Source organism: Sinohyriopsis cumingii, chromosome 2 (assembly GCF_028554795.1).
Source record: "Sinohyriopsis cumingii isolate HCF-2022 chromosome 2, ASM2855479v2, whole genome shotgun sequence".
NCBI lineage: Eukaryota > Metazoa > Mollusca > Bivalvia > Unionida > Unionidae > Sinohyriopsis > Sinohyriopsis cumingii.
The window spans coordinates 163,049,407-163,193,585 of NC_142962.1; the positions used below are offsets into that span (position 1 = coordinate 163,049,407).

Consider the following 144,179-nt stretch of genomic DNA (forward strand, 5'->3'; position numbering starts at 1 on the left):
TTTCATTAGATAGTCTCTATTAAATTAAGTTCATAAAGTATGAAAAATATAATTCCTGAATTTGTAAAAAATGTAAGATTTCAAGACTAAATTGCAATCATAAGGTGTTGTGACTATGAACTGACAGCACACTTGCAAACAAAAACCATCACGTGTTTATCTTTAGCTCATTTTAATCTTCTGTCGTTGGTATTCGGCTATGTTGCCCGACTGTCGTCTGAATCTGACTATAACTGGGCTGCACATTTTTGTAATGACGAGTTTATGTTGACCTTTCATAAATTAAACGTGTTTAACTGCAGACTTTTCTGGCAAGTTTGGCTAATGGATATTGACCATGATATATTACTTCACCGTCTCCAGCATGTATTTGGCATTCATAATACAGCCTTACTGTGGTTCAAGTCCTACTTGGTCAACAGGACACAAATTGTGTCTGCAAATTGAATACACTCCAACCCAGTTGATCTATGTTGTGGTGTTCCACAGGGGTCTGTTCTTGGACCTGTTCTCTTCATTCTATACACTCAGCCGCTCTCAAGTGTCATAGATCATCATCCAGTGTCTTAAAATTTGTAAGATGACGACACCCAAATATACAAATCTAGCCACTCAGCTGAAGTTGATGCTACCTTCCAAGGTGTAGAGTTGCATTTCTGATGTGAAATCATGGATGACGCGTAACAAGCTACAGATGAATGATGATAAAACTGAGGCCATTCTGATCACAACACAAATATTTTCTCATTCACATCCTTTACCTCAAACAATAAATATCAGTAACACCAACATTAAATTCACACAATCAGTACGAAACCTAGGTGTTACTCTGGACAGTACTCTCACATTGCACCAACATGTCATGAACATATGCAATGCTGCATATCTTGAGCTGAGACGCATCAGCTCCATTCGCAAATATCTTTCAGTTGATGCACTTAAAACACTTGTATGTTCATTAGTACTTTCGAGACTGGACTATTGTAACTCAATTATGTCTGGTTCATCTCAATATCTACTTCCGAAACTTCAAAAAGTTCAAAACACAGCTGCTCGGATCATATTTAGAGTACCACGAACAGAGCACACCTTCCCGCTGCTCTGTACTCTATACTGGCTATCTATTTGACCCAGAATCAAACAAAAAATTTGTTCTCTGTGCTACGTTTCACTGACGGACTCCAGTCCAACATACCTATCCGACCTCACCCATGTGTACACACCAGCAAGATACGCTCCTCTTCTGACAATCGTATACTCATTATTGTGGTCTAAGGTTGACATTGCCCGGGGTGGGAGTGGGAGACAAGCGCCCCAATCCTCCAAAATGCCCCATACGGCCTGCGTCTCTTACTGCCTCTGTTAACTAAAATCCAGCTCCTGGCCTTCGCGAGTGGCTTAGATTTGAAGCCCGGCAGACCATGTTTTCTACTAACAGGAGAAGGGGTGAAGGCGGCCCACTGGCGCCTTAAAACCAGTTGCTTCGGGTAGATGGGACTCGTAAACCTTGGAGGGTAGCTCATCTAGGAGAAGGAAAACTCCGATTCCAAACCGACTTCAACGTCATTCCGGCAACTCCTGCGACGCCGTTGGTGCCAAGCTGTATCGGCATTCGTCGTTCCCTTGGGCACACCAGCTGCGTGGAGAGGGGGGATCTGCTGCATGGGCAACAGCTGATTCTCCATACCACCCTGCCCAGGCTTCATAGCTCCACTCAAAGCTCGATTGGCGTAGAGCTTGGCGCCAGGGGTTACTTCTGACGGTGGGAGAGATCATCAAGTCTCACTGGACAGCTACCGCCCGCCTCAAGCTGGGCAGCCCCCAGTCAGTAAGGTGCTGCCCGCCATGGCCTGCCTGCTTCACTGGGTGCGTGGAGCTTAGAGAACCATCTCGACAAGTGGGCCACAAAACTCTGCACCAGGAAAGACTAAAAGAAGAAATAAAAAGACTCCAACTCTTCGTTTTGCAACCTGGAACATCAGGACCATGTGTCCTGGATTGACCACTGACCTACAGCAGATCGACGATGCACGGAAGACTGCCGTCATTGACAGAGAACTCTCCCGACTGAACATCGACATTGCCTGCCTCCAGGAGACCCGATTGGCTGACAGCGGAACCATCAGGGAAGTCAATTACACATTCTTTTGGCAGGGGAAGCCCTTGGATGAACCTAGGCAGCATGATGTAGGCTTTGCCGTCAAGAACACGCTAATCGCCTTCATTGAACCTCCATCATCAGGTACTGAGAGAATCCTTGCCCTCCGGCTGTCAACATCCTTAGGCCCAGTCAACAACTTCAGTGTGTACGCCCCAACCCTCTGCTCCACCTACGAGGAGAAAGACAAGTTTTATGAGGCTCTGGATCAGGCAATACACAGTATCCCCAACAATGAAAGCATTTACTTACTAGGAGACTTCAATGCTAGAGTGGGAGCTGACCATGAGGCCTGGTCCACCTGTCTCGGCTTTTACGGAAGGGGCAAGATCAACGAGAATGGTCAGCGACTGCTGGAGATGTGCTGCTCCCACAGCCTATGTGTGACCAACACTTTCTTCAAATGCAAGGAGATCCACCAGGTGTCGTGGAGACACCCACGTTCACGCCACTGGCACCAGCTAGACCTCGTCATCACCAGGCGTGCAGAACTGGCCAGTGTCCTCCTTACCCGCAGCTACCACAGTGCCGATTGTGACACAGACCATTCCCTCGTGGCCAGCAAGGTGCGAATATTACCCAAGAAACTGCACCACGCCAACAAGAAGGGTTACCCACGTATCAACACCTACTGTGCAAGCAACCCAGAGAAAACACAGCAGTTCATCAGCAAACTGAAGGAAGCCCTCACCAAAGTGACACCTGATGACACCATTGACTCCAAGTGGTCCCATATCCGTGACTCTGTGTACAATTCAGCCATCACAGCTTACGGGAAGAGGGAGCGAAAGAATGACGACTGGTATGAGGCAAACTGGGAGGAGATGGAGCCCGTGACTGAGGCAAAGAGGAAAGCCCTCCTGGCATACAAGGCTGCACCTAGCCCCAGAACACTACGAGCCCTCAGGATTGCAAGGAATAACGCCCAGAAGACCGCCCGCCGCTGTGCCAACACCTACTGGCTGAACCTTTGCAACAGTATACAGACAGCTGCTGACACCGGGGATACAAGAGGACTATATGAGGGTATCAAAAAGGCGACAGGCCCCCCCCCCAGCTACAAGACCGCCCCCTCAAGTCCAAGACGGGCGAAGTCATCACAGACCAGGGGAAACAACTGCAACGATGGATTGAGCACTATCACGAGCTATATGCAACCCAAAACAATGTCACTGGAACTGCCGTGGACGCCATTCCAGACCTGCCTGTCATGGAGGAGCTAGACACACAGCCCACCCTGGAAGAGCTCGGAAAAGCCATCTATTGCCTTGCTTGTGGGAAGGCTCCTGGAAGTGACGGCATTCCGCCTGAAGTCCTCAAGAGCGGAAAACCAGCACTGCTCCAGCCCCTACACACACTTCTCTGCCTTTGCTGGGAACAGGGATACATCCCACAGGACATGCGTGACGCTAACATCGCCACTTTGTACAAAAACAAAGGAGACCGTAGCGACTGCAACAACTATCGGGGCATCTCCCTCCTCAGCATCGTCGGAAAGGCTTTCGCCCGTGTTGCCTTGGCGCGCTTGCAGATCCTAGCCTCCGCGTCTACCCAGAGTCCCAGTGTGGATTTCGAGCCGGCAGGAAAACTGTAGACATGATTTTCTCACTACGTCAGCTGCAGGAGAAGTGTCGCGAGCAGCAGATGCCCCTCTACATTGCCTTCATAGACCTGACGAAGGCGTTTGACATGGTTAGTCGGAGTGGACTCTTCAGACTCCTGCAGAAGATCGGCTGCCCCCCACGTCTGCTTGCTGTCATTATGTCGTTCCACGAGAACATGCACAGCACAGTGTGCTTCAATGGCGCAACATCTGAAATATTCCCAGTCATTAGCGGAATCAAACAAGGCTGTGTCCTTGCACCGACGCTCTTTGCCATCTTCTTCTCCATGCTTCTCCAGTGCGCATTCAAGGGTTGCAGCGAGGGAGTGTACATCCATACCAGGGCTGACGGCAAGCTGTTCAACATCGCCCGTCTCCGTGCTAAGACTAAAGTCACAGAAGTACTCATCCGTGAATTGCTCTTTGCCGACGATGCAGCCTTGACATCACACACGGAAGATGGACTTCAGCAGCTGGTATGCTGCCTCTCCCATGCATGTAAGGAATTTGGACTGACCATCAGTTTGAAGAAAACGAATGTCATGGCACAGACTCCCCTCCCTCTGTCTCCATCGATGGGTACAATTTGGAAGTTGTCGAGAACTTCACATACCTCGGGTCTAACATCTCCAGCTCACTCTCCATTGATTCTGAGGTGGGCGGCAGGATTGCCAAGGCAGCAGCAGTGATGGCCAGACTTAACCAGAGGGTCTGGAACAACCCCAACCTCACAGAGAAGACCAAAGTGCGTGTCTACCAAGCCTGCGTGCTCAGCTCACTTCTCTACAGCAGTGAAACATGGACCACCTATGCAAGACACGAGAGGAAACTCAACAGTTTCCACCTGAGATGTCTGCGGCGCATTCTGCACATCCAGTGGCAGGACAAAGTACCCAACACAGAGGTTCTAGAACGCGCCAACATGAACAGCATGTTCTCCATACTCAGCGAGAGGCGCCTTCGCTGGCTCGGCCATGTCAAGAGAATGGACCCAGGTCGCATTCCCAAGGACCTGTTATATGGGGAGTTAGCAGACGGTGCACGACCAACTGGACGACCACATCTGTGCTACAAAGATGTTTGCAAGAAGGATATGAAGACAGCAAACATCAATGTCAACAACTGGGAGAGCTGTGCAAACAACCGTTCCAGCTGGCGTCTAGCTGTCAGGCAGGGAGTTCAAAATGCAGAGGAAAAGAGAAGAATAAAACAAGCTGAAAAGAGAGCTCAAAAGAAGGATAAGCAAAAGCGTACTTTGGAGCTACGCCATCGTCTCCCGTAGACGGACGGATGCCAAGGAATACTCATTATTCCTACTACGAAAACGAAGTCATATGGACAATGTTCTTTTGCATACCAGGGTCCAGCAACGTGGAATGAATTGCCCACTGAACTTAGACACAAAGACAAAGTGATCCCATTCAAGAGTGCTCTTAAAACTCACTTATTTCGACTGCACGAGCAAACTTAGAGACTTAATAATGTTCCCTACATTAAATATTTTAAGCATATTGTTTATGTTTTTTAATTTCATGGTGTTTGTTTTTTTTGTAATAATGTCATTATTTTTTTTTATGTTATTGGTGTTGTCTAATGTTGTAAAGCGCGTAGAGTTTCTAACGATTAGGCGCTATACAAAGTCTTCATTATTATTATTATTATTATTATTATTATTTCTTTGGAAACCTCCGCGATGCATAACCCATCTAAATTAAAGTGCAATATTGCTACAATTTTCATGAAACTGGTTTATTTCTTTCAAACATTTCCATTTTAAAGAAACCTTTTGCATTTTCATTCAAACAAGATTATATTCACTTCTACTTTGTAAAGTTGCTCTGATGACTTAAGACGAAATGAAGATTTTACTACAAGCTTTTATGATTAACTGATTTCCGCTTTCGGTAAAAAAATAATTTGCAGAGTTTCTTCAGTAACGACTTGCTTCAATAACATCAATTATTCTCTAATTATGTTACTTGTCATCAGGTAACATCTTTGTATGATTACAAAATAGTTTCTCCCGTACCACTAATGGACTAGGTGTCCATAATTCAATTATATTGAATCCGTGCAAATTCGAGATGAATCCAACCTGTTCCCGTCTGTAATCACAAAAGGCATCAGTTATTATGACAGAAATGACGTCAGAGATTTCTTTACTTGGATGCAGTGGTTTAAAGTGAAGTCTTATTTTACACGAACTGACCTGCCTGAATTAAAATGCCATATTTATTTGCTTCGATTGCATAATTGGTAATTGATAAAAGGAATGACACACAATACCATTAATATGCGCTTAGACTGAGACTTAATCGTTTATTGAGGCAAAACCTGTAGATATCTACAGTGATATCAGACTTACTGTCCATTTCCAGTTGGGTGTGGGTGTGACCAGGTGAGGTCGTAGGGAGGGGGAGTCACACATCTGACAAAAAGGAGGAGAAATCCTGCTTTAGCTCATGTATCGGGATAAGAATGTACAAACTCTTTATGATGCAAGAGAAATGCATTAGATCATTACGTTTCATCAGTAATGTGTCTGTCTTGGAAGACCTAACAATTTGTTATCATTCGACATTCACGACCACTATCGTCTGCTCTCCAGTCAATTATGTGTTTGGCTTTAGCAGACTATCATTATTGCCGGGATGATATAGGTTGACTGCATTGTGTCTAAAGTTATTTGATATAGTTTATCTTCAAGAGTTTAGCATTGGGTTTAGTGCTTAGTAGGTTGTACTCAATTCAGTATTGGATCTCCATTAGCAGAGTCGATAAATTCTTAAAATAAATATATGGCTGCAGTTTTGAGTGTAATATTCATAACTCTGAATTATCGACAAATTAAATGCATTACAATTCTTTCACACATTTGTTTTAACTAAAATAAGATCAGAATTGTTTCAAACACATTAATCGTCAGAAAGAAACGTATATGAAATTAAACTGAATTGTATATGGAACTGTAAATTTTGTTTTGCTTTTCATTCAAATTAATATATACAAATACATATTGCAATGGACAGTTTTGAATATCACCATTTAGAATTTCTTGAAGAGGCACGTTAAAAACTGACATTAAAGAACTGCAATGCAAAATTACTGATTTTACCTTTGGCAAAATGAACAAAAACGATTTTAGATCCTTTAACTGTACACAGATCGATAAACCTAGGCAGCCACGGAAGTGCCGAATAACAAAAACTAGATATGAGGTAACATCAGCATCCAAATCTCAGTTAGAGCTGATTTAATAAATTTCTAGGGAGCTTTCATTCAAACGACATTATTAGAGAAGCTCCTGATTTATTCCCGGTACTGGTGGAAATAGCGTTGATGTCGTGGCTTAGCAAAGATATGAGTTATTGGAAGTAAGATTCAACAATTGAACAGAATGTGCTGACTGCCACTGTAGTCTCTTCGACTGATATCACTTCGGACTCGGAAGTCACTAAGCAGACGACAGTGGCAGCGGCAGACGACATAGGGTGCAAGCGTCAATTAGGAGGTGCATTACTACAGTGATGTAGCTGATTAGACTAAAACTTACAAAATGGATGTAATGAGTAAATTTCTCATTCTGATGATGAACATTCTTTGCAGTTCAGCAACAAGTATGCCCTCTCTTTCCCTCTCTCTCTGTCTCTCTCTGTCTCCCTCTCTCTCATAGCTTTGAGAAGAAAGAAAAGCAAAATAATCAACTCATATGCAGACTGTGTCACGCTTTTTATTAGATGCATATTGTTTTAAATAATCTGAACCATAAACATAGTCTGAAAAGTCCTTTAGTATGAATAGATAAGTGTTTCCTACTTTTCAAATGAAAGAAGAAAGAAAACGCAGATACATGTCGTGTTCCTAATGATTTGATTTATTTTTCTTTATTCTCTATAATCTGTTGTGGATTTGTACCGAATTTCTCACTCTATAATCTGTTGTAGACTTGTTCCGAATTTTTCACTCTATAATCTTTTGTGGATTTGAATTTCTCACTCTATAATCTATTTTGGATTTGTACCGAATTTCTCACTCTATAATCTATTGTGGACTTGTACCGAATTTCTCACTCTTTAATCTGTTGTGAATTTGTACCGAGTTTCTCACTCTAAGCGTATTATCAGTGAACACAATTAATACGGCATTTTTTAAATGCTGTCGTATGTACCTTTCCTTTTAAATGAAATGCTTTACCACTGATGAAAATTAATGGGGCGTTCATTAAATTATATAGTCTTTCGTTTTCCTTATTCCTGAGATGCTTTATCACAGAATAACAACTAATGGAGTGTTCTTCAAATTCTGTCGTCTTCATAACTGTAATGTGTTGTCAATTAAGATAATTAATGAGGCATTATTTAAAATATGTCTTTACCTTTGTTAATAACTTAAATGCGTTATCTCTGAGTAAAATTAATGGGGCATTATTTAAAATATGTCGTCTTTACTTTTCCTTATAAATGAAAAAACGTTATCACTGAAGAAAATGAATGGGGCATTCATTAAATTGTGTCTTCTTTACATTTCCATAAATTTAACAGAGAAAATATTGAAAGACTGCACAAAGTATAGTTGCTAACAAGCTTTCCGGAATGATAGTATTTTTCGTGATAACGGAAGAAATACAGTTCACTATTGATATTTTAGGACAAGGAAAACAAAACATTGCATATATTTATCTTGCAGATCGTGTCTTCTTGTTCCCTGTTCTAAATTACACCCACGAGCATTAGCCTCTTGAAACAGGGAACCTGTCTTTCAATTCCTTAACACATTTATGCGATCTAGTCTCAATTAAGAATGATGGATGGGATCTGTATCTGCAAAAAAACACACACACACACACACACGCACACACACTTAATATATTTAAGTAAAGAAACTCCAATGAACAACTACCGAACCTCCACATTTAAAACGGAGTAAGCTGTGATAACGTTATGCAACTTTTATTGACGCAAGCTGAATATGAACCAAAAAGCATATTATTCTTATAGTGTCCTTCCTTTACATACGTAAAAATATAATTCCTAGTGTACATACAACTAGAATTCCTAGTGTCCCTAGTATACATACAACTATGCTTCCTAGTGTCCCTAGTTTACGTAAACTATAATTCCTAGTGTTCCTAGTGTACATACAATTATAATTCCTAGTGTCCCTAGTGTATGTACAAGTAGAATTCATAGTGTTCCTAGTATACGTAAAACTATAATTTCTAGTGTCCCTAGTGTACATACAACTAGAATTCCTAGTGTCCCTAGTATACATACAACTATACTTCCTAGTGTCCCTAGTGTACGTAAAACTATAATTCCTAGTGTTCCTAGTGTACGTACAACTATCATTCCTAGTGTCCATAATGTACGTATAACTATAATTCCTAGTGTTCCTAGTATACATACAATTATAATTCCTAGTGTCCCTAGTGTACGTATAACTATAATTCATTGCGTCCCTAGTGTACATACAACTACAATTCCTAGTGTCCCTAGTGTACATAAAACTATAATTCCTAGTGTCCATACTGTACGTACAAATATCATTCCTTGTGTCCATAATGTACGTATAACTATAATTCCTAGTGTCCCTAGTATACATGCAACTAGAATTCCTAGTGTTCCTAGTGTACATAAAACTATAATTCCTAGTGTCCATAATGTACCTACAAGTAGAATTCCTAGTGTTCCTAGTATACGTATAACTATAATTCCTGGTGTCCCTAGTGTACCTACAACTAGACTTCCCAGTGTCACTGTGTACATAAAACTATAATTCCTAGTGTCCATAATGTACGTACAAGTAGAGTTTCTAGTGTCCCTAGTGTACGTACAACTATAATTCCTAGTGTCTATAGTGTACATAAAACTGTAATACATACAGTGTCTGTAGTGTACGTACAACTATAATTCCTATAGTGTCCATAATGTATGTATAATTACAATTCCTGTAGTGTCCTTGACTGTACAGACAACTATAATTCCTACAGTGTCCTTGAGGGTACAGACAACTAATATTCCTATATTGTCTATACTGTAGATACAACTATAATTTCTATAGTGTCACTGAGTTTACATACAGCTATAATTCCAATAGTGTCCATAATGTACATACAACTATAATTCATATAGTGTCATTGACTGTACAGACAACTATAATTCCTATAGTGTCCTTGACTGTACAGACAACTATAATTCCAATAGTGTCCATAATGTACATACAACAATAATTCCTACGGTGTCCATAATGTCCATATAACTATATTTTTTATCTTGTCCTTCGCGTATATATAACTGTAATTCCTACAGTGTCCTTCGCTTGCTATAATTCATATAGTGTCCTTCGTGTCCATATAACTGTAATTTCTACAGTGTCCTTCGTGGACATAAAAGTGTAATTCCGAGTGTCCGCCGTGTACATACAAGTGTAATTCCTACAGTGTCCGCCGTCTACAAGCAAGTGTAATTCATACAGTGTCCGCCTTGCATATACAAGTGTAATTCCTAGTGTCCGCCGTGTACATACAAGTGTATTCCTACAGTGTCCTTCAAGCACATGTAAGTGTATTCCTACAGTGTCCTTCAAGCACATATAAGTGTAATTCCTACAGTGTCCTTCAAGTACATACAAGTGTAATTCCTACAGCGTCCTTCAAGTACATACAAGCATGATTCCTACAGTGTTCTTCAAGTTCATACAAGTATGATCCCTACAGAGTCCTTCAAATACATACAAGTGTAATTCCTACAGTGTCATTTAAGTACATACAAGTGTAATTGCTAGTGTCCTTCAAGTACACACAAGTGTAATTCCTACAGTGTCCTTCAAGTACATACAAGTGTAATTACTACAGTGTGCTTCAAGTACATGCAAATGTAATTCATATAGTGTCCTTCATGTACATACAAGTGTAACTCATACAGAGTCATTCAAGTACATACAAGTGTAATTCCTACAGTGGTAATTCCTACAGTGTCCTTCAAGTGCATACAACTATAATTAACAGTGTCTTTCATGTACATACAACTAGAATTTATACAGTGAACTTCATGTACATACACTTGAAATATCTGATACGTTGCACTGAAAAAGGAATTGACCTGATTAGTTTTAAAACTAAATGTTATTTGTTCCAAGTGATTTAAAACTGGTAATGATGTTTTCTTACCAAGGCTTCAAAATAATACTTCATTGTTATGACATCTAACCTATATATTTCAACTAATTCTTGCTAAAGCAATCACCTCTTTGGTGAAATCCTCCATATCAGTATCTATAAGTACACACACACACACACACACACACACACACACACATTTTGGATGATACCCAATACATGGAAATAGGATTCTATAATGTGGTTATTCATAAATATTTACAAAACCGATAAATTTGGAAACCAATGCTTTCATATTCGATCTCAAACCATATTGGGTCCCTAACAACAGCTTGCTACAGCAATCATAAGGAAGCATAAAAACTTTGTTCTATGTATATTTAGAATATATTTTTTTAATTTCATTACATACTATTGTAACGCAACATTGAATGTTGGACTTTACCTTGTCCAAAACTGAGTTCATTTCTGCTTGACCTGAACTGATCTTTTCTGCAAGCAACTAATCAATAGCTAAAATATTCTTTATGTATATGGGTTTAAAATCAGAATTATTTTTAATAGAAGTAATATATTTATTTGAATCTAGGTCTAGGGTTAGGAATTTCCTAAGTGTACTTTACACAGTCCAGGTTCTCATTTCATAACACTAACTAATAGCTTTATTTTGCAAACATCAGGCTCATTCCAGGTAATAGTGTTTTTAAAAAATGCTAATTGTGACCTGAGGTCAAGTAGAGAACTATATAATCTTGTAACTGAGATGATTTTTCATTCGTGCTTTAAGTTCTAGTACATCAAATTGTATTATATGTGGTGCCCAGTATTATTTCGGAGTGGAATCTATTTTCTTTAAATCATTGAATTTAAGTGATTATTTTCTCTGGAAATACAAAACTGCTATGATAAAATTCTAGGATAGAGACATTACCTGACATTACATTATAGTGAATTTGAACCTGGAATTATTGTACTGTGATCCAACAAAAGACGGTTGGCACATCAACACTATACAAGCTACAACAGACAAATCAACGCCTTCAGCTTTGGAGTTAATTTGGACTTCTACTAAATTTTATTCAGGACTTTGCATTATCAGGACTTGCATTCTGTAATTGTAGGATTATCTGAGATTTTATTCGTAATACCGTAAGTTCCTTTTTATTACAATTTTACTTTGTATTAAAGGGAATTAAATTATTTGGTGAATTTTACAAAGCTTGTTGCTTTTCACTCTTTGCTTTTTTTTTTTTTTTTGTTTTTTTTTATTTTAAGATCACAGACTCGTAACATTTGGAGAATTTAAATAAATTTAGTTTACATAAATTGTCTTCCATTAATTTTCTCATATATTACTATCACGTTCGGTCTTGTGTTACGTCTAGGGTTTAACTTCATGTACCAAGACAATGTAGACCAAATAAGCTTCAAGTTTCCAAAATACAAATTTATTCAAATAAACTATAAAATTAAACAAAATGAAAGAATTAGAAAGACAAAGAGTGTATAAATTCCTAGAATGTAATTTTACTGATTTTAATGTAAATTATTATTTTATGCATGACTTATTTTAATAACATTTTTCTAATGACACTTATATAGCTCATTGCTGATTTTAATGACGCTTACTATTTTATTCCTTCATTGGCACTATTATATTATTTTTAACTGACTTTAATGACATTATATTAATAATTACTGATGTTAATAACGCTTATTATATTATTCTTAACTGACTTTAATGACATTATATTAATAATTACTGTTTTTAATGACGCCTAAATTTGGTATTCGTAACTGACTTTAATGACATTATAATATTCATTACTGATTTTAATGACGCTTATTATATTATTCTTACATTGACACTTATTATATTATTCGTTACTGGCTTTAATGACATTATATTAATAATTACTGATTTTAATGACGCTTATTATATTATTCTTAACTGACTTTAATGACATTATATTAATAAATACTGTTTTTAATGACGCCTAAATTTGGTATTCGTAACTGACTTTAATGGCATTATAGTATTCATTACAGATTTCATTAACACTTATTATTTTATTATTTACTGACTTTACTGACACTCAGATTATTCATTACTGAATTAACGCTGTTGTAAAGTTTCACACAAAATATAGCGTGAGAAGAAAAATCTGCGTGTTTTTAAGTAAAATCTGTACTATCGCCAAGTGTTGAAGAATTTTCTTTCCATTGTTATAGATAATACTGGTATCGCAATATCAAGCTTCCTGCACTCGTTGTAATTAGTACTTTAACCGAAGAAGGTCGGTATTGCCTAGGATATTAACCCAATGATACGTAATGATACCGGGCATAGAGACTTGTAAATGTCCACCATTTTCCACTATTGTCAAAATCACAATGCTAAAATAATTACGTATTTTATCAAATAATACAAGTGCATGGTAAATACTTGTATTGGAATAGTTACACCGCCACACACGTCTGATTCTATCTAAATGCAATATCGCTGATAATCAGTTGTATCATTCAGCATTATTAAAAATAATGGTCTGGAAAGTAATCGGTTTTAATACTGGTTGAATTATTTGCTCGAGAATTATCAATAATACTGATGTATCATTACTGGGGTCACCAACCTCTACTTAATCATAATTGTCAGTTTAAGTCACAAAGTACCTTTTAAAAGCGGCTTTTAAATAATATTCAGGTACCTTGTACCCTCCGGATGCTGAATACAAGATCGGTGGTCTGTCGGGTGTCCGGGGAGGGGAATCACCTCTGGTTGAGGGAAGCATTCGTACTCCTTCGAGGTCGGTCGCCCACCTTTGGTCCCCACTGTGCACTCAGCGTTCACCTGTAGCCTCAAGATGCGCAGCGGCCACATCCCGGAAGACAGCCTCGGTGAGTTAGGCTTTGTCTACCTAGCGTGTCAAGACTGAACGCGGCAGTCTTAGCGGAGGAAGAACCATACGGTCAACGGGCAGAAAGAAAAGTGATGTGGAGAGCAAAGAGCTGGACGAGACACGTAAGACTTTCTGGTCATCCACTGCAATTAACACCGTCTCCGGCCGACTCGACTTTGTCAAGCTGCTGAACATATGCTTTTAGGCGAGAGAGTGAGGTCGACGAACTACCCAAATCTCCACTCAAAGACTTTTGTCATCCACCCGATCATTTCATCACCCATTAAAGTCCTTAGGCGACAGGCTATCGACAAAGAGGCAGCTGTGGGTACACTGGCAGCCGTAACCGCAAATCTGCATGCAGGCGACTCAGACCATTAGGGTCGTTCACCACTGACGCGGAGCTGCAGTGGAGTTCCACAACCCCCTGAGAGACTGATTAGCCGTCTTCAGGAATCCACCGCTCATCTCCTTGGCATGAGGAAGGAGCTAGAAAAGATGCCCTAAAGATTGCCTGCTCTACACCTCCCTAGCCAGATCACCGCTGCTGGCGGGGACCCTACTTCAGCAGTCTAAATACAAAAGAAGAAAATGAGGATAGTTGCTCTCACACCTGGCGCATGGAATGTATGCTCCTTATTGGACAGAGACGATGCTGAAATAACCCAGAGGAGAACCGCCCTAATAGGAAAGGAACTCTCCTGATACAACCTGGACATTGCTGACTTCAGCGAGACCCGGCTTGCAGGAGAAGGCGAACTTTGAGAAAGGGGCTCCGGATACACTTTCTTTATGGAGCGGCCAAGGAAGTGAATAGCCACTCGAGGCTGGTGTCGGCTTTGCAGTGAAGACGGCACTGATTGGCAAATAGGCTGGACCTCCCAAGTGAGTAAACGGCAGACTCACGACCATAAAACTTCCCATCCTGTCTGGAAGAAAGCACCTTATCATCATCATGCTACGCTTCAACCTTGACCAACCCGGATGAAGTGAAGGTCAAGTTCTATGAGGATCTCCACTTCGTCAATGCTGACGTTCCAATGGCTGATAAGCTCGTCATTCGTGGCGACTTCAGTGCAAGAGTAGGCTGTGATAACGTTGACGGGAATGGGGTGCAAGGAAAGTGAACGAGCTTCGCAGCATTAAGCGTAGCCTCATCCAAATTTACAACCCTCAAGACCAGATGTGCTTAGCCAAGGCTATCGTGGTGGGACGAACCTATGCCAACAAAAACGATACGGTAGAATGGAAAAGAGCCTGGGAGAATATTCGAAAATCGGACCGAGCCAAACAACGAAGTGAAGCAGAACTCCTGTTGCAACAAGACGGACTGTCCAAAGACACACCCGTGGCATTCCTGAGATGCAAAAATTGCAAGATGTCCTAGCTCCACGATACACCTTGAAAGTGTACCCTCAAGAAGTGCGCGGGCGTCTGTTGTTTGGAAGGAAAGACTTTAAGGATGGAAAATACATTCATGTCTATTATCACGATGACTATTTCGATACCATTACCAGTATCACCGGATTCCTGGGATATGTTTATTATTGTGAGAAATCTGACCATGGTTATAATAATCGAGAGCAACACAAGCATTGCGGATTGAAATGCTCAGGATGTTTGGCCTCTCCACCCTGTCTGAGCGAAAGACCAGTGCATTCTTCAACTTGTCTGTGCACGCTTGTCAGCCCTACCTGTTACCAACAACATTTGAAGACGCAAGGTTCACAGCAGAAATGTGCTTGTCAACTGCTGAGATTGTGCCCTACGTGTGGACAAGGCCTACGTACCAACAATGCCAAGGCACCCGTATGTTCAGGAAAGAAAAAATGTCACATTTGTCACCACATCGTGGACTTGGAACACCAATGCTACGTGCAAAAATACCAACCCCCACCAGAGAAAGAGGACGGTCACAAGAAGAAAGGCAATTTCATCTTTTTTGATTTCGAATGCATGCAAGAGACCGGTATTCACATTCCTAATTTCTGCGTGGCTCATCGAGCGTGCGAGAAGTGCATTCAGGAACCTATCTTCAGTCATTGCCCTCACTGCAGTAAGATTCCCGGAGGACGTGAAAAAATCTTTCGAGGACCGAACACGTTAGCCGATTTTGCCCAATGGTTCTTAGACCCCGTCGACAAGACGTGGAGCCAAGAGGACATCGAACGTTACGGAGATTGTCATCGTCATGCCACAGTGATGGCTCACAATTTTTCCGGATACGATGGACAGTTTCTTTTGAGATACTATACGGAACAAGGAACCGAACGTCCTAAAGTCACTTTGAACGAAGCCAAACTCATTTTCATGCAAGTGGGACAAGTGCAGTTTAAAGATTCGATGAGTTACTTGGCCATGCCTTTGAGTTGAATGCCTAAAACGTTTGGAATGACAGAAATGGCTAAAGGGTACTTTCCACACTTTTTCAATACGAAAGACAATCAACACGACGTTCTACCCCATTTACCTGAAGCTCACTATTACGACCCCGACAACATGGGTAACGAACAACGAGAAGCTTTCTACGCTTGGTACCAGGCTCATGCCTCCGACCCCTTCGACTTTCAGGAAGAAATGTTAAAGTATTGTCGTTCCGACGTGGACATTTTACGGCGTTGCTGTGGAAAATTTCGAGAACTGTTCATGGAACACGGAGGGGTCGATCCTTTGAAAGAAGCTTGCACCATTGCCAAAGCGTGTTCCTTAGTGTATCGACAAGGATTCATGCCTGAAAACACCGTGGCTGTCATCAGTCCTCAAACGACCCACTATGTCAAACGTCAATACTCGGTCAAAGCCCTACGCTGATTACATTACTTGTGCGACAAGGAAGACAAATGGATTCAGCATGCCCGCAACGGAGGAGGCGAAAAGACCATCGGAACGTATTCGGTCGATGGCTGGGACTTAGAAAACCCAAAGATCGTGTACGAGCTTAACGGTTGCTTATTTCACGGATGTCCCGTCTGTTACCCTGACCGTAGCACTAAAAATCAGTTTTTACAACGAACCATGGAAGACTTGTACCAGGGCACTTGTCAGCGACGCCTAAAGTTAGAACAGCAAGGATACCAAGTGGTGGAAATGTGGGAACACGAGTACGATCACCGTTTGAAAACCGATCCCGAGCTTAAATTACCAGTTCATGGACCCCCTGAACCCGAGGGATAGTTTGTACGGAGGAAGGACCAATGCCACCTGTTTGCTGTACCAAGCCGACGAAGAGAAAGGAGAAGAAATCAAATACTTGGACGTGTGTTCGCTGTATCCCTACGTGTGCAAATATTGTCGCTTTCCTGTAGGGCACCCACAATTGTTGACGGAACACATTGACGTGAAAAACATTCGACAATACGAAGGTCTGATCAAGTGCAAAGTTTTGCTCGATGGTCACCGAATTGTCATTACTTACCCTTAGTGGGACCGAGACATTGAAGTAACTTACCATAATCTGTTCATGGATACTTTACACGAGAACATTCGTGCTTTGCCTGTGGAGTTGAGAGAACGCATTTACCGAGAGCTGGTCAAAATACAAGTCAAACGTAAAGAACAATTGCATCCGTTACGTCACCAAATCTTTAATCACTGGTACCTGAATGCTATAAAAGGACTGATTCAGTTGAAAGTGTTCCATTGGACAGACATTGATCAACAACCCCCTGGTTTTAAAAAGGATTGATTTGTTATTGACGATTCTATCTACTACAATGTAAACGTACTGCATCGAATTCCAGAGGAAGAGTTAACGAATTACCGACATCTTTTACACAATGTCAACTTAGTGAAAGAGGAAACTTCTGAACGAATTGTAATGTGTAAATTAGTGACTAAACGATTTAAATTTGGCACTGAAGTAAAACCATGTCTGTGCAGACGGTACATTTCTTCTGTCAGACAAAAGAGGATTTAGTATGACCTGTTTATGGATACTTTACAAGAGAACATTCGTGCTTTGCCTGTGGAGTTGAGAGAATGCATTTACCGAGAGCTGGGAAAAAAAGATTCGTCAACTTTTAGCTACCCAAGACGTGTATGACGATGTGTGTGTAGCTTGTGACTTACACCCCCATTGGACAGATGTCCGTGCCTGGAAAGAATGGGATTTTGAGGCTTGGACCCAAGAAGTGGCCCAGTATGCACGAGAGTTGTTCAAGGAAAAAAGTTACTTTTCAACCTGTGTTAGTGACGGGGCCAAGAGAACCCGTCACCCAGGACAGGACTGTCGTGGACAGACCTGAAAGACCCTTTCGGGAGGACACTTGTGTGACCTTACCCCCTATAGAACTGGTCAGAACTTTACCCAAAACATGTTGTACAGACACTTGTTTTTATTCCACGTTAATGGTTATCATGTGCCTTTTATCCTTGTACTTAAGTCTTTGGCTTTTATGTATTTTTGTCTTTCGTATTCATGTCTAAAACATTCAATACACGTGTTCTGAAAAAATTATATAAACTCTTGTCTTGTTTGTTTTCGTGTCACAAGTGACATTCCTAACACTATGGCTACCTCTGCTGTCTCTGCTCCCTCTTCCTCTACTGTCAAAGTCATCGACGAACACTTAGATCGTGCCAGTTGGGAGGCTTTGTATCTTCGCCATCCCTTTAACATGCTCATTCCTGGACCTAGCGGTTCAGGCAAAACTGAATTCGTCAAACGTTTGATCGAACATAAACATCATTTGATCGATCGACCACCTCAACGGATCGTGCGGTGTTACAAAGAGTGGCAATCGGCGTACAGCCTCTTGCGAGAAAGTCAAGGCGATTCCATTGTGTTTGTGGAAAGCATTCCTAAAGAAGACGACGGCATCGTCTCTGACTCCCGTCAAACCCATTTGGTCATTTTTGACGACATGTTAGGAGAAGACGAAGAAGAAATTAAACTGTGGTTCACGCGCAAAGGGCATCACCGTAATGCCAGTGTCGTTTACATCACCCAAAATTTGTTTCAACAAAGTAAAGCCCATCGCACCATCAGTCTCAATGCGCATTACGTGGTCTTGTTTAAAAGCCCTCGAGATAAATCGCAAGTGCAAGTCTTAGCCAAACAGTTAGGAACGCCTTGGCTGACTCAGGCGTACGACGATGCCACTCAAACTCCACACGCCTATTTACTCGTCGATTTGAAACCTACGACCCCGATGATTTGCGATTTCGTACCCACTTGTTTCACCACTGGTGCCAAGACGGAGGGCCTGTCCTGTACATGTCTCCGTCCTCGACTTAATTTCACTCCACAAAAAAATCTATAAAAACCTCAGACCCTTTTCGTCTGTCTCACACAACGTCAACATGACGTCCCTTCAGTCGCATCTTCCCGTCAAATTGATTCGTGCCTTGTATGGCATCAGTCGAGAAAAAAATCCACAAATACGAGCTCGTGTCTTAGAAGTTAGTCTCAAAGACGTCTTACGATGGTTCACGGTGACGGCACGTCAATTACTCCAAGGAATCATTCAGATTCCTCATCAAACCAAACGCTTTCTTGATCGAAACAAAGTCGCTTTGACCCAACTGATCGATCAGCGCATCGACACTCAAACCAAAAAACAAATCATTTTGAAACCTGGAGGGAGCGGTACTCTAGGAGGGGTCATCATTCGTTCTCTCTTAAGATGGGATCCTAATGCCCCCAAACTTCTCCCCAAGAAAAAAGTCAAACGAAGCTCCAAGAAGATGAAAAAGACCAGGTCCCCAAGGAGAACTTCTCCAGAGGCGGGACCCTCCTCTTACCAGTCACCACCCCGGAAAAAGAAAAGAAGACTCCAGAAAAAGAAACAGAGAAAAAGTGCCCAGAAAAAGAAAAGTCCACAAAAAACTAGTCGCAAGAGAGGCACTTCGGCCAGGACGCAACCTTACACTCGCAAACCACGACCTGTCACGGCGGTGACTGCGTCTCCGGCAGCCTCACGTTCATCCACTTCTCCGTTGATGACACCAAGAACTGAAGAGTACTTGGAGACGTTGAACACACCAAGAACTTCTCCGTTGATGACCCCAAGAACTTCCCCAGTGGCAGGACCCTCCAATTTAGTGGCAGTGGCTGCTGCTCACAAAGTACCTTCTCCCAAAATCAAAGTCCATGAAAGATCGGGCATGTTACAAAGTTTACTGGATTTGTCCAAGCAAGAACTGGCTCGATTTAGTCCGTTGCGTACCCCTGCACGACGTGTCATGCCTGTCCTGAAGTTGATACGACGTAAAGACATTCAGTGGCGACGCGGTCCAGTATAAAAAAGGCCTGTGACCAAGTCGGGGTATCAATGTTTTTGGTGCTGAAGACTCAAAGATGTCACCCTCCAGAAAACATCCCTCTTCTAAACAGCCCCAAGGAAAGAAAAGAAAAGGACTGCCTCCTCGTTTAGTCAAACATGGGGACATGTTATCTGTCCTGTCCAAAGCTTCTCCACCTCTACTAAAAAAACTCATTCAATCAGCCTCCAAAGAGGTCATCGATACCGTGTGCGAATGCTGTTTGAACGTCTTGAAAGGCACGATCCCTTTGTCCAAACACCAGAAACAATGTTAGGCAAACATCGTCACGTTCTTCGCCAAATGGTTCAAAAGAAAATTCCCATTCGTCAAAAGAAGAAGATGTTGGTACAACGTGGAGGCATTTTACCCCTCTTGTTAGGCCCCTTACTGAAAGGAGTCTTGGGAACCATGTTGGAAGGACTGGTGGGAGCAAGATAAAAGGGCCCTCTGAAGTCCTAACATCTCAGAATCGACCCCTGACAACCCCATGGAAGGACGAAAACTAGCTTTAGTGCCTTACAAACGATGGATGGAATATCATCGTTGGCAAGAACAACGCTCCCCGCACATACCTCCCAATCCCAATTTGAGCGAGATGTCCCAGTTACAACACGAATTGCAGTCCTTGATGGATCGCCAAGATTTGTCCGAAACAGAAAAATCGCAAAAGTACGGTCAACTCTTGCAACGACTGCAACTCTTTCACCAGAAAGCTTTAGACGAAACAGCTCTACCCACTCTGAAAGATTTTAAGACCTTGATGAAAAGTCCGGCACCATCATCACTACTACCACCACCACTACTACCATCCCCAGGGGTCACCAGAGATGCTACCCCACGAAGACCTGAGGAAGAAGAGATGCGAGAAGTGTTTCAAACACCGTCAGCAGCTCCCATTTCAAGTAAGATTGCAGCATCCTTGTTGACCCCGTCCCCCACAACCCAACGAGAAGAAATGAAAGCTTGGGTTAAAAAGATGATGTCCACTCCTCCTTCGACAGAAGTGAAAAAGAAAGAAGGGAAACCAGAAGTGAAAAAAGAAAAGAAGACCAAAGCCATTCCATTGCCACCTCCACCACCACTACCTTCGACTTCTACTCCCGTAGCCCATCGGACACGTACATCCGTTTCTAAACCACCCTTTCGACTCACCCAAAGTAACATCACCGAAGAGTGGGTGACTTATTAACACAAAAACAAACACAAAAAATGGAAAAAGTCTTAGCCAGCATTTACTACGATCCCTCCCATCCTGCAGGTTACGCAGGAGTTCAAAAATTGTATCGTGCTGCCAAAACGCGACTGAAAAGTCTCCGTTTACCTCAAGTGCAACGATGGTTACAAGAACAAGCTACCTACACTTTACACAAACCCATTCGACGCAAGTTTTCCAGAAGTCGCACCCGAGTGGAAGGCATCGATCATCAATGGCAAGCCGATTTAGCCGATGTCTCTCATTTGGCCAGCTACAATCGTGGCTACAAATATTTGTTTTGTGTCATCGACGTCTTTTCCAAATTTGCCTGGGTCGTGCCCTTGACTTCCAAATCCAGCAACGAGTTAGTGCGAGCCCTGCAACGAGTGTTGAAACAAAGCGGTCGTCACCCTCTTCGATGGCAAACGGACAAAGGCACCGAATTTCTGAACCAAGCTTTCCAAAAAGGATTAAAGAAACGTGACATTCATTTTTTTACCACCGAGAATCCCGAAACCAAAGCCAGCATCGTGGAACGTTTTCAACGCACTTTGAAAGAACGCATGTGGAAATATTTTACGCATCACCACACTCTGAAGTACATCGACATCTTACCGCACCTGGTGCAAGCGTACAACCAATCTTACCATCGAAGCATTGGACGTGCCCCGCAAGACGTGACTCCCGACAACGACGTGCTGATGTTTGAGCGCCTGTTTGGTACGTCCCCGACGAGGCCTGTCCCCAAGAAAAGTGGAGAGTTGACCGTAGGAGATTGGGTGCGCATTGGCAAAACCAAACGCACTTTCGACAAAGGTTACTTACCTAACTGGACGACCGAATTGTTTCGTGTCACTGGACGAGTGCATGGCCGTCATCCTGCCGTCTATAAATTGGAAGACATGAACGGAGAAGTGCTCAAAGGAACGTTTTACTTGCCCGAGTTACAACGTGTCACCAAAAAAGAAGACGACGTGTACGACATCGAAAGCATTCTCGAACACAGAACCCGTAAACTGGGCAAACAACGTGTTAAAGAAGTCAAAGTACGTTGGAAAGGATATCCACCCAGTTTTGATTCTTGGATCGACGCTTCGCAAGTCATCGACTATAAAAAGAAATGACTATCATGCCCTTTCACACAGACGCAGCTACGTCGACCACTCCTTCACCCAGTTCTTCTCTGCAAGATTTACAAAAACAACCTTTGTGGGTGTGGTGCGGACAACGTGTGCCTAAAACGCAAATCGTCTTTTTCTGTCAAATCTTTGTGGTGTATTGTGTCATCGGGGCAGCCATCGCCAATTTGAGTTTGCAACAAGGAGACAAACAATTGTGGACCATTTTATTGAGCAGTTGCATCGGTTACCTGCTTCCCAATTCCTCCCTGAATTCTCCTCGAACGGGAACCACGGGAACCTTGTGTCCAACGCCAGTGTCAGTCACCACTCCAACCACAACAACAACCCCATTTTGGGCGGAGACACTCCTCTGACGTCCAGTAACTCCTCGGACAGCCACAGAACTCTGGAATTATGAGTCACCAAAACCAATTTTACTTAACCTTACCTAGTGACAGTTCCATGGAGGTGTTTGCCCACAACACGTTGCGCTGTTACACGGCCAAATTACCTCAGGCCATCCCATTAGATCACGAAGCACATTGGGAAGTGGCTTTGGTGGAAATGATTCACTCTACACAAATCCAAAACATCACTAAAACTCAAAACACTTTTGAGGTCGAAATCCTGAACCAACAATTGCAAGACACCATAAATGAAATGGGGTTTTCAGGCGACATAAAACCAGCCAACAATCCAGCCTTCAGTATCTACACCTTGAAAATTCCGACAGGGTTTTATTTTAGTGGCCAAAATTTGGTGGATACCATTGCTTCGAGGTTCGAGTTCGCCTTTGGCAAAGCCCTGAACAGAATAAAAAAAGTGTCACCCTGGAGTACCATAAAGTGGCTCGTCGCTTACGGATGAAATTTCAGGATACCCAAACGTTGTCCATCAGTTTTAATCGTGACTTGTTTGATATTTTAGGTGGAGACACAAAAATGGCTCCAAATTTTAAACCGAAGATCAACAGCATATGGAATTTTACAAGTTGTTTCGATTCCCGGTAGAACTGATCCAAGGACTGAATTTGATGTTTGTGTATTCCGATGTGGTGGAGTATAACGTTGTGGGACACACCTCAGTGCCGTTACTGCGTGTCATTCCTTTCAAAGTGGATAGTGCCACGACCAGTGACCAGGAAGGTGGGAACACTTATCACGTCCACCGCGAATTTGTACATCCTCACTATTTGCCCGTCAGTAAGTCGTATTTGGACACGGTCAACATTGCTATAAAAGGAGATCTGGGACAAAATGTTCCATTCACCAAAGGAAAAGTCACGGTGAAACTCCATTTTCGAAAACGGTTCTCTCACGATTCGTAAGTCATGTATCCAGTGTACCGAGGGGTTGCTCGACAGCGAGGACACGGTTTAGGAGATATGCTAAAATCGGCCTTTCGTTCGGTGGCCCCAGTCTTAAAACCGATGGTGACACGAGGATTGCACGCCTTGAAAGATGCCGCAGTGACGCAAGTCAAAGAATTTCTCCAAAATGTCATCATCGACAAACAAAACCCTAAAGAAGCCTTCATGAGGGCAGGCAAAAATGTCTTGCTGCAAACGGGCAAAGACCTTTTGGGCCGACGAGAAACACCTATAAATGCCCTGCACACTACCGAGTCAGGCATTCAGCAAGGACAAGGCAGAAAGAGACGACGAAGAAAACACCCTTTCACCAGACTTCACACGTCTAAAGCTAGAAAGACAAAGAAAAGAAGAACCGTTCGAGACTTAGACGTTTTCGATTATTGAGAAAGAAAAAAAATGATGCACCGAGAGTCTTGCGTCTGTTCCAAGTCGGAACTGGATCTGTTTGCCATGCCACCTACCATGATGACGATGCAAGAATCCCAATGGGTGGAATTTCACCCCGTCTCCTCATTGACAGATTCCGCTCCCATCAAGTTTGAAATCAAAGGACAGCCCGAAAATTACATCGATCTGAATAGCAGTTACTTGTACCTGAAAGTCAAAGTACTAGATAAGACTGGAGGTCCTATAGACGATGAAGCAGTAGCTCCCGTCAACAATTTCATGCATTCCTTGTTCAGTGGAGTGGACTTGTACTTGAATAACAAACTAGTCAGTAGCAGCATGGATACTTACCCTTATCGCGCCTACCTGGAAAATCTGTTGACGTACGGAATAGACGCCAAGAACACTCATCTCAATGCCTGTGTGGTATGGGAACCTGACGATGCAGACCAGTTTGAAATATTGGAAACTGATACAAAGAAAGACTACAATGAGGGATTTGTAGAACGAAGAAAAAGAATCATGGGAGTCGACACAAGTTTAGAACTGATGGATCGTTTGCATTTGGACATGTGGTTGCAAGAGAAATATTTGCTGAATGGAGTGGATGTCCGCCTGAGACTGAATCGTAGCAGTAGCGCTTTCCATTTAATGGCTGGTGCTGACGATTACAAAACCAAATCCAAGAAGCCAGACTCTACGTACGCCGTGTGAAAGTGTTACCTAAAGTGGGAAACGACATCAGTCAGACGTTGAGCAGAACGACCGCCAAGTATCCCATACGACGCGTGGAAGTGAAAACCTTTACCATTCCCAAGGGACAGCGATCCATGATCGAAGATCATCTGTTCCAAGGACAACTACCCAAACGTTTAATCGTTGGTATCGTTAGTAATGAAGCCTTCAACGGAGCACCCAATAAAAATCCTTTCTTCTTTCAACCCTTTGGCGTGTCCAAGATCGAAGTCAGTCGCGATGGCAAAACCTTGTGTACCCGACCTTTCGAACCTGACTTTACCAAGAAGAATTACTTGAGATCGTACTTGTCCTTGTACGAAGCCACCGGTCAGTTAGGAACCAACACCAGTCACGGTATTACGTACAACGATTATGCAGGAGGCTACGCTTTGTGGGCTTATGATTTCACTCCAGACCAAGGCAGCGACGAGGGACATTTCCACCGTATAAAATCCGGCCAGATTCGAGTAGAAATTCAGTTTGCAAACCGAATCCCTGATGAAACGGTGAACGTCATTCTGTATGCAGAATTTGATAATACCATAGAAATCAACATTTTGAGAGAAGTCATTCTAGATTATTAGAAGCTATGGAAGACTGTTATCCCTCTTTACCTAGTGGAGAAACTTTGGACATGGAATGTGAGGAGACTGTGGAAGAAGAAGTTATCATGATGAAGTCAAGATGGCCAGAACAAGAAGCGCATTTAGTCTCCTGTTTTGCCAAACACTTGGTCAAAAAAATGACGGAATTGATCAAGAAAGATTGCTATGGATGTCAAAACGATCATCCCAGTCAAATTCAACACGATAAATGCCTGATGTTGAGTCAAGAAGAAAAATTGGATGAGTATCTGGACGAAGCTTGGAGTCTCATCTCGGACGAAGTCGTGTTGCATCAGTGGTATAAAGACTTGCGTGAACATTCTTGTCCACCATTAACCACTCAAGAGATCCATCGTATCGAAGCTCTCCTGAATCAGAGTGAGGAGACGAAGCGAAGAAACGGTTATTTGTCAGACATTTTCAAGCAAAAAGTCAGGATCGAATTGATGACTTATTATTACCTGTGAAGAAGAAAACACACAAATCAATGGATACCTGGGAACTTTATTACCTTTTGAACCACAATTCTTACACGGCTTCTTGGAATCCTGTCGTCTGTGCTAAAGATGAACTCCCTCATCGCAAACCTCAAGACCATCAAGCTTATGTGATCAACACGGACGACAGTCATCTCCCGTGAACCCACTGGGTAGCCGTCTACTTTCCTCAAGAAGGATGTGTGGAATATTTTGATTCGTACGGATTGCCCCTTTGGAAGACGATATCATTGACTTTATGAGAAGAAATGCTCAGACTACCCGATTCAATAATGTGAAATTACAAGGCACAGATTCCTTGGTGTGTGGACAGTACTGTGTGTATTTTCTGCATCATCGCAGCCTGGGCTATTCCTTAGAACATTTAGTGACTCATTTTGATCCTCGTTCTTCTTCAAGAAACTATGTGAAAGTAGATCGATAGTTTTGTGACCATTATTTTTATCTTTTGTCTCTAGCTAGGAAACGTAGTGTCCATCAATGGCCTAATGACTTCCAACAATGGAAATCACAATTTCATTCACAACGTTGCCAACCCTGTCCAAATAATGCGTAAATTGAAAAAATGTTTGATGTTATATTGTTGGATTATTGTTAAAAATGTTAGAGTTGTTTGTTAGTGTTAAGTGATTTTGAATAAAAAATGTCGTGTTTTGAAAAAAAATGCCTTTGTCTTTTGTTTGGCTATAATAATGTTGATTCATGCTCTTTGACTTCTTACTATCCCTCTCACGACACTCATTGAACGATGCGGCTCGAAAACCGTAGAGGGATGTTTTCCTTCACGTCCGCGCTTTGACTTTAAGAACCGGGGTAGTTTCCAGTCTAACCATCCATTGTCGACTCATCCTCCTACGAAGATGTGCTCCAAACTAGCTAAGCTAAACGAAGCCTACGTGAATTTGCATAGGGTCAGACACAGTCTGATACCGAAGCCAGAAGAGATAGAGAATGTGAGAATGTTAAAAGTCACTGAAGACCTGATAGAAGAGCTCTTCAAAGAAGAAGTGAACAGGGAGAAAGAAGAATGGACAGAGAAGTACAGACTTCAGAGACAGCAGCAACAGCAACAACAACAACAACAGCAGCAGCAGCAGCAGCAACCTGAACCTGACAGAGGCTTTGTCGATTGTCGTATCGACACCAAAGAGTTCTTCTTCTCTTTCCGAAGAAGCAGACCTATCGTCAGAAAGTCTATCCTCAGAGGACGTCGCATTCTTAGAAACTAAAAGATTGCCATAGCAAACAAAAAACAGCCCTTTTCAGGGCTACCCAATACTCTAGAAAAGAAATAACAATCGATTTGCCAATGTGTGTAGGTAGAGTAGTGTGAATATAAACACTAACTCTTTTTTATAGTGTGAGTGTATGTGTTTGTGTATATGATTGTGTGTTTGTAAGTGCTCAAGTACGTTTGTGTGCATAGTAGATTAAGATCATGTTTTTTTGCTGTTTGACGTGTGGGGAGAGTAGATTTGGGGTTTGATTGCTTTGCGTATGTGGATAGTATATTGAAGTGATTAATGAAAATTTTTAAATTAGTAATGGGCAGTGTAAAAAAGTGAGTGAGTGTTTCTTTTAGGTCCGCGCGTTGTTTGGTCATGATCTAGGTAAGATCAATTTTGTTTTAGGGGGATGTTTTCCATCACGTCCGCGCTTTCACTATAAATTGAAACTCGCTGGGCAGTCTAGCTATCCTGTTCATTCGTTAACAAGACAATGAATACCAGAATAAGCAAACTTCTTGAACTCCAGATACATCTGGACTATGTCAGGCGCCTGTTAAATGAACTGGCCGCGGAGGCCATAGTAGAAGAGGAAAGAATAAAGAAGGAAGAGGAGGAGAGAAGACAGAGGGAAGAGGGGGAAAAGAAAATAGGAGAGAGGATGGCTTACAAGATACCAGAGACAGAGGATTGGGGTGCTGAAGCCAATCATCCTCCCTCTGCGCTTTCAAGAAAAAAAGTAAAAGGAGACTGGGGAATAAGATGTGTGTGTGGTGCCAGGCCTGGAAGGTGCTATCATTAACCAGGTGTCACTGGAGTTCAAAAACAAACAGCCCTTTTCAGGGCTACCCAATACTCTAGAAAAGAATTAACAATCGATTTGCCAATGTGTGTATGTAGAGTAGTGTGAATATAAACACTGACTCTTTTCATAGTGTGAGTGTATAAGTTAATGTATATGATTGTGTGTTAATAAGGGCTAGCATAGGTTAGTGTGAATAATAGATTAGGGTTTCATTTTAATGCTTTGCGTGTGTGGATAGTAGATTCGGGGTTTGAATAGGATTTGATTTTGATGCTTGGTTTGTGTGAATGGTAGATTTTGGTTAGTTTATTGCTGCTTCACGTATGTGGATAGTAGATCATATGAAATGAGAAAAGTAGGGGATGTTTTCTTTCACGTTCGCGCGTTGTTTGGTCATGATCTAGGTAATATCAATTTTATGTCTTGGGGATGTTTTCCATCACGTCCGCGCTTTCACTATAAAAGCCCACAGTATTCGTCGTTCAAACCATTCTACAAAGAATTAAAAAAGAAGATGGCTTCGAACCAGCTTGATAAAATGAAAACATTGCAAGACGTCCTGGACAATTTGGGTATGATGGAGCAATTGTTAGTGAGGTTAAACGAGGATCACTATTCTTATAGCCCACATCGAGTGAAGATGGAGATTAACAACTTAAGAAAAGTAAAGGAAATGATAAGTGCTGTGATGAAAGAAATAAAGGAGGAGAAGGAGGATGAAGAGGAAAGGATAAGGATAAGAGAATGGAATGAAAAAATTGAAAAAGAAGAAGAAAATGAGAAGAGGAAGAAAGAAGAGGAGGAGAAGAAGAAAGAAGAGAAAAAAAGGAAGAAAAGAAAGAAAAGAAGAGAAAGATTGTAGGACAGACAATAAGAAGTTGGTGGAGAAATATAAGAAATTAGAAGAAGAAGAAACCCAAAGGTCCTTTTCAGGGCCACTCATAGGTCTCGAAAAGAGATTGACTTTCCATTGTCTACCCCTTTTTTTAAAATTTTTTTTAAAAAAAATCCCATGTTAAATTCCCCTTGTCCCTAAACAAACCCAAACTCTATTCCCCATGTTAAATTCCCCTTGTCCCTAAACAAACCCAAACTCTATTCCCCATGTTAAATTCCCTTGTCCCTATAGTGACCCTGCAATTTTCTCCATGTTAAATTTACATAGTCCCTATAGTGACCGGGGGGGGGGGGGGTCTGTAATGCTAATTCCCATTGTCCCTATAATGCCACCTTTCACTACTGACCAATCAGTCGCTGGAGAGAAACACCGCCTCCACAAAACCTAACTCAACAACCCCAAGTCCACCTCCAGGAAAGATGTGTACAGAAATAAGCGCGGAACTGTACAGCAGAAACTGCGTCAGATGTGAGACACATGGCCAAGGAACAAAGGGATGATACGCAGACAGCCATGACATGAAGAACTTCTACAACGCCCTAAAAGAAGTGTATGGACCTAGATCGTCTAAATCTCCCACCCCCACCCACCCCCCACCCCTTCTCAGCGCAGACAGGAACACACTAATTACTGACAAAGAGAAGTTTCTTCAACGTTTGGCTGAACACTTTGAAGCGTCCTGAATCGTCCTTCATCCATCCACGTTGAAGCCATCAGTCGCCTCCCCCAATTACCCATCAACGAAGCACTGGACGACCACCCAACCTTACTCGAGACACATAAAGCGATACGTCTGTTTTCCAGTGGCAAAGCCCCTGGTTCAGACTCCATCCATCTGAAGTTACAAGGAAGGGGAACAGCCCTGATAGAAAGGCTCCATCAACTGTTGTTACTGATGTGGCAGCAAGAGACGATCTCCAGGAATTCAAAGAAGCTTCCATAATCCACCTGTATAGGCGCAATAAGAACCGCCAGGATTGCGACAAACACCAAGGTATATTCTTGCTGTTAATCGCAGGAAAGATACTCGCCAGAATCCTGCTTAACTGCCTCACTACGCACATTGACCAGGAACTCCTGCCAGAAAGCCAGAGTGGATTCTGAAAGAATGTGGGACCATCGACATGGTGTTTGCTGAAATATCAAGACCTCTTCTCCATCTACGTCGACCTGACAAATGCCTTTGATACCGTCCGCAGAGGTTTGTGGAAGGTAATGGCCAAATACGGATGCCCGAGAAAATTTATTTCCATGATGGCATGCAGGCACAAGTCCAGGACAATGGAGATACATCTGAACCAATCCCAGTAACCAATGGCGTCAAGGTGTTCTGGCACCGACATTGTTCAGTCTATTGTTCTCCGCCATGTTGACTAATGCTTTCAGAGATGGAGACGTTGGAGTCGGCATCAGGTACTGTTCAACCCCAGTAGGCTTTAGGCGAAAACCAAGTTTATAACAGACACCATCATGGAATTCTTATTTGCTGATGACTGCGCACTCAGCGCTTGCTCAGAAACCGACCTGAAATGCAGCTTTGACAAGCTCTCCACCTCCTGCACAAGCTTTCGTCTCACCATCAGTACCAAGATGACGGAAGTCCTGCATCAGCCGACCCCTGGAAAGCTCTATGCTGAGCCCAACATCACCGTCAAAGGCCAAAAATTCAACGTAGTAAACAGCTTCACCTACGTTGGCAGCACACTGTCACAGAGCGTCACTATTGACTAGTGAAACTGATCATTGCCAGAGCCAGCTCAACTTCTGGGATAGAAGAAGCATCAGCAGAATGTATGTCAACTTCTGGGATAGAATAAGCATCAGTATCCAGACCAAACTAAAGGTCTACAGGGCAGTTGTGCTCCCCACACACCTTTTCGCATACAGTGTATCAACGACACGCCAAGAAGCTGAACCACCTGAACACCACAAGTCTCAGGAAAATCCACAACATCAAGTGGCAGGACATGGTTCCAGACACTGAGGTACTCTCGCAAGCAGGTCTACCCAGCATCCACACCGTTCTGATGCAGTCTCATCTACGCTGGGCGGAACATGTTGTATGCATGCCAGAGCACAGGCTGCCTAAGAGATTCTTCTATGGAGAGCTACAAAAATGACAGCGATCCTGCGGAGGTCAGAAGAAACGCTTCAAAGACAATCTGAAAGCTGCATTGAAAGCGTTCCACATAAACCCTGATTCCTGGGAGCAAATAGCAAGCGATCGAGTCACTTGGCGTTCCTCCATGAACAAAGATTCCAAGTTGTGTGAATCTAGCAGGACAGCAGCTGCAGAGCTCAAGAGGCAAGCCAGGAAAGCGCGTGCCATCAACCCTCCTGGAGATGTCGCACTCATCCCTTGTCCCTTATGCAAACGGTCATTCCATGCAAGGATTGGTCTCATCAGATATCTGAGCACGCACAGAACAGAACCTGCACCTCTAACCCTCGGATGACTAGAGTAAATGTTACCCCAAACTTGAACATCTTACAGAAATTCAGCATTTTGATTGGTCAGAATATTTTCGCGTAGGATTCGGTAAGGTTAGGTAAGGCGTTATGACGTAGTAGTGAATCTGACTGCGGTGACGAGTTTGTTTAACACAGTTGTTTGGGGGATGAAGGCTTATAATGAAAGCTCAAAAATTGTGGAAGAAATCAACGTAGTTCTAAATACTGACCTTGTGCACAGGGAATAGTGGAATGTAAAATATATCTTGCTGTCTTTTATTTTTTGTTATAAAACTGTTTGTTTGAGATCATTTACTATGGTAACTTATAATTGCTTGCGTTCCTGGGGACATTGGAGGAAATTTTGTATTATTTTTTAAATTCACCTGTGCATTATATATCAGATACTCTTACATATCCTTCTGGAATTGAGTCATAGTCAGAGAGGCACCTCACGTGAAAAAAATATCTTCAGTTCTTGTTGGCCTCCAGATTTCGCCTAACTACAAACAGTTCCCTCTTAATTTGTTTAAATATTGACCAAAAAACCCACATAGAATATATTAAATAGATGGTTACATTTGTTACTAATATTGTTACGAATCTATGGTCTTAAATTAGATAACAGACAAGAGCGAAAACCAAAACATTTTGTAGAATTCAATAAATAATGTTTTCCCCAAAAAATACAAAGTGAAAATATAAAATTGAACTTACAGCATTGTGAACGAAATCCAGAATAGTCATAAAAGCTCTATCACAGGTCCAAATGCATGAATTTACAACTTAATTCTAGTGGTATTCCAAAATAAATTCCGATATTAAATATGTTGATGTACCTGTGGTATCAAATGTGCTAATGTGCTAATGGCCTAGAATGTGGTGATGTGTTAGCAATCTTCTAATGCATCAAAATAATATAGTCCAAAATGTTTTTATCTGAAGCCGCTATACTTCCAAAGTAATGTTTATGTCCAAGAGTAGGATTGAGTATTTGTAATTCCAATGAATAACAATCTGAATAAATAAGTCCACCCAAATTAAAAACTACACATAACAAGACTGATTCTGCTTTGAACGTTAGGGTAAGAATAAATAATTCTTAATTAAGCAAGATTATATACCACTCTGCATGACCTTTGGTGGCAATTACCATTTTCTTAATACTGATTATTCTTATACACATTTGTAATTTAGTTTCCTAGCAACTGTTCTTACGAAATTCCAATAAGAGTAAAAATGACACACTCAACTCGCTCGTTGTTCGTAACGAAACACTCGACTAGCTCATTTTCATCACGAAACACTCGACTAGCCAACTGTTCATAGTGAAACACTCTTCTGGCTGATTGTTCATAGTATTCTGTTATGAATGAGCATCTTGTATATTTTATTTTAAAATAACTTCTCATAGTTCAAACATACATGCATATTGGCATACCGCAACATCTCCATACAGTCTCATTTGATCTCATGTTCTCATAAAGAGCATTGCTTGTTTATATCTGAGATTCCTATTATATGCCAACATCCTCCAGAAAAATCAGATCATGACAAATTAAATATTCATTTTTTCTTCATTGCATACAATTGCTTATCATATAAATGTATATTAATCACTGCTTTTTCATCAATGCAATCGTTTCGGGTTGAAACAATTTGTACTCAGATAGTGAAGAATGTCTGTGATATTATGAGTTTTCAAATTGGTTTTTATTACCATGTTTATAAAAGCTACGTAGAAGCAGGCTGTTAAAAGCTGAAACGGGGAGCGGCAGATCAACGGAGCAGCAAATTCTGAAAGTGGAATAACAGTTAAGTGCTCAGTTGGTAGACCAGAAATCAAAACATTACAATTTAACTTCAACTAATTTTATAAATTATATAAAACGTAGCAACAAATTTGATTCTTTTTCTCTGATAATTGCAAGAAAGGGATTGCTTTCTTTTATGAAAAGATCACACCTTTTTATATGACTAAAATTTTGATCAAATAACCCGAAAAACTACATTGACAATTACAATTGTAGTGGTGTTTAATGTAATTTGTATTGTGGCAAGATTGTGGATCAGTCTCCGTCCAAGGAAATCATACTAATGGCATAAACACGGCTCCTTTTCCAAACTACAGCAAATACATATCTAAGTATTAAAACTTTAGACCCTATGTAGTAATTATTTCTCAAGATACATATTTATTAGTATAAATACGTTGAAACATTTGTTATGAAATCTGCAGACATGATATATATATATATATATATATATATATATATATATATATATATATATATATATATATATGAGAGTGGCTTTTACTTTGCGTATCTCTCACATTTCTTTACATACTGAATGCTACAACTGGCTTGTGTTTAGAAATTAAATTTAGCAGTGCACGTGATTCAATGCTTGACCAGTATTTTTGAATGATGCAACTTATTTGTGAACTCATATGGTGGAATGTGAGCATATATATATATGCTCACATTCCACCATATGAGTTCACAAATAAGTTGCATCATTCAAAAATACTGGTCAAGCATTGAATCACGTGCACTGCTAAATTTAATTTCTAAACACAAGCCAGTTCCACGTTACACGTTTTCTTCTCCTAATTAATTCAGGAGATATCGGTTTGTTTGCATGGATATTTGTATTTAACGACTCCATTATCTTAAACTAAGTACTAGAAAACAGAAAAACAACACAAATTTTATATAATTCAACAAATAAGTTTTTCCTTAGAATACGAAGTGAAAATGTAAAAACAACATATGGTACTGAGAATTAAATCTCAATTGATAATAGAATTTATAACAAAGTCCTAATGAATAAAGATCTGCATAAACTTTAGAGGTATTTCAAATAATTTCCAATGCTGAATGCTTTGATATGCCTGTAATGGGAATAATAATTTGGAATAAATAATTATATCCGGAATCAAATAATGAACACAACAAAAGATTTATTCTGTTTCAAAATCTTCCAGCACGAATTATTAATTTTCCAGTATACAACGATAATTACGAAAACTAAAACACACTTGAATAACCAGAATGAGGGCCAAACGTTCAATCATACAAAGAACATGAATTTTTACAAAAATATATTTGGGTCTCTGTAATAGAAGTAAGTTTGATAATAAATAAAATAAAACAAAAATTACAATTATATGCATCAATCATATACAGGAGGTAAAGATTACCTGAAGAGTTATTCTACATGCAGCTTGAATTCTTAATTGATATCGCAAATAAAACTAGCATATGATGGCACGCACTTTTTGTGCCACAGATTAAGAATGCATCAATTATTCAATCAATGATATTTACACCTTCTCTGATCTTGCAATGCTGTCTCCTATCTTCCTACATCAACGGCAGCAAGAAATCTATTGCCCGAATTCCAATTAAAGATGCGGTATGCTTGTCTTACAAGAAAGCCTCTCAGACATGAGTAAGTGCCATATTATACCTTAGATCCGTTTTGAACTCCCACCGGAATATAGCTTTAGGTTGTTCATGGTTTCAAGTTTCAAAGGTTACCCTACAGCAGAAACGCATTACAGCTTTCACTAGAATTATTTCTCTTCCAATTATCAAACTTGGCTTTCAATGACAGTAGTGAAGGGGGGCACTTTACGTACAATGGGAATTAGCATTAAAAACACCCTTGGGGCACTTTACGTACAATGGAAATTTAACATGGAGAAAAATCGTGGGGCACTTTACGTACAATGGGAATTTAACATGGCGATAAATCGTGGGGCACTTTACGTACAAGGGGAATTTAACAGGGGAATAGAGTTTGGGCTTGTTTAGGGACAAGGGGAATTTAACATGGGATTTTTTTTTTAAAAATTTTTAAAAAAGGGGTAGGCAATTCAAAAGATTATCTCTTTTCGAGAAATATGGCTGGCCCTGAAAAGGGCCTTTGGTTTATGTTAATATACCCTTAACATAGAGGGCATTTGCGACATCTTCTTTTCCTCAAACTTCGTCTTACAGCAGGGCCATACATCAGAGTCCTCTTGAGGCAACCTTGTCTCTCTATATAGACTCTTCTTATCCACAGGCTGCTGTTGGTCCTGTGGACAACGGTCCACTTGGCTCGGACATACATGAGCATGTCCGTCCTGAACATCATTGTTGACACAAGGGTTGAAGATTCAACGTCTGTCCACATGTTGAGGCTCCGAGAATAGGTGAATCAATGCAGTGAACGGCGCTTATTTATAGGGACAGGAAGGATTGAAACGGATTGAGTTCATTCACCAATCCAAACACGCGTTACAGAATTCAGTCAGCCCGCATCCAATCGTAAGAGTGCAGTATGTGACGTCACGTAGTCTATATAGATTCGCTAGCGCTTGTGTGCAGTCAATCTATGCGACAGTGATTCAACATGACGGAAACTCAGAAAACGATCCATTGGGGTGCACCAGCAGGAGAGACTGCCCAAGGGAACTCGGACTTACTTTCAGAAGAAGTGAATTGGGATTTTGTGGATTTTCTCTCCTCGCAAGAATTTGTTCCGGAACCTGCGTTACCTTCTTCATTACCGCAAGTGGAAAATTTTAGACAGAGACAAAAAGAAGAATTGGAGAAATTTATACAACGACAAAAGGAAGCGGAACAGGCTTTTCTCCTACAGCAACAGCAACAAGAAGAAGAGGTAAGAAAAAAACAACAGCAGCAACAGCAAGAAGAAGTAGTAGCAGCAAAGAAACAAGAGGGTGAAAATCAAACGGTCACGGTACTGTTGGACATTTTAGCGGAGTTAAGAAGTCTGAAACAAATGTATCAGACTTCATTATCACGACCGAAGAGAATACGACCTTCCCGAGCTAAACACGTCAACCCTGTGACTAAGCCTACCGTACCACCCTTAGTGATTTCAACCCAATCATCATCAGCATTACGCAGTTCAGAAGTAGGCCTTGGCCGTGGCAAAGGCATAAGGCAGTTAAAGTTGATTGGTTAAACTCACCCTTTCACCATGAAGAAAAAAGGCCCTTTTCAGGGCCACCCACATTTCTCGAAAAGAAATACAATTTCAATTTGCCAATAACTCAAAAAAAACCCCACCCATTTTGCCCTTATAGTACGTGTCTGTGTATGAGTGCGTGAGTGTACGTTCTTATTTTAAAATCACAACTCAAAGACACTTACCTTATATCATTCATTTATTCTTTTCTCCATTTTTTACAATCCAATTCACAATTCACAACACAACACTTTAATGAAAAGTTCATTGACTTCTTCTTTCTCCTTGTTTAGTCTCTCTGTTTCTTGAATTTCTTCACTGTCTTTTCCTCATTTTCTTCCCTTCTTCTTTTCTTCTTCTCCTCTTTCTTTGCCTCTTGTAAATAGAATTGTCTTTTTTCTTCCTCTAAAGAATCCCTCTCTTCTTTCGAAGAATCCCTCTCTTCTTCTGAAGAATTCCTCTTTTCTTCTGACTCCTCTTGTTTCTTTTTTGGGCAATCTGGAGACCAATGTCCTTTTTCTTTACAATAATAACAGGTATCTTGACTTTTGTCTTTTTTAGTCCCTGTTTTTGTTCTTGTTTGACGGTCTGGACACTCTGAAGACCAATGCCCTTTCTTCTGACAGATATAGCAAGTATCTTGACTTTTATCTCGAAAGGAAGGAGAGTAGTCTGTCGGCTGGTCTGAAGAGAATTTTCTAATGACCCCTCGCAAAGCTCTAACGAAACGTTCCATCTGGTCAGTCTCTTCCATCGTTGTGCTCGGCTTGAGAGTGAAATGAATAGTGAAAGGACAAGACACACACCCTTTTATATACGCTGGTCTGCTATGACTATAAAGTAGTTTATGGTGTTTGAACTTGAGTCATTTGACTTTTTGCTTTCAAGATGAAACGATCCCATTCATTCGAGAAGAAAGAAGAAGAAGAAAGTAAGAGGCAGAAACGTGATCTATCGCCTCGAACCAGGGCTGAAATCTTGGCACAAATTCATGCCAGTGATTTTGAAGAGGACATGAGTGAACCAGAATTTGAAACCTCTAAACCAAGTTTACCACCCTTAGTCAACCCTGAAAAGTACTATTCCATTCGAGAGACGGAAAAGCGCTCCTCTAGAAAATTTAGAACCACGGCTTACAAATACACGGTGAAGTTTAAAGATTTCAAGGCTGAAGTACCGTTAGAGAAAGCAGAAGTGTTCATCACTGAGGTGTGGGATTCTTTGCTTACTGCACTCAAGCAACAATGTCAACCCAAAGAAGACGATCGTTTGAGACTTTCCATACAACACGACGGTTTGAAATCCCCTGTTTGGATCGAGTTTAGCACCCCTGCAGAATTGACCGCTTCCAAAATCATGGACAAGATTCAACACGTACAACAATCTAATGACCAGTTTGACATCACCGATGGAAAAGCCACATTGGACATGACCCACGTCTCTCCTCCTCAAGGGACCGGACGCAAAAAGATGTTATTGGTGGACGACCTTCGCAACACCAAAAAGAGTCTCGTCCTAATTAACAACCCTCATGACCAGATGTGTTTAGCCCGTGCCATCGTGGTGGGACGAACCTATGCCAACAAGAACGACACGGTAGAATGGAAAAGAACCTGGAACACTATTCAACGATCCGATCGAGCCAAACAACGAAGCGAAGCAGAACTCCTGTTACAACAAGCCGGACTGTCCAAAGACACACCCTGTGGCATTCCTGAGATGCAAAAATTGCAAGATGCCCTAGCTCCACGCTACACCTTGAAAGTGCACCCTCAAGAAGTGCGCGGACCTCTGTTGTTTCGAGGCCAAGACTTTAAGGACGGAAAATACATTCACCTTTATCATCACGATGAACATTTCGATACCATTACCAGTATCACCGGATTCCTGAAATACAGTTATTACTGTGAGAAATGTGACCATGGTTATAACAATCGAGAGCAACACAAGCATTGTGGATCGAAATGCACAGGATGTTTGGCCTCTTCACCCTGTCTGAGCGAAGAACCAGTGCCTTGTTCAACCTGTCTGCGCACGTTTGTCAGCCCTACCTGTTACCAACAACATTTGAAGACGCAAGGTTCACAGAAGAAATGCGCTTGTCAACTGCTGAGATTGTGCTCTACGTGTGAACAAGTCATACGTACCAATAATACCAAGGCACACGTATGTTCAGGAAAGAAAAAATGTCACATTTGTCACCACATCGTGGACTTGGAACACCAATGTTACGTGCAAAAATACCAACCCCCACCAGAGAAAGAGGACGGTCACAAGAAGAAAGGCAATTTCATCTTTTTCGATTTCGAATGCATGCAAGAGACCGGCATTCACATTCCTAATTTCTGCGTGGCTCATCGAGCGTGCGAGAAGTGCATTCAAGAACCTATCTTCAGTCATTGCCCTCACTGCAGCAAGATACCCGGAGGGCGTGAAAAAATCTTTCGGGGACCAAACACGTTAGCCGATTTTGCCCAATGGGTCTTAGACCCCGTCGACAAGACGTGGAGCCAAGAGGACATCGAACGTTACGGAGATTGTCATCGTCATGCCACGGTGATGGCTCACAATTTCTCCGGATACGATGGACAGTTTCTTTTGAGGTACTATACGGAACAAGGCACCGAACGTCCTAAAGTGACTTTGAACGGAGCCAAAATCATTTTCATGCAAGTGGGACAAGTGCAGTTTAAAGATTCGATGAGCTACTTGGCCATGCCTTTGAGTCGAATGCCTAAAACGGTTGGAATGACAGAAATGGCTAAAGGGTACTTTCCACACTTTTTCAATACGGAAGCCAATCAACACGCCGTTCTACCCCATTTACCTGAGGCTCACTATTACGACCCCGACAACATGCGTACCGAACAACGAAAAGCTTTCTACGCTTGGTACCAGGCTCACGCCTCGGACCCTTTTGACTTTCAGGAAGAAATGCTAAAGTATTGTCGTTCCGACGTGGACATTTTACGGCGTTGCTGTGGAAAATTTCGAGAACTGTTCATGGAACACGGAGGGGTCGATCCTTTGAAAGAAGCTTGCACCATTGCCAAAGCGTGTTCCTTAGTGTATCGACAACGATTAATGCCTGAAAAGACCGTGGCTGTCATCAGTCCTCAAACGACCCACTTTGTCAAACGTCAATACTCGGTCAAAGCCCTACGTTGGTTACATTACTTGTGCGACAAGGAAGACAAGTGGATTCAGCATGCCCGCAACGGAGGGGGCGAAAAGACCATCGGAACGTATTCGGTCGATGGCTGGGACTTAGAAAACCCCAAGATCGTGTACGAGTTTAACGGTTGCTTATTTCACGGATGTCCCGTCTGTTACCCTGATCGTAGCACTAAAAATCAGTTTTTGCAACGAACCATGGAAGACTTGTACCAGGACACTTGTCAGCGGCGCCTAAAGTTGGAACAGCAAGGATACCAAGTGGTGGAAATGTGGGAACACGAGTACGATCACCGTATGAAAACCGATCCCGAGTTTAAACGCCTCGTGGAAAGTTACCAGTTCGTGGACCCGCTGAACCCGAGGGATAGTTTGTACGGAGGAAGGACCAATGCCACCTGTTTGCTGTACCAAGCCGACGAAGAGAAAGGAGAAGAAATCAAATACTTGGACGTGTGTTCGCTGTATCCCTACGTGTGCAAATATTGTCGCTTTCCTGTAGGGCACCCGCAATTGTTAACGGAACACATCGACCTGAAAAACATTCGACAATACGAAGGCTTGATCAAGTGTAAAGTTTTGCCTCCCACGAACCTCTACCATCCCGTCTTACCTCACCATTGTCAAGGCAAATTGATGTTTCCCTTGTGCCGTACTTGTGCCGAAACGTGCAACCAAGATCAGCCTTGTCAGCACAGCCAGGAAGAACGGGCCTTGACGGGAACCTGGGTCAGCGTAGAATTGTTCAAAGCTCTGGACATGGGATACCAACTGTTAGAAGTGTACGAAATTTGCCACTTTCCCAAGACACAACAATACCACAAGGGTGATCCCAGTCAGAAAGGCATTTTCGCTGACTACGTGGATGCCTTTTTGAAACTGAAACAAGAAGCCAGCGGCTATCCTTCCTGGTGTCACACTCCCGAAGACCAAATACAATTCAAAGAGAAATACTACGAACAAGAAGGCATCACTTTAGACCACATCGAGAAAAACGAAGGCAGGCGATCGTTTGCCAAAGTGATGTTAAATTGCTTGTGGGGTAAAATGGCACAACGACCGTGTTTACCCAAGACGGAATATTTGACAGAACCTTCCCGCTACTTCCAGATGATTCACGACAAAACCAAATACATGAAACACGTGGACGTCGTTCGAGAGAATTTAATCTTGGTCAATTACGAAGAAGATCTGGACTTTGTGCAAGACGACCCTTTTGGAAATGTCATCATTGCGGCTTACGTGACAGCCCATGCTCGCTTAAAATTGTACGAAGCTTTAGAACTGTTAGGGGAACGCGTCCTGTACTTTGACACGGACAGCTGCATTTACATCCATCACCCGATTCAACATCACCCTAACATCGAAGGAGACCGTTTAGGAGCCTGGACAGACGAGCATCCCAACGACAAGATTCTAAGTTTCGTCAGTGGCGGTCCCAAAAATTACGGCTACGAATACCGGGACAAACAAGGAGAAGTGCACACGACGTGCAAAGTGAAAGGACTGACTCTGAATTATCGTACCAGTCGAGTGGTCAACTTTGGGGTATTGAAAGAAGCCTTGCAATCGGGAGAGGATGGAAACTTTAAAGTGGCCACCTATCAACCGAACAAGATTGTACGTTTACCCACTCACCACATCGTCAGTCGACCCCTGGAAAAAATCTATCAAATCGTGTACCAGAAGCGAGTGAGACTTCCCAACCACTTTACTTTGCCGTACGGTCACGTCGGTATTGGTCTGTATATAAAAAAGAACCCTAGGCAAGATCGATAGTTCATTGGGACTACCAAGACCGAGCGAACAAGATGAATACTTTGAAAGAGGCATCGTTCCAGTTTGGGGATTGTAAAAAAGTTGTATCTTCCTCTAGTGTGACTAATACTGGATGGATAAGACCCATGCATTGCGACGGAAAATGTCCGGAAGGAAACTGCAATTGTCCATGTGGTTACCATTGTAATTGCGTAACGGAGTTTGCAGACGAGTGCGATTGTGAGCCTTGCGATGGGACCGATGCTGTACCTTGTGACCTGAGCGATGCCGTAAAGCATCATGGGAACTTTAGTACCCCTATCATGGAAAGTGATGCTGTGCGTGTCAAACCTGTGGGATGCGAAAGTGATGCTGCTCGTCCTCTTGGACATTTTACTGGGTTTCGTTTTAAAGGGGAATGTCCACCTTCACGTCTACCCCCTTACGGATGTCATCCAGCCCTGAGCAAACTCCTACCTATGTCACTTAACCATCATCGAAACGAACCTGTGAAAAACGAATATTCGTTTCCTGTGCGTTCGTCGGAATACTGTGACTTTGAAAATCGTCTTCAATCGTTCAAAGGAAAATGGCCAAAGTATCTGGGAGGACCGACCCCTGAAGAATTAGCCAGAGCCGGATTTTTCTACTTGGGCGAAGGAGATAAAGTCAAGTGCTTCAGTTGCGGTGTGTCACTTCACCACTGGGAACCGCAAGATTCGGCCTACGTTGAACATGCTCGATGGTCACCGAATTGTCATTGCTTACCTTTAGTGGGACCGAGACATTGAAGTAACTTTTTACCATAATCATCTGTTCATGGATACTTTACAAGAGAACATTCGTGCTTTGCCTTTGGAGTTGAGAGAACGCATTTATCGAGAACTGGTCAAAATACAAGTGAAACGTAAAGAACAATTGCATCCGTTACGTCACCGGTGTTTGAACCACTGGTACCTGAAGGCTATACAAGGACTGATTCAATTGAAAGTGTTCCATTGGACAGACATTGATCAACGACCTCCTGGTTATAAAAAGGAATGGTTTGGTATTGACGATTTTATCTACTACATTGTAAACGTACTGCATCGAATTCCAGAGGAAGAGTTAACGAATTACCAACATCTTGAACACAATGTCAACTTGGTGAAAGAGGAAACTTCTGAACGAATTGTAATGTGTAGATTAGTGACTCAACGATTTAAATTCGACACTGAAGTGAAACCATGTTTGTGCAAAGAGTACATTTCTTGTGTCAGACCAAAGAGGATTTAGTATGACCTATTCATGGATACTTTACAAGAGAACATTCGTGCTTTGCCTGTGGAGCTGAGAGAACGCATTTACCGAGAGCTGGTCAAAATACAAGTCAAACGTAAAGAACAATTGCATCCGATACGTCACCAGATCTTTAACCACTGGTACCTGAAGGGTATAAGAGAACTGATTCGTCAGAAATTCTTTCAATGGTCAGACATTGTTCAAAACTTTGAGGTCGCTAATGATCGACATGTTCATGATTATGGTTACTTCGAGATTCACCTAGTGCAACGCATTGAGGAAGACAAGTTAAAGGATTACAAACATATTTTACGTGGAATCTGCTTAGCGGAAGAGGAAACACCTAAACGAACTATGACGTTTCGGTTACAGTATGCAAGATTTAGATTCCCTACTGGAGAACGAAGATCTCTGGCTAGAAAGTACGTGTATTGCATCCAAAAAAAAGAGAATATAAAAACAGGCTGCCATGCCACGGTTTATGTCACATGTCATCCAACAGATTCCGTGGAAGGAACTCAATGACCATATTCAAACCGTGGATCATTACCATCGATTATTACAAGAACTTTATCCATTCAATTTGGGACGACAAGTGGTGTGTGTCTTAGTGACTTGTTTTTTGGGATTTCGTTTACCAGCCGATTCTTTGTGGACTCTTTACGATCAGTACTTACCACCTCCATGGCCTTAAATGGTCACGAAAAACTCCTTTTGCTCAAAGCCTTGCGGTTTCATCTGGATACTTCTCGACCTCAACAGGAAAAAAAGATTCGTCAACTTTTAGCTACCCAAGACGTGTATGACGATGTGTGTGTAGCTTGTGACTTACACCCTCATTGGACAGATGTTCGTGACTGGAAAAAGGGGGGTTTTGAGGCTTGGACCCAAGAAGTGGCCCAGTATGCACAAGAGTTGTTCAAGGAAAAAAGTTACTTCTCAACCTGTGTTAGTGACGGTGCCAGAAGAACCCGTCACCGAGAACAACCACTCGCTTCAGGACAGGACTGTCATGGACATTCCTGAAAGGTCATTCCGGGAGGACACTTGTGTGACAATACCTCATGTAGAGACTGTAAGAACATTACACACTGTCCCTAGGACATCTTGGTTACCCAAAACATGTTGTACAGACACTTGTTTATATTCCACTTTGATCGCTTTGCTGTGTTTTATATTCCTGTACATCACTATTTGGGTTGTATGTATTTTTGTCTTTCGTGTTCATATTTGAAACATTCAATAAACGTGTTCTGAAAAAAGTATATAAACTCTTGTCTTGTTTGTTTTTCGTGTCACAAGTGACATTTCTCACACCATGGCTACCTCTGCTGTCTCTGCTCCCTCTTCCTCTACTGTCAAAGTCATCGACGAACACTTAGATCGTGCCAGTTGGGAGGCTTTGTATCTTCGCCATCCCTTTAACATGCTCATTGCTGGACCTAGCGGTTCAGGCAAAACCGAATTCGTCAAACGTTTGATCGAACATAAACATCATTTGATCGATCGGCCCCCTCAACGGATCGTGTGGTGTTACAAAGAGTGGCAATCGGCGTACAACCTCTTGCGTGAAAGTCAAGGCGATTCCATCGTGTTTGTGGAAGGCATTCCTAAAGAAGACGATGGCATCGTCTCTGACTCCCGTCTAACCCATTTGGTCATTTTCGACGACATGTTAGGAGAAGACGAAGAAGAAATTAAACTGTGGTTCACGCGCAAAGGGCATCACCGTAATGCCAGTGTCATTTACATCACCCAAAATTTGTTTCAACAAAGTAAAGCCCATCGCACCATCAGTCTCAATGCGCATTACGTGGTCTTGTTTAAAAGCCCTCGAGATAAATCGCAAGTGCAAGTCTTAGCCAAACAGTTAGGAACGCCTTGGCTGACTCAGGCGTACGACGATGCCACTCAAACTCCACACGCCTATTTACTCGTCGATTTGAAACCTACGACCCCCGAGGATTTGCGATTTCGTACCCACTTGTTTCACCACTGGTGCCAAGACGGAGGGCCTGTCCTGTACACGTCTCCGTCCTCGACTTCATTTCACTCCCCATGAAAAAAATCTATAAAAACCTCAGACCCTTTTTCGTCTGTCTCACACAGTGTGAACATGACGTCCCTTCAGTCGCATCTTCCCGTCAAATTGATTCGTGCCTTGTATGGCATCAGTCGAGAGAAAGATCCACAAACACGAGCTCGTGTCTTAGAAGCTAGTCTCAAAGAAGTCTTACGATGGTTCACGGTGACGGCACGTCAATTACTCCAAGGAATCATTCAGATTCCTCATCAAACCCAACGCTTTTTCGATCGAAACAAAGTCGCTTTGGTCCAACTGGCCGATCCCCGCATCGACACTCAAACCAAAAAACAAATCATTTTGAAACCTGGAGGGAGCGGTACTCTAGGAGGGGTCATCATTCGCTCACTCTTAAGATGGGATCCTAATGCCCCCAAAGTTATCCCCAAGACAAAAGTCCAACGAAGCCCCAAGAAGAAAAAGAAAAAGACCAGGTCCCCAAGAAGAATAACTTCTCCAGTGGCAGGACCCTCCTCTGACCAGACACCACCACCATCACCCCGGAAAAAGAAAAGAAGCCCCCAGAAAAAGAAACAGAGAAAAAGTCCCCAGAAAAAGAAAAGTCCACAGAAGAAAACTAGTCGCAAGAGAGGCACTTCGGCCAGGACGCAACCTTACACTCGCAAACCACGACCTGCCACGGCAGTGACTGCGTCTCCGGCATCCTCACGTTCGTCCACTTCTCCGTTGATGACACCCAGAACTGAAGAGTACTTGGAGACGTTGATCACACCAAGAACATCTCCGTTGATGACCCCCAAAAGAACTTCCCCAGTGGCAGGACCTTCCCATTTAGCGGCAGTGGCTGCTGCTCACAAAGTACCTTCTCCCAAAATCAAAGTCCATGAAAGATCGGGCATGTTACAAAGTTTACTGGATTTGTCCAAGCAAGAACTGGCTCGATTTAGTCCGTTGCGTACCCCTGCACGACGTGTCATGCCTGTCCTCAAACTGATACGCCGTAAAGACAATCAGTGGCGACGCGTTCCAGTATAAAAAAGGCCTGTGACCGAGTCGGGTATCAGTGTTTTAAGGTGCTCCTAAAGACTCAAAGATGTCACCCTCCAGAAAACCCCAAGGAAAAAAAAGGAAAGGACTGCCACCACGTTTAGCCAAACATGGGGACATGTTATCTGTCCTGTCGAAAGCTTCTCCACCCCTACGAAAAAAACTCATTCAAACGGCCTCCAAAGAGGTCATCGATACCGTGTGCGAATGTTGTTTGAACGTTTTGAAAGGCACGATCCCTTTGTCCAAACACCAGAAACAATGCTTAGGCAAACATCGTCACGTTCTTCGGAAAATGGTTCAAAAGAAAATTCCCATTCGTCAAAAAAGAAGATGTTGGTCCAACGTGGAGGCATTTTACCTCTCTTGTTAGGCCCCATACTAAAAGGAGTCTTGGGAACCATGTTGGGAGGACTGATGGGAGCAAGATAAAAAGGCCTTCGGAAGTCCCAAGATCTCAGAATTCACCCCTGACAACCCCATGGAAGGACGAAAACTAGCTTTAGTGCCTTACAAACGATGGATGGAATACCATCGGTGGCAAGAACAACGCACCCCGCATTTACCTCCCAATCCCAATTTGAGCGAGATGTCCCAGTTACAACACGAATTGCAATCCTTGATGGATCGCCAAGATTTGTCCGAAACAGAAAAATCGCAAAAGTACGGTCAACTCTTGCAAAGACTGCAACTCTTTCACCAGAAAGCTTTAGACGAAACAGCTTTACCCACTCTAAAAGATTTTAAGACCTTGATGAAAAGTCCAGCACCATCATTACCACCACCACCACCACCACTACCATCCCCAAGGGTTACCAGAGATGCTACCCCACAAAGACCTGAGGAAGAAGAGATGCGCGAAGTGTTTCAAACACCGTCAGCAGCTCCCATTTCGAGTAAGATTGCAGGATCCTTGTTGACCCCGTCCCCCACACCCCAACGAGAAGAAATGAAAGCTTGGGTTAAAAAGATGATGTCCACGCCTTCTTCGACAGAAGTGAAAAAGAAAGAAGGGAAACCAGAAGTGAAAAAAGAAAAGAAAACCAAAGTCATTCCATTGTCACCTCCACCTCCACCACCACTACCTTCGACTTCTACTCCCGTAGCCCATCGGACACGTAAATCCGTTTCCAAACCACCCTTTCGTCCCACCCAAAGTAGCATCACCGAAGAGTGGGTGACTTATTAACACACCAACACAAAAAATGGAAAAAGTCTTAGCCAGCATTTACTACGATCCCTCGCATCCTGCAGGTTACGCAGGAGTTCAAAAATTGTATCGTGCTGCCAAAACGCGGCTGAAAAGTCTCCGTTTACCTCAAGTGCAACGATGGTTACAAGAACAAGCTACCTACACTTTACACAAACCCATTCGACGCAAGTTTGCCAGAAGTCGCACCCGAGTGGAAGGCATCGATCATCAATGGCAAGCCGATTTAGCCGATGTCTCTCATTTGGCCAGCTACAATCGTGGTTACAAATATTTGTTTTGTGTCATCGACGTCTTTTCCAAATTTGCCTGGGTCGTGCCCTTGACTTCCAAATCGAGCAGCGAGTTAGTGCGAGCCCTGCAACGGGTGTTGAAACAAAGCGGTCGTCACCCTCTTCGATGGCAAACGGACAAAGGCACCGAATTTCTGAACCAAGCTTTCCAAAAAGAATTAAAGAAACGTGACATTCATTTTTTTACCACCGAGAATCCCGAAACCAAAGCCAGCATCGTGGAACGTTTTCAACGCACTTTGAAAGAACGCATGTGGAAATATTTTACGCATCACCACACTCTGAAGTACATCGACATCTTACCGCACCTGGTGCAAGCGTACAACCAATCTTACCATCGAAGCATCGGACGTGCCCCGCAAGACGTGACTCCCGACAACGAAGTGCTGGTGTTCGAGCGTCTGTTCGGTACGTCCCCGACGAGGGCTGTCCCCAAGAAAAGTGGAGAGTTGGCCGTAGGAGATTGGGTGCGCATTGGCAAAACCAAACGCACTTTCGACAAAGGTTACTTACCTAACTGGACGACCGAATTGTTTCGCGTCACTGGACGAGTGCATGGCCGTCATCCTGCCGTCTATAAATTGGAAGACATGAACGGAGAAGTACTCAAAGGAACGTTTTATTTGCCCGAGTTACAACGTGTCACCAAAAAAGAAGACGACGTGTACGACATCGAAAGCATTCTCGAACGCAGAACCCGTAAAGTGGGCAAACGACGTGTCAAAGAAGTCAAAGTACGTTGGAAAGGATATCCACCCAGTTTCGATTCTTGGATCGACGCTTCGCAAGTCATCGACTATAAAAAGAAGAAGTGACCATCATGCCCTTTCACACAGCAGACGCAGCTACGTCGACCAGTCCTTCTTCCCCTAGTTCTTCTGTGCAAGATTTACAAAAACAACCCTTGTGGGTGTGGTGTGGAGAACGTGTGCCTAAAACGCAAATCGTCTTTTTCTGCCAAATTTTCGTGGTGTATTGTGTCATCGGGGCAGCCATTGCCAATTTGAGTTTGCAACAAGGAGACAAACAATTGTGGACCATTTTATTGAGCAGTTGCATCGGTTACCTGCTTCCCAATCCGTCCCTGAAATTCTCCTCGAACGGGAACGTTGTGTCCAGTGCCAGTGTCAGTGCCAGTCACCACTCAAACAACAATCACAACCAGAACCCCATTTTGGGCGGAGACACGCCTCTGACGTCCATTAATAACCCCTCGGACAGCCACAGAACTCTGGAATTATGAGTCACCAAAACCAATTTTACTTAACCTTACCCAGTGACAGTTCCATGGAGGTGTTTCCCAACAACACGTTGTGCTGTTACACGGCCAAATTACCTCAAGCCATCCCCTTAGATCACGAAGCCCATTGGGAAGTGGCTTTAGTAGAAATGATTCACCCGACCCAAGTCCTCAATGTCGTTGCCAATCAAAATAAATTTGATGTGGAAGTTTATGACGAACAACTGCAACAGTGGATGGATATCCATAGCAAATATAAGCATAAAACCCCTGGCACAAAAAATCGACATTACACCACCTATCACTTGTTCATTCCCCCAGGTTATTATTTTAGTGGTCAACATTTGGTCAACACCATAGCCACCAGGTTTAATGGCGTGTTCGGGGAAGCTTTTAAGAATGTCAAGAACAAAACTGTCACCCTGGAATACCACAAAACAGCTCGTCGCTTCCTGATAAAATTTCCTGAGGATAAAATCATGGGTTTCTATTTTTGTGATGAATTGTTTGACATGTTGGGCGGTAACATGGAGATGAGGAAGAGAGTAGAACAACTAAAAAAAAACCCCGAATTATCAATCATTTACGACAACGAGTCTTTTGGCCAGTATTTTAATACCCCGGTAGAACTGAACCAAGGACTGAATTTGATGTTTGTGTATTCCGATGTGGTGGAATACAACGTGGTGGGACACACCTCCGTACCGTTACTGCGTGTCATTCCTTTCAAAGTGGATTCTGCCGCAAACGCTGACGAGGAAGGTGGAAACACTTACCACGTCCACCGCGAATTTGTCCATCCTCACTATTTGCCGGTCAGCAAGTCGTATTTGGACACGGTCAACATTACTATAAAAGGAGATCTGGGACAAAATATTCCATTCACCAAAGGAAAAGTCACGGTGAAACTCCATTTTCGAAAACGGTTCTCTCACGACTCGTAAGTAAGTCATGTATCCAGTGTACCGAGGGGTTGCACGACAGCGAGGACACGGTTTAGGAGACATGTTAAAATCGGCCTTTCGTTCAGTGGCTCCGGTGTTGAAACCGATGGTGACACGCGGATTGCACGCCTTGAAAGATGCGGCACTGACGCAAGGCAAAGAATTTCTCCAAAATGTCATCATCGACAAACAAAACCCTAAAGAAGCCTTCATGAGGGCTGGCAAAAATGTCTTGCTGCAAACGGGAAAAGACATTTTAGGCCGACGAGACACACCTATAAATGCCCTGCACGCTACCGAGTCAGGCATTCAGCAAGGACAAGGCAGAAAGAGACGACGAAGAAAACACCCTTTCACCAGACTTCAAGCTAGAAAGGCCAAGAAAAGAAGAACCGTTCGAGACTTAGACGTTTTCGATTATTGAGAAAGAGAAAAAATGATGCACCGAGAGTCTTGTGCTTGTTCCAAGACGGAACTGGATCTGTTTGCCATGCCCCCCACGATGATGACCATGCAAGAATCCCAGTGGGTGGAATTTAATCCCATCTCCACATTGACCGATTCTGCTCCCATCGAATTTGAAATCAAAGGACAGCCCGAAGATTACATCGATCTGAATAGCAGTTACCTGTACTTGAAAGTCAAAGTAACCGAAGCGAACAACGGTGCCATAGACAATGATGATGTAGTAGCTCCCGTCAACAATTTCATGCATTCCTTGTTTAGCGAAGTGGACTTGTACTTGAATAACAAACTGGTCAGCAGCAGCATGGATACTTACCCTTATCGAGCGTACCTGGAAAATCTCTTGACGTACGGAAAAGAAGCCAAGAACACTCATCTGGATGCTTGCGTGGTATGGAAACCTGACCAAGCGGATAGGTTCAACAAAACTACAATTGTTGCTGGGGAGGAACCAAATACAACGGGATTTGTAGAACGAAGAAAGAAAATTCATCTAAGTCGTAGTTTAGAACTGATGGATCGCTTGCATTTGGACATGTGGTTACAAGAGAAGTATTTGCTGAACGGGGTGGATGTCCGCCTGAGACTGAATCGCAGTAGTGCTGCTTTCCATTTGATGACTGGTGCTGCTGATGCCACTTACAAAACCACCATCGAAGAAGCCAAACTTTATGTGCGTCGTGTGGAAGTGTTACCTAAAGTAGGTAACGACATCAGTCAGACATTGAGCAGAACAACCGCCAAGTATCCCATACGACGCGTAGAAGTGAAAACGTTCACCATTGCCTCTGGACTCCGATCCAAGATCGAAGATCATCTGTTCCAAGGACAGTTACCCAAACGTTTGATTGTTGGCATCGTCAAGAATTCAGCTTTCAATGGTGTCTATAACGAAAATCCTTTTCAGTTTCAACATTACAGAGTGTCCAAGATCGAAGTCAGCCGCGATGGCAAGACCTTGTGTACCCGACCTTTCGAACCTGTCTTTCATGCCGCCGATAAGACTAAGTCGAATTACTTGAGATCGTACTTGTCCCTGTACGAAGCCACCGGACAGTTAGGAACCAACACCAGTCACGGCATTACGTACGACGAATATGCAGAAGGCTATGCTTTGTGGGCTTTCGATTTCACTCCTGACCAGGGCAGCGACGAGGGACATTTCCACCCTATAAAATCTGGCCAGATTCGTGTGGAACTTCAGTTTGCGGTTGGTCTACCAGAGACGGTGAACGTCATCCTGTATGCAGAATTCGATAATACCATAGAAATCAACAGTTTGAGAGAAGTCATTCTAGATTATTAGAAAGCCATGGAAGACTGTTATCCCTCTTTGCAAAGTGAAGAAACTTTGGACATGGAATGTGAGGAGACCGTGGAAGGAGAATCCCAAGACGAAGAAATTGTCATGATGAAGTCGAGATGGCCAGAACAAGAAGCCCATTTAGTCTCCTGTTTTGCCAAACACTTGGTCGACAAAATGACGGAATTGATCAAGAAAAATTGTTATGGATGTCAAAACGATCATCCCAGTCAAATTCAACACGATAAATGCCTGATGTTAAGTCAAGAAGAAAAATTGGACGAGTATCTGGACGAAGCTTGGAGTCTCATCTCGAACAAAGACGTGTTGCACCAGTGGTATAAAGACTTGCGTGAACATTCTTGTCCACCATTAACCACTCAAGAGATCCATCGTATCGAAGCTCTCCTGAATCAGAGTGAGGAAACAGAACGAATAACCGTTTATTCGTCAGACATTTTCAAGCAAAAAGTCAGGATCGAATTGACCACTTATTATTACCTGTGAAGAAGAAAAAAGCACAAATCAATGGATACCTGGGAACTTTATTACCTTTTGAACCACAGTTCGTATACGGCTTCTTGGAATCCTGTCGTCTGTGCTAAAGATGAACTCCCTCATCGCAAACCTAAAGACCATCAAGCTTACGTGATCAACACGGACGACAGTCATCTCCCAGGAACCCACTGGGTAGCCGTCTACTTTCCTCAAGAAGGATGTGTGGAATATTTCGATTCGTATGGATTGCCCCCTTTGGAAGACGATATCATCGACTTTATGAGAAGAAATGCTCAAACCACCCGATTCAATAATGTGAAATTACAAGGCACAGATTCCTTGGTGTGTGGACAATATTGCGTGTATTTTCTGCATCATCGCAGCCTGGGCTATTCCTTAGAACATTTAGTGACTCATTTCGATCCTCGTTCTTCTGCTAGAAACGATGTGAAAGTAGACCGATGGTTTTGTGACCATTATGCTTATCTTTTGTCTCAAGCTAGGAAACGTAGTGTCCATCAATGGCCTAATGATTTCCAACAGTGGAAATCACAATTTCATTCACAACGTTGTCAGCCTTGTTCAAAGTAGTTAGTATTTGAAGAAAAAATGTTTGTGATTTGAAGAAAATTGTTTGATGTTATAGTGTTGGATTATTGTTAAAAATGTTGTTGTTTAGTGTTAAGTGATTTTTAAATAAAAAATGTTGTATTTTGAAAAAAAATGCCTTTGTCTTTTGTTTAGCTATAAGAATGTTGGATTGATGCTCTTTTATTTCTTACTATCCCTCTCATGAACGTTGCGGCTCGAAAACCGTGTGGGGGATGTTTTCCTTCACGTCCGCGCTTTAACTTTAAGAACCGGTTTGTTCCCAGTCTAACCATCCATTGTCGACTCATCCTCCTAAGAAGATGTGCTCCAAACTAGCTAAGCTCAACGAAGCCTACGTGAATTTGCATAGGGTCAGACACAGTCTGATACCGAAGCCAGAAGAAATAGAGAATGTGAGAATGTTAAAAATCACTGAAGACCTGATAGAAGAGCTCTTCAGAGAAGAAATGAACAGGGAAAAAGAAGAATGGACAGAGAAGTACAGACTTCAGAGACAGCAGCAACAGCAGCAACAGCAGCAACAACAGCAACAACAGCAACAGCAGCAGCAACCTGAAGCTGACAAAGGCTTTGTCGATTGTCGTATCGACACCAAAGAATTCTTCTTCTCTTTCCGAAGAAGCAGACCTATTGCCAGAAAGTCTATCCTCAGAGGACATCGCATTCTTAGAAACTAAAAAAGAATGCCATAGCAAAACAAAAAAACAGCCCTTTTCAGGGCTACCCAATACTCTAGAAAAGAAATAACGATAGATTTGCCAATGTGTGTAGGTAGAGTAGTGTGAATATAAACACTAACTCTTTATTAATAGTGGAAGTGTATGTGTTTGTGTGTTTGTGTTTGTAAGTGGTAAAATAGGTTGGTGTGGATAGTAGATTAAAATAATGTTAGTTTTTTGGCTGTTAGAGGTATATATTTTGGGTTAGATTGAATTGCTTTGCGTATGTGGATAGTCCATTGAAGTGATTTATAAAAAATTTTAAAATAGTGATGGGTAGCATAAAAAGTGAGTGTTTCTTTTAGGTCCGCGAGTTGTTGTTTTTTTTTTTTGGTTCATGATCTAGGTAAGATGAATTTTATGTTATTAGGGGGATGTTTTCCTTCACGTCCGCGCTTTCAGTATAAATTGAAACTCGTTCGGCAGTCCAGCTACCCTTGTTGATTGATCAACACCAAAAAATGAACACGAGACTTGAGAAACTGTTGGAGCTTCATGTGCATCTGGAATATGCCAGGCGCATATTAAATGAACTGGCCGCTGAAGCCATTGTCGAGGAGGGAAGGATAAGAGAGGAGGAAAGAAGAAAAAAAGAAGAGGAGGAGAGAAGATATAAAGAAGAGGAGGAGGAAAAGGAGAGAAGAAATTTCAAAATCCCAGAGAGTGAAAATTGGGATTCTGAAGCAACATATCCTGCCTCTGCTCTCTCCCCCCAAAAGGTAAAAAGTAACTGGGGGATAAGATGTGTATGTGGCGCCAGGCCTGGAAGGTGCCACCATTAACCAGGTGCCCATGAAGTTCCAAACAAAACAGCCCTTTTCAGGGCTACCCAATACTCTAGAAAAGAAATAACGATCCATTTGCCAATGTGTGTAGGTAGAGTAGTGTGTATATAAACACTAACTCTTTTTTAAAAAAATGTGAGGGTATGTGTTTGTGTGTTTGTGTTTGTAAGAGCTAAGGTATGTTTGTGTAAATAGTAGATTATAGGTTTTTTTAATGTTTCTTAGCGCATGTGGAGAGTATAGTTGGGGTTATATTATATGAAATGAAAAAGTAGGGGGATGTTTTCCTCCACGTACGCGCGTTGATGGGTCATGATCTAGGTAAGATTAATTTTATGTTTTTAGGGGATGTTTTCCATCACGTCCGCGCTTTCACTATAATAACCCACAGTATTCGTCGTTCAAACCATTCTGCAAAGAATAAAAAAAGAAGATGGCTTCAAACCACCTTAACAAAATGGAAAAATTGCAAAACGTCATGGACAATTTAGGAATGTTTGAGCAAATGTTGGTTAACCTAAACGAGGATCACTACTCATATAGTCCCCATAGAGTGAAGATGGAGATAAACAATTTACGAAAAATGAAGGTAATCATCAGTGATCTGTTGAAAGAAATAAAGGAGGAAAAGGAGGATGAAGAGGAAAAGATAAGAATAAGAACATGGAACGAAAAAATTGAAAAAGAAGAAGAAAATGAGAAGAGGAAGAAAGAAGAGGAGGAGGAAGAGAAGAAGAAAGAAGAGGAGGAGAAGAAAAAAAAGAAAGAAAAGAAGAGAAAGAGTGTAGGAAATAAAATAAGAACTTGGTGGAGGAAAAGAAGAAATTAAAAGCAGAAGAAAACCCAAAGGCCCTTTTCAGGGCCAGCCATATTTCTCGAAAAGAGATAATCTTTTGAATTGCCTACCCCTTTTTTAAAAATTTTTTTAAAAAAAATCCCATGTTAAATTCCCCTTGTCCCTAAACAAGCCCAAACTCTATTCCCCTGTTAAATTCCCCTTGTACGTAAAGTGCCCCACGATTTATCGCCATGTTAAATTCCCATTGTACGTAAAGTGCCCCACGATTTTTCTCCATGTTAAATTTCCATTGTACGTAAAGTGCCCCAAGGGTGTTTTTAATGCTAATTCCCATTGTACGTAAAGTGCCCCCCTTCACTACTAATGACTCATTTCAAGCCAACGTATTATGGAATATCGTAATATCTATTTCCGTTCACATAGAGCTATATTAATGTATAAATAACACCCTGTTACTTTAACATTAAGCTCTCACGGCTCTTAATTATTTTCGCGTTCATGATTTGTTATTTATTTGACATATAAGAAAAATTAAGTACGATTGTGTAATCGATAGTAGGAACGTCATATGTTGTTTTTGATATATATTTATGATTTTATAAACATACTTCAATGACAGAAACAGTTGGGTCACTAATTACATGGACCAAAAATACTTTTTTTCTCCAGGACGACGGAATACTTCTGTGATACTTCCACATGACTCGGACTAATTGAAACCCTTGTACTTAGTTTCTGTTACGCTATTTGGAAGTAAAATATTTTTACTTTAAAAATCCTGAATAGGTGTTTGAGGAAAGAGAGGAATCAATTGTTACTATTTTACTTGTTCATAAACAGTACCGAATACACTTTGCAAAGATGGCGAGGGCAGATGGGTCTGGAGGTTTTGTATTTTGTTCTGTTTCTTGTGTTTAGTAGATCTGGGTCATTCAGTTTGGGAAAAGCTGGATGGGTAGCGGGGAAAAAAAATCAGACAACTGGAAAATCTGTTTGTAACAGTCTTCGTGCTTTTCCTGTGCGATACCTTTTTCTTGTTCATCATCACGACAAGTACAATATATGTGTAGATTACCATTGTGTTTGCGATGGTTTATTATAAATTCTTTGAGAAGAATTAATAATGAAGCCAATGAAAATGCATTCCAAGTCAAAAACAGACTATGTCGATGTAAGTCACTTTGCGCTACCTTTTTCTTTTCGTGCATTAGAGAGAATATTGGTTGATTTATTTTTATGATATCTAAAATGCAGACAGGAGATACATTAAAACTCAGTAAATTGTGTAAAGCAATGCAAGAAAGCATCTCTAAAAAGTAAAAGTATGAAGTCCAGTGTCAAGATTTATGGTCCAAAGCAAGAGAACAATCTTTTGACCTAAGCTGTTTTGGAATGGTTCCTATGGCACCAGTGGGTTGCTTCGAGGAGAGAGTAATATGAAGGTGCACAGATGTTTAGGTAGTTCTCTGTCGGGGAAAGGGTTGGTGGTTTTGGTAGTATGGGTAGTGTGCAACAGCTTTCCAGAGGGTGTAGCAAAGTTCTAACACTATGCGCTCCATGATGTCGACTCTTACTTCCAAAGTCAATCGATACTGTTCCAACTCGTAAATGCACGCACATAGAGAGGGTTTGTATGAACAATGTTTCTTGAGTATGTCCTAAGAGAGTTCATCACTATACAAGAAATGCTTCAGCACGTGGATGGGAGGGAAACAAGATCATGTTGCCACCTCGGTAGCAATAAACGTAAAACCGATGATCAATGCAAACAGGCTGACATAATCCAGAAACATCTCATATCAAACACTAGGTGCAGAAAAAAAAAGTGTAAAAATGACACTTCTCTTTAACAACTACAGATTCAATTTTCAAATCATTGTGACGATACGTCTATCCCAAAGGATAAAGTTCATGAAGTACGATTTCAATATTTACGACAATCGAGAAAAAAGCATAATGCAGTTTGTGGTACAGCAAAGGAACACTTTACGTTACGCGCTAAATGGTTAATGTAAAGATTTGCATTTAATGAGTTACATACAAGTTGCATTCTCTCCCCGTTGTACTAATAAGATGGATGTCACTTCCATCTAGTATTCCCTTACCTTTGTAATGATAAACTGATGTCACTTCCTTCTGGTATTCTCTCACCTTTGTAATGATAAACTAATGTCACTTCCTTCTGGTATTCTCACACCTTTGTAATGATAAACTAATGTCACTTCCTTCTGGTATTCTCACACCTTTGCAATGATAAACTAATGTCACTTCCTTCTGGTATTCTCACACCATTGTAATGATAACCTGATGTCACTTCCTTCTGGTATTCTCACACCATTGTAATGATAACCTGATGTTACTTCCTTCTGGTATTCTCTCACCTTTGTAGCAATGAACTGACCGACTTTTTTCCTCCTAGCATTATACCACCTTTGTAAAAAATTAATTGATGTCACTTCCTTTAATGAGCTACAAACTAGACGCAATGTAATATTCTCTCACATTTGTAGTAATAAGCTGAATGTCACTCCCTATTTAAGTATTATTTAAAGAACACATACAAATATTGCTTGTGATTTCTAGTACAACGAATTTCGGAAATTCATTCCGTAACTAATTTCGGATAAAAACAAGTTCGTAATAATTTGATTCTGGCAAAAGGTTGTTTGCAGGTTAGGTCTATCTGGAAATTGTCTGATTACCTGCGGAACACTTGCTAGACCCAAGGGCTGCAATTAACCGTGAGCTATACCGTGGGGGTATATTTTGAAATGTCGTCATACTGAGTTTATAATATTAAGTGTTAATTCGTCTTCTTAGTTTCTTCTAAACATTTGATATGCGACGCTGATGATCCAACTAGACCTGCATCGGTTGGTACAGCTTCATTTCATCATTTTGGTACTGAGTGCAAATACATAAAATAAAATGCCCATATTCTAAAGGGGCTATAAGAAGCTCTAGTGATTCTCTAATAATTTTGCGTTTCAAACTTACTAATATATCTATTATTCTGCATATCCTGGATGTAAATTACTTGAATGCGTGAATGCCAGTAGAGTATTTAATACGTGTATGCCAGTAGAGTATTTAATGCGTGTATGCCAGTGGACCATTTAATGCGTGTATGCCAGTGGACCATTTAATGCGTGTATGCCAGTAGAGTATTTAATGTGTGTATGCCAGTAGGGTATTTAATATGTGTATGCCAGTAGATTATTTAATATGTGTATGCCAGTAGAGTATGTCGCAGAATTGCAACCGACTGGGTTTTTGGACTAAATGAACAAGACAAACACAATGTGGGAAAGATGGAAATTTATGAATGAATTAATAATGATAAATATATGATGTAAAAATACAATCGAAAATAAACAAAACAAATATTAAATAAAATGAAGTGCAGATCCAAGAACCCTCATGGACTGCACATACCCCTCAAACAGTATTTTGTTCAGCAAGATATTCACAAAATCTAGAACAAAATTATATTAAGATTCAAAAATAATCTTAACACAAGATTCAAAATACTCTTGACACCATTAAGGTTAAAAATAATCTTGACACAACTTAAGATTCAAAATAATCTTGACACAACTTAAGATTCAAAATAATCTTTGAAACAACTTAAGATTCAAAATAATCTTTGAAACAACTTAAGATTCACAATAATCTTATCAAAACTAAGATTCACAATAATCTTATCACAACTAAGATTCACAATAATCTTATCACAACTAAGATTCACAATAATCTTATCACAACTAAGATTCACGATAATCTTATCACAACTAAGATTCACGATAATCTTATCACAACTAAGATTCACGATAATCTTATCACAACAGACAGCGTTGTTCTGGAAGCTCCAGATGACTCCAAGAAACTTTTGACGACTTCGTACAGCTTCATACCGTTCTAGTTATATTCACAATAACATTACATCGACATTCACGGCTACAAACACGGTCAGCTACCATAATAGTCAGCTACTATAACAGTCAGCTACAAAGTCAGCTACGAACACAGTCAGAATCATCTTCAAACACAGTCAGAAACAGCTTCCAACACAGTCAGAAACATCTTCAGACACAGTCAGAAACATCTTCAAACACAGTCAGAAACAGCTTCCAACACAGAAACAGCTATAATAAAACCAAATGGGACATAATATTTTCTGTATAATTTCTAGATATATGATAATACTTTAAAAATCTGCGTTGTAATAAACACATTATTACGCGATAACACAGTATAAACCGAATAAGCTTCGCCTATCAAATAAATAGAAATTTAACACTTACCCCTATGGCTGGAGAATAAAGGAGAGTGTATACTCCTTGACGTGATCCAAAAACGACCAGTGTGGTTTTGCGTGATTCGTCTTACTTAAATCCATAGGAGAGTGAGTACAAGTCGGGGTAGAATACCCGTGCATATCATGTTAGTCATGATACCTGACACAAGTAATCTTTGGCTAGGTACATGTTAATACAGTCGCTTACCTGGATAAACACATTCACCCTATATAACGTTGTACGTATGTACAACGAGAAATAGTCTAATTGTTTTTAAGACAAAACCAAGTTATTTCTTTGCCTAATTCTGTGACAGAGTATTTAATATGTGTATGCCAGTCGAGTATTTAATGCGTGTATACCGGTAGAGTATTTAATATGTGTATGCCAATGAAGTATTTACGCGTGTATGCCAGTAGAGTATTTAATGCGTGTATGCCAGTAGAGATTTAATGCTTGTATGCCAGTAGAGTATTTCATATGCGTATGCCAGTAGATTATTTAAGGCGTGTATGCCAGTAGAGTGTTTATTGCGTGCATACCGGTAGAGTATTTAATACGTGTATGCCAGTAGAGTATTTAATGCGTGTATACCAGTAGAGTACTTAATGCGTGTATACCGGTAGAGTATTTAATACGTGTATGCAGTAGAGTATTTAAAATGTGTATGCCAGTAGAGTATTTAATGCGTGTATGCCAGTAAAGTATTTAATGCGTGTATACCGGTAGATTATTTAATACGTGTATGCCGGTAGAATATTTAATGAAGACTTAAGCCAAAATGCGCATGGGTAGCAATACGTGTAAAGCAAGTACTGATAGCCCATGGTACTTTACTGGTTCAGATTTCCTGAATATGGCCACTAATTCGATTTAATTATTATTTAAAGTCAACTAGCTATTGATAGTTTAATGACTAGATTTTCCATATTTTTCATAATGCATGCTGCTGAAAGTGTGATATCCGCAATAATTGACAACGAGGTACTGTCAGTAGGTAATTCTATATTTGTATAAGTAACAGTAGCGTTCATTTTGTGATTGTGGTAGATGGTGGAACACATTCGAGGTTTTGGTATTTTTTTGTGATGCCACCTTAATTAAAGGATTCAAAAGACTCGCTTTTTCACCAAATATTTCGGTATGTCTTGTTATCTTGCTATATTCTTTCAGCCATGGAAGTGACATAAGAGAGGACAGAAGAAAGGGCCAAATTATGGGAATAAATGTTTTTCCACCGCACCCCTAAAATGAGAATGTATGCAGTTGTCATTATAATATGTTATATCGCAATATTCAGGTTGATTTGACCAATGCAGGTTTTGAGACTGGAAAATTATCTAAATAAGGGAGAAAAACAACAAACGTGATTCAAGTTTATAACACTTGTTAGCTCTATGTGTGTAAATATTAAAATATAAAATTGATATAATGAAGTGTTTTATGTATTCAACCCAAAACTTAATATTCATTTGTGCTGATCAAATATAAAAATATTTCAGCATGCATGCCTGTCCACTAGATTCATTATGAAGCTATTCATCGTAAGTAATTTAGACCACCAAACCGCAAGGCTTCAAATATCTCTTCCTTTTATTCCCTGTGCACTGAGCATCCTTCAAACGTACTGGACTGGAAACCCTCTGCAACCAGCTTCAACAGGGAAAACAATGTTATCCATCCTCTGCATCTGCAAGACTCTACAAACTCTTTGTACTTATTCTCTTTCTTTCATGAGCCTCTTCTCTCTTTCTTTCCAAGGCACAGTAAGTTTCACAAGGACAATTTGCAGCTGGTGACTAGATGACAATGTCAGGGCGGAGCGATTTCTGAACGACGTCAGGAAATACCAGTTTCCTGTCCACGTCGACCGACATCTTCCAAGAACTTGTTTCCTGCAACAGTCCAGCATTCTCTGCCATTCCGGTCTTTTGCAATTGTCCCGCTTTAACAAATCTGAAAAACTGGCGACCTTTTCTTTTTTTTTGGGGGGGGGATTCTCTATTTGTACCTTTCTTTTTCAAAGATATCAGCCATCTTCCTCATTACTTTGTCATGTTTCCACCTGTAGCGACCTTAGGCCACTACAACCTGGCATACTGACAATATGTGAGCGAGTGTATGCCCATGCGAGTTTTCTTTCTTGCAGTGACCACTTTGTCCACCTAGCTTGGATTGCCATTGAGACTGATTTTTCTGATCTTGATTCCTCCTCCGCAAAACAGATTTCCTCTTGGACCATATTTCTCGTGTCAACTTTGTTCGCATTCGTCCACGTTTGCGTAGTTCTTAACCTTAGTCCTTCCCTACCAACATTTGTTGAACCTACAATGTCCCTATGCTTTAGCCTGATCTCTGCCTGGTCCACTCATTGGCGTACTGACAAATGTCATCACCGGCAATTTTCTCATCTCCCGAATCCCTAAGGATCAGGAGAAGTCTTGTTTTTGATGCCTTATATTCCTCTACTAAGGCTATATGGGGCAGCTGTAGTTTAGTTGTTCTGCCATATAACCCGATGCTGGTAAATGATGAGGGAATACCAAACCATCTTCGTAAATGCCTGTTTATCATATTATAACTTTTCTAATGTTCTGGTAGGGAGCTTATTAACCAACAGTGGCCATATGAGCCTCGCAAGAAGGCCATTCTGTAAGATCTAGGCCGTAAACTTCTCTTGCAGTCCTAACTTGACTATTTTCCGCAAACCTTCCAAGGCCTGCTGCCTGAGTCCACCTGAATTATTCCTGTTTCTCATGGTTGAGTCGAACCATTTTCCAAGGCATTTTATATGATTCTTTGATAATGTATGTATTTCTTCAATTTGTATCGTCAGTCTAAATTGATTTGTGACAATCCCTTTCTTTGCTACCAAACACCTGTACTTCTTCGGTTTAAACTTCATTATTTCCCTTTCAGTTGTCTCGTGTAAGGCTGAGAGGATCCATCTAGCTTGGATGTGAGTCTTCATATCATCAATAAACCCTATATTAGAAGGGAGACGAATGCGTGAGCATGTTTAAGGACTTCTTGACTCTCATCAGCTTTGATGATGAGGTTCATTCCCATCACAAATAAAATTACTGAGATACTACGCCCAGTTACAATGCCTTTCCAAGTCTTAGCCATGTAGTTGTGAACTTGTTAGTTGAGAATTTCAAATGTATATTGTTGAAGTAGCTCCTGATTAAGGGACATGGTAGCGATGTAGAGGTGTCTCAGTCAGTTGATGGAGTATTTAACCGTAATCATTGGCTATGTTAAGTCACGCGACTGTCAGGTCTTTCCGGTTTATTCTAGCTTCATTTAGCAGCTAGTTCAAGGCGCCGGTACGTTCCACAAAAGATAAAATCATGGAATGCCAACCGTTTTGGACGTCTTGCTATGATATAGAAGATCTACCTATCAACTCAGAGCAGTGAGATTGTCATTAATGGCTCGATCGATCTGGAGTTCTTCACCTTTGGTGCCAAGAAAGTTTCAGACTGTCGCCAACAACCTAGAACTTCCCCCCTTTCCTCCACACTGTGCAAAGAAGTTGCTGCAAAAGCTTCGGGCATTTCTTGTTCACCTTATGTGGTATTTCACTCGGCCCTGGAGCTGAACAGGATCGGGCTTTCGTCACAACATCGTAAACGTATTTTACGGTTGGTTCTTTCATGTCTAGAAGTTGGCTTAGTGGCTTTGCAAAATCGATTCACCTACAGATACAAAGAGCTCTTCTCTCTGATGATCCGAGTATGTAACTTTCGAACACGTTTCTACCTCATCTTTACGGCTTTCCATCTTTCCGGACTTTTTTCCCTCTAGTAAGGTTAAACTAGATCTGTACGGATCCAAAATAAAGACTGCTCGTTTCTTGCTCTTCTCTTTCTTTTTCCTCTTGATACGTTCCGCTGCCCTCAATGTATTTAATCTTCATGTAAGGCCGTCTCTCAGCTGCTTCTAAGTATCTCCTTCCATTCAGTTACTCTTCTGTACTACGTCCTAAGCAGATTTATTTCCCTCTGTATGTTCTTAATCTCTAGCTGTCTTCTGTCTGGCCTTGGTACACGCGTTTCTCTGTTTCGTTGCCTCTCGAGCCTCAAATCTGTCTTTAGCAACTGCTCTAACAATCTTGTGAGGGTGAACAGTTTTCTCTCAATACTACCCTGTAAAGGTGTTCCAAGAATCTGGCCCAGATCGTGGCCAAATTGCTGCCAAATTCTTTCTGTCGTCTTCGGCCATTCTATTTTCACGTTTCCCTCGCTTATTTCTTGTTGTTGGGGTCTTCATCAGCGCTCTTGCCTCTTTTTCCACACCCTTTTCTGAAATGTCCTCCTGATTCGCTCACTCTTCTGGGAATTTCAAATTGTCACGAGAACTGTTCACTCTATTCTGTGTTTTCTATAAATCTTGTACTTGTATCTCATGCAGCATAAATGCTGAAAACTTGTTGATGCCAGCTTCCATACTTCCAAGAACACACCTACAGTGTGATCTTCCACAATCGCATCTAGCTGTTTGTCACTGATAAAGGTTAAGCTAAGAGGCTGCCAACACTATGGTTGCAAAATGACTGGATGCTTCTACGGTCTCACCAGAAAAATCGATGCATTGCTACTGCCTACCACGTACACTGCATATCGTCTTTGACTGATGGATTCTCACTCCTATATTCTTCATACCTACTCTCCCGCAACTTTTTCCCGCCGTACCACCATTCAATATAGTTTGTACTAATCGTTTCGACGTCGTTGTATCCGTCCGGTTGTGTCCATCATCTTCCCCCATCTTGGAAGTCATTGAGGATATTTTTGTTATCAATTGTATCATGCTTTGGCTACTTTTCTAAAGTCTACAAGACGAGAAGCCACCACATCTTACACCAATTACTAATCCTTTCTAGAAGTCACCTGTCTCTCCAGGTGTCTATACTTAATAATTTAACAAAGGAATATATAACGCTTGTTGTCCAGTTAAAGATTACGAAGACTTTTCTGTTCCACAGCTCTCGTCGGATGGTCACGGAGCCATCAAGCATGGTCCGCCACTCCCGGTCTGCCGAAGGATTCCTCAAGAGCCCCCATATTCACTACTGACCCTTTGGTCCGAAGCTTTGGTCTCAAGCCACGAGAAAACCACTATCTTTATCCGAGCTAACGTCACCACCGACAGAAACTCTATATCCAAATAACATTACTAAATCAGCTGAAAATATAATGTATAGAGCCGTGTAGCAAATCAGACACAGTTGAGTTAAACACTAATACAATGAGATGTGTTATGCACGGGCTCACGTGAAAATGCTTGTCACATACAAAATCACGTCATCAAAAGTAGTGTACGAAATTTATTAGTATGATAACCAGCTTTGTATATCAGTCTGTATCCGATAAGAATATTCTCCCATAATTATAAGAACAAGTATATATTATTTTCCTTTAACATGTGAAAATGAATTCAAGTCGTCTATTCAGCTATAAAATGGTTAATTTAGAAACAGACTACAGTACCTATAATAGCATGTCGTTGTATGACATGACGATCTGTACAGTTTAGGATAAACACTGGAATATCCAATATATGAAACAACTCTAACACATACTACGAATAGCGAAAAAAGAATTCAATGTTAAATTCCACATTCCTCTACAGCTGAAGATTGCTCCAGTAAAGTGGACAGCTTCCTGAAAAAAACGTATGTTGTGTTGTGATATGACTGTTTGACTTAACTCTAAAAATACCTGATAATGGAGCAATCCACGGCGAGGAAACTTAAGGTAACCGAGTTTCTCATTGCATGCACTTGTGCAGCATTAGGTAAACCGAACTCATTATTTTGAATAACTAAAGACGTAAATAAGCCACTCGCGGATAACGCTTGCGTGGAAACTGAAACCGAGCACATTTCGCTTCAGGCAGAAGGCATAAACATTAATTAGCTACAACTCCGTGACATTCATATGTAAGTATAATTTGAAAGCACTCATGGATATGTCACATGGAAAATGATCAGACATAAATGTTAATTTTGGAACCTTGATAACCATGACCGAACACGGCAGGTAATTTATACAATAAAGATTATTTTGGAAGCTTAATAACCCAGAATGAACACTCAGGTGATTTATATTCCATTTCATCTCAACTCATTAGCGATTCATGAGGGGATAATTTTATGGCTATCTGTAATAAATATTAATTAACAATAAAGTTTTATTTAAGTCAATTGGTTTTATGACGTTTATATTTCAACTATTTAAATTCAGTGGCTGGCTTGTGTTATTGTAAAATTACATGCACAATACATGTAGAATTTCATTTATAACTCAAGACAGATTGCAATTGCTAAGGTCAAGCCAAAGAATATTTCGATCAAAGTACGCCAATCATCATTTGAATGTAGTTCATGTCAACATAACGTGATTCTTGGATGCATTTGTCCTGCAGAGACATCGTGCACCCCATTGTTGTTGATTGGGCTCATTAATTTGAGAAGGTGTTAACTTGTTTCTCAAGCTAACAATATAATTGTTCTAGAATAGTTTTAGTGATTCAGATTTAAATAAATTTATACTTTAGAAAACTGAATGATGATTGAGTTTTATCTTGTCTTGTTACTTAGTTTAAGTAATTGTACGTAACAATAAAAGAGGCGAGGCTTTAATTTGCTGTATTCGTCATGACCGCCCCCCGCCCCCTTTTTTAACCTGATTATGAGATTAATCTGAAGGAATTTCTATCGTTGAATGTAGGAAAAACACCCAAACAAATACATTTAGCTACTAGAGCCAGATTTTGATTTCTTTACTCTTTGTCTAATGATATTGTTGTGCACGTTGAATCTGTAAGGTGTACTGGTTTGTTCCATGATTATACGTTATGTATGTCTAATTTTTATTATTGACCGTGGTCAGTAATTGTGTTTTGACAGTGGTGAGTAATTGAGTTTAGGGGCTACCTGACTACTCACATCCTTTTTATCAGCAAAATATTAAATAACCAATATTGTTCAGTGGTTTTTGATTATATGCTTAGATCATTATTAACTGGAGGTAAATATTTTATCAATTAGAGTTCAAGGTCTAGCTTTATTTATTAATTATAAGAATGTTGTAGAAGTAAACTGTTTATGAATTTGATGGGAAAATTACCATCATCTTAGTTCTCTTATTGTGTCTTAGGTTTGTATATAAATATTGTTTACTTTAAAATTACACATTCCATAAGATCTTAAGATCAGTCTTTAGAGGAATTCATTTTAGTCGTGTTCCATTGGAGAGGATTTAATTAATTTATTTGAATTATTCACTAGAATTACAAAGTGTACATTGATACACCTTGGACAATATCACTATTCTGGGAGTACGGTGAACTTATTCAAGGACATTTTTGATTATATGATTGTGATACATCAAGATGGTTAACACATCACCACAATCCAGGCTATTGGTGCATCAGCACATTCAAACATTGACTTCATTTGGATCACTACTGTAACTAATTTGGAGCTCTATATTGTTTTACTTATGATAAAACTTTGGGACAATTTGGGATTTAACTCACAATACTTGAAATTCTTTTTAAATGTTCACTTTGCATTCTAGAAAATTAATCAATTATTGAATTTCACGAAACTTGGTGGTTTTCATGCTATTCTATTACTTAGTTTACGACTACAGAATAGTAATATTATCAAACAATTCGACAATCCCAACAATTTCAATAATGCAGATATCCTATCATCCCCTCTCCACCCACCTCTTGACCATATTCATTTCGATTCGTCTACTTCAGGCATTATATAAATCTAGTAATGACTGCCATTCATATGATTTCCTAATGCTATGACATTTTCCATTCTACCTAGTTTCCATTTTTCAGACTAGCAACTTAGAATTAATTTCCATTCTCCATTCTACCTAGTTTCTATTCTCAGAATTTCATCTTAGAATTAAATGTCCATTCTCCATTCTACCTAGTTTCTATTTCTCAGAATTGCAACTTAGAATCAATTTCCATATCACCAGCTGCAAACTAGTTATGGCTAAAATCATCAAACTTTACCCCGGCAATAAAATGCTCCAATCTAACAATAAATTTATTTCTATAATGGAGATATCCTATCATCCCCTCTCCACCCCGGTAGATATATCGTCTTAAGATTCCGTACTATATGACCTTCTTTGCTATGATTAATCTGGCTTCCTCTTTTTGTGGGACCCCGAGTGGCCGAGTGGTCTAAAGCGCTCTTCGTTACGGATCACTGCCATCTCACCTCTGTCTGCGGCGGTTCGAGTCTAAGATTCAGCCAATGTGGGCATGTGAGAAAGCCTGCCAGTAGCTTCTCGTGGGTCGGTGGTTCTTTCCGGGGTTTTCCGGGTTCTTCCTCCACCATTAATACTGGCCGCCATGTATAGCCTATCGTGCTGAAAAATGGCGTTAAACCCCACAACAACAACAAAAAAATCCTCTTTTTGTGGAACAACATCTGAACATCCGCTGCCTCGTGCTCAGACTCCGCAGAAGCGTTAGCCCTCGCAGTGGATTCAGCAGAATCTTCCACTTAAGTCGTCAAATGACCATCAGAGAACAAAACTGTTTACGTATAGCTTTTGTTTCTCACGACGTCACTTATAATTTAGAATTTCAGACTGCCAGGAGAAAGCAATATAAACGTTACAAACCATGGGCATAAACATGACGGATGTGAACATACTACGGTGGGAAAAAAAACTTGTCTCGGAAAATGAAAGATATCACAATGAAGGCCATCAAGAATTGAAAAGGGATAACAATCAACTAATTAAATAGGATTGAAAATATATGTTGCAATTTAATAGATAAGAAGGAACTAATCAAGGATACAAAGATGGTCGATCTGGTCAATGATTTTGTTAATTGGTTCCAAACAAAAATTCTCCCTATGTATCAGAAACTCAAAAATGTATGTATGCCAAAAGTCGTCAATCTGATTGATGTATACTAATAAGCACGGCATTTCTCGAATATTAAAAATTAATCGTAAACAAAGGTAGCGCTTATGCCAAGCTCAAGGTCAGTATAACTCTGTCCACGCTGACCATACTGACCACTACATAGATATTGATAAAAGGGGTGCAACTGCTCCCTTGATTGATATATTATTTGCCAAGCCATCATCAGTTAGAATTTAAGCTTGCAAACTATTAGATCATCTGGAATTCTTTGAAGGTTTTTCATGACTCTGTCCCAAACAGTTTGGAACTGTAACTGAAATGAATGGTCGTCTGAAAGACACAAGATATAAGGTTTCGGGTTAGAAGCCAGCGTCAAATTTAATAGTGACTAGTAGGATACGTTGCAGAAATGCGTGGTCGACGTAAGCAAAGACCTGAAAATTTTTAAATAATCGGCCCGAGTCAAGTGTCAAAAAGAAAATGGAGAATGTATAGGCCAGCATTAACATTAATACAGTTTTGTTTTGTTCAAGTACAGAATTAGACGGAAATTAGGAGGAAGACGTTGTTGATCAGAAAAATCAAAATGTGAACAAAAATCCTTGCTTAGTCGGGTCTGTATGATAATAAAGATGAAACACAGATCAATTAGTATGTTGATTTTTTTTAAACTTTCATGAAATCCAAACTCAAATCATTTCAATCGTGTACACCACATGGGAGGCTGATGGTAAGATCAAGGGTTATTGATGCTTGTCAGAAGCTAATACCAAAATAAGAAAATGCGAGCTAAAAATGGTCAGTGGGCTTCATTGTAGTCGACACATTCTTTGGCAAGAGTTAGTGACTATTTGTCACCAAAGTGTACGTGTATTGCATAAGTGGCATCGACGTTAGTGATGTAAATAATGAAATACGTGTTCTATATTTGAATTTTGGGATATGCAAAACAGATTCTTGTGTCCAGACCTTGCGGGTTTTCATAGACACAATGATATGATCTCAGTATAGTAGACTGGAAAGAATGCAGTCAACATATATAACCATCAGGTAATAAATTGTTAGAATAATTCCGCTTGTATTGATTCGGGTTACTGTATCGTCTTCTTTTTCGTCAGAAATAATCCACGTCTGTCTCTTATGTATCGATTGCTAATAAATATGTTCCTTGGCTTGAGCTAACTGACTGAAGCTATCTGAAACCTTATTTAATATATCAAAGGCTGTAACAATGGGTACCTGTTAAGTATCGGATTAATGTTCTAGCGTCAAAGACTGTACTTAGTATGAAGCAACGCAAAGGCAAATCACTTATATGATAGCAAAAATGCATATTTTTAACTTGAAAGTTGACTTTGCTGCATGCATGGTAAATATTCTAGAATTGTTAGATTCAAATCACAATGTGTTTAATTGTTTCAAATAGATAACTGTTTTTAAAGTTCATGTCTCGTTTTACCATAGTTAGATCTTATAGACCTTTCCATCGAAATTCTTTGGAGAAGTAACAGGAATGCATATTGCCATAGATTCAACTGAAATGAGCAAACCCCTGAATCTATTCATCTTTGACATACTTAAATCAAGTTAATAAGACATTGATCTAGTGTCTCATTTTTTGATTATGTCAATGTTATAGGTTGGAACCCTTGAGATTATTTATAATTGACAATTAATGATCATAAAAGCATACTTAAAAAATGCCCACTCAGAGTGTTCAAATTCATTATTATCAGAATTAGAATTATAATGTTAATGAAAATAAAAATGAAACTGTGCCAAATGTATCCATAAAATGGGATCAAACAAACATTTAAAGCTTTGTAAACATTATTGACGTGCATAGATCAGACCGATTTAAAATCTAATAAAATTATTAATAGACTGATTTAAAATCTAATACAATTGTTAATATATCTTGATACTCCAGAACATTATATATTTGTTAACATTTGGGGGTTAGATTTCCTATGCATTTGAAATATCAGGTGAACAAAACTTTGTTTTTAAAAGAAGTAACTAGCAAACTTAATCATGCGCAATATGATTGGTTTAGAGAAATAACATGCAAACCTAAGGATGCGCAATATGATTGGTTTAGAGAAATAACATGCAAACCTAAGGATCCGCAATATCAATGGTTTAGAGAAATGACTAGCAAACTCAAAGATGCGCAATATCAATGGTTTTGCAAAAAATATACCGTTTGCAAGCAGACTAAAAAAATACATAATTTCAATAGCTAAAGCGAGGCTGACATTGGCGATTAACGGAGAAAAAAATTAAAGTCCGACACAAAACGAAATTTGAAAGTAACCCATTGCATTGTAGAAAGGGAAACTACTCCGGATATTAATGTGGTGATTCAGATGAGAAACATTCTCTACCGAAAATGAAATGTTTCACTCTGTTGCCGCTGACGAAGTACACAAAGTACACAAAGCTTTTCGAAATCTAAAACAAAAAGTTAATAAAGCCGTGTTTAGAGACGATATCATAAATTATATATAAAATCTACTGAAATTTTTCTGCATTAGTTTTAAATAAAAGTTTAGATTGTGGCATTGTCCGAGTGTCTTTGGTTATAGAATGAATGCAGCCTAGAAACATATAGTTGACTAAACACTTCCATATCAATAAATCTATGAATGACAGTTTCTTTGCAGACATAACAAGAATAGAACAGAAAAAGTACTTTTTACATTGATGATTACGGTAAACATTCCAGGAAAAGTTAACAAGAATAGAACGTAGAAAAAATAGGTACTTACATTGATAATTACGGTAAACATTCCAGAAAGTTAACAAGAACAGAATATAAAAAGATCAGTATTTACATTAAAAATTTCGATAAACATTCCAGAAAGTTAATAAGAATATAACAGAAGAAACAATTCGGTACGTTGATGATTATGGTAAACTTTCCAGAAAGTTAACAAGAATAGAACAGATAAAATCAGTACTTACATTGATGATTACAGCAAACATTCCAAAAAGTGAACAAGAATAGAACAGAAAAAAATGGTATTTACATTGATTATTACGGTAAACATTCCAGAACGTTGACAAGAATAGAACATAAAAAATAAGTATTTACATTGGTAATTACGATAAACATTCCAGAAAGTTAGCAAGGGTAGAATAGAAAAAAATCAGTATTTACGTTTATAATTATGGTAAACATTCCAGAATCATCATCAATCCCTTAACCCAAGGGGTCGTTGGGGCACCATAATTGACTTTACAACCAATTCTCTCCATCTTTCCCTATTCTCTACTGCCCTTTGGGAACCTCCGAATCCCATGCCTGTCCACTCCTTAATGTTGTCTTCCCACCTCTTTTTCTGTGTGCTTCTTCTTCTGCACCCTCGCACTGTGCCTTGCGAGATTGTTTTTGCCAGTCCAGATGATCTTGAGACATGACCGTAACATTTCAGTTTACGCATTTTTACGGTGGTCAAGAGGTCTTCATAGGATCCGATGGCTCTTTGGATCCTGTTGTTGACTTCTTCGTTGGTTGCATGGTCAATGTATGAGATGCCCAAGATCTTGCTGTAGCATCTCATTTCGAAGGTTTGAATCATCCTTTGTACATCTCATATGAGCGTACATGTTTCACAAGCATACAGAAAGATGGATATGACAATCAAGCGCATCAGCCTTATTTTGTAACCAAAAGCAATGTTGGTATATTTCCACATTGGCCTCAACCTTGCTATTGCTGCTGTTGTCTGGGCAATCCTGCAAAGTAGCTCTGATTTGGAGCCCTCATTTGTGATAATTGATGCAAAACACTTGAATCTTGTCACTCTTGTCAGCTTCTGTTTAATGACCTTTATTTCTGCACTGATGCCTTTGGTGTTGTTTGGCATCAGTTTGGTTTTTTCGTCGCTAATCACCACACCGTATGTTGTGTAGGTTGTGTCGAGGTGTTCAACCAAGTCAGCCAGTTCCTTTTCATCTCCTGCTAAGCCATCAATATCATCTGCGAAGCGAAGGTTGGTGATTGTTCTTCATCCGATGCTGACAGTGCCCTTGTGGTCATGCAAGGCATCTTCAAAGATCCTTTCTAGGAAAATGTTGAAGAGTGTAGGCGACAGTATACATCCCTGTCTGAATCTAACTGTTGTTAGAAACCAATCTCCTTTGCTGCCTTTGATGATGACAGCACTGGTGGCTTTGCCATATAGGTGCCCAAAAACCTGCACCAAGTTTGAGCTGATGTTATACTTCCTCATAGTTCCTCATAAGGCCGCATGCCATACCCGAATAAAGGCCTTTTTGAAATCTATAGAAACGTGGTAGAGATTCTGCCGATGCTAAAGGTATTTCTCGCAAAGGAGTCTGAGATTGAAGATTTGTTCTGTGGAGCTCTTTCCTGCTAGGAATACTTCCAGCTCTTCAGCAATAATTTTCTCTGCTTGAGGCTTAGTCTGTTGAGAATTATTTTCAGCATGACTTTGCTCGGATGACTGATCAGACTGATGGTTCTCTAGTTTTAGCATAGCTGTAGGTTTCCTTTCTTGAGAAGCACGATGACCAAGGATTGAGTCCATGTGGTGGGTCATTTTCCTGTCTGCCGTATCTTGCAGACTGTTGTCAGGACTGTGACTATCTCTTCTTCTCCTGCTTGAATGTGCTCTGCAGGTATATTTTCAACGCTAGCTGACTTTCCTTTCTTTAGTGACCTAACTGCAATTTCTAACTCTTCACGAAGAATGGGATTGTCATCAATGTCTTCTGCCTGAGGGCAATTTTGTGCTGCTTGATCTCCTTGTGACTTATGATTGTACAATTCCGAGCAGTATTATGTCCATCGCTTGAGGATCTCTTGATCTTCGGTGAGGCATTTTCCTGATTTGTCTTGGATGGAGGTAGTTTTCCCTTGTTTATGGGTTGTGAGATCTTTTTTCAGCTGATATGCCATTTTGCTGCCATTTCTACTCAGACTGTCTTCTATTTTGCAGCATCGTCTTTCTATCCAGGATTCGTTTGTCTTTTTCATGCTTTTCCTGATCATGTTGTTTATCTCTCCGCATTTTCTAGCTCCTTCATGATCTCGTTTTCCCGTTTTCAGTTTTCTTCTTTTGTCGCATAGTTCAAGGACATCTGTTATTACCCAAGGTTTCTTTGTTCGAAGATATGTGCCAATGTTCTTGCTAGCGGTGTTAGTCACAGCTTTGTTGAATGTGGTTGTTAACGACTCGAGGTAGGTGTCTTGGCTGTCCAGGGTTATCAAAGGTGCAAATTTACCACCTATCATTGCTTGAAAGGCTTCTGCGACTTTTGGATCTTTCAATTTTTTAAGGTAGAATCTGATTCTTGGTTGGTTAGGCTTTGTGGTCGTTTCCAGGTGGAGGCGAAACGTTGTGATTAATAAACCATGGTCACTTCCAATACCTACTCCTGGAAATCTTCGTGTTCTGGTGATATTCAGTCCTGTGAAGAATCGGTTTTCACCAAGATGTAGTCAATCCGGTTATGATGTTGTCCATCTGGACTGTGCCAAGACCATCTTAAAGATGCTTTGTGAGGGCAGAACGTGTTGTCTAGAACAATAGTGTTGTAGGCATACAACTCCAAGAGCCTGAGCTCTTTCATTTGTTTCTGCATTGCAGAAGGGTCCACATGTGCTTTGCCAGTTTATCTGTGAATCAACAACCAATTTTGCATACCAGTCTCCTTGGACAAACAGAATGTCCGTCATGGGTGAGCTGTCAACGACATCTTGCACTTGGTTGTAAAAATTCTCCAGGTCGCTGTCATCATTGTTAGATGTGGGTGCATATGCCTGTATGATTGTGATATTGAAGAGAGTCGCCCTCATGCTGAGGGTAATGAGCCTGCTTGAGACTGGGCAGCGACCCATAATGCTGTTCACAATGCCCTTGTGAACAAGAATTGTTAGGTGTCTTCATGTAGTGTGTAAAGGACAAGATACAGCCTGGCGGAGCCCATCCCTATCCAGACTGGATGACCCCAGCCGAAGTCCACTGACATATTGTGGGACACCCTAGCCCTGAGCACATGGTCGTTGAGCTAATCTTAGAGCCATTCCGCCCTGGCTGTTGACTTCATACTTCCACCCAGTGATCCTGTGCTATCATCACGATATTTTATCCATAGTTGGGAGACTCGTGGGGGCGGAAGCGTCTTATTCCATCCCGTACGGAAAGTTAACAAGAATAGAACAGAAAAAAATCAGTATTTGCATTATTAATTACGATAAATATTCCAGAAAGTTAACAAGAATAGAATAGAAAAAAATCAGTATTTGCATTATTAAATATGATAAATATTCCAGAAAGTTAGCAAGAACAGAACAGAAAAAAATCAGTTTTTGCATTGTTAATTACGATAAATATTCCAGAAAGTTAACAAGAATAGAACATACAAAAATAAGTTTTTCATTGATAATTAAACACTCCTGAACGTGGATGATACATATTAAATTAATACAGATGAAGAAAGATCAAATGTGGTATCAGCAATTATACAATACATGCAAACACAGACATGGATATCAAAAATTCTAAAATACATGCAAAAACAGACGCTGATATCAATAATTCAAAAATACATGCAAATGTTGAAAAGAGGTACATCAGTCTCAACTACGTTCATTATTACAGTTTGGGTCAATTAAAGATGGAGGCTTTCTTTCTAAAATGAAGTCGCATATACCCAAAACTTTCGGTAGCAGTTGGTTTGAGAAGTTTTGCTTTTGACAAAACATTTAGTCGTCATTGCTATGAAATATGATCATGATGCAAGGACGAGAAAATGCTATAAACAAAGCTCAAATTTATCAAGTTGTATTTCATCACTCCAGTTTTAAGGCATATTCCAAAAACCTTTAGTAACTGTGTCTCGTTGTTACTGCTGTTGTGTTCGACGTGTAATCAGGTCCAAAATTTTAAACACGTACTAGTGAAAGTCGTTAACAATTTGCTTTGGTAATATAGATGATGTAAGCACATACTAAAGTAGGCTGGAATACTGCTAACCAACATTTTGGACAGCGGGAAACATTAAAACATGGCTTTAATACCCACATAGAAGCTATACACAGTACAAGATGGCTTTAATACCCACATGGACGCTATACACATTACAAGATGGCTTTAATACCCACGTGGAAGCTATACACAGTACAAGATGGCTTTAGCACCACACGGAACCTATACAAAGTACAAGATGGCTTTAGCACCACACGGAACCTATACCAAGTACAAGATGGCTTTAATACCCACGTGGAAGCTATACACATTACAAGATGGCTTTAATACCCACATGGAAGCTATACACAGTACAAGATGGCTTTAGCACCACACGGAAGCTATACACATTACAAGATGGCTTTAATACCCACGTGGAAGCTAAACACATTACAAGATGGCTTTAACACCCACATGGAAGCTATACACATTACAAGATGGTTTTAATACCCACATGGAAGATATACACATCAAATGATGGCTTTAACACCCACATGGAAGCTATACACATCAAATGATGGCTTTAATACCCACATGGAAGCTATACACATCAAATGATGGCTTTAATACCCACATGGAAGATATACACATCAAATGATGGCTTTAATACCCATATCTTTTAGCAGAAATTATAAATTTGGGGATGGGAGTATCTGAAGTGTATATTCCCCAGACATTATGAATGTGTATATTTAACAATACGTGCAGTACATGAATTCAAATCCTGTAACTTCAAATGATTTTCCTGTATGTATTCTTAAAATATAAAATATAAATGAGGGAGGGCTATGCAGTTTCGCTATGAACTGACAGACGTAGTTCACTTTGCCTGCTGAAAACCAGGCGGATTTTGCATGGTATTCACCCAAATTCGATTCCATTTCTTTTTCAGACTTACTATATCCATTCTTCAGGTGGTATACTTAATTTTAAATTTCGACCATTTTTATGAGAATTTTCTTACCTACGTGGACTTAGCCTTTGCGTTATCTGACCTCGTGGTTTTCACGGCTACATTGTAATAGAAAAAATGTGTTTGTAGTTCGCATTGGCGCACTCTTTCTATTTTTTAATGCATCTCCAGCATAGCGAGTGTCTAATTATTATTATTATTTATTTATTTATTTATTTTTATTTATTAAGTTATTCCTTTATTTTTTCGGAACATAACAATGACGACGAAGAATTCAACGCCAGCGTGTGCCACGTGTATAACGTCAGATACATACAATTTCTAAACCTTTTTCTGAGCCTGAGCGTCCATTATATATCGCTGTTATAGAACTTATTTAAACGCCTTTTCTACAGATCTACCAGCATCAAACAAAACTGACTTCGCCTACTTATTATAAGAGGGTAGAAGTATTATGCCTGCCACCATGATGCTCGTTCGCAACATTGTAGCCATGACTACATTGCTGGATTTGGTGTCGCTGCCGGACAAGGCTACAAATGACCAAGCCCCGGAGTCAACGGTTAGATTATCCAAAGTGACCAACCGGGCGGCCCAACATGTAATGGCGAATAATTTGACAGCTTCCGCTAAGTTGGATCTTGTGCGAAGGGACGCGTGCTTATGTTTTATCTCGCTTAAATCTTCATCATGAACTGACCTCGCGAACCATTCCGGTCGGACCACCTCAGCTGTTTAGTAGCAAGATATACGGAATCCCAAGAAATGCCTCTCCATCTCTTTATACAAAAATTACATTATACATTATCTCCCAATCTCCCTCAAAGACTGGATGATAGTAAATGAGAGGATACGGGATCGTTCACTTCTCAACCGAAGAAATAGGACCGATCCAAACCTATCAGCGGAAAAACAATTGGTGATCAGTCTAGGAGGCAGTCAACTCTTAGGGGTAGAAAACCAAATTTCTTTACCACCAAGCATCAACTCTCTCGCCGTTGACAGGTGTGCCTGACCGCACGCAAACAACTTCCCGGTAGGTGTCTGTGTCACGGAATGGTGTAAATGTTATCCATTAAATACATGTACTCGGGTTTCGTTTTTTCTCTGTACAACGATACCCGAGAGTGATTATGTATACGGTCTATTGTATTTCGAAATCGTGAGTACGATTCGTCCTATGCCACACGTACAAGGTGCTTTCGATACGGCAAAACGAAAAGTCTAAACGTATAAATACTTTACTGCATGTAAAGGGTCTTTACAATACTAATGGTTTTGTCAGCAAGCCGCCTGCTTAAAGGATTTGCACAACTCCAGCTGTAGGGGTAGGTAATTTTTCGGTTTTTAGTGATAATTAGTGTATTACCATATTTTCCTTTGCATGTTTGTTATATAGTTTTCTTTATACAGCATAATGCGTGCATTTTTTTATTCTTGTCGCAACGTAGTACAGGATTTATATTGGTAATGTAAAGCTACATTTTTTTAAAGAATTGTTTACTATAGTCTTATCGAGCAGCGTAAGGTTTACTATTGAACCTGCCATTTTGTAATTGCCATAATAATATAATCTTTATAACTTACCATGTATGACGTCCTTACGTTATTATGTCTGTATCAAGTTTAGTACACTGTATCGGGTATATTTTCAGCTGTCTGAGGGTTGGAATATTCGGGGTGTCCGGTGTTGTCTGAGGGTAGGAATATCCGGGGTGTCCGGTGTTGTCTGAGTGTAGAAACGTCCGTTTGTCGGGAGCGTTTAAGGTGCCGGAGTGTCTAATGTTTAGTGTCCGGAGTGTCTAATGTCAAGAGTGACTAAGGTGACCCAGCTGTAGAGCCGTCAAAGGACCAGGGTGTCCGGAGGGTCTAATATTTGGAGTGTCCGGAGGGTCTAATGTTCCGAGTGATCATCGTATTCCGAGGGTCCGGAGATTGTAGCAGTTGTGAACTTGATTCGTAGGAGCTGTGGAGCGGATATGGTGCACGGGTAACGGAGTGTATCTCCATACATGTATTTTATTAGCTGTTTGTTAATTTTGGGTTAGTGAGACCCAGTGTATCATACAGGACTGGAAAGATAGATGGTATATCCGTTCTTGTGGTTAGCAACATAATTTCGCTACCTGAGCGAATACATTTTTACTGAGTAAAAAGCTTACATCGTTTACTATTTGAGTGAACTATATTCATCTTTCCATTATTGAATCATTTGTGAATCATTTATCCTTTGGTTTTTTTTGTGTTACTGAACTAATTTATTCGTATTTGTATTTCCATCTTTGAATCTGTGCGTTTTATGTTAAATAAATCCAATATTTGGAATATAAATACGCACACATCTTCATAATCTACTGTTCATATAAATCACCACATTAAACCATATATATCTGTGTCGTCAAAACGTGTTCTGTTGTCAATCCGAAATATCCCACCCGGTTATCTTGTTACAGTCTGACTCTTGTGTTTCAAACAACATTAGATCGAATTTTTCCCGTAAGAAAAGGAACCGATCCAAACTGTATCAGTTCGACTTTGAATCTCGTTTTGCTATCTCTCGTCCATTTTGACTTCTCCATTCTTGATGTAATTATCGTCGGACTTGGCAAATAACTCCGTTTAACGGCAAGAGATCAGGGAACTTATCGAAAAGTGGGCGTTGAAGATTGTTCAAAATCCACAATCTTCGGTGTTTTACTCAAAGCTCAGGAAGACCAACCGCAAACTCAGACCAATCATGGATCTCAGTTATTGAAATCAGTTTATCAATCCACCAAAATTCAAGACCGAGATTACCAGATCAGTCCACTTCTCCACCAGTCCGTTCGAATTTGCTATCAGTCTCGATCTGACAGACGCATATTTCCACGTTCCCATCCAACCATGCGTCCATCTTCACGGATATTCATATGGTTCGCGTACCGAGGGACTTTTTATTTGTTTCGTTCTTTCCATTTCGACTTAAGCATCACTCCTTGGGCCTTTACGAATGTATTAAACTTCGTCGACTCCCTGTTTCCTACCACAGTATCAACCTCCTCGGCGACCTATTTGAACAACCTTCTCCAAAAACACATAGCAAGTTCTATTCTAGTCGAAGAAAGGAGCCATCTCATTTTCCTTAAACGGCATGTGGGTTTTCTGATAAATTGGCAAATCTCCAGCCTTTACGAAACGATAGTTCATCTTGGTAAGGAATTTCTCACCCAAATGAACTTGGAAAGTCTTCCCTGCCATTGGGTGGTCTGGACCATCGACCTTGCTTTGTTCATTTTCATAAAAATGTATAACAACCAGCTGATCGTATCCCGCCAGGTCTCCTGTAAATGGCCTTGCTCTCCAAAAGGCGCTCATTTTCAATGTTATTCGATTACAGCGTAACGAGCGAGATTTATCTTTCCTGACCTCTTCAGCAACCAGCTGTCTCGCGGCAGGAATACAACTCAAGCACGCATTAGCAGATCTGACCGTATGCACACAGTAAGCTCCAAGGGCTGGGAACCGATTCTAATCCTGGACTTCGATATCGTCAGCGACCAGACGAGTCCGAAACACATTGGTGTCGTCGTCAATCTTTTGGAGATGAAAACTATCGTTAAAACTTTTAAATTTTGAAGCGACCGTCTTCAGAACAAGGTCGTGCTCATCATATCTGACTACTCTGTGATAGTCCCGTGTCTTTTAGTATACGACGGTACCAAATCACCTCAACTCTTCATTCTGGCTTGTGAATTTCGCCATTGGTGTGCACCTCACGGTATAGACATCCATATCATATTTGCCCAATTTTCTGTCAGTGAGAGGATAGATTATCCATACAGAATGGTCCATCCATTGGACTTCTTTCATCAGATCTACCAGTTATGCAGGCGTTCAATGATCCTTTTGCAACCAGGTGGAATCACAAACTGCCCAACTTCGTTTCACCGATACAGAAAACCGAGATGATGAAGAAAGGTAGGGGCAAGAAACGCAGATTATTTCGATTGCCCATCTATGGATCAACGATTGGTTCTACAGAGCGATAGATCTAACCAAGAAGATCCCGGCTATTCAGAAATCTTCTCGGACGCTTGTGTTCCATCCTTGGCCGGAACTCCTTCTCCTTCACGCTTGGTTCTTGTTAGGATAGCATTGCGGCAAACCATTTCGATCCTTCAGTCTCGGAAAGAATTTCATTGGAAAGAAGGCTCTCCACTTTAAACATCTATTAAGGTAAGTGATGCTTTTTTAAGCACTGTTGCACAATAAAATCGTTATCCATTTGTGTGCCTCTGTCACACAAATAGGTGACTTTTTCTTAGGCTGTTCGATGAGAAAAAGGTGGTTCCGATTACTATCAAGGCCTACGGTTATATGATATTACACACGTTCTGTCATCATGGCAGGCAGGATCTTGCTCATAACAAAGACCACTCTGATTTATTGTCCAAGTTTGACTAATTTAAGCCTAAGTCACTCATTTTGGTTTCCTAATTGAAATCTTGAAATCTTTCCTGGGTTCTGACATCGCTGAATTCAAAACAAGTTCGAGGACCGGACGCACCCTCATCTATCCCACCCCACCCCACCCCATCCCTTTCTTGCTCTTTGCCTGATATTGAACCGTCCGTAGCGACATTTACTAACTATGACTGTACTTAGCACACTTTCCCTACTTCTCCATTCTTCCCCGATTTTCTATATTTATATTTTCAAAACTAGTGCATCTTGCCAATCAGTGAGATAGATCCTGAGGGTATCTATAAAGGCAGCAAATAACACAGAATAGTAATTATTCCTGCATGTGAATGAGTTCTGGAGGCAGCTTAGATTCTTTCATATGCCTTACTGAAGCGAATCATGTGATACGGCGTTTGTCATCAAGAATTGACATATTTTCTGAGAACTTTTCTCAAATAATTTTTACAGCAACGTTACCAGTGAGATTGGCCAATATCTACCGTTATCAGGTTTTTTTTCTCTTATATCCTTTGCAAATAGGTAACAGTAAGGTTTTTCTTCCATGTATCTGTATATACGCATATTTCAATATCAAGTTGAACAATTAAAGAGTGTGTTATGTAGTTAAGGATCACCATTCATGAGGCGTTCATGTCGAAAAAATCATAAGGCTTTTTTTTCTTTTTATAGCATAAACTGCGCTGCATATTTCTTGCTTAATTATTATTTAGAAATTACAACAGATTTTGCCGGGCATTACGTCTAAAGCAGTTTATTAAACCTGAATTCGTGTCTCTGGAAAGAATGAAAGACCCTTCTTCCAAGAAATGACCGTACAAGTCATCAAGGATCTCTATCATTTAACGATCGTGCCTAATGTGACTCTCTGAAGGCATGTACATATATAGTAAGTATAGAGGTTACGTGATTCTCTGAGGACATATATACACGGAGTCAGTATAGAGGTTTATGAAGGAAACCAACAAGCTTTGCACCTTAAACATATTTGACACACCTGATTTGTCGCATTTGTTGGGAGCGATGGGCTCATACGTCTCATCGCCAAGGGTAAAACAAGCACATTTTAAATGTATGAAATCCATACTGACACATGCTCGGGTCGAAGCTAGAGGTTTGCATAGTCCTTGTAGGTTATACTACTGATCTGAATTCAACTGGTGTTTAGATTGTTGTAAAACGTTGCTCCGAGTTTCCTGATTTTGAAAATGGTCAGGTACGGGTTGATAAGCATGTTCCACTGAGATCAAGGCACTCTTACAACTGTGTACGGATGATTTAGGTTGTGTTGTTTTAACACCATTAAGGGAGCCATTTGAATGTGTGGGGACAGTTTCTATCCATTTGTTATTGCATATGACCCGGCCATTTGTTTTTGCATGTGACCCACTCATTTAATATTTTTTTCTGTAATAATGGGTTGTTCTCCATGAATAAAAAGCTAAAGATTGTAATAATCCTTGGTATATTTGCATTATGCACTGAATTTTGATGCATTTCGTCTGATAATTAAAACTTCATGGGAACATTTTGGTAATAACTGTACCAGACATTTTAGAATAGTGCAATATATCATATTCTCTGTAACGTGTACGAGCTTACCCGCATATACGCCCACTCATTAAAGAATGTACCCAACAAGGCTCTTCGTTCTTGCCTGGGAATCGGTGATATTTGCGTATCATTCATATCCTCAGGTCACGAGTCTAGATCATACCATGAAATATCATGATGTGTGCAGTTTTGAGAGAAGATTCATAATCCCTATCATCGGGTGTGCACAATGGGGCTAGCGGGTGATGATGTAAGTGACCCTCCAGTACGTAAAAAGATGACTGGTCCCCATGAACGGTATTAGCTGACATAAAATTAGTTTTTGCATTGAGCAATTGAGACCTTCCATGACTTGCTTCTTGTGTAAACACTCGTGTTTGTCACAATTGCCTTCATAATGCACAGTTTTGAGACTCAGCAATGACTGTCGCCATATTGATGCAGCTACTAGAAAGCTTGATTTCCTATGTACTTAAAGCGTCGGGTGACTATAGTTGATCTTCCAGTTTGTGCTTATAAATGGAATTTTATAGAGTTTGTGAAAAAGTTTTACCATTTACGTAGACTTGACATATATGCAAACCGTGCGGTAATTTTTGCTGGATCTGTGTGTCAGCTTAGAGAGACGCAGAGACGTACGAAAGCGTGGTGTCGGTCGCTGATCTCAAAACCTGCTGTAACATCGTAGACTTCTCTGCCATCATATGATTCGGGGGTATCATGCCAACCAATGATGTTTATAACCCAGCGGCTATGTGAGTGTGCATTTGTAGCCGCGTCTTGGGGCTCTGACTGGGTCTGCCACTAAGACGATATTGCCATGGTTCATGTTCAGAATGTTGGTTATGATGTCGCTGGCCTATCGAACCCTGAGCGTGTCGTCGCCGAGGGCATATTATTTGAGGTAGCATTTTGTGGCTGGGTGGGATAGGCAAGGGTAACAACAGAACCTCAGACAATATCAGTAACTAAGGCTATCAGGCTTGTCAACGTCGCCGAATGAGCCATCAGCGACGAAGACCGCAACGTTGCCAGCTGCGACGATGGTTGGTATGGTTAGGTGCGTGGAGACGTCCACACATGTGTTTAAGACTGACGTTAACATATGAGAACACGTCGTCGTCTGGGTCTGTGCTAGTAATGCGGTTGCTGAAAGCAGGGAGGTCATTATGGGTCTCGAAGAAGAGCCATCCGGCTTTGGCCAGAACCTCCAAAATTGTTTCAGGCGGCTGATTGTGTTAAATCGCGTTAAAAACCCCGATGAAGAAGTGGCCGCAAACTTGTCCATCGGTCATTTTTGAACCGGGCTAATGGTATAAGTCATCGGTTTTGGCTGTAGGTCCCGTTTCCTCCATCTGCGACTTTATGAAATTAGTGCAGCAGGTGAGGAAAGGTCATAGGATTTAAGGTGCTCCGTGGTTCTCTCATGTGTCGACACTGACGATGCCAGCTTTGTGCCCGCTGAATCCTGGTAGGCGCGTCGGAGAAGTCATTTAGGATCCTGAACAGCCGCGAAAGTTTAAAGTTGGAGAGAACCTTTCACGGCGTTAAGACAGGAAGAGGCTAGCAGATTTTTGGTTTTGTTTCTGTCTACGCCACTGCGGCACCTTGTGGTTGGATTAAAGACTCCCTTGTTGCAAAACTATTAGCTATCTCATTCGCGTTGAAGTCGTCTGCCTTGCTGGCCTCTATGAATTCCGGGATAGAGAGGCATATGGGGTAGGATGCCGCCGTCTTTGTGCATGGCTTTTGCTGAGGCTGAAAGTTCAACGTCAATGCCACGTATGCCTAGCAGAATTCCTTCGGTGCATTCTATACATTTGGGAACTTTGGGAATATAGCTCACAATAATGGATCTCTTAAATTTTCCATTTGTCACTTAGCGAAATATATTATTTTCTACTAAATTTGATGGTTTCGCTTCTTTCTACTACATAATTTAAGATCTAGAGTCGTGACAACCGAAATACCTCAAAGATGTCTGCGATGCCGGAAGACATAGATATTTAGGTAAAAGGCGTAGTAATCTCTCGGATCTAGACAACGGAATGCCGACAACCTGTCAAAGCGTGCTGGTAGTCCTCTTCTTTGATACCGGCTTGGCATCAGGATTCCAAGGTTTCTGCGCTTCCTGCTGATAACGTCATGTGCTTTAGGCTACATATCATCAAGAAATAGCCATTGCGTCGGCTTGGAACTTGTTATTCTCAGGCATTGTGGTGTAGTGGTAATATTTAACAGCCGCGTCTGCTTTGTCCTGACGATCTACAAAGTCAGGCATGACCGGAGCGTTGAGCTCAACCCTATGCTTTGGAACAATTACTGGCCAGAATAGGGAGCTCATCTCTATCCAAATAGCAAGAACTGTCCGCAGCATAAAGTGCTAACAGAGCGTTATATTCACTGGTAGATATCAAGCACTCTCTACAGCAATTCGCCGAAATGTATGTTCAGTGGACGGAATGCTACGCCGATGACGCTAATCTTTTACAAGTAAAAAGAGTTCTCGCACACTCACTTTACTACTACGCGCTTTGACGTATAGGTAGTAAAACGAACCCGCTGATCTCAGAAATAAGGACGTATGTGTGTACATAATAATTAGTGAGGTTAATTGAAATAATTTCATGCATAGTAAACATCAAGGAAACATTCCGTATATGCGATAGTGCTAAAAATTAAAACATTATGTGTACATTTTATAGCATGTGGACTTTATTCACTCAGAAACAGAACGTAGCTGGTAAAAGTTTCTTTCATTTGTCACACGTGCAGCAACATCACATACATGTGACATTAATGCTTAAAATAACATTGGAACTAATCACAGTCATGTAAGTATTAACCAGACACACGATTTTAGAAACGAACATTCTCACCATTCTGTACGGAAAATAAAATTCGCATAATGAATGTCAAAGGACAGTACATATTGTAGGCTCTTGAGTGTTTGTGTTCTGCCACATGTGGAGAGGTTTACCCCATCTCCTGTATTACAACTTTAGTCGGTGGGTGGGGCTGATTTCAAAACATTCATTTTACATATATTACCAAATCAATGGCTGCAACAACTAATATTGATGTTTATACTACAACAACTAATACTAATCCAGACGTTGCTGCGACGTTTCCTTCACTTGTGGCAATGGTGGTGGCAGTTTTAATATTGCTGTAGTTTATGTGGTGTTGAAATCACACGTGGTTGCGGCGATAGCAGTGCTCCGGAGTTGGAATAGTAAGAAGATAAGAAAAACCGCCCTCAACGGTGACTGCGACTTTGATATTATCGGTGCTGGTGGTAGCGTTGACAATAGTAGTAACACTGGTGAAAATGGTAAACATATTTATATCCTATATTTTCAGGCAGGGGATCACTGAACCCAAAAGTTAAGGCCGAGATTCTTGAATGCTGGAAATGCCAAAACAGCTTGGGATGTGTGGAATTTAACAAAACAGTCATTGAGAGAGAAACTTGTGACCTTTATCAACCTTACTGTGTGGTACGTGAATTGTCTATTAGTGTAGTACTTAATGATAGATTCTTGCCGATTGAATATATCTAGTCGCTATTTCACAATTTCATATTGCACATGTGGCAGATGATAAAATTCATACTTCTGTATAAGTAAGGAGTTAGCCATGTCGATCCATTCTTTAGAAATATTTACAATTATATGCAGTTGGGATTACTACTCAGAAACTAAAGTAATCTAAACTTTACCCGTATATGCAGGTGCAACTATGTTAGAATGCAAATCGTATCGATAGTGTATTCGTCTCTCTCCCTCTCTCTCTCTCTCTCTCTCTCTCTCTCTCTCTCATATATAGCACTATTTGTCTCGCCTTGAATCTTTTAATCAATACTTCTACAACTACAACATTCCTTGTATAAACAGACAGTTTAAATAATTTACTGAAATATGGAGCTGAAAGAACAGGTGCACTCTTATGTATGGCCTTTGAGAAACATGGTTTTCTAACTCAAACAATTGGTCAGGAATTCAGCAATTATGGAAAAATTGGAACAAACTTTTCGATAATATCCAGCCGTGCCCAATAATCTCGTCAACTGCTTTTTTTTTATAGGCACGGGAAATTCAAAGATAGCTTAGACCTTAATTTATACAGGTTTAACTTGACTGTGTCCCACAATGTGTCCTAGAATGTACGACAAGCACACACACACACACACAAAAACCTTTGCCTAAATTAATTGTCAAACTTGCATCACTGAGTCTATCAAAGAATTTCTGAATGATTTCAAAGTCGTCTTTCCAGGGGTCGTACATCTTGGCATCATGGATATAAGCATCACAAGTATCGAGACCAGATATAATCATGTTCGTTAAACGGTAGCAAATACACGGTGAACCTTTCATCCAAAAAGGCATCACTTTATATCAACGAAATCCATCTGGAGGTACGAAACCGAAATTTCCTTTGTCCTTTCTTTAAGCGGAACTTGCCAAAATTATTTCAAAAGATCACTCTTGGTGACATATTTTGTATTTCCAATTTTGTCAATGCAGTCATCGACTCTTGGTAATGGAAATTACACTGTTTTGGTCACTCCCCAAAATGATGGGAGACAAATAAGAAATGCAGTTGTGGTGGTGGTGCAGCAAGTTCTCACTCTAAGAAGAAGAAAACAATCCCCAAGAAAAGTCCTAACAAGACGAAACATCTGCAAGAAAGTGATATACAGCCACTAAGACGCGCACGTATCTAAGAAAAGCGCGCCACTTGGTGACGATTTCTCCTGCCGCTTCTTCTTCGCTCATGATGGTGCCTAAATCACTTGATTTAAGAGCAGTGTTACCTAATTTGATGATAAAATGGAAACCCATTTCTAAAGGAACGTCTACGTCTATGTTGCTGTCTTCTTTTACTGTTGAAGCACTGCTGCTGCGGACAAAAAAGTGGCGTAGACAAATACGAAAGAGAACATATATGTTACAGAGTTTACTGGATTTGGCTAAACAAGAATTGCTACGATGTAATCCTTGGAAAACACCAGTAGTACCTAGAGCCTAGCTAATATGACGTGCCGATAATCTATATAGACGATTTCCAGTATGAAATGGGATAACGCGTGTGAAAACATTCACTTCTGTGTTTTTGCTCCTGCAACAAAGAAGTCACCAGGTAGTTCCCACTTGTCATCATCCCAAGAAACTTTCTTCTCGATAATGTCAGCACTGGACAAATTGAAGGCTCCAATGCGAACACAAATCATTCAAAAAGCACCCAAAAATTATCAACACCTTGAGCAGCAGCATGGGATACGTATCTTTATCGAGTATACCGGGAACAAATATTCACGTACGAAAAAGTAGCCAAGAACACACATCTGGATGACTTTGTGGTATGGATATCTGACATCTTGGACACGCTTGATGACATATAGTTGGTTCAGACGATGAGATTATAGCGTTGCATTTATCGACCGCCAAATAAGTATCAAACAAGGACGCAATACATAAATGATGGGTCGTTTGCATGTTGACAAGTGTTTGCAAGATAAGTCAAATGGAGTGGATATACGCTTGAGACTGAATCTAAGCAGCAGTGTCCGATTGGATCGCCATGCTAACAGGTACAAAACCATCATCGAAGAAGCCAGACTTTACGTGCTGCGTGTGAAATTTTGACCGAAAGTGGGAAACGACATTAGTTCAACTCATAACAAAACTGCAACCAAGTATCCTCTTTGACGAGTGGAAGCTACAAGTTTCCTCTTTGACGAGTGGAAGCTACAAGTTTCCTCTTTGACGAGTGGAAGCTACAAGTTTCCTCTTTGACGAGTGGGAGCTACATGTATCCTCTTTGACGAGTGGAAGTTACAAGTATCCTCTTTGACGAGTGGAAGTTACAAGTATCCTCTTTGACGAGTAGAAGCTACAAGCATCCTCTTTGACGAGTGGAAGTTACAAGTATCCTCTTTGACGAGTGGAAGTTACAAGTATCCTCTTTGACGAGTAGAAGCTACAAGCATCCTCTTTGACGAGTGGAAGTTACAAGTATCCTCTTTGACGAGTGGAAGTTAAAAGCGTGCCGCTAGAATCTGACCTAAACCTTTGCTTGCTGGCGGCGCCGGCAATGTAGTTCTTAACGGGATCATCAATCTAATTAGTATCTAGTTTCAACACTTAAACGTGACCAAGATAAAAATCGCTCAACATGGCCAGATGTTGTGCATCAGACCCTTTTCGAACATAACTTTGCCTAGAATAATTACTTTAGATCTTATTTGACCCTACTTGAAATCATGGAGCAGTTCGGTACCAACACCAGCCACGGTGTATGCACGACAATTATAGAGGATGTGTGATTTGTGGGGATTTGATTTCGCTATAGACCAAGACCGAGATGAGGGACATTTACACATTATAAAACTCGGACACATGTGTATGGAACTTCAATTTGCCGTTGCCCTGAACGTCATCTAGTGTGCAGAATTTAACATTACTCCGGTAATGTACAACTTGAGAGAAGCGATTGTAAACTACTAACCAAAAAGAAAAGATGGAACACTGATCTACAGAAATAGGCGATGAGAATATTTCCTACCCATACCAGAAACAATAGCAGTCACAAACCACGAGTGAAGAAGACAAAACTACAGCCGCGATGTCATGATGACCAGAACAAACGAACGTTTAGTTTCCTGATTTACTCGTGACTTGCTTGAAAAATATTACAAGTCTAGCAATGGAACATCTATAGATGTCAGATTAATCATACTAGTCAGAAACAACACTACAAATATATGATGATGAGTTCTGAAGACAAGTTTGAACAGTATCTCTAAGATTCATCGACCCTCATCTAAGAAATCAAAATTTTGAAAAAGTGGCATACAGATTTGTTGTACCGTTCCTTACCTCCACTGACTGGATGCAAAACACACCGAAACTCTCTTGTAACAGAGCACAGAGACAAACTCGTTCATCAATGCTCTTGACAATCAATCTGCAAGTAAATGGAGTTGAACGGATGACCTTAGAATCAAGTGGCGGCTTATCAATACCTTGGAATCAGTGATATGTGCTAACGACGAAGTTCCACATCGAAGCCTAAAGAAGTTAAAGCTTATGTTATTAGCGCAGACGACAGTCATTCATCAGAAACCCACTAAGTAGCTGTTTATTTTCCCAACGACATAAGTGTGGAAAAATTTGAATCTTATGGATTACTTCCTCTGAAAGACTATCTCATGTAAATTGTGCGCGTACAGTTAAGTTAAAGGGGTTCACAACGTCAGGATTCCTCGCGTGACTTATATCTTAGAGTCATTGTAGTAAAGGAAGTGGAAGGAGATTTGACATTAAAGGCAGCATTGCTGACGATATTTATTGTTAGGACCCTAAACACATCTGCAGACTGGTTTGAACATGTGAAACAAGAAATCGAAAGAGGAAGAAATCCAAAATAGGACTGAATTTGATTGCTCATTTCTCTCCTTATATACATATTGAAGAGTCTATTACGACTATACTTCGCAAAATACCCACGTGACAAATCTTACTATTCCATCTAAAATTTAAAAATGCCTATTCATGTGACCTACCGCATGCAATGAGAAGTAACTTCATTCTTCCAATAACCCAAATGACCGACCTGTCCAGTGGTAAACAGTTCCAAATTTGTCAACATTATGAATAGTTTATTATTAATAACTGTAAACATTTACATACACATCTATTAATAGATCTTACGGTATTAATATCTTAAATAGAACCTATGCACGTAAAAAAAATTTCAACTAAAGATAATCACTATAATTTATAGTCATGAATAATATTTACAGAAATTATAAATATGCAAAACATTGTGAACAAAATTTTTTAAACTCTTCCTGGAACAGATGATTTTCGATTTGTGATCAGAGTCCAGCCGCAGTGGCAAACCTTTTGAATCCCACCAATCGTATGGGATACATAGCTGTCGTTCTTGTCAGAATCTCGTTTCCTACTCTAGGTTAGGCTTCTTATTAACAGTCTCACTTGTTTGGTGATGGCAATAGCCAACAGGTGGAAAACGGTATTAATTCTATTTAGTCTGAAATGCACATCTATTCCATTCAACATTGTTGGAATCCGTTAGTCTCGAGAGACGATGGAACTGCGCCCATGAGAGATGTCCCGGTTGGTGGATGTGCAGCGTCTGCTGTGGCTAAGTAGTCCAATGCGGCAGTGGCAGTCCCTGCTGCACTTGCTGCACTTGAAGGTTGGGTCTGGTGTTGGTTGGAGCTGTTTCTTCTTCCTCTGTGATCGCCTTTCATCAGCTAGCAAGCGTTGCTTGTCCTCTCCGGCTTTCAGACCAGTGATCAGAGTAAGTCGCGTGCTTGATCTCTCTAGAGCGAGCTCTTCCCAGGTGTTGACATCGATATCAAGGGCTTACATGTCGTGCTTGCAGACATCATTGAAGCGGAGATGTGGCCGTCCGATTGACCTTTTGCAAGAGGCGAGTTCCGAATAAAGAATGTCTTTGAGGATCCGTCCATCATCCATCCGACGTACATGGCCCAGCCATCTGATGCGACGTTGGCGGAGGAGTGTGATCATGCTGGGAATCTTGGCACGCTCGAGCACCTCGTTGTTTGTTACTCGATCGCTCCAGGTGATCCCGAGTATGCGTCGGAGTCATCGCATGTGAAAGGCGCTCAGTCTTTTCTCTTGTGGGGCGTACAGAGTCCATGTTTCACTGGCGTACACACTCTCTGCGACAACCTGGAGAGAGTTGTTGATGCCTTTCCGATCCGCTTGTTGAGCTCAGCATCGAGCGAGAGGTTGTTGGTGATGGTAGAGCCGATGTACATGAACTGACTCACCACCTCAAGTTCGTAGTTGTTGATGATGATGCTTGGGGGGTTCGCGTCCTGAATCATCACGTTTGTTTTCTTTAGGCTTATGGTTAACCCAAACTCACCGCATGCTTTAGCGAAGCGGGCCATCAGGCGCTGAAGCTCAGCTTCTGTGTGGGTGGCTACAGCAGCATCGTCTGCGAAGAGCATGTCCCTGATGGTTACTTCACGTACTTTGCTCTTTGCCTTCAGTCTAGCCAGCTTGAACAGTCTGCCGTCTGATCGCGTGTGCAGGTAAATCCCTTCTGTGGACGTCCGAAAGGCGTGCTTGAGCAGGACTGCGAAGAAGATGCCGAAGACCGTGGGAGCAAGGACACAGCCCTGTTTAACTCCACTCGGATGTCAAAGGGGTCGAATGTTGAGCCATCGTACTGCACTGAGCCTCTCAATTCATCGTGGAAGGACTGGATCATGCTTTGCAGTTTTGGAGGGCAACCAATTTTCGCCAGGATTGTGAAGAGCCCGTCTCTGCTGACCAGATCGAATGCCTTGGCGAGGTCTATAAAGGCCAGGAAAAGGGGTCTGTGTTGTTTTCTGCATTTTTCCTGCAGTTGGCTGACAGAGAAGATCATGTCAATTGTGGACCTCTCTGAGTGGAACCCGCACTGCGACTCTGGGTAAACTCTGTTAGCGAGCGTCTGCAGTCTGTTCAGGATGACGCGTGCGAAAACTTTACCCACGATGCTTAGAAGTGATATGCCCCTGTAGTTGTTGCAGTCGCTTCTGTCGCCCTTGTTCTTGTACAGGGTTGTGATGTTAACATCTCTCATATCCTGAGGCACTGCACCCTCGTCCCAGCACTGGCAGAGGAGGTCGTGCAGGTGTGTGAGCAGCAAGCTACATCCGCACTTGATGAATTCTGCTCTGATGCCATCCTTCCCTGGGGCTTTACCTAGGGACAGTTTCTCTAAGGCCTTCTTTAGTTCGTTTACAGTAGGTTTCTCGTCCAGTTCGGCCATGAGAGAGGGGTTTTCAAAGGCGTTCAGGGCATCATTGGTCACGTGGTTCTCTTTGGAGTACAGTTCGGAGTAGTATTCCACCCAACGCTCCATCTGCTTGCCCTTGTTGTGGATGGTATCGCCTGTGGCAGACTTCAGTGGTGTTGTCAGTTTCTTTGTGCGACCCATTGCTTTCTTTATGCCATCGTACATGCCTCTGATGTTTCCAATATCTGCTGCTGACTGGATACACGGACAGAGCTGAAGCCAGTATTCATTGGCACACTGCTGTGCTAATCTCTGCACTTTGCTTCTGGTAGACCTGTATGCCTGTAGTGTCTTCTGGCAGGGGAATCGCTTGTATTGCAGGTGAGCACTGCGACGCTCTTCTATGGCTGGCATGAGTGTGGCAGAGTTAGCCTCAAACCAGTCATTGTTCTTTGATTGCTTCGTGTGACTGTGCTGTATACGGTCCCTCTGATGTGATCCCATCTTTCTTTGGTACTGCCGTTGGGGGCTTCTGAATCAAACGTCTTGGAAAGAGCATAGGTGAATTTCTCAACCTTGTCTGGATATGATGTCTTGCTCACATCAATGCGTGGTTGACCCTCTTGCCTAGAGCGGTGGATCTTCTTCGGCTGAAGCTTCATTTTGCAGCACACCAACAGGGTGGTCGGTGTTGCAGTCACCACTGTGGAAGGTACGGGTAAGAAGCACACCCTTCATGGCTGACAGTCTTGTAATGATCAAGTCCAGCTGGTGCCAGTGTTTAGACCGGGGATGCCTCCATGACACTTTGTGCTGTGGCTTTGTCTGAAAGAATGAATTGGTGATGCAGAGGTCGTGGTACGAGCACATCTCTAGAAGGCGCTGCCCATCCTCATTCATCTTCCCAACGCCAAACTTGCCAGGACAGGAGGGCCAAGAGTCATGGTCGGCACCCACCCTAGCATTGAAGTCGCCCAGCAAAATCAAGTTCTCTTCCTTGGGAATTTTGTCGATGAGCGAGTTTAACTCATCGTAAAACTCATCCTTGGTATCTGTGGCGGATCTTAGTGTGGGAGCGTAAACGCTGATCAGGTTGACAGGCCCGTTTGTGGTGTGGAGGCGGAGGGATAGCAGTCTTCCATTTCCTTGTTGGCAGGGTTCTATCATCCTCAGCAGAGTGTTCCTGACAGCGAATCCAACACCAAACTCTTTGGCTTCATCGGCACTTTTTCGTTGCCAGAAGAATTTGTAGTTCTTTTCTCTGAGGGACCCGTAATCTGGTAGTCGTGTTTCCTGTAGTGAGGCGATGTCGACCTGGAGCCTTGCAAATTCATCGTTGATGACTGAAGTCTTTCGAACATCACTGATTGTCTGGAGATCATTTGAAAGCCCAGATAGCATGGTCCGGACATTCCAGGTACCTAGCATGAGGATTGAAGTCTTCTTTTTATTTTTATTTTGTTATTTCTTGGTGCAGTAGTTGCAGTCCGCTTGTCAGGTACTCGCGTACCTTAAGCCTTACGCACCCAGCAAGGCAGGCGAAATGTGGCGGGACGGCACCTTATTGGCTGGGGGCTGCCCAGTTTGAGGCGGGCGGTAGCTGTCCAGTGAAACATGTTGGTCTCTCCCACAACCCCTGGCGTCTGGCTGTACGCCAATCGAGCGATGACTTATAACCGGTAAACTGCTGCTTCCCGTGTTGTGTCGACGCTGTGTAGCGAAGCTGGAGTGTCCTCTCCAGGGCGCGAGCCTGGGCAGGGTGATATGGAGAATCAAATGTTGCCCATGCAGCTGATCACCCCTCTCCACACAGCTGATGAATCTAAGGGAAAAGACAAGTCGATACATCATGGCACCAGCTGCGTCGCAGGAGTTGCCGAGATGACACTGAAATCAATGCCAAGTCGCCTTACGGACTCCGTCTCCGGATTTTCTGTTGGAGTTTACTCCCTTAGCCTTTCCCATGAGAGGGTTTAGTCGCAAGGCAGCGAAGGTTTGAAATCGGAGTTTACCTTCTCCTAGATGGGCGACCACCCAAGGTTAACGAGCCCCATCTGCCCGAAGCATCTGGTTTTGAGGCGCCAGAAACTCGCCTGTCATCCCTTCTCCAGTCAGTTTAAACAGGTTCTGCCACTCGTGCTTATCTCCCACATCCGCCCCCGGCGATGACACCCCTTGGAACCTTCCATTCAACAACCATTCAACAAATTCTTGTCTTGCAACCACATGTCAGTGTGTAAACGAATCATCATTTCTAAACAGCAAAATTGATTGGTCTTCTTATCTCTGTTTTTAAATGTTACATAGTTGTTGTCGTCATCTCGATCAAGTCTATGTCATTGGACTTACTGAGCGTGTCAGGTTTCTACACTGTATTTCTCTTCCATCAATTAGTATAGTTTCTAGATAAGTTCGATTGGGGTTAGTCTCCATGCTGAGTCTAATTTGCTGTTCACGTACAGATCAACAGCACTGAACAAAGGATGCACTGAATTGTTGACATGAGTCACTGTGATATGTGTGCTACTAGTAAGTGTTTGTTTTGAGGCACAAGCAACTGTTATTCAGATCAACGTAGTCTTAGATTTGCCGTTTGACACCACAATTCAACGGGAGCATTCGTAGTAATAGATGACTCATTGAATCGTGTTCTATCTATTTATATGTTTGCATTGTCGTTATCGTGGGCTGCATTGCAAACATATTCATTTCCGACTTTAAGCACTCGCAAGAATCTTAGTGCATCTTCTTGGACTATTCAATCTAGTAAGAAAAATGCCCCGTGTTTTTTAATGCTATGCGACTCGCTTTTTCTCTACATCGGTATCGTGTTAATGTTTTCCTATATCTCATCCTGTTCGTTCTTGCTGCTGATAGGATGTTGGAGCAACTGTTTCGACAAAAATGTGGTATTGTTTTATAGGTGGTCCAAAGACTTCTCATTCCCTCTTTATTAATACAACTCTCTTTAGCACTTGTTGATGATTTTGTTTGTCGATTATGACCAGTGTGATCGGTTGTTTTCTTTGCAACAGGGCATGATCCTTCAAAACCATGCAGTCACTGGTGAGCAAAAGGTTATATGACTGGTAATACAGATTGAAAGAGCGATTGGCACAAATACTGGCCTCATGTCGAACTGCTTCTTAGTACACGAGGTACACGAGTTACAACTCGCTCAAGAATCGTTTGTGAAAATGAAGTGTCAGCCCGATCTTTCCATTGAATAACGTAACATTTGACCCAGATCTCTTTTTAATACTATTTACACTATCAAATAAAGGTTTACTTATAGGAAGATAGTGTGGACGCACAAGTTTTTGGTGAAGGTGATAATTGTGTCCTAGCTTTTGGCCATCGCTGCTGGAAGTGACAGAATATACTTATAAAGATTGACCTTCAGCAACAAAGCAGAGGTGTTTCGTACCACGATGTATTCTATGTTATTGGCGCGAAGCAAACACAGAAAACAACTGTCGCTTGATGAAACCAAATGTAATGAATTAAACTTCGTTACATTGTTCTCCTTTCCGCAGAGTCGTCTAATTGCAAAGGACTACTTTCCAACTAGTCTGAGAGAATTCTGTGATTATTGATGCTGTGATAGCTATGACTGGAACTGCAATTGCAAAGGACTACTTTCCAACTAGTCTGAGAGAATTATGTGATTATTGATGCTATGATAGCTATGACTGGAACTGCAATTGCTGCTACAGCTACAACTGTAACTGTTGGTAGTAGTGAAAGGGGACGATTCAGCGTCAATGGGAATTAGCATTACAGAACCCCCTGGGACTGTTTAGCGTCAATGGAAATTTAACATTAACCACCCTGGGACTGTTTAGCGTCTACGTAAATTTAACATGGACAAAAAAACCTGGGACTGTTTAGCGTCAAGGGAAATTAACATGGGAAATAGATTTTGGGACTGCTGAGCGTCAAGGGGAATTGAACATGGGAATATGGGACTGTATAGGGTCAAGGGAATTTAAACAGGGTGGGACTGTATAGCGTCAAGGGAAATTTAACATGGGATTTTTTTTATTTTTTTTTTAAAAAAACTAAAAAAAAAGAGGGTTGAAAGTCAATCTCTTTTCTAGACCTATGAGTGGCCCTGAAAGGGCCTTTGGGTTTCTTCTTCTTCTTCTTTTATTTCCTCCACTTCTTCATCCATACCCTTATCTTTTCTAATAATCCTTTCTTCTTCTCCTTTATATCTGACTCCGGTAACAAGTCAGGATGGCCCAACTCTCTAAACTTCCTCTGTATTTTCATCCAATTGATGTTAAGCCTCTCAAACTCTTCCTTTTTCTTTTTGTTTTCCTCATCATTTCTTTCTTCCCACCATCTCTCTTTAATCTTCTCTACTTCTTCCTCCATTACTTTTCTCATCAGATCTTCTCCTTTCTTCATCTTGTCCAACCCCCATTTTACATTCCTCAACTCTGTCCCGTGCAATATCTTTTCTAGGAAGCACCGGACTTGGATGAAATGATCCAGTGCTTCCTTCAAACTTCCCACTCTGAAGTAAGGTGGGTTAATGAAGCCTCTTGACTTATTGACTTCTTCTTCTATCATCCCTGCTATGATATCTCTTGCTGTCTTTAGGCCTTGAACTTGACTGGTTACCAAGTCTTTCATATCTCCATGCCTCCATTCCTCTTCTATTCTTCCTACAACATGTTCTATTCTACATCCATTATCCAAAAATAGATGTCTCTCAATAGATTAAATAAAACTGATATTTGAGTCATTTTGCCTCAGTTATTCCTTAGAATGGTTCCAACATCAAACTTTGTGGGTTCTTATAGTGAAAGCGCGGACGTGAAGGAAAACATCCCCTAAAACAAAATTGATATTACCTAGATTATCACTTAAAACGCGCGGACGTGAAGGAAAACATCCCTACTTTTCACACAAACCAAGCATCAAAATCAAATCCTATTCAAACCTCGAATCTGCTATCCACACACGCAAAGCATTAAAATGAAACCCTAATCGATTATTCACACTAACCTATGCTAGCCCTTATTAACATACAATCATATACATTAACTTATACACTCACACTATGAAAAAGAGTCAGTGTTTATATTCACACTACTCTACATACACACATTGGCAAATCGATTGTTAATTCTTTTCTAGAGTATTGGGTAGCCCTGAAAAGGGCTGTTTGTTTTTGAACTACAGTGACACCTGGTTAATGATAGCACCTTCCAGGCCTGGCACCACACACACATCTTCTTCCCCAGTCTCCTTTTACTTTTTTTCTTGAAAGCGCAGAGGGAGGATCATTGGTTTCAGCACCCCAATCCTCTGTCTCTGGTATCTTGTAAGCCATCCTCTCTCCTATTTTCTTTTCCTCCTCTTCCCTCTGTCTTCTCTCCTCCTCTTCCTTCTTTATTCTTTCCTCTTCTACTATGGCCTCCGCGGCCAGTTCATTTAACAGGCGCCTGACATATTCCAGATGTATCTGGAGTTCAAGATGTTTGCTTATTCTGGTATTCATTGTCTTGTTAACGAATGAACAGGGTAGCTAGACTGCCCAGCGAGTTTCAATTTATACTGAAAGCGCGGACGTGATGGAAAACATCCCTTAAAACAAAATTGATGTTAAATAGAGCATGACCAAACAACGCGCGGACCTAAAAGAAACACTCACTCACTTTTTATACTGCCCATCACTATTCTAAAAAAAATTATTAAACAAATAATATGCTATTCACATACGCAAAGCAATCCAATCAAACCCCAAATCTACTCTCCCCACACCTCAAACAGCCAAAAACATGATCTTAATCTACTATCCACACAAACGTACTTGAGCACTTACAAATACACAATCCTATACACAAACACATACACTCACATCACAAAAGAGTCAGTGTTTATATTCACACTACTCTACCTACACACATTGGCAAATCGATTGTTATTTCTTTTCTAGAGTATTGGGTAGCCCTGAAAAGGGCTGGGGGGTTTTTTGTATGCTATGGTAATCTTTTAGATTCTATGAATGCGACGTCCTCTGAGGATAGACTTTCTGACGATAGGTCTGCTTCTTCGGAAAGAGAAGAAGAACTATTTGGTGTCGATACGACAATCGACAAAGCCTCTGTCAGGTTCAGGTTGCTGCTGCTGCTGCTGCTGCTGTTGTTGTTGTTGCTGTTGCTGCTGTCTCTGAAGTCTGTACTTCTCTGTCCATTCTTCTTTTTCCCTGTTCACTTCTTCTTTGAAGAGCTCTTCTATCAGGTCTTCAGTGACTTTTAACATTCTCACATTCTCTATCTCTTCTGGCTTCGGTATCAGACTGTGTCTGACCCTATGCAAATTCACGTAGACTTCGTTTAGCTTAGCTAGTTTGGAGCACATCTTCGTAGGAGGATGAGTCGACAATGGATGGTTAGACTGGAAACTACCCCGGTTCTTAAAGTCAAAGCGCGGACGTGAAGGAAAACATCCCTCTACGGTTTTCGAGCCGCAACGTTCAATGAGTGTCATGAGAGCGATAGTAAGAAGTCAAAGAGCATGAATCAACATTCTTATTGCCAAACAAAAGACAAAGGCATTTTTTTAAAAAAACACAACATTTTTTATTCAAAATCACTTAACACTAACAAACAACTCTAACATTTTTAACAATAATCCAACAATATAACATCAAACATTTTTTCAAATGACAAACCTTTTTTTTTTCAATTAACACTCTACTTTAAACAGGGCTGACAACGTTGTGAATGAAATTGTGATTTCCACTGTTGGAAATCATTAGGCCATTGATGGACACTACGTTTCCTAGCTTGAGACAAAAGATAAGCATAATGGTCACAAAACCATCGATCTACTTTCACATCGTTTCTAGAAGAAGAACGAGGATCAAAATGAGTCACTAAATGTTCTAAGGAATAGCCCAGGCTGCGATGATGCAGAAAATACACACAATATTGTCCACACACCAAGGAATCTATGCCTTGTAATTTCACATTATTGAATCGGGTGGTCTGAGAATTTCTTCTCATAAAGTCAATGATATCATCTTCCAAAGGGGGCAATCCATACGAATCGAAATATTCCACACATCCTTCTTGAGGAAAGTAAACGGCTACCCAGTGGGTTCCTGGAAGATGACTGTCGTCCGTGTTGATCACATAAGCTAGATGGTCTTGAGGTTTGCGATGAGGGAGTTCATCTTTAGCACAGACGACAGGATTCCAAGAAGCCGTATACGAACTGTGGTTCAAAAGGTAATAAAGTTCCCAGGTATCCATTGATTTGTGTGTTTTCTTCTTCACAGGTAATAATAAGTCATCAATTCGATCCTGACTTTTTGCTTGAAAATGTCTGACAAATAAGCGTTTCTTCGTTTCGTCTCCTCACTTTGATTCAGGAGAGCTTCGATACGATGGATCTCTTGAGTGGTTAATGGTGGACAAGAATGTTCACGCAAGTCTTTATACCACTGGTGCAACACGACTTCGTCCGAGATGAGACTCCAAGCTTCGTCCAGATACTCGTCCAATTTTTCTTCTTGACTCAGCATCAGGCATTTATCGTGTTGAATTTGGCTGGGATGATCGTTTTGACATCCATAGCAATCTTTCTTGATCAATTCCGTCATTTTTTCGACCAAGTGTTTGGCAAAACAGGAGACTAAATGGGCTTCTTGTTCTGGCCATCTCGACTTCATCATGACAACTTCTTCGTCTTTGTCTTGGGATTTTCCTTCCACGGTCTCCTCACATTCCATGTCCAAAGTTTATCCATTAGGTAAAGAGGGATAACAGTCTTCCATAGCTTCTAATAGTCTAGAATGACTTGTCTCAAACTGTTGATTTCTATCGTATTATCGAATTCTGCATACAGGATGACGTTCACTGTCGCTTTCACTTCTTCTGCAAACTGAAGTTCCACACGAATCTGGCCGGATTTTATAGGGTGGAAATGTCCCTCGTCACTGCCTTGGTCTGGAGTGAAATCGAAAGCCCACAAAGCATAGCCTCCAGCGTAATCTTCGTACGTAATGCCTTGACTGGTGTTGGTCCCTAACTGGCCGGTGGCTTCGTACAGGGACAAGTACGATCTCAAGTAATTCATCTTCGTGTCACTAAAGTCAGGTTCGAAAGGCCTGGTAAACAAGGTCTTGCCATCGCGACTGACTTCGATTTCCTTCACCTTAAAGTGTTTAAACTTAAAAGGATTTTTAGTGAAGTCTCCGTTGAAGGCTGAATTCTTGACCATACCAAGGATTAAACGTTTGGGTAACTGTCCTTGAAACAGATGATCTTCGATCATGGAATGATGTCCAGTGGGAATGGTGAAGGTTTTCACTTCCACGCGTCGTATGGGATATTTGGCGTTCGTTCTGCTCAATGTCTGACTAATGTCGTTTCCCACTTTGGGTAACACTTCCACGCGTCGTACGTAGAGTTTGACCTCCTCGATTTTGCTTTTAGGATTGCCACCAGTAGTAGCATCAGCATCAGCCAACAAATGGAAAACAGTACTGCTACGATTCAGTCTCAAGCGAACATTTACCCCGTTCAGCAAATATTTCTCTTGCAACCACATGTCCAAATGCAAACGATCCATCTTTGATTTTGTTTCGTCTTTCCTCAAAGCCGTCATTGCTTTTATCTATTATGTCAAACTTGGTGGCTTCGTCAGGTTCCCATAGCACACAAGCATTGAGATGAGTATTCTTGGCATCTATTCCGTACGTCAAGACATTTTCCAGGTAGGCACGGTAAGGGTAAGTATCCATGCTGCTGCTGACCAGTTTGTTATTCAAGTACAAGTCCACTGAGCTGAACAAGGAATGCATGAAATTGTTGACGGGAGCTACTTTCTCGTCACCGTCTATACCACCTACATTCTTATCTAGAACTTTGACTTTCAAGTACAAGTAACTGCTATTCAGATCGATGTAAACTTCGGGCTGTCCCTTGATTTCAAACTCGATGGGAGCGGAATCTGTCAAAGAGGAGACGGGGTTAAGTTCCACCCATTGGGATTCTTGCATGGTCATCATGGTGGGGGGCATGGCAAACAGATCCAGTTCCGACTTGGAACAGGCGCAAGACTCTCGGTGCATCATTTTTTTTTTGTTGCTGTTTCTCAATAATCGAAAACGTCTAAGTCTCGAACGGTTCTTCTTTTCTTTGCCTTTCTATCTTTAGACGTGTGAAGTCTGGTGAAAGGGTGTTTTCTTCGTCGTCTCTTTCTGCCTTGTCCTTGCTGAATGCCTGACTCGGTATCGTGCAGGGCATTTATAGGTGTGTCTCGTCGTCCCAAAAGGTCTTTACCCGTTTGTAGCAAGACATTTTTGCCTGCCCTCAAGAAGGCTTCTTTGGGGTTTTGTTTGTCGATGATGACATTTTGGAGAAATTCTTTGCCTTGCGTCAGTGCTGCATCTTTCAAGGCATGCAATCCACGTGTCACCATCGGTTTCAACACTGGGGCCACCGAACAAAAGGCCGATTTTAACATATCTCCTAAACCGTGTCCTCGCTGTCGAGCAACCCCTCGGTACACTGGATACATGACTTACGAATCGTGAGAGAACCGTTTTCGAAAATGGAGTTTCACCGTGACTTTTCCTTTGGTGAATGGAATATTTTGTCCCAAATCTCCTTTTATAGCAATGTTGACCATGTCCAAATACGACTTGCTGACAGGCAAATAATGAGGATGTACAAATTCGCGGTGGACGTGGTAAGTGTTTCCACCTTTCTGGTCAGTGACCGTGGCAGAATCCACTTTGAAAGGAATGACACGCAGTAACGGCACGGAGGTGTGTCCCACCAATTTGTACTCCACCACATCGGAGTACACGAACATCAAATTCAGTCCCTGGTTCAGTTCTACCGGGAAACGAAAATACCTTGCAAAATGCCCGTTGTTGTCAATCTCTGCTTTCTCAATCTTTTTGGTCTTTTTATCCGTGACAAAATTGAGGTCTTCACCCAAAATGTCATACAATTCAGGGTAAAATTTAATACGTATACTTTATTCCTCACTTTCAAATTTGACGAGTAGACGGTGAGACAGTTTGTGGTACTCAATGGTGACACGTTTTTTTAGTCCGGTCATAACTTTGTCAAATGCTGCATAGAATTTGTCAGCGATGGTCTCCACCAGATGTTGACCACTAAAATAATGGCCTGAGTTAATTTTAAAGTGATAAACGTAAAAAGGAGGAGAAGAGTCACTGCTGCTGCGGGGTATTGGGGTCTTCGGAAGTGATTTATGTTGAGAAGTGGTCGTCATGGTTTGCTGCATTATTGGTTCCAGAATTTCGACGTCAAAGGTGTTTTGAGTTTCAGTGATGTTTTTGATTTGTGTTGGATAAATCATTTCTACCAAAGCCACTTCCCAATGGGCTTCGTGATCTAACTGGATGGCCTGAGGTAATTTGGCCGTGTAACAGCACAACGTGTTGTGGGGAAACACCTCCATGGAACTGTCACTGGGTAAGGTTAAGTAAAATTGGTTTTGGTGACTCATAATTCCAGAGTTCTGTGGCTGTCCGAGGGGTTACTGGACGTCAGAGGCGTGTCTCCGCCCAAAATGGGGTTCTGGTTGTGATTGAAGTGGTGACTGGCACTAGCACTGGACACAAAGTTCCCGGGGTTCCCGTTCGAGGTGAATTTCAGGGAGGGATTAGGAAGCAGGTAACCGATGCAACTGCTAAATAAAATGGTCCACAATTATTTGTCTCCTTGTTGCAAACTCAAATTGGCGATGGCTGCCCCGATGACACAATACACCACGAAGATTTGACAGAAAAAGACGATTTGCGTTTTAGGCACACGTTCTCCACACCACACCCACAAGGGTTGTTTTTGTAAATCTTGCACAGAAGAACTAGGTGAAGGAGTGGTCGACGTAGCTGCGTCTGTGTGAAAGGGCATGATGGTCACTTCTTTTTATAGTCGATGACTTGCGAAGCGTCGATCCAAGAATCAAAACTGGGTGGATATCCTTTCCAACGTACTTTGACTTCTTTGACACTTCGTTTGCCCACTTTACGGGTTCTGCGTTCGAGAATGCTTTCGATGTCGTACACGTCGTCTTCTTTTTTGGTGACACGTTGTAACTCGGGCAAATAAAACGTTCCTTTGAGCACTTCTCCGTTCATGTCTTCCAATTTATAGACGGCAGGATGACGGCCATGCACTCGTCCAGTGACACGAAACAATTCGGTCGTCCAGTTAGGTAAGTAACCTTTGTCGAAAGTGCGTTTGGTTTTGCCAATGCGCACCCAATCTCCTACGGTCAACTCTCCACTTTTCTTGGGGACAGCCCTCGTCGGGGACGTACCAAACAGGCGCTCAAAACACCAACACATCGTTCTCGGGAGTCACTTCTTGCGGGGCACGTCCGATGCTTCGATGGTAAGATTGGTTGTACGCTTGCACCAGGTGCGGTAAGATGTCGATGTACTTCAGAGTGTGGTGATGCGTAAAATATTTCCACATGCGTTCTTTCAAAGTGCGTTGAAAATGTTCCACGATGCTGGCTTTGGATTCAGGATTCTCGGTGGTAAAATAATGAATGTCACGTTTCTTTAATTCTTTTTGGAAAGCTTGGTTCAGAAATTCGGTAACTTTGTCCGTTTGCCATTGAAGAGGGTGACGACTGCTTTGTTTGAACACCCGTTACAGGGCTCGCACTAACTCGCTGCTCGATTTGGAAGTGAAGGGCACGACCCAGGCAAATTTGGAAAAGACGTCGATGACACAAAACAAATATTTGTAGCAGCGATTGTAACTGGCCAAATGAGAGACATCGGCTAAATCGGCTTGCCATTGATGATCGATGCCTTCCACTCGGGTGCGACTTCTGGCAAACTTGCGTCGAATGGGTTTGTGTAAAGTGTAGGTAGCTTGTTCTTGTAACCATCGTTGCACTTGAGGTAAACGGAGACTTTTCGGTCGAGTTTTGGCAGCACGATACAATTTTAGAACTCCTGCGTAACCTGCAGGAAGCGAGGGATCGTAGTAAATGCTGGCTAACACTTTTTCCATTTTGTTGTGTGTTTGTTTGTTAATAAGACACCCACTCTTGGAGGATGCTACTCTTTTTCTCTTGGGGTATTTTCTTGGATTGCAATGCTTTGCGTGTGCGACCGGCAATAGGTGTCAAGGAGGAGGATGTGTTAACAGGGGATATCGGTTCTTGTTTCACTTCTGTCTTCACTTCTGTCTTCACTTTCTTTTTCTCTTGTGATGAAGAAGGGGTGGTCATCATCTTTTTAATCCATCCAATTCTGGAGGTAGGTGGTGTTGTTAACTTGCGTACTTTTTCTGGTGAAGTTTGAAACCCTTCTTCTTCTTCTTCTTCTTCTTCTTCTCCTTTTTCTGTCTTGGTCACTGGTAGTGGTGGTACTGGTACTGGTGATGGAGCTGGACTTTTCATCAAGGTCTTAAAATCTTTCAGAGTGGGTAGAGCTGTTTCGTCTAAAGCTTTCTGGTGAAAGAGTTGCAGTCGTTGCAAGAGTTGACCGTACTTTTGCGATTTTTCTGTTTCGGACAAATCTTGGCGATCCATCAAGGACTGCAATTCGTGTTGTAACTGGGACATCTCGCTCAAATGGGGATTGAGAGGTAAATGCGGGGTGCGTTGTTCTTGCCAGCGATGGTATTCCATCCATCGTTTGTAAGGCACTAAAGCTAGTTTTCGTCCTTCCATTGGGTTGTCAAGGGTCGACTCTGAGATCTTGGGACTTCCGAGGGCCTTTTTATCTTGCTCCCACCAGTCCTCCCAACATGGTTCCCAAGACTCCTTTCAGTAAGGGACCTAACAAGAGGGGTAAAATTCCTCCACGTTGGACCAACATCTTCTTCTTTTGACGAATGGGAATTTTCTTTTGAACCATTTGGCGAAGAACGTGACGATGTTTGCCTAAGCATTGTTTCTGGTGTTTGGACAAAGGGATTGTGCCTTTCAAGACGTTCAAATAACATTCGCACACGGTACCGATGACCTCTTTGGAGGCCGATTGAATGAGTTTTTTTCGTAGGGGTGGAGAATCTTTGGACAGGACATATAGCATGTCCCCATGTTTGACTAAACGAGGAGGCTGTCCTTTTCTTTTCTTTCCTTGGGGTGGTTTAGAAGAGGGATGTTTTCTGGAGGGTGACATCTTCAGGAGCACCAAAACACTGATACCCTACTTGGTCACACACCTTTCTTAATACTGGAACGCGTCGCCATTGATTGTCTTTACGTCGCATCAACTTCAGGACAGGCATGACACGTCGTGCAGGTGTACGCAACGGACTCAATCCAGCCAGTTCTTGCTTGGACAAATCCAGTAAACTTTGTAACATGCCCGATCTTTCTTGAACTTTGATTTTAGGAGCAGGTACTTTGTGAGCAGCAGCCACTGTCACTAAATTGGAGGGTCCTGCCACTGGGCAAGTTCTTGGGGTCATCAACGGAGAAGTTCTTGGTGTGATCAACGTCTCCAAGTACTCTTCAGTTCTTGGTGTCATCAACGGGGAAGTGGATGAACGTGAGGCTGCCGGAGACGCAGTCACCGCCGTGGCAGGTCGTGGTTTGAGAGTGTAAGGTTGCGTCCTGGCCGAAGTGCCTCTCTTGCGACTAGTTTTCTTCTGTGGACTTTTCTTTTTCTGGGGACATTTTCTCTGTTTCTTTTTCTGAGGGCTTCTTTTCTTTTTCCTGGGTGGTGTCTGGTAAGAGGAGGGTCCCGCCACTGGAGAAGTTCTCCTTGGGGACCTGGTCTTTTTCTTCTTCTTGGGGCTTCGTTGGACTTTTTTCTTGGGGAGAAGTTTGGGGGCATTAGGATCCCATCTTAAGAGAGAGCGAATGATGACCCCTCCTAGAGTACCGCTCCCTCCAGGTTTCAAAATGATTTGTTTTTGGTTTGAGTGTCGATGCGGGGATCGGCCAGTTGGGTCAAAGCGACTTTGTTTCGATCAAAAAAGCGTTTGGTTTGATGAGGAATCTGAATGATTCCTTGGAGTAATTGACGTGCCGTCACCGTGAACCATCGTAAGACTTCTTTGAGACTAGCTTCTAAGACACGAGCTCGTATTTGTGGATTTTTTCTCGACTGATGCCATACAAGGCACGAATCAATTTGACGGGAAGATACTACTGAAGGGACGTCATGTTCAAATTGTGTGTGAGACAGACGAAAAGGGTCTGAGGTTTTTATAGATTTTTTTGTGGAGTGAAATTAAGTCGAGGACGGAGACGTGTACAGGACAGGCCCTCCGTCTTGGCACCAGTGGTGAAACAAGTGGGTACGAAATCGTAAATCCTCGGGGTCGTAGGTTTCAAATCGACGAGTAAATATGCGTGTTGCGTTTGAGTGGCATCGTCGTACGCCTGAGTCAGCCAATGCGTTCCTAACTGTTTGGCTAAGACTTGCACTTGCGATTTATCTCGAGGGCTTTTAAACAAGACCACGTAATGCGCATTGAGACTGATGGTGCGATGGGCTTTACTTTGTTGAAACAAATTTTGAGTGATGTAAACGACACTGGCATTACGGTGATGCCTTTTGCGCGTGAATCACAGTTTAATTTCTTCTTCGTCTTCTCCTAACATGTCGTCAAAAATGACCAAATGGGTTTGCCGGGAGTCAGAGACGATGTCGTCGTCTTCTTTAGGAATGCCTTCCACAAACACGATGGAATCGCCTTGACTTTCTCGCAAGAGGCTGTACGCCGATTGCCACTCTTTGTAACACCACACGATCCGCTGAGGTGGTCGATCGATCAAATGATGTTTATGTTCGATCTAACGTTTGACGAATTCGGTTTTGCCTGAACCGCTAGGTTCAGCAATGAGCATGTTAAAGGGATGGCGAAGATACAAAGCCTCCCAACTGGCACGATCTAAGTGTTCGTCGATGACTTTGACAGTAGAGGAAGAGGGAGCAGAGACAGCAGAGGTAGCCATAGTGTTAGGAATGTCACTTGTGACACGAAAACAAACAAGACAAGAGTTTATATACTTTTTTTTCAGAACACGTTTATTGAATGTTTTAAACATGAATACGAAAGACAAAAATACATAAAAGCCAAAGGCTTAAGTACAAGGATAAAAGGCACATGATAACCATTAACGTGAAATAAAAACAAGTGTCTGTACAACATGTTTTGGGTAAAGTTCTGACCAGTTCTGTAGGGTTTAAGGTCACACAAGTGTCCTCCCGAAAGGGTCTTTCAGGCCTGTCCACGACAGTCCTGTCCTGGGTGACGCGTTCTTCTGGCACCGTCACAAACACAGGTTGAAAAGTGACTTTTTTCCTTGAACAACTCTCGTGCATACTGGGCCACTTCTTGGGTCCAAGCCTCAAAATCCCATTCTTTCCAGGCACGGACATCTGTCCAGTGGGGGTGTAAGTCACAAGCTACACACACATCGTCATAAACGTCTTGGGTAGCTAAAAGTTGACGAATCTTTTTTCCCGTAGAGGTCGAGAAGTATCCAGATGAAACCGCAAGGCTTTGAGCAAAAGGAGTCTTTCGTGACCATTTAAGGCCATGGGGGTGTGGTAAGTACTGATCGTAAAGAGTCCACAAGGAATCGGCTGGTAAACGAAATCCTAGAAAACAAGTCACTAAGACACACACCACTTGTCGACCCAAACTGAATGGATATAGTTCTTGTAATAATCGATGATAATGATCCACAGTTTGAATATGGTCATTGAGTTCCTTCCACGGAATCTGTTGGATTACATGTGATTAAAGTCGTGGCATGGCAGCCTCTTTGTTTCGGAAACAATACACGTACTTTCTAGCCGGAGATCTTCGTTTTCCAGTGGGGAATTTAAATGTTGCATACTGTAACCGAAACGTCAGAGTTCGTTTAGACGTTTCCTCTTTCGCTAAGTAGATTCCACGTAAAATATGTCGGTAATCCTTTACCTTGTCTTCCTCAATGCGTTGTACTAGGTGAATCTCGAAGTAACCAAAATGATCAACACGTCGATCATCGGGGGCCTGGAAGTATTGAACAAGGTCTGACCACTGAAACAATTTCTGACGAATCAGTTCTCTTATACCATTCAGGTACCAGTGGTTAAAGATCTGGTGACGTAACGGATGCAACTGTTCTTTACGTTTGACTTGTATTTTGACCAGCTCTCGGTAAATGCATTCTCTCAACTCCACAGGCAAAGCACAAATGTTCTCTTGTAAAGTATCCATAAACAGGTCATACTAAATCCTCTTTTGTCTGACAGAAGAAATGTACCGTTTGCACAGACATGGTTTTACTTCAGTGCCAAATTTAAATTGTTTAGTCACTAATTTACACATTACAATTCGTTCAGAAGTTTCCTCTTTCACTAAGTTGACATTGTGTAAAAGATGTCGGTAATTCGTTAACTCTTCCTCTGGATGCAGTACGTTTACATTGTAGTAGATAGAATCGTCAATAACGAACCAATCCTTTTTAAAACCAGGGGGTTGTTGATCAATGTCTGTCCAATGGAACACTTTCAACTGAATCAGTCCTTTTATAGCATTCAGGTACCAGTGATTAAAGATTTGGTGACGTAACGGATGCAATTGTTCTTTACGTTTGACTTGTATTTTGACCAGCTCTCGGTAAATGGGTTCTCTCAACTCCACAGGCAAAGCACGAATGTTCTCGTGTAAAGTATCCATGAACAGATTATGGTAAGTTACTTCAATGTCTCGGTCCCACTAAGGGTAAGTAATGACAATTCGGTGACCATCGAGCATGTTCTACGTAGGCCGAATCTTGCGGTTCCCAGTGGTGAAGTGACACACCGCAACTGAAGCACTTGACTTTATCTCATTCGCCCAAGTAGAAAAATCCGGCTCTGGCTAATTCTTCGGGGTCGGGCCTCCCAGATACTTAGGCCATATTCCTTTGAACGGTTGAAGACGGTTTTCAAAGTCACAGTATTCCGATAAACGCACAGAAAACGTATATTCGTCTTTCACAGGTTCGTTTCGATGAGGGTTGAGTGACATGGGCAGGAGTTTGCTCAGGGCTGGATGACATCCGTAGGGGGGTAAACGTGAAGGTGAACATCCACCTTTAAAACGAAACCCAGTAAAATGTCCAAGAGGACGAGTGGCATCGCTTTCGCATCCCTCAGGTTTGACACGCACAGAATCACTTTCCATGATAGGGGTAGTGAGAACAAAGTTCCCATGATGCTTTACGGCATCGCTAAGGTCACAACGTACAGCATCGTACCCATCGCAAGGCTCACAATCGCATTCCACTTCCGAAGCCCCACACTTGAATTGTGCCTGTCTAAACTTGTTTTGTGTTTCTCTGAAAGTATTCATCTTGTTCGCTCGGTCTTGGTAGTCCCAATGAACTATCGATCTTGACCATAGCCCCTTTTTATACTAGTCGCAATGCAGTCTCAAGCTTGTACATCGTTCCTTTTATATGTTTTTTGTGTCTTGTTTTGGAAGGTACCGTCTCTAAGGTACCGTCATCATTGTACCGTAATGTCATGGGTGGAAAGGCCATAGAAAGGTAAGGGCAATGCGGAGACCATCGAGTATGTTCCAGAATAGCTGAATCTTTATAGATACATTGATCCATTCGTAACTTCAGGCCACAAGCGAAACACTGTACTTCATATCCCAATCCTAACTCAGGTCCCAAGTAGACAAATCCTGTTCTAGCTAAAATATGCGAAGAAGGTAATCCTTTCCTATCCGTAGGCCATGCTTGAAACGTGTCCAATCGACGGGCACAATCACAATAGTAAGGCAAGAAAACCGGAAAATGGTAGGGTTTGAACTTGGAGTTCTCATCGGGTTTCTCACTCGATTCTTGCTGTGGCGAAGTCATCCTTCTGGTGGGTGGCTATCCGCTTACAACCAAAGTTTTATACCAACATGTCCATACGGCAAAGTGAAATGATTGGGAAGTCGCACTCGCTTCTGGTACACGATTTGATAGACTTTTTCCAAGGGTCGACTGACGATGTGGTGAGTGGGTAAACGAACAATCTTGTTCGGTTGATAGGTGGTCACTTTAAAATGTTCATCCTCTCCAGATTACAAGGCTTTTTTCAATACCCCAAAGTTGACCACACGACTGGTACGATAATTCAGAGTCAATCCTTTCACTTTGCACGTCGTGTGCACTTCTCCTTGTTTGTCCCGGTATTCGTAGCCGTAATTTTTAGGACCACCACTGGCGAAACTTAGAATCTTGTCGTCGGGATGCTCGTCTGTCCAGGCTCCTAAACGGTCTCCTTCGATGTCAGGGTGCTGTTGACTCGGGTGATGGATGTAAATGCAACTGTCCGTGTCAAAGTACAGGACGCGTTCCCCTAACAGTTCTAAAGCTTCGTACAATTTTAAGCGAGCATGAGCTGTCACGTAAGCCGCAATGATGACATTTCCAAAAGGGTCGTCTTGTACAAAGTCCAGATCTTCTTCGTAATTGACCAAGATCAAATCCTCGCGAACGACGTCCACGTGTTTCATGTATTTGGTTTTGTCGTGAATCATCTGGAAGTAGCGGGAAGGTTCTGTCAAATATTTCGTCTTGGGTAAACACGGACGTTGTGCCATTTTACCCCACAAACAATTTAACATCACTTTGGCAAACGATCGCCTGCCTTCGTTTTTCTCGATGTGGTCTAAAGGGATGCCTTCTTGTTCATAGTATTTCTCTTTGAATGTCTTTTGGTCTTCGGGAGTGTGACACCAGGACGGATAGCCACTGGCTTCTTGCTTCAGTTTCAAAAGGCATCAACGTAGTCTGCGAAAATGCCTTTCTGCGTGGGGTCACCCTTGAGGTATTGTTGTGTCTTGGGAAAGTGGCAAATTTCGTACACTTCTAACAGTTGGTATCCCATGTCCAGAGCTTTGAACAATTCCACGCTAACCCAGGTTCCCGTCAAGGCACGTTCTTCATGGGTGTGCTGACAAGGCTGATCTTGGTTGCACGTTTCGGCACAAGTACGGCACAAAGGAAACATCAGTTTGCCTTGGCAATGATGAGGTAACACGGGATGGTACAAGTCCGTGGGCGGCAAAACTTTACACTTGATCAGACCTTCGTATTGTCGAATGTTTTTCAGGTCGATGTATTCCGTCAGCAATTGTGGGTGCCCTACAGGAAAGCAACAATATTTGCACACGTAGGGATACAGCGAACACACGTCCAAGTATTTCATTTCTTCTCCTTTCTCTTCGTCGGCTTGGTACAGCAAACAGGTGGCATTGGTCCTTCCTCCGTACAAACTATCCCTCGGGTTCAGCGGATCCATGAACTGGTAACTTTCCACGATGCGTTTAAACTCGGGATCGGTTTTCAAACGGTGATCGTATTAGTGTTCCCACATTTCCACCACTTGGTATCCTTCCTGTTCTAACTTTAGGCGACGCTGACAAGTGGCCTGGTACAAGTCTTCCATGGTTCGTTGTAAAAACTGATTTTTAGTGCCACGGTCAGGATAACAGACGGGACATCCGTGAAATAAGCAATCGTTAAACTCGTACACGATCTTGGGGTTTTCTAAGTCTCAGCCATCGACCGAATGCGTTCCGATGGTCTTTTCGCCTCCTCCGTTGCGGGCATGCTGAATCCACTTGTCTTCCTTGTCGCACAAGTAATGTAACCAGCGTAGGGCTTTGACCGAGTATTGACGTTTGACATAGTTGGTCGTTTGAGGACTGATGACAACCACGGTGTTTTCAGGCATGAATCGTTGCCGGTACACTAAGGAACACGCTTTGGCAATGGTGCAAGCTTCTTTCAAAGGATCGACCCCTCCGTGTTCCATGAACAGTTCTCGATATTTTCCACAGCAACGCCGTAAAATATCCACGTCGGAACGACAATACTTTAGCATTTCTTCATGAAAGTCGAAGGGGTGGGAGGCATGAGCCTGGTACCAAGCGTAGAAAGCTTCTCGTTGTTCGGTACCCATGTTGTCGGGGTCGTAATAGTGAGCCTCAGGTAAACGGCGTGTTGATTGGCTTCCGTATTGAAAAAGTGTGGAAAGTACCCTTTAGCCATTTCTGTCATTCCAAATGTTTTAGGCATTCGACTCAAAGGCATGGCCAAATAGCTCATCGAATCTTTAAACTGTACTTGTCCCATTCGCATGAAAATGATTTTGGCTCCGTTCAAAGTCACTTTAGGATGTTCGGTGCCATGTTCCGTATAGTATCTGAGAAGAAACTGTCCATCGTATCCGGAGAAATTGTGAGCCATCACCGTGGCATGACGATGACAATCTCCGTAACATTCGATGTCCCCTTGGCTCCACGTCTTGTCGATGGGGTCTAAGACCCATCGAGCGAAATCGGCTAGTGTGTTCGGTCCCCGAGAGATTTTTTCACGTCCTCCAGGAATCTTGCTGCAGTGAGGGCAATGACTGAAGATAGGTTCTTGAATGCACTTCTCGCACGCTCGATGAGCCACGCAGAAATTAGGAATGTGAATGCCGGTCTCTTGCATGCATTCGAAATAGAAAAAGATGAAATTGCCTTTCTTCTTGTGACCGTCCTCTTTCTCTGGTGGGGGTTGGTATTTTTGCACGTAGCATTGGTGTTCCAAGCCCACGATGTGGTGACAAATGTGACATTTTTTCTTTCCTGAACATACGTGTGTCTTGGCATTATTGGTACGTATGCCTTGTCCACACGTAGGACACAATCAGAGGAGTTGACAAGCACATTTCTGCTGTGAACCTTGCATCTTCAGCCCCTCCTTCCATTGCATGTGCGATCATATAATACATAGCAAATCAAGTATACCAGGTATCCCTTCCTTCTTTTGCATGTGTGATCATACAGTTAGTAAATCTAGTATACAAAGTACCCCCTCCTTCCTTTGCATGTGTGATCATACAATTAGTAAATCTACCCCTTCCTTCCTTTGCATGTGTGATCATCCAATTAGTAAATCTAGTATACAAAGTACCCCCCTCCTTCCTTTGCATGTGTGATCATACAATTAGTAATTCTAGTATATAAAGTACCCCCTCCTTCCTTTCCATGTGTTATCATATAATTAATAAATCAAGTATACAAAGTACCCCCTCCTTCCTTTGCATGTGCGATCATATCATTTGAAAATCAATTATACAAAGTACCCCTTTCTTCCTTTGCATGTGTGATAATATAATTAGTAAATCTAGTATACATAGTACCCCCTACTTCCTTTGCATGTGTGATCATATAATTAGTACATCTGGTATACAAAGTACCCCTTCTTTCCTTTGCATGTGTGGTTCATATAATACATAGCAAATAAAGTATACAAAGTAGCCCTTCCTTCCTTTGCATGTGTGATCACACAATTAGTAGATCAAGTGTACAACGTACCCGCACCTTCCTTTGCATGTGTGGTCATATAGTACATAGTAAATCAAGTATACAAAATATCCCCCTCCTTCCTTTGCACGTGTGATCATATAATTAGTAAATCTAGTATACAAAGTACCCCCTCCTTCCTTTGCATTATCATATAACACATAGTAAATCAAGTATACAGTGTACTCCCTCCTTCCTTTGCATGTGTGATCATATAATTAGTAAATCAAGTATACAAAGTACCCCTTCCTTCCTTTACATGTGTAATCATTTAATACATAGTAAATCAATTATAAAATCTATCCTCTCCACGCCTAACTTTAACACGAAGTCATTGTCTGTCATTAGGTATAGAGTTTATGAACACGAAGTCATTGTCTGTAATTAGGTATAGAGTTTATCAATAAAGTAAATTCTTGTGGCCGTCATGATGTTGTTCTGGCACAATGTACTTTCCTATCCAAGAATGTTCGTCTACTTTACTCTGTCCCCACAGTGCCTCATTAATGATAATTCTTGTCGAGTTCATTATTGTACAGTAATGGTTATTCGCTATGTTCCTTACGGACTCAAAACTGCAAATTTTAAATTCTCCAGGCCACATAGTCGAAAACTGTTCATTTTGTGTTGGGTTCCATGTCGGTCCAAAGATCCAATAATGCTAAATTTACGTTGGGCCCCATGGATCCTTTAGGAATGTTTTTTTCCCATCAGGCCCAATACCAGTCTCAATTCCTTTAGGACTCTATTGTTTCCCCGTCCCGCCTCAAAAGCCGCCGATGTGTTATATTCCCTTAGGTCCCATAGTGTCCAAGTAATATTAATTCTCAAAAGGACCATACACCGGCACACAACTCCTACTGTCCAAGTCCTTTTGTGGTCCATAGCAACCCAGTAATGTTAATTCCGGTAGGAACCATTTTCAGACGACTCTTTGGGCCCCATATCCACCGTAACACCCTATATATTGCAATCTCGTAATGACCCTGTATTGTTAATTTCCATAGGTTCCCGCTACGTCAGCCCAAAACGATAATGCTGAGTTCCCTTAGGGCACGAGTGTGCCACAAGATAATGTATTTCCATATAACCCCATATCAGTTCAAAATCCTCTGAATTTAAATTCTCTACGGGCTCAATAAGGCATTGCTTTATAGAGGAAGTCCCATATGCCACCCACCCCCCTTTCAGTATCTGCTTGTATCGCGAATAAATAGACTTTGAAATCATATGCTTTCATCGCTTCAGGTGAAGAGCTTGATGGAGAATAGTGCAATCAAGACAATAGAACGTCACTGTGCCGCTGAATGTGAAAGTGGCTGCATGAGGGTAACCAACGTGGAACACTGTGTACAGTGCTGTGTTAGACCGCTATGTAACATTGGAACTTCCGGCTCACAAGTACTGAATACGTCTCCATATTCCACCACTCAAGTGTTTGCATCATTTTTCCTTGTGATTTTGAATACATTAATGGTTTATGGTTCATCTAGATAAAAACAAAAAAAAAACAGACCGTTCCTGTATATCAAGGCCTTCATCAGAGCATACGCAAGTTTTTTTTACATTGTGTAATTTGAATGTCGGATATATTTTTAACATCGTTTCGTACTGAGTTGACATCTCAACGTCATCCACAAATGATACAATGCAGAATATGATATTAATATGGGACGGGTTTATGCTGATTAAAATATCTTATTATGGCATCCCCATAAAATGGTGTCGTGAATGTGAAACCCTACCTTCATAGTTCAAGTTTATGGCGTCTCCATAAAATGGTGTCGTGAATGTGAAACCCTACCTTCATAGTTCAAGTTTATGGCATCCCATTAAAATGGCGTCTTGAATGTGAAACCCTACCTTCATAGTTCAAGTTTATGGCATCCCCATAAAATGGCGTCTTGAATGTGAAACCCTACCTTCCTAGTTCAAGTTTATGCCGTACTTGTCTTCGAGGGGTTGTCTGATGGGTTATGTGCATTGATAACAGTTTGGGGTTGTTTGATGGGGTATGTGTATTGAAAACAGTTTGAGGTTGTCTGATGGGTTATGTGCATTGATAACAGTCTAGGGTTGTTTGATGGGGTATGTGTATTGTAAACAATTTAAGGATGTCTGATGGGTTATGTGTATTGATAACAGTTTAGGGTTGTCTGATGGGTTATGTGCATTGATAACAGTTTGGGATTGTCTGATGGGGTATGTGTATTGAAAACAGTTTGGGATTGTCTGATGGGTTATGTGCATTGATAACAGTTTGGGGTTGTCTGATGGCGTATGTGTATTGTAAACAATTTAAGGATGTCTGATGGGTTATGTGTATTGATAACAGTTTAGGGTTGTCTGATGGGTTATGTGTATTGATAACAGTTTAGGGTTGTCTGATGGGTTATGTGTATTGATAACAGTTTAGGGTTGTCTGATGGGTTATGTGTATTGAAAACAGTTTGGGGTTGTCTGATGGGGTATGTGTATTGAAAACAGTTTGGGGTTGTCTGATGGGTTATGTGCATTGATAACAGTTTGGGATTGTCTGATGAGGTGTGTGTATTGGAAACAGTTTTCTAGCGACGGAAGCAAGTAAATTAAAAGAAGATTGCTAGCAAGGCATGTGTGAAAAAACGAGCGGCACTCTAACACTTCTCCATTTTCTAAAGAATATAAAGCAAAATATTTAACACCGACATAAATCAATAGGTTTAGTCTTATTCTGTTATAAATACACAAGCTTAAATCAAGAAGAAAATGCATACAGTAACTCGAATCTAGAGAATGAATTTGCAGATCTCGAAACAACTATTAGTATGATAGGCAACCCTAATTCAACAACAAAACAATAACAACAACAACGATAATACTAATAATAATAATGTATATTTGACTATTGGCATTTACAGGGGTGCGAGGGTTAAAAACTTGTTTCCCGAAAGTTATTATATCAAAACTAAGTCAAACGCTGTACAAAAAGCGTATTTGTATATATTCCATTTAATCATGCTCTAGTTTCAAACAGGATTATACATTTTTCAGACAGTTTTGAACACTTGTTTGGAGTCTAGCTTAGTCCTAACATTAGACAGGCATCTGGAGTCTAGCTTAGTCCTAACATTAGACAGACGTCTGGAGTCTAGCTTAGTCATGCCATTAGACAGTTGTTTGGAGTCTAGCTAAGTCCTAACATCAAACAGGCGTCTGGAGTCTAGCATAGTCCTGCCATTAGACAGGCGTCTGGAGTCTAGCTTAGTCCTAACATTAGACAGGCGTATGGAGTCTAGCTTAATTCTGGCATTATACAGATGTTTGGAGTCTAGCTTAGTCCTAACATTAGACAGGCGTATGGATTCTAGCTTAGTCCTGGCATTAGACATGCGTCTGGAGTCTAGCTTAGTCCTAGCATTAGACAGGTGTTTTGGAGTCTAGCTTAGTCCTAACATTAGACAAGTGGTTGGAGTCTAGCTTAGTCCTGGCATTTTCAATCTGAAGTGCAGTAGATTAGTAGTAGTAGTAGTAGTAGTAGTAGCAGTAGTAGTAGGGTTTATCGCCATTTTCAGCACAAGATAGGCTATACATGGTGGCCAGTGTAACTGGTGGAGGAAGAACCCCGGAAAACCCCGATAAGAACCACCGACTCACGAGAAGTTACTGGCAAGCTTTCTCACGTACCCATGTTAGCCGAGCCTGAGACTCGAACCCACGCAGACAGAGGTGAGATAGCAGTGATCCGGAACGGTGAGCGCTTTAGACCACTCGGCCACTCGAGGACCCTGGATTAAAAGTAATGCTGTGTGTTGTACCAGTAGATTTAAAGGCACGTGGTGAGTTGCAGCAGTAGATTAAAAGTCAAGCCTTGAGCTGTACCAGTAGATTCAATCATATGGTGAGTTGTTGTTGTTGTTGTTGTAGGGTTTAACGCCATTTTTCAGCACAAGATAGGCCATACATGGCGGCCAGTATTAATGGTGGAGGAAGAACCCGGGAAAACCCCGGAAAGAACCACCGACCCACGAAAAGCTACTGGCAAGCTTTCTCACATACCCACATTAGCCGAATCCAAGACTCGAACCCACGCAGACAGAGGTGAGATGGCAGTGATCCGTAACAGAGAGCGCTTTAGACCACTCGGCCACTATGGGCCCCTTGGTGAATTGTACCAGAAGATTAAAAACCATGCCGTGAATTACAGCAGTAGATTAAATGTCATGCCCAGATTTGGAGCAATAGAGTTAAAGTCATGCCGTGAGTTGTACCAGTAGATGCAAAGTCATGTGGTGAGTTGTACTAGTATATTAAAACATTTATGCCGTAAATCGTAAATTCGAGCAGTAGATTAAAAGTCATGCCATTAGCTGGAGAAGTACATTTGTTTTCAAAAGTCATCTGGTGAGTTATACCAGTAGATTAAATGTCATCTGGTGAGCTGGAGAAACTGATTAAATGTCATGGCGTCAGTTGTGGCAGTAGACTAAAAGTCATGCCGTGAGTTGGAGCAGGTGTGTGTGTGTGTGTGTTCGATTTTAATGTTAAAACTAGCTTTAACATTTTCCAATCATATCGCTACAATGTCTGCTGTATGGCAGTTTATAAAGAAGTCTAGCACTGGGGCATCATGCCGCACACATGTGGCATCATGTGCCACCCAGTCGCATTATCCTGACACCCTGCCGAGCAGTCCTAACACTAACCTCTTAATACTGAGCACCAAGTGAGGTAGCTGCTAGTACCAATTTTATAAGTCTTTGGCTTGACTCGGCCGGGGTTCGAACCCCCGACCTCCCACATCCGAGGCGACCGCTCTAACCACTTAAGCCACTATACTAATCTGAAACAGTAGATTAAAAGTCATGTGGTGGGTTGTACAAGTAGCTTAACGGTCATGCGGTGATTTTGAACTATTTGATTCAAAGTCGTGCGGTGATTTGTACCAGTTTATTCAAAGTCAAGTGGTGAGTTGTACTAGCTTAAATGATTCAGATTCGTGTGGTGAGTAATACCAGTTGATTAAAGGTCATGTGGCGTTTTGCACTAGTTGATTCAAAGTCGTGTAGTGAGTTGTACCGCTAGATTAGAAAAATCATTCCGTGAATTATAGCAGTAGATTAAAAGTGATTCTTTGAATTCGAGCAATAGATTAAAACTCATACCGTTATTTGAAACAGTAAATGAGAAGTCATATGAACCAGTTGATTCAAAGTCATTCGTAATTTGTACCAGTTGATTCAAAGTCATGCCGTTAGTTGTAACAGTAGCTTAAATGTCATGCAGTGATTTGAACCAGTTGATTCAAAGTCATTCTGTTATTTGTACCAGTTGATTCAAAGTCGTGTGCTGAGTTGCACCAGTGTATTAAAGGTCATGCGGTGATTTGTTCCAGTTGATTCAAAGTCGTGTGCTGAGTTGTACCCGTAGAGTAAAGGTCATGCGGTTATTTGAACCATTTGATTCAAAGTCGTGTGCTGAGTTGCACCAGTGTATTAAAGGTCATGCGGTGATTTGTTCCAGTTGATTCAAAGTCGTGTGCTGAGTTGTACCCGTAGAGTAAAGGTCATGCGGTTATTTGAACCATTTGATTCAAAGTCGTGTGCTGAGTTGCACCAGTGTATTAAAGGTCATGCGGTGATTTGTTCCAGTTGATTCAAAGTCGTGTGCTGAGTTGTACCCGTAGAGTAAAGGTCATGCGGTTATTTGAACCAGTTGATTCAAAGTCGTGTGCTGAGTTGCACCAGTGTATTAAAGGTCATGCAGTGATTTGTTCCAGTTGATTCAAAGTCGTGTGCTGAGTTGTACCCGTAGAGTAATGGTCATGCGGTTATTTGAACCAGTTGATTCAAAGTCGTGTGCTGAGTTGCACCAGTGTATTAAAGGTCATGCGGTGATTTGTTCCAGTTGATTCAAAGTCGTGTGCTGAGTTGTACCCGTAGAGTAATGGTCATACGGTTATTTGAACTAGTTGATTCAAAGTCGTGTGGTGAGTTGTACCAGTAGCGTGAAGCTCATGATGTGGTTTGAACCAGTAAATTCAAAGTTGTGTGGTGAGTTGTACCAGTAGCGTGAAGCTCATGATGTGGTTTGAACCAGTAAATTCAAAGTCGTGTGGTGAGTTGTACCAGTAGCTTAAAAGTCATGCGGTGATTTGTATCAGTAGATTCAAAGTTGTGTTGTGAGTTGTACCAGTAGCGTGAAGCTCATGATGTGGTTTGAACTGGTTGATTCAAAGTCATGTGGTGAGTTATACCAGTTGATTAAAGGTCATGCGGTGATTTGTACCAGTTGATTCAATGTAGTGTGGTGTGATATACCATGAGACTAATGGTCATGCGTTGTTTTGTACCAGTTAATTCAGATTCGTGTGGTGAGTTGTACCAGTAGCTTAAAGCTCATGCTGTGATTTGTAGCAGTTGATTTAAAGTTGTGAGTTGTGAGTTGTACCAGTACCTTAAAGGTCATGCGGTGATTCTTTTCCAGGTGATTAAAAGTCTTGTGGTGAGTTATGCCATTTGATTAAAGGTCATGCGATGATTTGAACTAGTTGATTCAATGTCGTGTGGTGTGATATACCATGAGAGTAATGGTCATGCGGTGTTTTGTACCAGTTAATTCAGATTCGTGTGGTGAGTTGTACCAGTAGCTTAAAGCTCATGCTGTGATTTGTAGCAGTTGATTTAAAGTTGTGAGTTGTGAGTTGTACCAGTACTTTAAGGTCATGCGGTGATTTGAACCAGTTGATTCAAAGTCATTCTGTTATTTGTACCAGTTGATTCAAAGTCGTGTGCTGAGTTGCACCAGTGTATTAAAGGTCATGCGGTGATTTGTTCCAGTTGATTCAAAGTCGTGTGCTGAGTTGTACCCGTAGAGTAAAGGTCATGCGGTTATTTGAACCAGTTCATTCAAAGTCGTGTGCTGAGTTGCACCAGTGTATTAAAGGTCATGCGGTGATTTGTTCCAGTTGATTCAAAGTCGTGTGCTGAGTTGTACCCGTAGAGTAAAGGTCATGCGGTGATTTGTTCCAGCTGATTCAAAGTCGTGTGCTGAGTTGTACCCGTAGAGTAAAGGTCATGCGGTTATTTGAACCAGTTGATTCAAAGTCGTGTGCTGAGTTGCACCAGTGTATTAAAGGTCATGCGGTGATTTGTTCCAGTTGATTCAAAGTCGTGTGCTGAGTTGTACCCGTAGAGTAAAGGTCATGCGGTTATTTGAACCATTTGATTCAAAGTCGTGTGCTGAGTTGCACTAGTGTATTAAAGGTCATGCGGTGATTTGTTCCAGTTGATTCAAAGTCGTATGCTGAGTTGTACCCGTAGAGTAAAGGTCATGCGGTTATTTGAACTAGTTGATTCAAAGTCGTGTGCTGAGTTGTACCCGTAGAGTAAAGGTCATGCGGTGATTTGTTCCAGTTGATTCAAAGTCGTGTGCTGAGTTGTACCCGTAGAGTAAAGGTCATGCGGTTATTTGAACTAGTTGATTCAAAGTCGTGTGGTGAGTTGTACCAGTAGCGTGAAGCTCATGATGTGGTTTGAACCAGTAAATTCAAAGTTGTGCGGTGAGTTGTACCAGTAGCGTGAAGCTCATGATGTGGTTTGAACCAGTAAATTCAAAGTCGTGTGGTGAGTTGTACCAGTAGCTTAAAGGTCATGCTGTGATTTGTATCAGTAGATTCAAAGTTGTGTTGTGAGTTGTACCAGTAGCGTGAAGCTCATGATGTGGTTTGAACTGGTTGATTCAAAGTCATGTGGTGAGTTATACCAGTTGATTAAAGGTCATGCGGTGATTTGTACCAGTTGATTCAATGTAGTGTGGTGTGATATACCATGAGACTAATGGTCATGCGTTGTTTTGTACCAGTTAATTCAGATTCGTGTGGTGAGTTATACCAGTAGCTTAAAGCTCATGCTGTGATTTGTAGCAGTTGATTTAAAGTTGTGAGTTGTGAGTTGTACCAGTACCTTAAAGGTCATGCGGTGATTCTTTTCCAGGTGATTAAAAGTCTTGTGGTGAGTTATGCCATTTGATTAAAGGTCATGCGATGATTTGAACTAGTTGATTCAATGTCGTGTGGTGTGATATACCATGAGAGTAATGGTCATGCGGTGTTTTGTACCAGTTAATTCAGATTCGTGTGGTGAGTTGTACCAGTAGCTTAAAGCTCATGCTGTGATTTGTAGCAGTTGATTTAAAGTTGTGAGTTGTGAGTTGTACCAGTACTTTAAGGTCATGCGGTGATTTGAACCAGTTGATTCAAAGTCATTCTGTTATTTGTACCAGTTGATTCAAAGTCGTGTGCTGAGTTGCACCAGTGTATTAAAGGTCATGCGGTGATTTGTTCCAGTTGATTCAAAGTCGTGTGCTGAGTTGTACCCGTAGAGTAAAGGTCATGCGGTTATTTGAACCAGTTCATTCAAAGTCGTGTGCTGAGTTGCACCAGTGTATTAAAGGTCATGCGGTGATTTGTTCCAGTTGATTCAAAGTCGTGTGCTGAGTTGTACCCGTAGAGTAAAGGTCATGCGGTGATTTGTTCCAGTTGATTCAAAGTCGTGTGCTGAGTTGTACCCGTAGAGTAAAGGTCATGCGGTTATTTGAACCAGTTGATTCAAAGTCGTGTGCTGAGTTGCACCAGTGTATTAAAGGTCATGCGGTGATTTGTTCCAGTTGATTCAAAGTCGTGTGCTGAGTTGTACCCGTAGAGTAAAGGTCATGCGGTTATTTGAACCAGTTGATTCAAAGTTGTGTGCTGAGTTGCACCAGTGTATTAAAGGTCATGCGGTGATTTGTTCCAGTTGATTCAAAGTCGTGTGCTGAGTTGTACCCGTAGAGTAAAGGTCATGCGGTTATTTGAACCAGTTGATTCAAAGTCGTGTGCTGAGTTGCACTAGTGTATTAAAGGTCATGCGGTGATTTGTTCCAGTTGATTCAAAGTCGTATGCTGAGTTGTACCCGTAGAGTAAAGGTCATGCGGTTATTTGAACTAGTTGATTCAAAGTCGTGTGCTGAGTTGTACCCGTAGAGTAAAGGTCATGCGGTGATTTGTTCCAGTTGATTCAAAGTCGTGTGCTGAGTTGTACCCGTAGAGTAAAGGTCATGCGGTTATTTGAACTAGTTGATTCAAAGTCGTGTGGTGAGTTGTACCAGTAGCGTGAAGCTCATGATGTGGTTTGAACCAGTAAATTCAAAGTTGTGCGGTGAGTTGTACCAGTAGCGTGAAGCTCATGATGTGGTTTGAACCAGTAAATTCAAAGTCGTGTGGTGAGTTGTACCAGTAGCTTAAAGCTCATGCGGTGATTTGTATCAGTAGATTCAAAGTTGTGTTGTGAGTTGTACCAGTAGCGTGAAGCTCATGATGTGGTTTGAACTGGTTGATTCAAAGTCATGTGGTGAGTTATACCAGTTGATTAAAGTTCATGCGGTGATTTGTACCAGTTGATTCAATGTCGTGTGGTGTGATATACCATGAGACTAATGGTCATGCGTTGTTTTGTACCAGTTAATTCAGATTCGTGTGGTGAGTTGTACCAGTAGCTTAAAGCTCATGCTGTGATTTGTAGCAGTTGATTTAAAGTTGTGAGTTGTGAGTTGTACCAGTACCTTAAAGGTCATGCGGTGATTCTTTTCCAGGTGATTAAAAGTCTTGTGGTGAGTTATGCCATTTGATTAAAGGTCATGCGATGATTTGAACTAGTTGATTCAATGTCGTGTGGTGTGATATACCATGAGAGTAATGGTCATGCGGTGTTTTGTACAAGTCAATTCAAAGTCGTGTGGTGAGTTGTACCAGTAGCTTAAAGCTCATGCTGTGATTTGTAGCAGTTGATTCAAAGTTGTGTGGTGAGTTGTACCAGTAGCGTGAACCTCATGATGTGATTTGAACCGGTTGATTCAAAGCCGTGTGGTGAGTTATACCAGTTGATTAAAGGTCATGCGGTGATTTGTACTAGTTGATTCAAAGTTGTATAGTGATTTGTACCAGTAGCTTAAAGGTCATGCGGTGATTTGTTTCCAGGTGATTCATAGTCGTATGGTGAGTTATGCTATGTGATTCAAGGTCATGTGGTGTTTTGTACCAGTTGATTCAAATTCGTGTGTTGAGTTGTACCAGTAGCTTAAAGGTCATGCGGTGATTTAAACCAGTTGATTCAAAGTCGTGTGGTGATTTGAACCAGTTGATTCAAATTGATGAGGTGATTTGAACCAGTTAATTCAAAGTCTTGTGTTTTGTACCAGTTAATTTAAAATCATGCGGTGATTTGAACCAGTTGATTCAAAGTCATGCAGTTATTTGTACCAGTTTATTAAAAGCCGTGTGGTTTGTGGTTTGTTGCACCGGTAGCTTAAATGTCATGCGGTGATTTGAACCAGTTGATTCAATGTCGTGTGGTGTGTTATACAATGTGATTAAAGGTCACGCGGTGTTTTGTACCAGTTGTTTCAAAGTCTTATGTTGAGTTGTACCAGTTGCTTACATCTCATGCGATGCTTTGAACCAGTTGATTCAAATTCATGTGGTTTGTTGTACCAATAGCTTAAAGGTGATGCCGTGATTTGTACCGGTTGATTCAAAGTCGTGTGGTGAGTTATACCAGTTGATTAAAGGTCATGCAGTGATTTTTACCAGGTGATTCACAGTCATGTGGTGAGTTGCATCAGTAGATTAGAAACATCATGCCGTGAATTATTGAAGTACATTAAAAGTCATTCCCTAAGTTCGAGGAATACATTAAAAATCATGCAGTGAGTTGGATCAGTAGATGAGAAGTCATGCAGTGAGTTGCAGAAGTATATTAGAAGTTATGCCGTGAGTTCTACCAATAGACTAAAACTCATCTGGTGAGTTGTACCAGTAGATTAGAATTCATGCCCTGAGTTGTACCAGTAGATTAGAATTCATGCCCTGAGTTGTACCAGTAGATTAGAATTCATGCCCTGAGTTGGAGCAGTAGAGTAAAAGCCATCCCCGGCTAGCGTGGGTACGTGGGAAAGCCTGCCAGTAGCTTCTCGTGGGTCGGTGGTTCTTCCCTGGGTTTTCCAGGGTTCTACCTCCACCAGTTATACTGGCCGCCATGTATTCCCTATCTTGTGCTGAAACATGGCGTTAAACCCTAGAACAACAACAAAAAAAAATATAGCCATCCCGCGATTTGTAGAAGTATATTTAAAGTCATGCCGTGAGTTGTACTAGTAGGAATAAAAGCCATTCCATGAGTGTGAGCGGTATATTATACGTCATGCCGTGAGTTGGAGCAGTAGATTAAAAGTAATGCAGTAAGTTGTATCAATATATTAAAGGTAATACAGTAAGTTGTATCAATAGATTAAAGGTAATGCAGTAAGTTGTATCAATATATTAAAGGTAATACAGTAAGTTGTATCAATAGATTAAAGGTAATGCAGTAAGTTGTATCAATATATTAAAAGTAATGCAGTAAGTTGTATCAATATATTAAAGGTAATGCAGTAAGTTGTATCAATAGATTAAAAGTAATGCAGTAAGTTGTATCAATATATTAAAAGCAATGCGGTAAGTTGTAACAATATATTAAAGGTAATGCAGTAAGTTGTATCAATAGATTAAAAGTAATGCAGTAAGTTGTATCAATCTATTAAAGGTAATGCAGTAAGTTGTATCAATAGATTAAAAGTAATGCTGTAAGTTGTATCAATAGATTAAAAGTAATGCAGTAAGCTGTATCATTAGATTAAACGTCGCGGTAAGTTGGAGCGGCAACGTACAATTTTTTAATTTAAATTTGGGGAACAAAGTTGCCAGGTAATGTGACTACGAGATTACTTGTTATATTTACTTATTTCCTTCTCGTATAATGATGCATATGAGATTATCGCGAGATCACAAAAATATTTAGGTTATTGTCATCTTGTATAAAGTACGAGAACAATACAAGGCAATTAGTAACATTCTAAATCACCACTATCATGACAATACAAGGCAATTAGTAACATTCTAAATCATCACTATCATAACAATACAAAGCAATTAGTAACATTCTAAATCACCACTATCATGACAATACAAGGCAATTAGTAACATTCTAAATCATCACTATCATAACAATACAAGGCAATTAGTAACATTCTAAATCATCACTATCACCACAATACAAGGCAATTAGTAACATTCTAAATCATCACTATCATCACAATACAAGGCAATTAGTAACATTCTAAATCATCACTATCATAACAATAGAAGGCAATTAGTAACATTCTAAATCATCACTGTCACCACAATACAAGGCAATTAGTAACATTCTAAATCATCACTATCATAACAATACAAGGCAATTAGTAACATTCTAAATCATCACTATCATGACAATACAAGGCAATTAGTAACATTCTAAATCATCACTATCATGACAATACAAGGCAATTAGTAACATTCTAAATCATCACTATCATGACAATACAAGGCAATTAGTAACACTAAATCATCACTATCATGACAATACTAGGCAATTAGTAACATTCTAAATCATCACTGTCACGACAATACAAGGCAATTAGTAACATTCTAAATCATCACTATCATAACAATACAAGGCAATTAGTAACATTCTAAATCACCACTATCATGACAATACAAGGCAATTAGTAACATTCTAAATCATCACTATCATAACAATACAAGGCAATTAGTAACATTCTAAATCATCACTATCACCACAATACAAGGCAATTAGTAACATTCTAAATCATCACTATCATCACAATACAAGGCAATTAGTAACATTCTAAATCATCACTATCATAACAATACAAGGCAATTAGTAACATTCTAAATCATCACTATCACCACAATACAAGGCAATTAGTAACATTCTAAATCATCACTATCATGACAATACAAGGCAATTAGTAACATTCTAAATCATCACTATCATGACAATACAAGGCAATTAGTAGCATTCTAAATCACCACTATCATGACAATACAAGGCAATTAGTAACACTCTAAATCATCACTATCATGACAATACTAGGCAATTAGTAACTTTCTAAATCACCACTATCATAACAATACTTGGCAATTAGTAACATTCTAAATCACCACTATCATAACAATACAAGGCAATTAGTAACATTCTAAATCACCACTTTCATAACAATACAAGGCAATTAGTAACATTCTAAATCATCACTATCATGACAATACAAGGCAATTAGTAACATTCTAAATCACCACTATCATGAGATTAGGTATAAGCCCAGTACAAGAACAATTGTAACTTTCTAATTTACAAACATGCTGTGACAACTAGAAAACTTCAGACCAAAAGTGTGAAATATTCAGTGTAGGGGTACGAAGACAACTTGAGACCAAACGTGGCATTCATCCAGTGTAGGGGTACGAAGACAGCTTGAGACCAAACGTGGCATTCATGCAATGTAGGGGTACGAAGACAGCTTGAGACCAAACGTGGCATTCATCCAGTGTAGGGGTACGAAGACAGCTTGAGACCAAACGTGGCATTCATCCAGTGCAGGGGTACGAAGACAGCTTGAGACCAAACGTGGCATTCATCCAGTGCAGGGGTACGAAGACAGCTTGAGACCAAACGTGGCATTCATCCAGTGTAGGGGTACGAAGACAGCTTGAGATCAAACGTGGCATTCATCCAGTGTAGGGGTACGAAGACAGCTTGAGACCAAACGTGGCATTCATCCAGTGTAGGGGTACGAAGACAGCTTGAGACCAAACGTGGCATTCATCCAGTGTAGGATGCGATAACAACATCAGACCAAAAGTGTCATTCGTCTAGTGTAGTGGTACGATAACAACATCAGACTAAAAGTGTCATTCGTCTAGTGTAGTGGTACGATAACAACATCAGACCAAAAGTGTCATTCGTCTAGTGTAGTGGTACGATAACAACATCAGACCAAAAGTGTCATTCGTCTGGTGTAGTGGTACGATAACAACATCAGACTAAAAGTGTCATTCGTCTAGTGTTGTGGTACGATAACAACATCAGACCAAAAGTGTCATTCGTCTAGTGTAGGTGTACGAAAACAACTTGAGACCAAAAGTGACATTCAGACCGTACGATATGTATCGTGTAATCGTTCAGCCATGGACGCAATAATTTAAAATGCATCGAGGGATTAACAGAACTGCTTATTCGACCATTCGTACTCCCTATCGTTAAAAAGACCATCAGCATTCCTTGGTCACTAACACCTTTCCTAACTATAAAAATACACTCGATTTCTTAGACTACACTGGAATCGCTAGAATATGCATTGACTAAATGGCCACCAAGATATCGAAAGATATAAATAATAACAAACAGCTGTAGTGTGAGAGATTCGACTGCTTTCAGTGAGGTGAATGTCTCAGAAACAATCTCAGTATCATGCGTACTTGTCTCCTAGTTTGGACGAGATAAATGTGTAACTACTTGTCTCCTAGTTTGTACGGGATAAATGTGTAATCAAAGTTATGTGTGATTCAAAAATATTGAAGGTAAAACTGATTTGTCGATTTCATAAAATATATCCTGCTCGACTATTGTTATTTAGCAGATAATCGACCACGGTTTTATTGCCGAGGTTCGAATAAATAATATTGAGCAGAAATATAGAATAGAACAACACGAGCCCTGTATGTAAAATATAACAATTTATTCAATTGCATAAACAAAATGAAACTGAACATGACATTTGAATGATTCACTTTCTCTTAGAAATATAGTTACAAACTGTATGGGAAATTCAATTTGCGATTCCGTGGTATAGGTATAATATAGTGACTGATCAAACTGAAATTGCCGGCAAGTCAGCATCACCTAGTTGCTTCCGGTGTTTTCCAAATCAATGTTGATGATAGGTCGGAGTCATGGTATTTCCTTCCCTCTCTTTTCCTCTGACCTCTTCAGGTCAAGGGCCGTCTTGGTTGTGGACTGTATTCTCTCTATTGAAATACAGGAATGGAGATATTTTTCCTTCAAATAAAAATATTATACCCAGCCTAAATACGTGTCAGGTTTTTTCTTCTCCTGGCTCCTGGGATCAACAATATTCCCACTATTTTAGCGCAATTCACAAAAACTAAGCGATATGGTCGGTACGAAACCAAGTACTTATCCACACACCCTACCACCATAAATTAATATCTTTTTAGCGGTCACTCTGTTCCTACTGGAACATTATATAATTAGACCCCTTTGGTAACCACTACACTCCACTGTGGTATAAATTACCACCTGAACTCTCAGTTGACACAGGTTCCTAATGCTAACAAAATCGATTCTCGGTTGAAAGGAATTCACAACTTAATTACAGAAATTAATTAATGGACTCTACTCCTTGTCCTAACTACGTTCCTTTCCTTATTAGCCAATCATAGACATGTATTTCTAGCATACATGATACAAATCATTTAAGACAGACAATTTAATTCTCATTATTCGTATTACAAGAAATGCATGAAACTCTTACGATATATGATTTATCTTAAATACAAAACCAATAAATCCCACCTCGTTCATGTCAACGAAATATTGGATGATATTCACGTATCGTATGTGATGGAGACTAACCTTGTGCATTATTGAGACTCCTCATCCTTACTATGAAGCTGAAGCTCTCACTCTTTCTTTCCGTGTCCTCAACATCCGGCACTCTTCTCTTGGACAATCTATAAAGAAATACTTATTATTTCCCGAAGTTAAAATTACGGCATGCCTAAGAAACTTAGACTGGCTAATTTAGGGAAGATAATTTCATAGAACCTTGAATTTCTTCTGGGAACACACATCTCTTGTTAGGCTTAGCCAATCAGGATCACTTCTTCTAACTGCCAAAATTGTATCACTCCCATGGACGTCAGAATAATCCTATCTACTCCGCTTTTATTAACTACTCTTCTGGAAAATATCATGTTATGACAATTGTTTCAAATCGCCCAAGATTTCCAAACGTTTCTGCTCTGACTTGTCTCAATTCTACCGATTTTCGCTATTTAACCTTGCACTGACATATATGTATGGCCGTTATCGAAGAAACTCCATTTAAAATTCAATTCATGCCCAAGCCAGAGCAGATCTCCTCCTTCTCAGTAAGCAAATGTATTGCGAGTTTAGCCGATACGTCAAACTTAAGGGTTACTGGTCACGCTGACCACAACAGAATATGCTGCGAAATTATTTATTATTTATACAAAATGCTGAACCATTACATTACACAGTATTCTCTGAAATATTATTATTATTATTATTATTATTATTATTATTATTATTATTACCGTTTAAAACGGCTAACGTCGAATATTTTGCAGAGTTGCTTGTACTTGTGATGGATGCTGCTTACAAGCTTTTGTAATTTAAAATTAGCAAGAGTTATCAGAATTATGTTGCTGCATCTAAGCTGCACAAGGTTTCATTTAAAAGAAAGATCGAACGTCACTTTTTATCCCAATAAGTGGCAACATACGGTAAACACATAATAACTCATAAGCAGGAACATATAATACTTACGAGTTTAATGTAGCTTTTTTACGTTTATCGTGGTATAAACTGTCAGTTGTCGACTCACACAGCAAATAACGCCTGAAGGGCTTTATGTAAGCTATTTGAGCCGGCAACTGACAGTTTTTACCACGATAAACTCAGAAAGGAAAAAAACAAACGTTTTAATTTCCTTTTAAAGGCATGCAGTGTTCATGTCTTCCATTTCAGTGTTTATGTTGGTTTCTTTTGTACGTGACTCTATTTATAGAAGTTGGTCTAAAATTGTTCTCCCTACGGTTCATACAGAAATAAACGAAATTTGGTCTGATCACATGATTATGTTCTAACCAATAGAAATCTCCCTTTCATTTATCAACTAATACAACTGCAATTATTAGTAGTTAAATACCTCGGTCCAAGTAATCAATGTATGATATATACCCGAAGTTAAATACATTAGTCCATGGAATCAACGCATGATATACACCCGAAGCTAAATACCTCAGACCAAGTAATCAGCGTATGATCTATACCCGAAGTTAAATACGTCAGTCCAAGTAATCTACGTATGATATTTACCCGAAGTTAAATACATTAGTCCATGGAATCAACGTATGATATATGCCCGAAGTTAAATACATCAGTCCACGTAATGAACGTATGATATACACCCGAAGTTAAATACATTAGTCCATGGAATCAACGTATGATATATGCCCGAAGTTAAATACATCAGTCCAAGTAATCAACGTATGATCTATACCCGAAGTTAAATACATCAGTCCAAGTAATCAACGTATGATATACACCCGAAGTTAAATACATTAGTCCATGGAATCAACGTATGATATGTGCCCGAAGTTAAATACATCAGTCCAAGTAATCAACATATGATATACACCCGAAGTTAAATACATTAGTCCATGGAATCAACGTATGATATACACCCGAAGTTAAATACCTCAGTCCAAGTATTCAACGTGTGATCTATACCTGAAGTTAAATACGTCAGTCCAAATAATCAACGTATGATATTTACCCGAAGTTAAATACATTAGTCCATGGAATCAACGTATGATATATGCCCGAAGTTAAATACATCAGTCCACGTAATGAACGTATGATATACACCCGAAGTTAAATACATTAGTCCATGGAATCAACGTATGATATATGCCAGAAGTTAAATACATCAGTCCACGTAATCAACGTATGATCTATACCCGAAGTTAAATACATCAGTCCAAGTAATCAACGTATGATATACACCCGAAGTTAAATACATTAGTCCACGTAATCAACGTATGATATGCACATACACCCGAAGTTAAATACATCAGTCCAAGTAATCAACGTATGATATACACCCGAAGTTAAATGCATCAGTCCATGGAATAAACATCTGATATACACCCGAAGTTAAATACATTAGTCCATGGAATCAACGTATGATATATACCCGAAGTTAAATACATTAGTCCATGGAATCAACGTACGATATACACCCGAAAGTAGTATATAGGGACTACCTAGGGGCTAGGGACGTTAATGGTTAAAGAGTAGGGTTGTAACCTGGGGACTGGAAATTTTAAGATGGGAAAATTTTTGGGATGCATTGGGGACAATGGGAATTTTACATGGTGGGATGAGACTGTCTAGGGACAATGGGATTTTAACATGGGAAATTTTAACATGGATGGGACTATAGAGCGACAATAGAAATGGAACAGGGGAGATGGAGAGAACACAGACAATAGACATTTAAAAAAAAAAAAGAAATTGAGGCATGAAAGTTAATTTCTTTTCGAGACATAGGATTGGCCCTGAAAAGGACCTTTGGTTTCTTCTTCTTCTTCTTCTTCTTCTTTTATTTCCTCCACTTCTTCTATCAATTTCTCACTTTTTCCATCATTCCTTTCTTCTTCTTCTTCTCCTTCTCTGGCATCCAGTCAGGATGGCCCAGTGCTCTGAATATTTCCAATTCTGATTGAGCCTCTCAAACTCTTCCTTTTTCTTGTTATTTTCTCGTTCTTTTCTCTCTTTTGTCCAATTGTCTTTGATCTTCTTTACTTCTACCTCCATTACTTTTCTCATTAATTCCTCTCCTTTCTTCAGTCTGCCCAGGCCTCTCTGCACATAGGAACACTCTGTCCCATACAATATATCTTCAAGAAAGCACCTGACTTTGTGCTTGCATTGTCAATCCTTCCTTTAAGCTTCCCTCTCTGACATAGGGGGGATTCATCATACCTCTCAACCTCTTTTCCTCCTTTTCTATCATTCCTGCTACCACGTCTTCTCTGCTATCTTCCATTCTTTTTCTAGTCTCTCCACTACATAGATAGCATCCATTATCCAATAGCAAATATGTACCAAGTTTTTGAACAACTCTGTTGCAGCTACCATTTTCGTTCTCGTTATTCCGTAGAATAGCGCGAACGACAAACGCTATGGATTCTTATATAAAAAGCGCGGACGTTAAGGAAAACATCCCCTACTTTTCTCTTCTCATATTATCTACTATTCACACAGTAATGACTTTACAAATAACATAACCATATTATACTATCCACACACGGTAAGCAGCAAAATCAAACCCAAAATATACTATCCACACACGCCAAGCGTCAAAAAGGAAACCAAAATATACTATCCACTCACGGTAAGCAGAAATAACATAACCATATCATACTATCCACACACGGTAAGCAGCAAAATCAAACCCATAATATTCTATCCACACACTCTAAGCAGCAAAATCAAACCCATAATATACTATCCACACGCCAAGCAGCAAAATCAAACCCATAATCTCCCATCCACACAAACGTATGTGAAAGCTTACAAACACATAAACACACAAACACACATAATCACACAAGAAAAGAGTGAGTGTTTATATTCACACTACTCCACACTCATACAATGTCAAATTGATTACTATCTCTTTCCTAGAGTTTTGGTTAGCCCTGAAAAGGGCTGTTTTTATGGAACTCCAGAGGTATCTGTTAGTGGCGACACCTCCCCGGCCTGGCACCGCACACGCATCTCTTACTCCAGTCTCCTTCCCAGTTTACTCTTGTGGCTTGGAGCGCAGAGGGAGGATGATTTGCTTCAGCACCCCAATCCTCTGTCTCTGGAATATTGTTGATTCTCTTCTCTCTTCTTCTATTTTGCACTCTTGGATGCTGAATTTGTGGTTCCACTATTGATTGTAGCATCCTTACTGGTATTGATTGTGGTGCTGGGACAGGCTGCGGTACTGGTAGTAGTTGTGGTGCAGCCATTGCCTGTGAAGGTTCCATCACCAATGGCTTTACCTCGCATACAGGTTTTACCATTACCTGAGGCAGGATTCCTTTTTTCTTTTCCTCCTCTTCTTCCTTCTTCTTCTTTTCTTCCTCTTCCTCTATCTTAGCTTGTTCTGCAATGGCCTCCATGGCCAGTTCGTCCAGGATGCGCCTGGTATATTCCAGGTGCATCTGGAGTTCCATGACTTTTTGAAGTCTGCTGTTCATTTTGTAGTGTTGATCAATCAACAAGGGTAGTCAGACTGCCGAGCGGTTTTCAATGAAGGAAAACATCCCCTAAGACACAAAACTTATATTACCTACATCATGACCAAAAAACACGCGGACCTAAAAGAAACACTCACTCACTTTTTAATACCCATCACTATTTTAAAAATATTTCATTAACCCCTTAAAGAAAAATGCTTATACACTCATTTTCTAACCAAGATAAAGAATTCATGTGCTTATAGACGCACTTCTGTTTTTTTCTAACTTATTATAGGCAATGGATTGTTATTTCTTTTCGAGAGTATGGGGTAGCCCTGAAAAGGGCTGGGGTTTTTTTTTTGTGTGAACTTGAAGCTATGGCAATCTTTTAGGATCTAAGATTGCGACCTCCTCTGACCACAGGCTTTCTCACAGGATAAGGTCTGCTATATCGGAAAGAGAAGAAGAACTCTTTGGTGTCGATACGACAGTCGACAAAAGCTCTGTCAGGTTCAGGTTGCTGCTGCTGCTGCTGCTGCTGTTGCTGTTGCTTCTCTCTCTCTCTCTCTCTCTCTCTCTCTCTCTCTCTCTCTCTCTCTCTCCCTGCTCTCTCTCTGCTCTTTCTCAAGTCTGTACTTCTCCGTCCATTCCTCTTTCTCCCTGTTAATTTCTTCTCTGAAGAGCTCTTCTAGTCAGACTGGAGACTGCCCCGGTTTTATGGTCAAAGCGCGGACGTGAAGGAAAACATCCCTACAAGGTTTTCGAATCGTGACGTTCAAATAGTATGATGGGAGGGATAGTAAGAAGTCAAAGAGCATGAATCATGATACCTATAGCAAAACAAAAGACAAAGGCATTTTTTTCCTTCAAAACACAACCTTTTTTTATCCAAAATCACTTAACACTAACAAATAACAATAAAATTTTAACAATAACTATCCAATTTAAATAACAAACATTTTTTTCAACTCACACTCTATTTTGGACACGGCTGACAACGTTGTGAATGAAATTGTGATTTCCACTGTTGGAAGTCATTAGGCCATTGATGGACACTACGTTTCCTACCTTGAGACAAAAGATAAGTATAATGGTCAAAAAACCATCGATCTACTTTCACATCGTTTCTAGAAGAAGAATGACGATCAAAATAAGTCACTAAATGTTTTAAAGAATATCCCAGACTACGATGATGCAGAAAATGCACACAACATTGTCCACACACCAAGGAATCTATGCCTTGTAATTTCACATTATTGAATCGTGTGGTCTGAGCATTTCTTCTCATAAAGTCAATGATATCGTCTTCCAAAGGGAGCAATCCATACGAATCAAAATACTCCACACATCCTTCTTGGGGAAAGTAGACGGCTACCCAGTGGGTTCACGGGAGATGACTGTCGCCCGTGTTGATCACATAAGCTTGATGGTCTTGAGGTTTGCGATGAGGGAGTTCATGTTTAGCACATACGACAGCATTCCAAGAAGCAGTATGCGAACTGTGGTTCAAAAGATAATAAAGTTCCCAGGTATCCATGTTTTGTATTTTTTTCTTCACAGGTAATAATAAGTGATCAATTCGATCCTGATTTTCTCTTGGAAAATGTCTGACAAGCAAAGGGCGTTTAGCTCCGACTTCTTACCATGGTCCAAGAGAGTTTCTATGCGTCGGATCTCCAGAGGCGTTAATGGAGGAGAAGAATGTTCACGCAAGCCTTTATCCCACTGATGGAACGCGACTTCTTTCGAGATGAGACCCCATGCTTCGTCCAGATACTAGTCCAATTTTTCTTCTTGACTCAGCATGAGACATTTATCGTGTTGAATTTGACTGGGATGATCGTTTTGACATCCATAGCAATATTTCTTGATCAATTCCTTCATTTTATCTACCAGCACTGTAGTAAAACAGGAGACTAAATGGGCTTCTTGTTCTGGCCATCGGGACTTCATCATGAAAACTTCGACTTTGTCTTGGGATTCTTCTTTCATGGTCTCCTCACATTCCATGTCCAAAGTTTCTCCACTAGGTAAAGAGGGATAACAGTCTTCCATGGTTTCTAATAGTCTAGAATGATTTCTCTCAAACTGTTGATTTCTATCGTATTATCAAATTCTGCATACAGGATAACGTTCACCGTGTTAAGTGGGGGTAAAGCTTCTGCAAACTGAATTTCCACACGAATCTGGCCGGATTTTATAGGGTGGAAATGTCCCTGGTCGTTGCCTTGGTCTGGAGTGAAATCAAAAGCCCACAAAGCGTAGCCTCCTGCATAATCATCGTACGTACTACCATGACTGGTGTTGGTTCCTAACTGTCCGGTGGCTTCGTACAGGGACAAGTACGATCTCAAGTAATTCTTCTCGTCACCAAACTTCGGTTCAAAGGGTCTGGTACACAAGGTTTTGCCATCGCGACTGACTTCGATTTTGGACACTTTGTATCTTTGAAACTCAAAAGGGTTTTCGTTGTGGGCTCCGTTGAAGGCTGTATTCTTCACGATACCAACGATCAAACGCTTGGGTAACTGACCTTGGAACAGATGATCTTCTATCATGGATCGCTGTCCAGCAGGAATGGTGAAAATTTTCACTTCCGCGTGACCTATTGGATACTTGGCAGTCGTTCTGCTCAAAGTGTGACTGATTTCGTTTCCCACTTTAGGTAACACTTCCACGCGTCAAACGTAGAGTCTGGCTTCTTGGATAATGGGTCTGTAATCGGCAGGTGCAGCCATCAAATGGAAAGCGGCACTGCTACCATTCAGTCTCAGGCGGATATCCACACCGTTCAGCAAATACTTCTCTTACAACCACATGTCCAAATCCTAGCGATCCATTAGTTCTAAACAAAGGCTTAGTTTGATTTTCTCTTGATGTCCAATAAATCCCTTATTGTCCTCGTCTCTTTCGTTGAATTGGCCTGCCGTGTCAGGTTTCCATACCAGGCAAGCATCCAGATGAGTGTTTTTGGCTTCTGTGCCGTACGTCAAGAGATTTTCCAGGTACGCTTGATACGGGTAAGTATCCATGCTGCTGCTGACCAGTTTGTTATTCAAGTACAATTCCACTTCGCTGAACAAGGAATGCATGACATTGTTAACGGGAGCTACTACCTCACCGTCCCTTAGAACGGGACCGTCCATTGATGTGTCTTCCACTTTGACTTTCAGGTACAAGTAACAACTGTTCAGATCGATGTAATCTTCGGGTTGATCTTTGATTTCAAACTCGATGGGAGCTGAGGCTGTTAAAGAAGAGATGGGATGAAATTAAACCCATTGGGATTCTTGCGTGGTCATCATAGTGGGTGGCATGGCAAACAGATCCGGTTCCGACTTGGAACAGGCGAAAGATTCTCGGTGCATCATTTTTTTGGTTTCTCAATAATTTAATAATCGAAAACCTCTAAGTCTCGAAAGGTTTTTCTTTTCTTTGTCTTTCTAGCTTTAGCAGTGTGAAGTCTTGTGAAAGGGTGTTTTCTTCGTCGTCTCTTTCTACCTTGTCATTGCTGTGGTGTCAGGGAAGTAGGAATGCCTGACTCAGCAGCGTGCAGGGCATTTATACGTGTTTCTCGTCGAACCAAAAGGTCTTTGCCCGTTTGCAACAAGACATTTTTGCCTGCTCTCAAGAAGGCTTCTTTAGGGTTTTGTTTGTCGATGATGACATTTTGGAGAAATTCTTTACCGTGTGTGAATGCCGCATCTTTCAAGGCGTGCAATCCGCGTGTCACCATCGGTTTCAACACCGGAGCCACCGAACGAAAGGCTGATTTTAACATATCTCCTAAACCGTGTCCTCGCTGTCGAGCAACACCTCGGTACACTGGATACTTGACTTCCAATTCGTTAGAAAACCGTTTTCGAAAATGGAGTTTCACCGTGACATTCCCCTTGGTGAATGGAATATTTTGTCCCAGATCTCCTTTTATAGCAATCTTGACAGTGTCCGAAGAAGTCTTGCTGACAGGCAAATAGTGAAGATGTACAAATTCGCATTGAACATGATAAGTGTTCCCACCTTCCTCGTCAGCGACTGTGGCAGAATCCACTTTGAAAGGAATGACACGCAGTAACGGTACGGAGGTGTGTCCCACCACGTTATACTCCACCACATCGGAGTACACAAAGATCAAATTCAGTCTTTGGTTCAGTTCTACTGAGGCACAAAAGAACTTGGCAAAAGAAGCGTTGTCAGAAATGACTGGTAATTCGTTTTTCTTGATCATGACCATCCTCATTTCCACGTCTCCACCCAAAATGTCAAACAATTCACGACAAAATAAAAAAGACAACATTTTGTTCTCCTCTAGAAATTTCATCAGGAGGCGACGAGCTACTTTATGGTACTCCAGGATGACACTTTTTTTGACACTCTCCAAAGCTTTAAGAAACACGACATTAAACCTGGAGGCACTGCTCCTCACTAAATGTTGACCACTAAAATAATAGCCTGAGGGAATGATCAAGCGATAGGTCGACTTTTGAGTTACTGAATTATGTATTTTGTTATCATCTTTGACATTGGTATCCAAGTATTGTTTCATTTCCTCGTCATGAACTTCCACAGCAAAAAAATTTTGATTGGGAAGGACATTGAGGACTTGGGTCGGGTGAATGATTTCTACCAAGGCCACTTCCCAATGGGCTTCGTGATCTAATTGGATGGCCTGAGGTAATTTGGCCGTGTAGCAGCACAAAGTGTTGTTGGGAAACACCTCCATAGAACAGTCACTGGGTAAGGTTAAGTAAAATTGGTTATGGTGACTCATAATTCCAGAGTTCTGTGACTGTCAGAGGGGTTATTGGAAGCCAGATGACTGTCTCTGCCCAAAATAGGATTGTTATTGTTGTTGGAGTGGTGACTGACACTGGCACTGGACACAAGGTTCCCGTTGTTCCCGTTCGAGGAGAATTTCAGGGAGGGATTGGGAAGCAGGTAACCGATGCAACTGCTCAATAAAATGGTCCACAAGTGTTTGCCTCCTTGTTGCAAACTCAAATTGGCGATGGTTGCACCGATAACACAATACACCACAAAGATTTGGCAGAAAAAGACGATTTGCATTTTAGGCACACGTTCTCCACACCACAACCACAAAGGTTGTTTCTGTAAATCTTGCAGAGAAGAACTGGATGAAGGAGTGGTCGCAGTAGCTGCGTCTGTGTGAAAGGGCATGATGGTCACTTCTTTTTATTGTCGATAACTTGCGAAGTGTCGATCCAAAAATCAAAACTGGGTGGATATCCTTTCAAACCTACTTTGACTTCTTTGCCTAATTTACGCGTTCTGCGTTCGAGAATGCTTTCGATGTCGTACACGTCGTCTTCTTTTTTGGTGACACGTTGTAACTCGGGCAAATAAAACATTCCTTTTAACACTTCTCCGTTCATGTCTTCCAATTTAGAGATGGCGGGATGACGGCCATGCACTCGTCCAGTGACACGAAACAAATCGGTTGTCCAGTTAGGTAAGTAACCTTTGTCGAAAATACGTTTGGTTTTGCCAATGCGCACCCAATCTCCTACGGTCAACACTCCACTTTTCTTGGGGACAGCCCTCGTCGGAGACGTACCAAACAGGCGATCACACACCAGTACTTCGTTGTCGGGAGTCACCTCTTGCGGGGCATGTCCAATGCTTCGATGGTAAGATTGGTTGTACGCTTGCACCAGGTGCGGTAAGATGTCGATGTACTTCAGAGTGTGGTGATGCGTAAAATATTTCCACATGCGTTCTTTCAAAGTGCGTTGAAAACGTTCCACGATGCTGGCTTTGGTTTCAGGATTCTCGGTGGTAAAAAAATGAATGTCACGTTTCTTTAATTCTTTTTGGAAAGCTTGGTTCAGAAATTCTGTAACTTTGTCCGTTTGCCATCGAAGAGGGTGACGACCATTTTGTTTCAACACCCGTTGCAGGGCTCCAACTAACTCACTGCTCTATTTGGAACTCAATGGTACTACCCAGACAAATTTGGAAAAGACGTCGATGACACAAAACAAATATTTGTAGCTGCGATTGTAGGTGGTCAAATGAGAGACATCAGCTAAATCGGCTTCCCATTGATGATCGATGCCTTCCACTTGGGTTCGACTTCTGGAAAACTTGCGTCGAATGGGTTTGTGTAAAGTGTAGGTAGCTTGTTCTTGTAACCATCGTTGCACTTGAGGTAAAAAGAGACTTTTCAGTCGAGTTTTGGCAGCACGATACAATTTTTGAACTCCTCCGTAACCTGCAGGATGGGATGGATCGTAGTAAATGCTGGCTAACACCTTTTCCTTTTTGTTTCTTAATAAGGTACCCACTCTTCGAGGATGCTACTCTTTTTCTCGTGGGGTATTTTCTTGGTTTGTAATGTCCTTCTTCTTCTTCTCCTTTTTCTGTCTTGGTCACTGGCAGTAATGGTGGTGTGGGGAATGGACTTTTCATCAAGGTCTTAAAATCTTTCAGAGTGGGTAGAGCTGTTTCGTCTAAAGCTTTTTGGTGAAAGAGTTGCAGTCGTTGCAAAAGTTGACCGTACTTTTGCGATTTTTCTGTTTCGGACAAATCTTGGCGATCCATCAAGGATTGCAGTTCGTGTTGTAACTGGGACATCTCAGTCAAATTGGGATTGGGAGATAAATGCGGGGTCCGCTGTCCTTCCCAACGATGGTATTCCATCAATCGTTTGTATGGCACTAAAGCTAGTTTTCGTCCTTCCATTCGATGTCAAGGGTTACGTCTGAGATCTTGGGACTTCAGAGGCCCTTTTTATCTTGATCCCACGAGACCTCCCAACATGCTTCACAAGACTCCTTTCAGCAAAGGGCCTAACAAGATTGGCAAAATTCCTCCACGTTGGACCAACATCTTCTTCTTTTGGTGAATGGGGATTTTCTTTTGAATCATTTGACGAAGAACGTGACGATGTTTACCTAAGCATTGTTTCTGGTGTTTGGACAAAGGGATCGTGCCTTTCAAGACGTTCAAACAACATTCGCACACGGTATCGATGACCTCTTTGGAGGCTGATTGAATGAGTTTTTTTCGTAGGGGTGAAGAAGCTTTGGACAAGACAGACAACATGTCCCCATGTTTGACTAAACGAGGAGGCAGTCCTTTCCTTTTCCTTCCTTAGGGTTTAGAACAGGGATGTTTTTTTGAGGGTGACATCTTTGAGTCTTCAGGAGCACCAAAACACTGATACCCCTACTTTGTCACAGACATTTTTTATACTGGAACGCGTCGCCACTGATTGTCTTTACGTCGTGTCAACTTGAGGACAGGCATGACACGTCGTGCAGGGGTACGCAACGGACTAAATCGAGGTAGTTCTTGCTTGGACAAGTCCAGTAAACTCTGTAACATGCCCGATCTTTCTTGGACTTTGATTTTGGGAGAAGGTACTTTGTGAGCAGCTGCCACTGCCACTAAAGAGGAGGGTCCTGCCACTGGAGAAGTTCTTGGTGTCATCAACAGAAAAGTGAATGAACCTAAGGCTACCGGAGACATGGTCACTGCCTTTGCAGGTCGTGGTTTGCGAATGTAAGGTTGCATTCTGGCTGAAGTGCCTCTCTTGCGACTAGTTTTCTGTGAGCTTTTCTTTTTCGGAGGACTTCTCTTTTTTTCTGTGGGCTTTTCTTTTTCTGGGATGTTGACCTGGTCTTGACACCGTTGCTCTTTTTCTTCTTGGGGCTTCGTTTGGCTTTTTTCTTGGGGAAAACTTTGGGAGCATTAGGATCCCATCTTAAAAGAGAGCGAATGATGACACCTCCTAGAGTACTGCTTCCTCCAGGTTTGAAAATGATTTGTTTGTTGGTTTGAGTGTCGATGCAGGGATCGGCCAGTTGGGTCAAAGCGACTTTGTTTCGATCAAAAAAGCGTTTGGTTTGATGAGGAATCTGAATGATGCCTTGCAGTAATTGACGTGCTGTCACCGTGAACCATCTTAAGACTTCTTTGAGACTGGCTTCTAAGATACGAGCCCATATTTGTGGATTTTTTTCGCGACTGATGCCATACAAGGCACGAATCAAGTTGACGCGAAGATGAGACTGAAGGAACGTCATGTTAAAACTGTGAGACAGACGAAAAGTGTCTAATGTTTTTATAGATTTTTTGGGGTTAAGTCGAGGACGGAGACGTGTACAGGGCAGGCCATCCGTCTTGACACCAGTGGTGAAACAATTGGGTACGAAATCCTAAATCATCGGGGGTAGTAGGTTTCAAATCGGCGAGTAAATAGGCGTGTGGAGTTTGAGTGGCATCGTCGTACGCCTGAGTCAGCCAAGGCGTTCCTAACTATTTGGCTAAGACTTGCACTTGCGATTTATCTCTTGGACTTTTAAACAAGACCACGTAATGAGCACTGGGACTGATGGTGCGATGGGCTTTACTTTGTTGAAACAAATTTTGAGTGATGTAAATGACACTGGCATTACGATGGTGCCCTGAAGGGTTGCGCGTAAACCAAAGTGTACTTTCTTCTTCGTCTTCTCCTAACATGTCGTCGAAAATGACCAAATGGGTTTGACGGGAGTCAGACACGATTCCGTCGTCTTCGCTTGAAATGCCTTCCACAGACACGATGGAACCGCCTTGACTTTCTCGCAAGAGGCTGTACGCCGATTGCCACTCTTTGTAACACCACACAATGCGTTGAGGTGGACGATCAATTAAATGATGTTTATGTTCGATCAAACGTTTGACAAATTCGGTTTTGCCTGAACCGCTAGGTTCAGCAATGAGCATGTTAAAGGGATGACGAAGATAAAAAGCCTCCCAACTGGCACGATCTAAGTGTTCGTCGATGACTTTGAAAGTGGCGGAAGAGGGAGCAGAGACAGCAGAGGTAGACATAGTGTCAGGAATGTCAATTGTGACACGAAAACAGATAAGACAAGAGTTTTTATACTTTTTTCAGGACACATTTATTGATTTTTTAAAAAATGAACACAAAAGACAAAAATACATAAAAGCCAAAGACTTAAGTACAACGATAAAATGCACATGAAAACGATTAACGTGGAATAGAAACAAGTTTCTGTACAACATGTTTTGGATAATGTTCTGACCAGCTCAACAGCGGGTAAGGTCACACAAGTGTCCTCCCAAAAGGGTCTTTAGGGAATATCCACGACAGTCCTGTCCTGGGTGACGGGTTCTTCTTCTTCTGGTACTGTCACCAACACAGGTTGAAAAGTTACTTTTTTCTTTGGACGTTGAAAGGAAGGATCACAACTCTCGAGCATACTGGGCTACTTCTTGGGTCAAAGCCTCAAAGCCCCATTTTTTCTAGGCACGTACATCTGTCCAATGGGGGTGTAAGTCACAAGCTACACACACATCGTCATACACGTCTTCGGTAGTTAAAAGTTGACGAATCTTTTTTTCCCATAGACGTCGAGAAGTATCCAGATTTAAACGCAAGACTTTGAGGAAAATGAGTCTCTCGTGAACATTTAAAGGCACCACTTTCATGTTTAATTGGGTGATAAGTACTGTTCGTGAAGATTCCACAAGGAATCGGCTGGTAAACGAAATCCCAGAAAACAAGTCACTAAGACACACACCAATTGTCGACCCAAATTCAACGGAAACAGTTCTTGTAATAAGTGATGGTAATCATCCACGGTTTCAATATGGTCATTGAGTTCCTTCCACGGAATTTGTTCAATCACTTGTGATAAAAGCCCTGGCATGGCAGCCTGTTTTTATACTCTTTTTTAGGATGCAATAAATGTACTTTCTGCCTAGAGATATTCGTTTTCCAGTAGGGAATCTATATACTCCATGTGCTAACGTACACTCCAAAGTTCGTTCTACAGTTCGTTCAGAAGTTTCCTCTTTCTCTAAACAGATGTTGCATAAAAGATGTTTGTAATCCTTCAACTCTTCTTCCTCAATTCGTTGCAGTAGGTCTATATCGAAGTAACGAAAAACATTAACATGTCGATCGTTTACCACCTCAAAGTGTTGAACAATGTCTGACCACTGGAACACTTTCCTCTGAATCAGTACTCTTATAGCATTTAGGTACCAGTGTTTAAATATCTGGTGACGTAACGGATGCAATTGTTCTTTACGTTTCACTTGTATTATGACAAATTCTCGGTAAATGTGTTCTCTCAACTCCACAGGCAAACCACGAATGTTCTCTTGTAAAATATCCATGAATAGTCATACTAAGCCCTCTTTTGTCTGACACAAGAAATGTACTGTCTACACAGACATGGTTTTGCTCCAGTAGCGAATCTAAATTGTTCAATTACCAACCTACAGATCACAGTTCGTTCAGCAGTTTCCTCTTGCACTAAGTTGACGTTGCGTAAAAGATTCTGATAACTCTTTAACTCTTCTTCTGGAATTCGGTGCAGTATGTTTATATTGTATGAAATAGAATCATTAATAACAAACCAATCCTTTTTAAAACCATGGGGTAGTTGATGAAGGTCTGACCAATGAAACACTTTCTCATGAATCATTCCTCTTATAGCATTCAGGTACCTGTGGTTTAAACACCGGTGACGTAACGGATGCAATTGTTCTTTACCTTTGACTTGTATTTTGACCAGTTCTCGGAAAATGCGTTCTCTCAACTCCACAGGCAAAGAACGAATGTTCTCTTGTAAAGTATCCATTCAGGGATTACTGACATTGTCCTACTAAAGGTAAATAGTGACAACTGGGAGACCATCGAGCATGTTCCAGGTAGGCTGAATCTTGCGGTTCCCAGTGGTGAAGTGACACACCGCAAATGAAGCACTTGACTTTATCCCCTTCACCCAAGTAGAAAAATCCGGCTCTGGCTAATTCTTCTGGGGTTGGTCCTCCCAGATACTTAGGCCATTTTCCTTTGAACGATTGAAAACGATTTTCAAAGTTGCAGTATTCAGACAAACGCACAGGGAACGAATATTCGTCTTTCACAGGTTCGTTTCGATGAGGGCAGGGTGACAAAGACAGGAGTTTGCTCAGGGCTGGATGACATCCGTAGGGTGGTAAACGTGAAGGTTGACATCCACATTTACCATGAAACCCAGTAAAGTGTCCAAGAGGACGAGTGGCATCGCTTTCGCATCCATCAGGTTTGACACGTACAGCATCACTTTCCATCATAAGGGTTATGGTAGTAGTAGTAGTGAGAACAAAGTTCCCATGATGCTTTACGGCATCGCTAAGGTCACAGCGTACAGCATCGCTTACATCGCAAGGCTCACAATCGCATTCCACTTCAGAGGCCCCAAACTTGAATTGTGCCTGTCTGAACTTGTTTTGTGTTTCTCTGAAAGTATTCATCTTGTTCGCTTGGTATCGGTAGTCACAATGAACTATCGATCTTGCCTATGGTCCCTTTTTATACTAGTCGCAATGAAGTCTCAAGCTTGTACATCGTTTCTTTTTATGTCTTGTTTTGGAAGGTACCGTCTCTAAGGTGCCATCATAATTGTACCGTAGTGTAATGGGTGGAAAGGCTATAGAAAGGTAAGGGCAGTGCAGA

General features: G+C 41.2%; 1 protein-coding gene across 1 annotated transcript; it reads left to right on the plus strand.

Moving 5' to 3' along the window:
- The first annotated feature begins 7,101 nt into the window (after positions 1 to 7,101).
- On the plus strand, positions 7,102 to 114,445 carry LOC149806230 (uncharacterized). Its single transcript, XM_089937523.1, has 3 exons — positions 7,102 to 7,378; positions 85,004 to 85,140; positions 113,992 to 114,445. Exons 1-3 carry the CDS (start codon positions 7,318 to 7,320, stop codon positions 114,238 to 114,240), a joined length of 447 nt encoding a protein of 148 aa, XP_089793649.1. The 5' UTR covers positions 7,102 to 7,317; the 3' UTR covers positions 114,241 to 114,445.
- The last annotated feature ends 29,734 nt before the right edge of the window (positions 114,446 to 144,179 follow it).

Coding starts and splice junctions, on each gene's coding strand:
- LOC149806230 (XM_089937523.1), top strand. CDS start 7,318: ATGGATGTAATGAGTAAATTTCTCATTCTGATGATGAACATTCTTTGC. Junction 7,379..85,003: donor TCTTTGCAGTTCAGCAACAA/GTATGCCCTCTC, acceptor CTATATTTTCAG/GCAGGGGATCACTGAACCCA. Junction 85,141..113,991: donor TTTATCAACCTTACTGTGTG/GTACGTGAATTG, acceptor TCATCGCTTCAG/GTGAAGAGCTTGATGGAGAA.